Below are 127,661 nucleotides of genomic sequence, written 5' to 3'. Positions count from 1 at the left end.
TGAAATGCTTTATTATTATTATTTCTGTGACTCCTCTAGTAACCCTACAAGAGTAAAGAGCTAGTCTTTTTCAGTACCCTGAGATAGGAAGATACTGAAATGAACAGTTTCCAAAGCAGGGCTATACTATACATTAAGTTACAGATATCCATGGGCCCCAAAAGCCCCAGATTCAATGACAGTCTTTTAGTGGTAATTTGATTACTTTCAAATTTGTTTGTTACTACAAGCAGGGTCTCAATAGGGTCCCACAGCTAATTTTGCACCATATTAAATTAATCCAGCCCATCTAGGCTATTGTACAGATTGATACATCATATCACTTAGATTACTAAAAATTTCCACAAACACAGCTGAAGTCCCTATTGAATTATTCCAGTGATTTATTCCGAGAAAAACTATTCGACTTAATCTAGAGCTCCAGACTTTTACACTGGTTGGACCAGTGCTTCTAAATTTTTCATTTAGGTGCACCAGCAATAATTTTGGTCCAAAAATACATTTTAATTACGTTACAAATGATTATCAAAATATGGTTATAGGCTACATTTTATTTTTAATTAGATATGCTGAATTTCAGGCGCACCAGTGCGACTAATGAAAGTGTTTAGCCCCACCTTTATCAATAATGCAATATTCGAATGAAATAAAATAAGCTTTTTCAAAATAAATTGTCTTTTTGGATTAGAGATGTCCAATACCATTTTCTTCCTGAACTGCCTGCATGAACTCTACCAGACCCTTTATGGATGTTATGTTATGGCTGTGCTTGGAGACAAGCCACTTCCTGTTTGGCTGCTCTTGCAGTTGTTTGTCTCAGATATCTTGTTTGTCAGAAGAAAAACAGAAGATCCGCACAACACTTTAAACCTATCATCCGTAATCTGTTGTCGGCATCTCCAGTGATTCTGATATTTCCTTTGACTGACAGAAAGTGAAACTAACCTGGTTTAACCTTTCTCTGCAGACAGGGAAAAGTCCCTGAGCAGGTTAGACTCCTGACTCCTATTTGAGCAGCAAATTCACAAGCTGTTTCCTTCATGCTGTTCTCATGTGTCACTCTATTGATATGAACTGTTACTACTGTGTAAAATTTCCATTAATCATCAGCTGATTGCTGCTGGATTCTGTACAGGAAAACGAAAACAAAGACCTCTGAGCAGTTACCTGTGAGAGCTGGCTCAGCTTGTTTGCTCAGTAATATATTTTAACACATGATTCACACAGACATGAGATTATTAACCCCAAAGTGGTGAAACTGATTCAGATATTAAATCACAATAAGTATGGATTTTAAGCAATAAGGGAGCAGCAACTTATTGATTCTCACATACTGAAAAGATTGCACATGCACACAGTAACTCTTGAATGCTTTTGCACCCCTGCTCTCCCTCTATCTGCAAAACCTGTCTGAGCGGTGAGGCTGCTCTGACTTTCAGGCAGTCCTAATAAGCAGCCTCAGAAGGTCGTGTCTCACAGGAGAGGGTCATGTAAATGTATACTTGTGTGAAATATGGCACGCATACGCAATAAAGCTGACAAGTGACAGGCACCCGGCTGGGCTGGTTTAAGGAGAAGAAAAGGGGGGTGAGGGAAGACAGAGACAGACAAACAGTGCAAGAAATAAGACAGGTGATACTCACACATTTCCCCTGCGAGGAAGACTCAGTTCTTTCTAAAAAAAAAAGATGTGAAATATTGAATTAGATATCTATTCTTAAAAATGACTTTTTTCATTTCATTTTCATTGTTTGATCAGAGAAGGGTATTTATTGTTTGGCTAGAAGGCCTCCTCGAAGATCAATATCTTTTCACTATCAGGGGGCGGCTCTCATTTCGAATATGAAAACACACTCGTCAGAATAAACAGGGAGGAATGTGAAGACTTTTTCATTGACTAAACAGGCACTTTATAACATGTAAATAAGGTTACAGCAGTTTTTCAGATGATACTCTTCGTGATCACACCCACTTATCTTCCTTTCAGTGCACTGTAAATATCATTAGTTGCAGTATGGCCTAGTTTCTTCCACGACAAGTGGGTCTTCGAGTCATTTACTGGCCAGGATGCAAATCCTCAGTAGCCCATAGCAATTGTGTTTGAGCTCAGGCCACTGCAAAACTGCCCTTGCCAATCAGGATTTGACGGATGGGGAGGGGGATTTATTTTGAGGCTACCTGCACTTATCCCATCCTCAGTCCAGTCCATCTCAGAGTTAATGTCAGTCACATTTATAAACAAGGTGGATAAAAACGTACTAAAATACTTAAAGGAGGAGATTTCTGCAGAGAAAAGAAGTTTTAATTACTGTACTTAAAGCTTCGTCACTAATCAGAACAAATCAATGACGACTAACATTATTCTATGTCTTTGTATCATTTAATCATATACATTATTAGTACACTGACAGGGCTACACTTCAATCTAAATTGCAGATTAATGTCGGGAGGACAAGAAACCAATTACAGTAAGTGAATGGGAACACCCAGTTTGGACTCTTTCATCACGAACCTGCTCCACAATAGACCACAATGCTGCTCTCACTACTTCATTTATGCAGGAAATATACACATGAATGATCCAGCGGGGAGAGAAGATAGAGAACAACACTTCATTATTCCCATTCTGGACATTCCTGGGTGATAAACATGGAACCAGGGGAGAAGATTAAAAGCATGTTTCTGTCAATCATCCAGCAGCAACCCTTGGGGTTTTTGTGCTCCCATCACCAAGGCAACCAGATCCACCAAAGCACCATGGGAGAGCTCCAAAATAAACACATAGGAATCTGTTCTGCATCCATTGATTACATTAGGACATTAATTACTACAACTGATGCACACATGCTGCTGCTGTTTCAATGAACGGACACCAGACATGAAGAAGAAGAATATGTAATAAACATTCCCAAACGATGTCACACAAAGAACAAAGAATAAGCTAAATATCTAATAAACATGTTAATGTTATATTTATCAGCTGTTACACCCGGTTCTTACGGAAATCCCTCGCATCGTCGCCTATGGCTCATCATCTTCATCATCATCATCATATCATGCAGTTTGCCTGGAAACAACCACCATCGCCTGCTGTCATGACAGTGTGTGTGTGTGTGTGTGTGTGTGTGTGTGTGTGTGTGTGTGTGTGTGTGTACCTGTAGACCGCGGCGTCTCAGGATGTTCGGCTCGTCCATCATTGAAGACAATGAATAAAAAAAAGGGGATCTCCGGTCAGTCAGCCCATACTGCGCTCCGTCCTCTCCACGGCAGCGTGGATAGAGTCCTCCTCGCTGCTGCTGATGCACCACCACCACTACCTCCTCCTCCTCCTCCTCCTCCTCCTCCCCGGGGCGAGCTGCACGACACCGGCCCCGAAAAGGTTGTCACTACTTCAGCCCCGGCTGATCACCTGATGGGGAGGGGGGGAGGTGAGGTGGGGTGGGGTGGTTAGTTAACCTCGACCTCAGTGATGAAGTGAGAGGGCGTGTTGACCCCACCCTCTTATTGATATTCTGTGATCAGCTGTTAAATGCAAAACAACTGTTTTCACTGTGTGTGAAGGGCATTTCCGGCTCAGATCATGTGAATTTGGTGTCCTCCCAAAAATCTCTGCGGGTCCCTGAAGCCTATTTGGACAAACTCATTCAGTCATTAGAATCATTAACCTGCAATCAGTCCACTAAACCCTCCAGAAACACATGCAATCCACATGTTGTCACATGTGCTGCTCAGCAATCATGTAAAATAACACAGTGTCTGTCTGGTGGTATAAAAGCTCACCAGGCGGAGAGGATGCAGAACAATCGTGCTTTGAAGTCAAAGCCTGAATAGCAGTGATTGATCCTTCACCCAGTGGTACCATGATGTGTTTTTCCCTCCCTTCCATATACAACAATGGTTAGTTCTCTCGTCCTGTGCTGTCACATGTCCATTTATGTCAGCCAGACGGGTGTGAATCCTCCATTGTTATCCTGTGAAGTTCACTGTTGAAGTGAAATCTGTGGGAAATCAATCATTTCTAGAGTTAAATATTAACAAGCAACCCAGTCAGATATTTTGGTGGGTTTTCTAGATGTGTCTCAAGTGACTTGTGGTATTTGAGCAGAAAACTATGGTAATGCCAAATAATGAGGTTATTTCCACGGTTTCTCTCCTCCTTCTTGGTGTAGGGGCCACGCTGTGTCGTTTTCTGTCTTCTGTCCTTTTGGATCGGTTGGATCACTTCACTGTAGAAGTATCCAGTGTTGTAAAATGTACCACTAAGTTGTACTTGAATAAAAGCAAAGATATTGTGCTAAAATATTACTTAAAGTATCTGATATTAAATGTACTTAAAAGGAATACTATGGAGTTTTGGAGAAGAAATTCGAACTTAGAATTTTAATATTAACAATATCAATGAGGAAATGATAATTCCAGAAATGTTCATCCTTTACATAATTGAATAAACAACCTGTTCTCAGAGGAAAATAAGGTCCCCATTACAATTCGTGAAAAGGTGAGGATCCAAAACACAGAAACACACAGGAGGCAGGCAGGATAAGGAACCAAGAGTGAGCTTTATTAAACAGAAAGCTGACAATCCAAAAATCAAGAATCCAAAACCAAGAATAGCAAACACCAATAAACCAGGTAGCAACATAAAAGCTAGAAACAAAGTACAACCAAAAGCAAAGTTCAAATCAGGAAAAACAGGAGGCAATGAAGCGAGAAAACACAAAACCAAAAACATCCCACTTGGAGACACTTGAAGACGCTGGAGGGAACAGGCTCGAGGGAACAGGCTCAGGTGAAGCACACAGGTGGGTAACACAGGAATGAACTGGCAAAGACAAGAGGGAGCACAAAGACTATATACACACACAACTAACAAGGGGATGAGGTGCAGGTGGAGTGAGGTGGAGCAACACAGGTGAGGGAAATAAACAGAAAAACACTAGAAACAGGGAAGGGGGTGATGGACTGGAAAAGCTGAAGACACAGGAAGGAGGGAATGAAAAGCAACACATGACACAAGAGGGCAAAACTTCAAAATAAAACAGGAAATCACAGAAACACAACCAGAATCATGACAGACCCCAGAACACTGTTTGAGGCTAGAAAGGTGGCAGGGTCCTCCACAAATAAACAAAGTAAAACAGTATGAATTGTGTTGTCCTTTAAGGTCAGTTTGTTTATTCAGTCATGAAAACAAAGAGAGTTTGTTTATTTAGTTTGTTTAGGCATAAAAAAAAAAATCAGTCAATGGAGATCTTTCTATTCTGATATAATTTCTTCCCCAAAACTACATGGTGCACCTTTAAGTAACAGAAGTACAAGTAAAAGTATATTATAAATACAGTTACATGTACGCATATACTGTATACTGTGGGTCGACTGATCATTGGCCTGTCATATTGTTGACTCTGATGTTTTTATTGATGATAAAACAAACTCATTTAAAAATGTTTCACTTTGGCACTGATGCAGCATGTAATCTACAAAGTAACTAGCAACTAAAGTTATCGAATAAATGTAGTGAATTGTAAAGTAAAATTGTTGCGCCCAAAATGTAGTGGAGTGAAGTATAAAGTAGCAGAAAGTGGAAATACACAAGTAAATACAAGTACTAGTGCTTGACTAAATGTACTCAAGTACATTTTATCACTGGAAGCATCAATAAAACAACACAACAAAAATGTATTTACATCTTTATTTGGTTAAGAGTTTTGTCACTAGCTGTTCCAACAAGATTTATTTTTGAGTTGAATGTATTTTAAATTTAAACATGCCATATAATTGAACGCTGACAAACTGGTGATAAAAAATGATGCAGGCATAGTGTAGGTGTAACAGAATATACAGACATTAACACAAGACACCAGACAGATGTTTTGTTTTCCTCAGTGGGAGTATTGTATTTGTTTGTGTGCATGCATTAAAATGTGTTGTCTGAGTATCAATACGCACGCCTTCATAAACCTGTGACGAGAGCAGCTTGCTTCATATTCTTGTGTAGATTTTTCTTGTACTCTGGGTTTTTAAAGATGTAGTCTTGACACCAAAAAGAGAAGTAAAATATGTTGTCACGTGTGAAGTTTTGATTTAAAATCTTCTTGCAGAAAACCTCATTTGCGGCAACAACCAGCCTCTTGGAGAAGAATCTTCACAGTTAATCAAGCCTTCATATTTTCTGTGCTCTTCACACAAACATCAATCTTTTTTTTTCCTGCATTATTTCCATCTCTAACCAGTGTATCCAAATCAATCCAAATTACTTTATGTTGCAGATTGCTATCAATGTGTATTCAGTGTGTTATCGCCCTTCTATCTTTTCTGATCAACAAACAAGATATAACTCAAGACAAGAGTTATAACCAGCCTCTGACAAGGTAGTGATTTTAAGTAAATCCAGATGACAAGGAAAGTGGTTCTACCTTACTGTCGCTGCTGCTGTATTTATGATTCATTTTGTTTAGTTTTAGATGAAGAAACTGAGAAAAACATATTTTGTCCTTCAGCTGGAGTCTGGAGCCACAAAAACAGAAATGTCTATGTGTCCTTTTGTCATTCTCTCCATGCGATCCAGTGCAGGTCGTCTTCATGTGGTCCGTGCTCATTAGTGGACGCAGTCAGGCATGAAAGTCAGCTCTTTCTCTTTCTACTGCTCTATTTTAACAGTCATCCGTGTACCTTCTTACTTCGTGTCTCTTATCCTGACCTCACTAACTTGTTTTATTTCATTACAAGGCTGAAAGGTAAAAGAAAGACATCTAGCAGGCCAGAAACTTAAGATTTGGGGATGTTTTTAATTCTGTGAACTGAAAATAAAAACTCAAACTCAAAACCCAAACATAAATGAAGCCAACTCTGGTGGAAAGATACTTCAAAATCACTGGTGTTTATCTTTGATTCATGACAGTTTGGCGAAGTCACTGTTTCTTATTTCATGGGTTAAATCACAAACATTGTCATAACTGCTTGAGCAAGGTGGGAAGAAATTAAACAACCAACCAAAACGATCAAATAATATCACTGCCTTCTTATTCTCACTCTCAAACATACGACCTTTCTGGAAAACAAAGCATTGGCTCTCATATACTGCCTGGAGACATCAGTGTCGCTAAGTTATCCACTCCCTCTGACTTTAAATAAAGCTGCACTACGCTCATTAAAGTCTGTACTGAGGCTTAAGGGCCATCAGAGGGAGCCATGGAGCTATATGTCTGTGTTAACCCCATAGATGGCTGATTATCTTGTGCTCTGCCCAGTGCATTCTGGGAATGGTGCAGTCCCTTGCTGATTAATAATAAAGTGAAGAGAATTGCAAATAAATAAGTAGGTGAATCAATAAATACATGAAAGAATTAATGATGGAAGGAAATGTCAAAGAAGAAGCAATATGTAAGTAACTCTACTAAACTGCTGGAGGCGATATACCAACGTCTTTGAGCTGTGAGCAACTGGTCTTCAGTTCTTAGATTTTTACATTTAAATGAGGGCGGGAGATTTACAGTGATAGAAGAAAAAGCAAAGTGAGGAACCTTTATGATAACCATCATTAACAAATGGCAACGTTGTAGCCCTAACCCACTTTAATTAAAAGTTATTTCACTGTTAACAAACAATGTAATGCATTATAAACTATTTATTAAGCATTGTGACAACATCTGTTGCAAGGTTATAATAAACAATTGTTCAATAAATGGTTTATAAAGCATTTCATCTTTTCATCTTGAGCTGTTCTCGGATGTAAATAAGGTCCCCAGAAAACTGTTTGAAGCTAGAAAGGTAGAAAGGCCACATATAAACAAAGTAAACAGTAAAAAAAATTGTGTTGTCCTTTAAGGCCATTTTATTTATTCAGTTTATTCAGTCAAAGTTTGTTCATTTAGTTTGTTTAAGCATACAATCAATCATTGAAGATTTGCAATAGTGAAAAGTGCAATGTGCTGTAATTTCCACCTTTAACTGACTTCACGTGAATCATCTCTGTCTGCTTCTGGTGTATATGATGAAATTCACTCCTCTTATGCAGAAACTTCTGCTTGTCATGATGACAAGACAAGTTGGGGCTTTGTTGTTTTTCTCTCCCCGCTATCTCACGCAACTGCAAGAGATGAAACGCAAAGGGGAAATAACCAGAAGAGAAGAGAGTGAGATACATGACAGTTTAAATAACAGTGTCAGTTTTCATGAGTCACTTTACACCTTTCACACACCTACAAAGTAGGCTCACCTGGCAAAGCACATGATTGTTTCATCACCTCGGTGACTCACTGCCCAGAGATTCACACACACTCCACACTGTCAAAGAAAGAAGCCACATCTCTGAAACTTTATGGTCTTTGGGGACTATCTTCTTCACATGTTCAAAAATAGGACAATGTTCATGATGCTGTGATATCATGTTACCAACCTTTTTGACTGGTACTGGCTTCTTCCAACCTCACATCACAGATTTTATAAGACTATGAGCTACAAGCTACCAATACATACTTCACAGTGGAAGAAGCTGACAAGAAGAAGCTGGGTAGGTGTGCTACACCTATCAAAGGGTAGGTGTAGCACACCTACCCTTTGGGGTGAAAAATAAGAAATATAAAGGTTCAAAATGTTTGCCAACATTTATTCTGGTGATTGGGTTGTGTATTTTCTCTCTGCTTGCATCGCTCTTGAATAAAATCAGTTTTGTTGGTGCAGCCAGTCGCTGTCATATTTGGCCTGTGGGCAATTTAAGTGGGGATGAGAGGGGGAAAATGCATCCACCTGAATAACCTGCCACCCCCCTTCTGCATCCCCTAGTAGGAGAAAGAGTGCAGGGTTGAATATTTAGTCCAGTCTGCTGACATCAGTCATCTGACTGAGGTTTGTGCAAGTTAGAATAGATGCGACCCTGGCTCTGAAACCAAAAGAACCAAAAGGATCAGTACTCCAGTCATGGGTGCATCCTCCTGTTAGAAATGAACAAATCGCCCACTGAGTAAGGCCATGGTGGTTCTTCCACAGGCTGAGAGGAGGTTTATCCTTAATGACGCCATCGCTGTGTGTGCACTGAGCAACACCCGCCCTTTTGAACATGCAATACATAAAGGTCAAGTGTGTGGTGGCTGCCTGATGGAGGTATTGCCCGGGCTTGTCTTCACAGCGGTCAGGATGAAAGAAAGAAATTCCTTTTTTATATGGCCCCAAACTGTTTGTAGTTTCTGCAGTTAACTACAAACAATGGCAAATAAGTAATTAAACTACTTCTCTATGCAAATATGAACATCGCTAAACTAGCAAGCTATGGCAAAATGTAGTTAAACTACTAGTTGAAATACATGCAGTTTACTACTTTCCATCACTGTCTCTGAGCTGTGAGAAAATCAACCAAAGAGTGATGTTCAGTTTGCTTAGTTTATTAGTTGTTAGCCTGAAAGAGGAAGTCAAACATACAGAGACACAATTTTAGACATGTCAGTTAAAACAACCATAATTTTGTACAGCAGAAATGTTTGTTTCCCTTTTCCTATTTTAGTTAGCCATCCGGGAAACCCTCACATTTATCTTGAAACCCCTCCCCCACAAATTATCAGCTTGGAATTTTACCTAACATGTCAGTCAAACTTAATTAGCAATCACATAGTTAGATTTATGGTTTTGTGAGGCATGTTTTTATTGTTTTATTATTTTATCATATGATAATGTAAATCATTTTATTAACCCTCTTATGACTCAACAGTTTTACTATCTGGTTGCTCAAAGGTAGTGGTTTACTGTCAAGCTCACAATTTGGCACAAATAGCCATAAATGCACTTTTATGGACATTTCCCATAATTGGAAATCCTTATCTGTCAGGTCGGGATTGCCCTCAGGTGGACTGAATGGGGTCAATGTCACAGACAGCCACGTCCACAGTGCAGACGCAGTAGTCGCCTGTCTGCTTGTCTGTCCCATAGATTCATGGTCTGTCCCAGCGCGTACTACTGAAGGAGAAGGGATGCTACTCTTTCATATATCCTAGGGGACAGATCAGATCAATTTTTATTTTAATCATCATAGAGAGAGATAGCACTTTCACAGAGCGCTCCGTCTGATCTTTGTCGAGCCCCTTACATCAGCTGTGTGACGATGTGGTTAGGGTAAAAATAGACTGAGATAACTGGCAGAAGAGATAACTTCTTTGTTTGTTTATCTTTTTTTAACCTTGAGGAATTTCCCCTTTCAGGCTGCAGTAAAGAGGGGGGGTGGCACACAGATCATCAACTCTCTCCACCGTCTTCTGTCTTTGTTCATTGTATTTGTCACTAAAAGCTGTTCGAATATACACAATAAAGCTGAATTGTTCATATAGTGGTATGCAGCCTGTAACATTTGGAGATGGGGCTCTCCGGGTGTCAGCACCTTGTCTGCGAGTGAATGTGCCTCTTTGGTCTGTATCCGATCCTGACCTATGACCATCCTTGGCAGAGTTTCAAGGGAATAGAGAGGCACAGTCTTATTGGGATCAATACACTATCACATTATCATTATCAACCCTGGAGGAGCTAATGTAATTGCCCCTAACCCCCTCCTTAGCAGTGGACACTGTAAGACATATGATCATTATTTGAATGTGACATAATGATCCTGGTGACGTAGCATGCTGAGTTGTACACCATGTGCTCATGATGCAATCAACCAAATGTCATCCAGAAATCCTTTTATTTAACATCTCTATCTCTGCTGTCACTGTGTTTGTTGTCTGCTAATAAAACTAAAAAAAAGCTGTAAATGTTTAAATTGATTTCACAGATTTTTTAATATCATTGGTCACATGCTGTTAACACAATGCTGTTAAATGTTGCTACTGAGCTGAGCCCATCACAGGCTCACCTGACCAACCAGGGGTGTGGCAACACACAAGCTCTATAAATAAAAGCATGTGAAGAATTTCATTCATGACATGGACAAAGCTCATCCACTGAGCTCCAGCACTCTCAGAGCAAACCTACCTGGCAGGCTCACCATGCTCGGATCACTCTCACTCCACCGGCTCGTCTCGTGCACCCTGCTGCTTCTCGTCCTCAGCTCAGGGGAGAGCCGGCCTCACAAAGACGCACCTGACGTGGACGGCCAGAGGGTCCTGCTCATGGAGGCGGTGAAGTCGGGGATCCTCAGCACGTTGGGGATGGACAGGGAGCCCAGGCCGACCCAAAAAGCCTCGGAGGAAGAGCTGAGGAAGATGTATCAACTCTACAGGGAGAAACTGAGGGAGATGAGAGGAAACACCAGCCAGACGACAGAGGAAACCTGGCAATCCAACATGTCTACTGTGCTCTTTCCAGCTACAGGTGAGATGATTGTTAGACAGGAAGACACTTGGGCCTCATTTAGCTCTTTCCTAACTTGAATGACTGATATGAAAAGCCAATTTGGAAAGTTTGAGTGGGAGCAGAAAAGAACGCATATAACTAGTTCATAAAATCTTGCAGTGACAGGTTACGTCTGCAGACAAAAACTATTGTGCCGCTGCGGTTGCCCTATAAATAACTTCTCTCTCAACTTTATCTGTGCAGAGCTTTAAACATCTCCCCGTGGTTGTACATATAACCTGTAGCAAAACAAAGCGAACACATTCCTGCAAGCTTTTAGAAATCATGAGCGTGACAGGCACACCTTGTGTTTGATGTTATACTTTAAACACATGGTTCTAAAAATTGTCATCAACTTGTCATCAACAAGAGAGGATTCACATTCAAAATAAGAGTTTATGAGTCATAAATGTAGCTTGTCAAATCATTACAGGACGTTGGTTCTGATGAATCTTTTTCTTGTTTTGTCTTTTCAGTGGAGCCGATGAAAACGCTTCGGAGGGGAGAACAAACGCAGTCAGGTCATCGCTGGCAGTGGTACAGAGCTGTTTTCCATAAGAACCCCAATATCCAGGATGAGCTGACACTCACTCGGGCTGAGCTGAAGATTTCCAGGCAGGTTTTAGACAAACCCACTTCAGTTAAGCCTGAGGTGAGACGAGAGATTAAAGTTAAAGTCAATAGGATGAAGCCGATGAACTCACCAGTTCATGCCAATGTGTCAGACACTCAAGAAGCGATGCTGGACATGAGCCCTGAGGTGGAGAACTGGATGGGGACTGAAGGTGTCCAGGCACTGATTGTGGACGTTGGCGTAGTTGTGGTTGGAGAAGACGCCCTCAAGTCAAATCCAACTATCTTTCTGGAACTGGGCCTCATAAAGCCCGAACCAGCCCGCAGGTCGAAGCGCTCCAACAAGGAGGACATCTGCGACGAAGAAGGATGGTGCTGCCGGAAGTCCATCATTGTGTCCTTCAAAGACATCGGCTGGACGGACTGGGTGGTGGCCCCGGCTGAGTACACCATGCATTTCTGCGACGGCACCTGCCCACACAACTACAAGCCTGCCAGCATGCACACGCAGGTGAAGTCTCGGCTGCACCAGATCACCAAAGGAGGCACGCCTCGGCCCTGCTGCGTGCCGGCCGCCTACGAGCCCATGGTCCTCATGCACTATGACAGCAGGGGAAAGTTGAAGCTGACGCCTTTCGACGACCTGATTGTCAGCAAATGTAACTGTGCCTGAGAGAAAAAAAGTCTGTACTTTAAACCCTGACCTTTGGGAGAACATTACCATGAGAACAATTAGTTACATGCTGAAAAAGAACTTGAAGTGTTCCTTAATTTTTATTTTGGAACAATTGCAGTGTTTCTCACTGTTGAACCAAAATTAAAATGATCCACTAGTACTTTATTTTGAAGTCGAAGAGACGTGTTACAGCTGCACAGAGCAACTGACTTGTTTGGCATTGTGGATCAGGCAGTAGATCTGTTTATTCACATTATTTATTTTAAGTTATGGTCTTAAACTTATTACTTACTTGTGTTTTGTGTGTTGTTATATGTTACAGCATATTTTAGTACAGCTTACTATTTAATTTTACTGCCATTTATTATTTAAAGTACTGTTTTGTTTTATGAGGCGTATGGTTTAGATATTATGTTTGTTGTCTTATACATTTCATTAATAAATGTACTGATGTATTTGTTGCACTTGAATGTATCAACTGGCACATTTCATAATAAACACATGAGCAAGATCTTTTCTCTCATATTTGTCATTTATACACAGAAACATTATCAGCCACTGGAGATTATGAGGGTCAGGGTGTACCAAAGATATGATAACATTTATCTCCCATTAATAACCTTGATGTTGTGTTCACTGCATCCTTGACCGCCTCATTAAAGAACAAAACGAACCAGATCATTCGTTTAATTTGACAGCGAAAATGCGAATGTATAAAAAGCGGGTAAAAGCTGCTGTGAACACTGTAAAGTCTGACAAAGTGACATTACTTAAAAAAAACTTAAGAGTAAAGTAGACTAATAATTTAAAATACAACCGTATTTCAATTTAAAGTACAACTTTAATTTAATTGGCTTCTTTACTTGGTAATTCTGACTTTTTTAAGGTAAAGTCAACTTTCAAAGTTTACAGTGTAAACTCCAGACTGCTCAGATTACATATCTATGATGATAAATGCTTTTATTATTCCAGATTATCACAGCTTGTCTGTGATATTTGCCTAAAAGTGCTGTTCAGATAAGTTATTGGAAAAAGAACAAATAATAATGTGAGATGTCCTACGATAAGTACACTGTACATTTTAAAAGTTGACTTTACTTTAAAAAAGTCAGGAAAGCGATTACCTCAGAATTACCAAGTAAAGAAGCCAATTAAATTCAATTTGTATGAGCTAAAAAGTTTTAACAACTTAACATTATTAGTCTACTTTACTTGGTAATTTTGAGTAAAGTCACTTTGTCAGATTTTACAGTGTGTTATCAGATTTAAGATGAGAAAAACATAATGTAAAATGCAGCTCAGGGTTTTGGAGTTTAAAAGTACTGAACAGAGAATCATGATGAGCGTCATATAAGTGAGTGACTTGGACTGAAATCAGTAGCGAGCTCCTCTTAAGTGTTTAATTACTCCAAGACGTGTCACCACCACCCCTAATGTGTAATTAATTGTCTTTATCTTTATGGTTAAAGGTCACGTACATATGACCACGTGTTGTTTTGCAATTAATAAAGTTGTGTATTAAAAGGTGGGGCACGGTGAGTGACCCTGGTTGACTGAATAAATAGCCAGATGAATAAATAAGTGATTAATCAGAGCTGCAGACACAAACGCTGACCGTAATTACATTTTTCTAATGGTAACCTCAGCTCTGTGCCCAGAAACTGCTCCCTCACTTCTTTGTTTTTATCCTGTTCCCCTTTGTTTCAGGGATGACATCCTCTTCTTACACAACCGTGGGCGGATGTAAAGGTCTTCAATCTTAGATTCTGAAAGGTCCTGAGCTGCAGTACCACCCAAAGTATACAAGTACAAAGACTTAGGGACAGTATTCATCAAGCCCTTCTGTGTGTAATCTAAGATAGACAGTGTGAACTCATTAGCCTCTTGCTATTTGGCCTGGTTTGAATCATCACATAGCCTTTCCTGGAAAATGATTTCTGAAATGAATTCTGGGATTACAGGAAACAAAATCCAAAATAAAAGCATCATCTCCTCCATCCAGGGGAGCAGAAATTAAACATTTTATTCTGTAACTTTTGGGCAAAGCTGTGCCTTTTTCTGTCTCTCCGAGTAAGTTGTAAGTAAATCTGCACTTCATCTACGGTCAGAACGATTTTCACATCCTCTTTGTGTGATTCTTCTGAAACAGTGATGAACCACAAAGCACATAAAGTGGTGCTGACCTTTGCATGTTTTAGAAGTTGTTCTTTGTGCATAAAAAACATTTTGCAGTTGTTTTTGGCACAAAAAAGAAAAGTTGGATTTTTGCAGTATTTTGTGGATAGTGATTGTACTTGTTACTTCATATTTTAATGTTCTTTGGTCAGCTTAAACTGTATTTAAATGTGCTCTATAAAAAACTTGACTTGGCCTAACTGGAAGTAAATTAGTTGTTTCTATTCTCACATTTTTCTAAAACACTGTAAAATCTGACGAAGTGACTTTACTTAAAAAATTCAAGGAAATGAATTAAAGTAGACTGATAATTTTAAAACCTTTTAGCTCGTACAACTTGAATTTAATAGTCTACTTGGTAATTCTGAGGTAACTGGTTTCCTGACTTCTTTAAAGTAAAGTTAACTTTTAAAATTTTACAGTGAATCTAATAAAATACACAGAAAAGGTGGTTAAATCTTTTTAAGGGAACATAATTGTTCAAATCAAAATGCAATCACAAATTATTTTGTAGACACACTTTATATTGTTCAATTGTTGTTTTTTTCTTGCTTAATAATGTGTTCTTTCGGTTTTCACCTTCATAAACTTCAAACATACCTAATTCAATAAAATCATTGTAAATATTCAATGGCAAAAGTTTATTTTATTGTTTACCACATAAAAAGGAAGAAGACAGCTTTAGAACGATTACTACTTCTATAAAACAGTAATCAGTACAAAATAAAAAGTACACACATCCACCTACATTGGCATGTGCATAAACATGGAGAATATTTATATATTCACATACACCTTTTTGGTCTTTCAGTGTATTAAAAAAAGCATTGTAAAATGTCAATTGTGGATTTATTTGAAACCTGTTTGTGAACTATATGAAGAAATTAACCAAACTTAAAGGTTTCTTTTTTATGCTGCTGCTATGTTTCTGAATCCAACTGAGAAGCAATGCAATATGACTTATACTAAAAAAGGACATGCATGACCTGACCACACAAGAGTGAACATGTCACTTCTCCTCTCTAAAGGTCAAAATGAAAAGTGATTCATCGGTCGTAAACAGACGTATCAAGATAAAAAACATAAAACGATCAGATCTTATCAGCTAATTGAAAACCTTGGATTGTTGTCATATATGTGGTCATTTGTACAGAGTGTCCAGTGTAATCTTAAATGACCTGTGGCAAAAACAGCCATCAAAGTGTAAAGACAGCAAGATATACCGTCATGCTGCATTATTTCTTCCCCAAAATCTCTAATTAATAGAACGAATAATAAAACTTTTACTCCCTAACTTTACAGATAATGTACAATGGTAAAGAATATAACTGTATGTATACACATGTTGTGTTTACAGGTCAGCTGGTTCAAAAAGCGGCAGCTTTGCAAAAATGTACATTTATGACACGAGAGACAAAGCAAATGAAGTACGCATGAAAAGTTTTGTGTCCGTTCATGAATCTGGCACAATATACACGTCTTCCTCCTGGGAGTCTGGGAGGATGGAGAGGTTGCACGCTGGATCGTTGCTGTATATTGCGTCATCTGGTATATCACACTGCAAATACAAATCCTCTTCCGTTTCACTGGGCAACCTGCGGAGAAACAATAAGAGAAGCAGATCATTTTCCCATCACTTTTACTGATGTAAAACCATTGTGAAACAAGACAAACATTACGTAAACTGTGTGGATTTCCTTTTCCCAGATTCTATTCCTGCTCAGAGTAATACTTCAGCACTGAGTCATCAGTTGGATTCATAGACTTTGAATTGTTGGAAACAAAAGAAGAAGAGGTCACCTTCAGACAACAGACATCTGCATATCATACACCAGGATTGTGCAAAATGGGGAAATTCGCACCGCAGTGTTTCTTCATCTGCTTCCGTTCTGGTCTCTTCTTGGACCGCGTTGCACTTTCATAAATGCCTATTCTGCCTCCACATTTCCTCTAAACAAGACCTTCACTAAAAGACTGAAAATACTTAAAGTAGGACTTACCTGCACTGCTGTACTGTAGACTTGTTGTATCTAGTAGTGGACAGGTTTTCATAAATAGGAGCCTGTGCTGTTGACTGTTCTCTGCTCAGACCGGTGTACTCATGGGAATCAGCTTCAGGTGTCTCTGTATAGTCCTCCTTCTTCTGGCTTCTTCTATGTCTGAATGGCAAAATGTTCATGATTCGCCTGTGGTATCTGTACACAAGTACACCAGATACGATCACAAGCAGCAGGAAGAAGAGGATCAAGCCCACAGCCAGACCTGCATTAAAGCTGGGCTGGTTCATCCCACATGTGCCATTTTCCTGACCGTCACAGGTGTCATTGACATTCATGATCTGCAACAAAAGTAATAGAATTAAACTGACTGTATGGCATTGCTCAGTTTGTGACAATTTGCATTTCTTGATTAGTTATTCAAAGGTTTAGAGATTACTCTTAGTCACTAATTGTTGCTTATTCTTCTTCAGAAGGCCTCTACTTCAATAAAATATATTGTCCATTTCATGATAACAGTTATACATTTCTAATGTGTTGCTACTTAAAAATAGTTTTAAAAAAATAGTAATTAAAATAAAAATTCTTAAAATTTCAACACATTCCAGTAAATTCTGTAAAAAACAAACAAAACCTACTCTTGTGAGCCAAGTCAAACAGTTTACTGTCAAAGCGTAGGTCAATAAAAACAGTGATCTTACCAAACAAGCCTCCGACGCTGTGGGTCAAGGTCTGAGTCGTGAGTCAAGTCATGCAGTTTGTCTTTAACGCTGTGCACTCGCAACAGTGAAGTTCCCTTTTTACTGAAATCATGGAACTGGGCAATGAAAGCGCAGAAACTAGAAGATTTCCTGTGAAAGTTACTCTCTGAAAATAGACAGCTGCTGACAGGAGCTGAATGAATGTTATATTAAACTTTATGATTCACTGGTCAACTTTCCAATCTGACATCAGAAATTGTTTGCATGGGCTTGACTGGACATTGTTTGTAATTCAATAAATGATGGTAAAGCGTAGGAAAGAGAACAGGTTAAATTAGTAGCTTTTCTTTTCTCTCACATTCGAGCATCATATAAGTGTCTCTGCTCAGTAGATGACCATGAGGTATATTATTATTGTGTTAAGCCTCTATTACACACTGTCAAGAAGGATGTGCATGTTGTTTTTTTCTTTGCTTTGTTATATTGTACATAGGGAATCTATTGTAAATTTGCAATCAATGTTCAAAAAGTACTAAAAAGTTGAAAAAATATGATTTGTGTAATTATACTTATCTTCATGTGTTTAAAAGTTTCTTACTGAAAGAGTGAAAGTGTGTGGACGTGGGGATTGGAGGTTGATAACACACATAAACACACACTAGTTAAAGTTCATCCAAGTTAACCTAGTCTTATCTCTGATCTGCACTTCTTTCAGCCCACATTAATAAATGATATGAGATACTGTCATGACACTGTTAAAGTGAAACTGTGCTACCAACACACTCCCACACAGACATGAACTGGAGTTCAGCAGGGCCTTTACCTCCCCCTGCTGTTACAGAATACACTGAGCTTAACTGTTGCGTTACCTTTGGACAATAACTCCCACCATTTCTGTTCTGCAGAACTGAAAGAAAAGGGGACTGATAAACTATAAACCAACCATACCATGCTACTTCTGTATATACAGCATGTGGTGGCCAATCCCTAGGAAGAGATCCCTACTCTATTGCTACAGCTATGGTTTAGCACATTTATTTATGTCTTACTGCCAGAAATGTAGACTTGAGTCACTGTTTTGATGGCTTACAACCTGACCTGACAGAATATAAATGTCTTGAGACCTGGTCTTTGAAGTTGAGGACTCGTGACTTGGCTTGACTCGAATGATTTGTCTGTGTTCACCTCATGTTGTATGTTTTTTAAAGAAATTATAGAAATAAATAAGCTTTTGTAAAGTTATTGTCTTTTTTGTTTTATTAAATGTATGTCATTGAATAGCAATGATTATAATACACATTTAATTTGCCTATAATATCATTATTAGACAGTTACTAATACCATGTCTATTCTCTTTTCTCTATAAAGACCAGATACAGGTGAGGCTGCAGAATCTTGGATGGGGGAAGTGATGTGACTTTCTTTAACTTAAGACTCGACTTGACATGCCAAACCAGAGACTTGGTTTGCCCAAGAAAAAAGGACTTGGGACTTACTGGACACTTGGACCATATGACATGAATCACGTGTATGTTCACTGCTAACATTTTCTACTGCTACTACTATTATTATTATTATTATTATTGTTATTATTATTATTAGGATTTTAATATTTTTCCTTAATGAAGTTTGTATGTATTCTGAGTCCACATATCAAAAGCTTTAACTGAGGACTTGCATTCTGCCTTTTTGTCGTTCACATGCATTCACATCCAACATGCATTTATTGTTGCAACAACCTTCTGTACACCTCAAAAAATACATTTGGAAATCAATAGTGATTTAAAATTGTGGTTTAGAGGTGCAAAAACAAAATACCAAAGGGGGCTTTTCCATACTTTCAGGTTAAACTGAAAATAGGGAAGTGAAACTTTCCTTCTCTAACGCTTTCTACCACAAGCTTCTGTGATGTTAGTGCAGCATGTTTGCATGTAAGATAAACATTAAAAATATCTGACTGAGGACAGCTGCACACAGGAATCCTCCACAACATGTGGTTTTTCTAATTTTTTACAAACAGGCTCACTTTCAAGGCTTTCCCTCCGCTTGGCTTATTCAGCAATAACAGAATAATCCTGCACACAGACTCCTTCCCTCCGCCTGCCCTGGAGTCACTTCTTTTTCTACGTTACCATGGTTACTTCACAACCAAATTACACTCCCCTCAATGGCAGGTGAAACAGCTCAGCCTTCAGAGCCTGTAAAAAGAATTGTAGGTGTGGCGTTTGGACTCAGAGAAAAACAAATGTTTGATACAATTTATGGTTCTGTGGTGTTTTTACCGAGCCTCATATATATCATCAAATATAAAGCTCCGAGGCCTCTTGGTGTTGTGCGTGCAGCTGTTTTTGTAGCTGGCAGCCTGCTGCAGCTGCATTAGCTGTGAAAGTGAAACTCCCACTGCAGTCAAGAGACAAGAATGGACACGCAAAGGTCTTTCTCTATTTCTTCTGACTGATGCATTCATCATATAAGTCATAGGGGAAAAGGCTTAACAAAAATGTCACAGAAATACCAGCCCTTTCTCTCCTGCCTGAGAGCTCATTTGTCTCCACATGAGTAAGTCTCTAACAGGCGTGTGCGGTCCATTCACCTTTTGAATCTGCTCAGCTGGAAAGCAGAGGGAGACACTGTTGTGACAGTATTTATCCTCAGTCAGCAGGGGTGCACATACAACTCCAGAGGAGGCCGACACTGCCACTTTCTGGCCTCATGTCAGAAACCTTGAGGTTATCCAGACAAGGAGGCTAAATTATTATGCACAAATCCAAAAATAAGCTAAATCTAAGTTGTTTTTTGTCTCAAACACATCCCTGATTGCTTCATAACCCCCGGTGTATAAAAGGTTGACACAATCCACCATCTGGTGATTGTAACATGCTGCAACACTCACAGCAGGTGAGAGAATCACCTCAGTGCCTAAAAATGTCTTGTATTGAAATAAAACTGCTACTATTACTAATAAAATAATAATAATAACGATAATAATAATAATAATAATGACAATAATAATAATAATAATAATAATAATAATAATAATAATAATAATAATAATAATAATGACTATGTTCTGGCGTCATTTCTTATGTTAAAGAGACGACACTCGCGTTTTCCTTAAAAAAAGATTTCAATTTGCGGTAGCTCCGCAGACCAGATGTGCGGTGCGCCTCCGCTACACGCCCGCGCAGCGACGTGAGCACGCAAAATCTCACAGAGCCAGCTGCGTCAAGTCAGCCACAAACAGCCGCGTGTATACCGGAAACCAAGCGATTTGGACTTCAAAATAAAAGCATAATTTGCCGCAACAAGCGCCAACTGCAGTTTTATTTAGTCTGAAAAACTGGCTGACTAAAAATAACACAATCAACAGACACAGGATCAACTGCATTGTTGTTAGGCCAATATATTTCAATATTTATACATACCTCCATTTGCAGGATACTACTTCACACATGTCATTAAATTATGAATTGGTGACTTTTAATGTTTAATTAGGCATTTGTAAGACTTCAGTCGAGTTTGTTCACTAACAACTTGGTGTGTCATATTGAATATGTGCAATGTGTTAGGCCTTTTGAACCTGATTCTTAATAGAATTAAGTATTAATTGACTGAGTAAAACATTTAAAAGTAGTAAAGTTGATTTTTGTTTCACTGTTTGCAAAAAATGAAATGCTTTAGAAATCATTGTAAAGGTTTATAAACATCATCAGCTGCAACGTTACAATTAACAATTGCTCATTAAATGGTTTATAAAACATGTCATAGTTTGTTAGCAGTGAAATAACTATTAACTAAAGTTGAATTAACAATATATTTACCATTTATTAGTTCTGGTTATTGTAAAATGTTACGAAAAATTTAATATCAGCTTATTTTGATCTACGGAGCCCTAAAAGTCATGTAAGGCGATATTTTTTTATCTTGTGTGCACAACTGAATATCCTTCGCAAACAAATTATCTTGTTTGCATACGTTTAAAAAATGCTTTTGTTGTTTTGGACTTACATTAAATTGACAAATGCCGATACTGATCCACCACCGATATGTCAGTGGAAGGCCAGAATCAGCCAGTAACGTCGCCTGATAGATATATCGGTCAGCTCTAACCTGTATAAAACTGATTCAGTCATTTTCAACAAACATGTTCAGGTGAATTAAGATAACTGTCTGTTTAAACATTAACCAAGCTATTTGTCATGAGTCACAGAGGACCAAAACAGAGCTTAAAGGTTTTAATAAACACAAATCCAATATAGAGGAACTAGATAACAGAATCAAAGATGGCGCCCATTGAAACAAATGAGAGCGGTCTGAATGTAGAAGCAAAGCTAACTGTTAGCTAACATGTCAGCCATAGCAACCTCATTATCTGCTGTTGTATTCACACAGTGATTCTTTGAGCCCCTTCTTGCCCCACACTAGTCTTCAACCATTAATTTAAAGTTAACACAACTTTAAACATCACTTACTGAGGTGTTTTACTCGTGTCGGCCTCTCTAACCGGAAGTCGTGTGTCCTCACTCGCCGTCACTTGACTCTGGCCACTGAAGGAAAAACGGAGCAGAAGAGCGAAACATGGCGACTTCGAACAATCCGCGGAAATTCAGCGAGAAAATCGCTTTACATAACCAGAAGCAGGCAGAGGAGACGGCGGCGTTTGAAGAAGTGATGAAGGACCTGAGCATCACCCGGGCAGCGAGGGTAACTAACCCGCTTCTTCTTCGTTTATTTCCAACGAGCTGTCAGATATGCACGCAGCCAGGGCAGAATAGGTAAACAATAACAAACGACGCTTCCTGCCAGCTGGAGCCTTTTTCTCCCTCACGAATGACAACGAGCGGGAGCTGGCCGGAGGTAACAGCCCCTGTAATGTAGATATTAGTGACGGGGACCCTCGTCCGAAAAAGTTATTACAATTTTTGTCCCACGCAAGTGAAAGCAGAGGGGCGTGCATGCGTATTTGACAGCGCGCGTCCAACTGCAGCGATGATCCTCTTGCTCGTCTCGTGCACTCAGAGGAGGCGATTAGGTAAAACGATGATATCCACCACGGCAGAGACACACACACATGTTCACACACTGGATTATTAGTAGTGTGTGTGGCATGTATGGCGGGGATAGATGGTGAGGTGTGTTCGCACCGTGGCTTTGTAAACTTGTCTGACAGGTCCTCAGGCCTGTGTGCTCTGCAAACGTGAATGGCATTTTATACCAAAGATGAGTGCGAGCAGATTATGTGGAATTTAAGCCACATTCAATACAGGCCTCCAAAATAAATCCCACTGAGGCAGGGCTTCAGTGGTGACTGCTGCTCAGTGGAGGCATGATGGGCAGATAGATGCAGGCTGGGACTGCACAGCCAACATGGAGCCACTGCAATGCTTGTTGGACTGTGAATGCACATGTGGAAACACATCAGATTATGTCCTGTGACACTGAGCTGTTACAGGATTTTTTCTTTTAAAAGTTTAGATGTAGTCCGAACAACAGGGACAAAAAAAAGAAAACTCTTCTTGTATGTCTTTTCCTCAGAGGACATTTTGATTTGTCACCGTAGAAAAAGCACAGGGTTAAATGATAAAATCAACTAAGGCTGGATTCCATTTAGCTGCTTCAGTTTCAAGGTCCTGGTATAGAGAGGTGAATTCCTGCTCGTTCCAGTGGACCACCATGAGGCCTTGTATCAGAAAACATATGTATGGTAGTGAACGGTGAGAGGCAAATACGTTTTTCATCCAGTTTGTATTGTGCCATGAATGCACATATGTTTTTGTTAATTAAAAGATAATTTTATGAGTCAAGAAAGTGGCAGTTTGTAGTTGTAGTAACATAGTAAAATACCGGTGAACTACACTGTCTCGCTCAATGCATCTCCGGCACCAACATGGCCGTCACCTCGGCAGAGAAAAAGTATTAGAAAAGGTCAAAATCACAACAAGTCTGGTCGTATTGACAGCTGCTGTTATTTGAAAGAAAAGATAGTCGGTTCTGTGAGTTAGCTAATATGCAGGACCGGCTCGACGAGGTTTCGGTGAGAAACAAGGTGATGTGACTTATGTGACTGTCGGGTGTGTAATTTCTCTAATTGAGAATGTTCACAGTCTTAAACTGAATTAGTTTCATGACAAACTGCGACTTTCTCGAGTTGAAAAATTATCTTTTATATTGACAAACATCATATGTATAACTCGTGGCACAATTGAAACAGGATCAAAAAAGTTTGAAGTTAGTGTCCCCCTGGCTTCCTCAGCAAAAAGTAAACAGGATTTTTCAATTGTCTTTTTGATTATTGCAGAAAATAAACTTTGGCAAACACAAGTTTATGATACTTCGCAAATGAACAACACGATTATGATTATTGAAGCCTAAATGCGATCGCTAGAAGAATAAAAGCTATAGTTAGGCTATAAACAGACTACATCATGGTCGCATGACTTCAACGTCACCACCACTAAGCCTCCTACTACACTATGCAATACACACTTTACTGTAAACTGATCGATCTACAAATTGGAAAGATTGAGTCAGAGTAGTTAGCAGCTAAAGTTCGCCTGTCAAGATGGAGTAGTGAGCAGATGAGTCTCTGTGTTCAGCGTGATGACGTCAAATGTCCCTTCTGTAGTCTCATTTAGCCACTTGTTAGCAACTGCGTTTTTAAAGGCATGTAAATGCTTTAAAACTCACCAGTTGGGTATTTAATGACATATTTTATGTCATAGAACAAAACAAAAAAAATCTCTTAAGCTTGTGTCGACCACAGACCTTATTTCAGGCATCTAATCGAAAACCCACTGACCTTGAGACGAGGGAACAGGACGTGCAAAACTTCAGTCTGGGTGTTAGGACTCATTCCACTGTCACACTGTGTCAGGATTTACTGGGGCTGAACAGATTGTTAATGTCATTAGTAACATCTGTGCTTTACCTGCTGTGAAAAGACCTGTTTATGAAGCCTTAGCAGATGTTTGTCAACGATAAATGACTGATAAAATCACATTTGTTTAATTTTCAAGAAAAGAAAACATGAATCAGTTGTGTCTGAACCGCTGTGTTATTATAAATATGTATTTTAGGATGCGTGTCTAGACAGGTTAGTCAGAGAGCCCGTGTGTCATCTTGAACGGAGGCCCGTGGTTTCATTTTTATGAAACTGGCCTTTATTTTTATTAACACATAGACGAATGGTAGGAGGCTCTGATCTGAGCCAAAGTTAGACCTGTGGGAAGTAGGCCTCAGGTTTAGAGTTTCATCCCTTTGACCCCGTCACCGTCCCTCCCCTCTTCAGTCTTCCTCTGCTGTCTCTCATCTCTGTGTACCTCTCTGTGGGTGAAAAGATTAGGATTGGCCTCGTCCTGATCCGAATATGTTGCCATATGTAATCCTTTGTCAACAGAGTAGGTATGAATGTGGCTAAAGAAATAAACTGAGGTCAGAGGCTTATCAAAACACACCAGTGATATAGGCGTAGTAATTGTTATTATTAGATTTTCTGCTCTGCTGACAGTGGGCTTGCATGAGAAAATTTAATTGACCGGTTATGGGCTCTCTAATGGGAAATGGAACTGGAGGTCATTTTAGAATAAACACGGCTGTGAGGCGAGTTCACTCGAATTATCTCCCAAGTGCTTTACTTCCACCCTAAAGCCTCTTACCGTCTCTTCACATGTTAAAAAGTTATTAAATTCACATTGCTGGGATGACTGCAAATGTAGCAGCCAACATCAAACATTGCCAAAAGACATCTAGGGTTCATCTCAGTTAAATTCATGTGGTCTCCTCATTTAGTTTGCTAACGTCAGCAGATTTCTGTCTTCGTTCTGGCACTAGGAGAGGTGTGAAAACATCAATGAGCATGGGAGTTTCTGTGGTTGGCCTGTCAAGATCAATACTCTGAGTTGGACGATATATGATTCCAGAAATAATTATGATAAAATATATTATTGTCATTTTAAGAATATAGTGGTAATACAGTAGCATAATATGCCCGTACACACTCTCTAAGAACAATGAACTTTCTAATTCTTAATTTTTAGACATTATAATTGGGATATAAAAGATATTTGAATATCCTACATAGATAAAATAAAACCACATACCCAAAACAATAAGTAAAATGTGAAGAAAAGCTTAGATGCTGCGCCCGCTTCTTATAATGGGAGGGAAAACCCTGTGCATCATTCTGACGTCATGTTAAGAACCAGACTGATATATTGTTCAGCTGATATTATCAGCTGATGTGACCTATCACAGATATATTTGTATCTGTGTAGCTACAATAAGACATGCAGGCTAAGATATGAAGATAAGTCAATAACATAATTATCATGACAGGCCTGTTCAGTGGGGCAGTCATTAGAACACACACACACGACTATCAGTGGGATGGGAATGGGATTAATGTTGGATTAGTATAAAGGTGTATAAATATCCCCTTTGTTCGATCTTGCTGAAGTGTTCCTGTAGCGAGTGAACATCGAGCTGTCATTATTTAAAATATCATTGATGGCGGCCTGTGGTGTGCTTGTAGCCAGGTTATTGTTTTGCTGTCACTGCAGCATGAACTTGCTGTGACTAAGAAAAATCGATATCTGTTTCTTTTTGTCTCACCTGGTGCTGTTCTGCTTCCAGTTACAGTTGCAGAAAACCCAGTACTTGCAGCTGGGACCGAACCGCGGGCAGTACTACGGAGGATCTTTGCCAAACGTCAATCAGATTGGAAATGGCGCTGTCGATGTGACTTTTCAGGTGAGGGATTTTATTTTTTATTGTTTTGCATCTTTTCAGTAACATAAAAATACTGTATAGATGAAGACTTGTGTTGAACGTTGGCGAATGAATTATTAATGACCCCTCTAATAAAAAGTTTACATTGGCTTTTTTAAACACTGATTTTTTAAACACAAGATTCTTGTTTGCTGGGTTAAATGCTCTGCTACACATGAAGTGACATACGTACTGTTTGTGTAAGCAACAAGAGCACTTTGTTTAGAGTTATTAGAGCAGGCAGAGTAAATGTACCAATGCAGAGTCGACATTAGGTGTCTTACTACAGTATGGTGGACCTCACTCTCCTCTATAGAGCTCTTTGTCAGCTCTATCAGAGCTCCGTCCCAAAACAACACTTTGCTTGAAGAAGAGAATTCAACAATAACTTTGAACTTCACACACATCATGTAAACCATGTACGCAGATAAAGCAGTGACGTGCTGTGTTGCACCTAAAGTACACGGGCTATATTTTCTGTGTCAGAACAGTTTTGTTCCTTGTTGCCTCAAAGACACACTAAATGAGCAAGCATGGCAGTGAATTACCTGAAACAATGTTAACAACACAATGTTTTTGCCTAAAAGTATTTTCACCGGCTTCGAAGGCAGAAGAAACTGTTCGTAAAACAATTTAAGTCAAAATAGCAAGTTCATTCCACCATTTTCTAAATGTGAGGGGGGAAAAAATTGCTTTGTAATGACTGTTCTTGAAAATGAAAAGGAGATCGTTCTGAAGCCTGTGTTCTTTTGAAAATGACAACAATGGGTCCTCTTACCTTCGGAAAAAAAAAAATGCTTTTTTCATAGTGAGCATGACAAAAATTTAAGCTTAACACCAAGCCTGGCAAGGCTTCACTTTGTGTTGAAAATAGGGCTCAGATGAAAAAAAGCATTTTAAACGGTCTACAAAATATGCAGTTTTAGGCAATGTGATGGGGACCGTGTGAGGTCAAAGTAGATATTTATGGTGGCGAAAAAATTGCAGAATGTTATGTAACATTTGTTGGTGCAAGCTATTTAAGAACATATTTAACAAATTCTGCTTTTAAAAAGTGATGATGACAAAATTGGCCATTTCAAATAGCGGTGGGGACATGTCTCTAGCTTCTGCGGTGTAAAAGACTCAAGTAGGGGAAAGGCTTATTGAGATTTTCTTCACAGAAAGAGGATGGTGGGAGTTTTTACTATTGTTTCCTTTTGGACTCATTTCCCTTATGAATCAGCTGATGACTGATGGCCCAATGCAAATATTACTCAAGAAAATACTTTGAACAAATTTCACTGTAACGTTTTTCGTTGCAGTTTTTGCCCTGAGCTCTGTTGACATTCCTCTCTGCTCTTCAGGTTTAAGCTCTGTTGGATGAGGACAGTGTAACTGCAGCTAGGATACACAAGCTTGTGCAATACTGTCTTTAAATGAATGACTTGAGGAAAGGATTGTTTTTAATAAATGTATTCAGTGCAGCCCAATACTGATGAGAGAAAACCTCACAAAATATATTCACAATTTGATCAGTTGATTATATTTTTTTCTGTTTGTGTTTGCCAGACTTCAGGTCTTGACTCGAACAGATCAACACGACACCACGGGTTGGTGGACAGAGTCTACCGGGACCGGAACCGCATCACGTCACCCCACCGAAAGCCCCTGTCTATTGACAAACATGGACGCCAGATATCCTTACATACCATGAAGTCTTTTTATAATGCTGCTTATGTGGAAACTGAGGTTAGATACAGTTTCTTTAGAAGACCAGGTACTGTTTCTTTTTTCCTTCATTGCTATTCTCTATCTGAATCGCACAAAAAACAATAAAAAAAACCCACGGCTTTGTTGAAAGTCTGTCAAGCAGAAAGCAGTCAGATTTATACGCACAGCATTTGTTTATATAGTGATAGTAATTAAACTTGTGTGTTCCTGTTCTTAAAGGCAAAGTTGTTGGAAGTGACACAGGTTTTTAAAGCTTCCTGTGAACAAATAAATCCTCAATTTGCCTGAGTACTAATCATTTTCTGCCTCAAAACTATCTTTTCTGAAAGCACCACTGTAGCGTGTGGTGCCATTGTATTGTATCTGCTAATATTCAAATATTACCTTTCAATATAATTCAACGCGGTTCAACAGAACCACAAATGCTACAAACTACAAACTACAAATCCTAAATCTTAAAAAACACATTTATTACATGGCAACTTATATATAAAGATTGGTGCATGGAGGCATACAGTCTAGGTCTGGCTTAATAATTCATACAGAAATCAAAACTTTAGAGGCTACATGTTGTTTTATAGGGTGTTTGTGATCGTTGTGGTAACTCATGTGCCTAAATGTAGCTCATGGATGTCACAGATGTTTCTATGACATCAGCCTGTAATTAATTCAAGTCAAATTATGATGTTCAGTAGGAGCGTTTGTAATCAGCAGCATGTACAATGAGCAAGCCAGTATTGATACAAACATCAGACCGTGATGTGGAGTTCATGGTTCATTCATTAAACCACCAGCACTGTTAATTATATCTCCCCGTGTCGGAAGAATTCTCAGGAATTAATGCATTGAATCTGCCAAGACTGTCAGTCTCCAGCTGTATTTTCTTAACCCTCACTCTCACATTGACAGCTGTCCATATGGCTCAGTGTATCTGTCACCACCACCTGATACCAGCTGGAGGAGGTAAGACAGCCTCGTCTCTGCACGACTGTATATCTCATCTCTGTGTTTACTCTTTTTGTAATGATCATAATAAAGCCTTCACACGGCCCTCCATTATCATTCTGACTTCAACCGCAATGCTCTGCAATATTCATGAAGCTGCAGAGATCAATACAAGATACAACACATGGGAACATAACACAAGACTTAAAAATTCAAACTGAAGATGAAAACATGTTACATAATCACACGTTTAGTAGCTTTCACAGATTACCATCATGGAAACAACGCTGCATTTAGACTTCCATCTGAAGCCCGCATACAGACAGTATCACACCCAGGTTGTCATTTTTTCTTGTGAGAAAAATCAGACATATTCGATGTAGCTGTGACTGCTGTTGGCCTGTCACAATATATACGTGACCTCGATCTGTCTTGCTGACCTCAATATTGCTGGTTTCAAAACGTGTGTTTGTTTACATAAGAATGTTGTTTTGTTTACAAAACAACAACTTACCTAAAACAGTGACTCTAAGAATCTGAATTACACGTGAAATGTAGCGTCAAATTCTGTAACAGAGGTAACTTAAATAACTTAGTCTGATTAGATTAAGTTAATGCAGATTTATACATAAACCTTATGTGTTTGTTCAGTTATTACATTTAAAGTTAAGGTGAACTTCTACATAAACATAACGTGTTGTGTGTCAACTGCAATAAATCACACATCTAGTGATTTATTTGATACAAATTGACTCAACATGATAACATGTTATACTTAATTGAAATATATCATTATAAATAAGTCACTGTTTGAGTGTAGCTGGGTTTTAAGACTAGGATGCAGAACATGAAAGTGTTTTTTCACATTTAATTTATTGTTTTGTTTGTTGTTGTTTTATTTACTTAGGGTTAGATATTTTAATGTCTCATTATGAAGAATTAAAGGTTCATTGCTCTGGCAGGGTGTACGTGCATTATTATGCTATTATATTATCATTCTATCAGTGGCATAAAGAGGTTTATGACAATAATATAATTTATTGCTGTCGTATCTGATACACTATATCATCCAACGAAAGGTAGCTATCGTCACAGGCCTAGACTGCTGCACATTGCACATGATATGTCAAATGTGTGTTAGAGAAAGTGTTTTTTTGTAACTTATATTTCAATCAGCATGTGGTTGTGGTAATTGTGGTTATACCTGCCTTGAAATTCGATACGATACGACATGAAACGATACGATACGATACGATATGATTTATTGTACCTGTAGAAAAATGCTGTACACATATAACTGCCTCCACAGTGGAGTTAATAGCAAAAAAAACATAAACAGAGCAGCACATAACAACACAAATTACACCAATTATTACTGTACACATTGCACAATTTGTATAAAATGCTTTTGTTTTCAACGTGCTGTACAACGTTGTGGTTGAGTGACAGATATATTTCTGTGCTTTTCAACATGTATTTGTTTCTTAGATTTTTCCATACAATGCACTGTGTGATTTTTTATTTTTTAATTGTGCTGCAGGACAAACTCTGACTCAGCACTGCACCAGAGCACATTAACTCCTGCCCAGCAGGCCTCTTTCACTGGAGGGTCACAGGAGCTGCAGCCAAAACGAGGTAAACAGTATCTCAAAGAGTTTTCATCGGAAAGTTGTTGATTAAACTTTTGTTTTTTTTAATAAATCAGGATACATTAGAGCATGCTCAGAAACGTATCTATTAAATATTAACCAGAAGGATGAGTTACGAGTTAAAGTGTAAAACTAACCAACGAGTCAGTTCAGGTGTTTATTATCTGCAGTGGGTGATAGTGGAAGGATCTGCTCTGTTGTAAGTCTGTGTCTGTTTTGTGGTGTTGTGCTGATTTCTCTCTGTGGTTCATTCAACTGGCCTCCAGTGTCTGATGAAAAGGTTTTGAATGTGGCTTTGAAGGCAGAGGAGGAAAATGACTGCTGAGAGGACGGGGTGCATCCAAGTGTCCAATGAATTTTTACTGCTAATGGCCGTGTGAGGCACATTATTCTAATTTGAGGAGCCTTTTCATTTGAATTTGTATAAATCTCCTTGGAGACATTTTTTGTTTTTTGCCCATTACTGCCATTCAGTAATGTCAAGTGTTTAATCTTTCTTAATGTCACACTTTCTTTTTTTCTTCTTCCTTCCTGTTTTTCTATTACCTCCCTTCGTTCTTTGCATGTGTTCACTTGATTGTATTAAACGAGGACATGTGGGCTGTGATTATTATAAGCTCAAGAAGGCTGGACATCTGAAAACACAGGAGACTGAGGACTTTTTGTTGTTGTTTTGGCTATTTCTCCATCTCTGTAGTTCTCCTGCTCACTGTACCAGGTGTTGAGGCACTCACACAAGAGGGTGATGAAGATGGACAAGAACAGAACTGGGAGTGCAAAAAGGTGGAACATTTACAAACATGTAAATGTGTTTTTTTACATAATTTCTCAGTGGTCTTTTAGCTGTTAATTATGTTTTCATCCTTTAGGACATTTCAAGGTCCAAGCCCTGCAAAGTTCCAGGGATCCAGTGAGTATTTTTACGGGTTTTCCCATGTAGAACTGGTCTGAGGAAATGTTTTTTTTAAAGGAGCTTTTTAGTTTTTTTCCTTTACTTCAGTGTTTTATTTTGGTTCTTGTGCATGTTGAAGATCTTGAAAGTTAAAAAGGTCAGTGTCCACACCAACAGAAGCTCCTCTCTCCCACAGAAAACACTGCTCCTCAAACGCCCCGTCAGTAGTCCCGCCTTTAATTCTGTGACTTTGTGACATCACACTATGTCACCATGTCCATTATTTGCATAATTTATGCCTAGCAGCTAGTCTGGCAACTAAGACTTGATTTAGCACAGCTGCTTGTTATTGTTAGCGGTGCTAGCTCAGGCATGAGTGAGATGACCAATCAGAGCAGACTGGGTATTCAGGAGGAGGAGCCTGAAGGAGACAGGAGCTAAAACAGAGCATTTTAGACGGAGGGGGAATACAGTGCTGCAGCACTGGACAATATTAGAAAACTGATTAGTTTTTTGATCACTAAAACATGAAAACCTGTTTTAGTAAAAACCCAAAATAATATTATGAACCTGATAATTATCATAATATGTCTCCTTTAACTGTGGCTTCACAGTTATAACGGATGGTGAGGTGAAACTGGTATTCAAGGGCATACAGGGAGCTGTAACAAGTATGAATTAAACATAGCTTTAAATTGAAGCCATCTGACTGTAATCAAACATCATTTGCATTTACATCTCTAGCGCCAAAGTAATAAGAGCGTGGAGCCAAAGCATTTGCAAAAGTACCACTGGCCAAATGCACCAAGTCCAAATATTTCCGGAGTTGTTTGTATTGGAAAACATTGTCGAGCCAGCTGATCTCATGAGTATGTTCGGCTCTTTAGTCACTGAGCACGTCTGTTTTCTGCAGCATATTTCCGTCTCCGGAGCAGCAGTTGACCACTTCACTAAAACCAGCAGCCCACAACACTGGCGGCTCTCTTCCTGACCTGACCAACATCCAGTTTCCTCCTCCGCTGCCCACCCCGCTCGACTCAGATGATGCAGCAGCCGCCTCGTTCAGCTCCTCCAACAGCACACAGACCCTGGCCAACACGCAAGGTAACAGTGGCACGCTCACATTGAACACTCTCCCGGAGTTATGTGCAGCATATTCATGACTTCTTCATGATATCTAGCACTCTCTGGTGCCAGTTTCTCTGCGTCTCTACAGTATGTGTGTGCTTTTATAAAACTCCTTCCTTATGCCGACTCTGTGTGCTGGGTAGGAGTGAACACATCTCAGCCCACAGTAACCATGGAAATACAGCCTGGGCAGGACAACATGGTTCCTCTCATCCTGAATGCAGGAGACTCCCACCAGCTCTCCCCGACGTCTCCACCTCTCACCCTCTCTCAGGTACAGCCTCCGCTCTCTGCCCTGACCTCGGCTTTACCAAGAAAATCAATCATACAGGTTTAATTGGTTTATTGAATGTTTGATTTACATTATTTTCAGACAGTGATTCAGGTTGACCTTTTGTTATGAGGTCATGTTTGTAGTGTAGAGAATACCCAGAATGAAACATTTTCCAATAGGTAGATATATAATAATAGATTTGAATATTTTTATCTTTATCTTAGCACATTACATATATTCTTTATACTGTAAAGATATTTTAACCATATCTTTTATTGTAATTGCTTCTAATCTATGTTTATGACTCTTGACCACTGCAGTGCTTTTTTTCTTTCTCCTTATCTTACTGTGTTTATTGTCATGCAGTGAAGTTACCAAGCCAAATTCCTTGTATGTCAAAACCTGCTTTGCAATAAACCTGATTCTGATTCTGATATCAGTCAACTGAGCAGGCTACAAATGTTGGAATAAATGCGTTTCCCATAAAACATCAGAACCATGCGCCTTATCTTTTCCCGTGCTCCCCGCAGGCGGCCATCAACGCCATGAACCTCGAGCAGCAGCTGTCCCAGTATGCCTTCTTCAACCAGCAGCCGTCGTCCCAGAACCACCAGGGCCAGCAAGTGAGTTTCTCCTCCAGCATTTTATCCACAAAGGCTGACAGCTGACACATGGAAAAGATTTAACAGCTGGCTTGCGCTTACATATTTTTTCATTTTGGGGATGATTTGAGCTCAGTGGGAGGATAATGTTAGTTAGTTAGTATGCAGTAAGGAATTAAAACTTAAAGTAAGTTGTAGATTGTAAAATGTCAAGCACAGGCTAGTACGTTCAAACACACCAAAACACTGAGGGTAAAAATGGGATTGGTTAGTCCTGTGAGTGAGGGTCGTGTCTTTTTCTTCACAGACGTCTCATAGTCTAGTTAGATTTTCTGTTTTTGCCACCGTCTTTCCCATATACGTATGTCTATTAGTTCCTTAATTCTTGCCATCTTGCGATCACAACTATTGATGAAACAATGTTCAGGCTTGTGCAATTATTGCAGTTTTTATGCAATAACAAAATGGTCCCATTGGAAGAAAGCGTGATTTTACCAATCACTGCTGTTTAATGCAAAAAATAGTCCAATTAGAAACTACCGTTTCTTACAGATATTATTAACTCCAATGTAGACTTCGTAAGCAGCAACAATGATTCGGAGACTGTGCTCTGTAATTGTTCAGTAAAGCTGAGTCAAATATAAACGACTGCAGCCAGCAAAACCTTTTCAAGAGTTACTGCAACAACATCCAGATGTGGGCAGACTGTAAGTAAAAGAGTAAAATAATGGACACTAAAAATAAAAATCAGACTCCCTGTTGTTCATAAAGACTATTTCCTGACCTTCAAGTACTTTTTCTGTTGACTAAGAGGATCGTGAAAAGTCTTGTACTCAAACAATTTGACTCAACAAGGCCCAACTTTATGTCACAGTTTCTAATTCACAGATTGGCCTACGTGCAGGATCCCTCAACAGAAAATGGGAAATTCTTAAGTAGAAAGCAAAAGCAAAAATAAATCTGCTCATTAACATGTAGCGCTACAATCTATCACTTTGCCTCAGCACTGTGGAAACTCCTCTCTTTCCTTGGATCAACACTTCACTTCATCTTCCTGCAGGGATGTACAGTAGCAGCAGCCTCAGAGATGTCTTATTCTGAGTAATGTTGTGTTTTCTTCATACCGTTATCAATATTTGAACATGAGAACCATCTATTAATGATTTTTTTATGTTTATTTTGACATAATCAGATAATGTGAACCCGCCAGGATTCTTTAAATCTATTGTGACAAACATATTTAAACATTATAAAAAACAAAAACATTAGTGTTAACCACAGTAAGAAAAATAAAAAGATAAAAGTAAAGTTTGTATTGTAAAACCATTGGAATTTACATTACTATGAATTGTAAACAAATAATACAACACAAACATGTTTTTAATTAATTTATATACCTTTGCAGCGCCGCTCATAATCTCTACATACCTGCCAACATACTATAAAAGCAGATACTGATAAACTGTATCTGTGATGAGTTAATATTAAAACTATTAAGTGCTACTTGATGAGTACATGAGGTCTGTATCTTTTTATGACTCAGCTCTTTATCTTGCAGCAGACTGGTCTGGTCCAGCTGTCGTCCTCTGTGAACTCCTGCTCCACGTCAGACAACCAGCAGACGTCCTCGCCAACCAACATGACCATAGACATGAACACGGTGAGCACATCTGTCTGCATCACATCAGTGTGCAGCGCAGTGATGACTGGCACTTCTTGGATGATTCTCATGCAGTTAAATAGAAAAGTCCGAGTTGTATATCAGAAAAGAAAAGAAAACTGTACCTTTCTCTTTTTGTCAACATTCATACTTAAACACAAATCTTCACAGTCGTAGAATTTATTGTTTTACTTTGCAGCTTTTGCACAGAACTTTAGACAAAAGCTCCCAAATTAACACATGAAATAAAAGCACAACAAAAGGTGCAAAATGCTTTTGCGAGGCTCTGCACGTCCTTCAGTTCTTGGCTCTCGCTGCTCTACTTCTGTTGCAGTGGGAATGTGTAACTGCAGAGATGAAGTGGCCTACATTCTCCTGGTCTCAGCTATAGACTTTGCAGTGCGGGGTCAGGTGAAACATTGTTAGGAGACACAGCTTAGACTTAACTTTCTGTAGTTCAAGCCTATTTTATGAACTACTCTTCTTTTAAGAAATAGAAAATCAGTTCCTGGAGAGTTGGAACAGGTTTACTCCAGGAATTATCATTGTACTAGTTTATATCTGTATCTAGAGACCTTGAACTGCTTTATCACTTCTCTATCTCATGCTACCAATATTTTGATTGCTACCAATCATTCTGATAGCTTATCTATAAATAGATTAGGAATGTGGAGGTTTGAACTCCTGTTGGCTTTTGAGTGATAAGAGATTATCAGTCTTGTTTGATACACCTCCAAATCTGAATTATTTGATAGTTTATCTGTTATTTATTATGATATTAGTAACTTTGATGTTTTTCTTTCCACAGTTATGATTGTGCATTGTTTAAGCCAAATTTGATTTGGTGATTTGCTAGGCGAGTAGATATGATGGAACAAAAGAAAAGAGAGCCGAGTCGCTTCTCCCTGATCCTCCAGTTTACAGTGTTCGCTCGCTTAGCTTGGATTGCTGGCAACATTTTTCCTCTCCTAATTAATCCCCTGTAGTTTTCTCTGTTTCTCCCAGCTCTTCTTCCAGTATTATTAATGCATTGATGGGACACGTAGCACATGGTGTTCACTGCTGTAATTATTTTATTATTATTTCGGCACTAGAGGCTAGTTTTCTGGGTGACCATTGAGGATTGACACTGCCAAAAACAAAAATAAACAAATAAATGGCTCAATAAAGTAATTAATATGCCACTATGTAACAAATGTTCTGTACCAAATCATAAAATGTGACATTGATTGATATTTCTGCTTTAATTTGCTTCTCTATTTATTTACCTTTTGTATTGAACCATTTCTTTATTTCTTTATTTATATTTGATTTTGGCAGTTTCAGTCCTCCATCAGTAAAAATCCATCAGTGAATATTTTAGTGATTCCTCAGTCAGGGGAACCTACTGAACTAATGCCAGCAAAACTGGTTACCCGACAGCACCAGAGACACATGTAAGACACAGACCGCCAATAAAGGACATCCTCCAGTGTGAATAACTCAAACGTGTCCTCTTGTATCAGGCCTCCTCCCTCCAACAGTACCGCAGTAGGGTCGGATCCTCTGCCAATCAGTCTCCGACCTCCCCCGTCTCCAATCAAGGCTTCTCACCTGGAGGCTCGCCTCAAGTAAGGGCGTGTGAACTGGCGGGCCGCTGGCTCGCTCTGTATAAACGTCACCGTCCCCTGCATCGTAGTTCTGTGGTTATCGTTGCCAAGTAGGACTCTGTGGCTGCCCCCCTACAGCTGCTTGTATTGTGTTGACATTAGCAGATCTGGGCAAAACAAAAAAACAAAATCATTTTCAAGCACTTGAGCATGACAGCTATTTTGTTTTCCATCTTAAAGTGAGTAAATGAGTGAGTTATTGATTTACCTATTTAGTTAGTGTATTGCTTCAGTAAATATATAAAGTGGGAAAAGGACAAAAATGATGGTAATAAGTGTTGTAGCAGAAAATTCACAGGTGTTTTTCTTTCAGTGGAATTTTCCAACATGCGCAACACCATAATAAATGTTAGTGTTGTTCCAATAACAATACCAGAATAGAAAAATGCCTCCGTTACTGATAAAAATGCTGAAATCAGTGCATGCCTGTGACAGGACCCTGCTACTCCCCTGTTTGCAAATTGACAGATTTTTTTTGCACTAGTAGCAAATATCCGTATTTGGCAAACAACTTGTGTAACTTCAATGTCAGCAACTTGACTTTCTGTCAAACTACACAGAAAGAGCCCACATGGTCGATCTTTTTTTTCACTTTCACTCGGCCCACCTGCAGCACTGAATTATGGTCCAGAGTTGGTTCAGATCTGGTAGCCAGATTTGGTAGTCATAATCTTTTATAACCAATCATTTTCATTTTCATTTTTTAATGATAGTGAGACCTAGCCTGATTAATAGCCTACCTTTTCATTGTATAACTTCTGCAGGTGGTGATTGACAGTGTTGAGTTTGAGTGACCAAAGTTAGTGTCGATCGCCCCTAGAGTCTTAATCCGTCAAAATGACAGACAGCCTTAAGAGTTTCCGTCATTGTCAAAAAAAAATTCAGTCAATGACAGTTTTTCGGTTAACGTCTCTGCTACCTGAGGCCCATAATTCATTCAAGTGGGAAAGAAAACTCTATTCATTTCCTGAACGTATTTGTTAAGGTTCTACAAAGGCTGGTCAGGCCATACAAAAAATCATATTACATCCATACAACTTCAGGAAGGAAAAAATAGTATCAGAACATCTCTAATTAATGTTCTTAATTACACCTGTGGTTTTCATGCTGTGATCAAACTAACATTGTCGAGTATTCCTGGAAACATTCGGGGAGACAAACAACTTTATTAACATGCTAACTCCCACAGGAAAACTGTAAGTCTCAATGTGCAGTGTTAAAAACGTGTCATAATATGATTCAAGTAAAAGTACTGATTCGTTGTGAAGCGTACAGAGTCCCTGTTTTGCCCAGATCTGACCACCAGTCTCTTTAAACACTCAGTGTCATTGATGTGTTGTTATGTAGCTGTGTCCCTGACTGACCTCCCTTCTCTGCTGCTTTTGTGGTATTTGCGTTGCACCTCCACTGTTTCCTCCCCAGTCTTGCTATATAAGACTCTGTGCTGGAGTTTGTTTTCTTTTGTATGTTCACCAGATCTTTGTGTTCACTGTGGTTTTTGCACCAGCATGGGGATTTGAGGTGGCATGAAAGGGGAGATGGTAATCCCCTCTTGAAGCCTTTTTTTTTTTTTTTTCTTGGAAGAGAAGCTGTTAATCACTCCCATGGTTGAATCTCAACAAACTTAACCTTGCTTGCAGGGAGGTGCTTTAAGATAAACTAAACACACCCAAGGTAAACATGGATCAGAGTTGTTAATCTGTGTCAGACTCAGTATAAGCATTTTGAAACCCTGGCAAGGAAGTGCGACTGTAAATTATTTACTGCTTTAACCTCCCAAAAAGCATTCCAACATGTAAAATATATAGAATGAGGTCAGATTATTTAAAAAAGATTTGCTTCTGCTGAACTGTAAGTGTGACTTTGTGTGTTTGAGATGCTGAGGAAGAGACAGTGATGATATACGTTGTGTGAATGCGTTCTCCCCGTGTTCGTCCTGCTGTTTGCTTCCTCAGCTCGACTCTCTCTGGAGCTGAAGTGGCTCACTCGTAGTCCTGAGGTTATCCACAGGCTAAACCACAACCGACAAGCTGTGCGCTCTATTATCCTGCTCTGCCCTGTGGGGACATCTGCAGCACACACAGATAATTTGGTTTTGAACTAGGAGGAGCACGGGCTGAGAATATGATCCAATTACTTATACATTAAGAGGCCACGATGAAACAGGAGAACTTCTGCTGCTGGTTCAGCGAGGACATTCAGATGAGGAACTTGAAGAGAATTAGCTCGCGCTGGATGAGTCAGTGGAGGGAGAATCAAGTCACAAAGGGGATTATATTTTCAATGATTCCCTTTATTTCATGTGAATTTCTTTCCATTTGGTTGGTGTTAATTAAAACACTCAGGCCGGAGCGCAGCAGAGGACGCTCGTGCTCCCGTCCTTCTCTCTAGCTGACCGATTTATGACATTTGATGAGTTTCCATCTGTCAGTATTTAGTGTGTGTTGACCTTTGTGGTGCGAACCTTTGTGATGGCATGTGGGATCTCATGTTTCTTATTCCGGCAGTTAATTAAGTCTCTTATTTATTTATTCCTTTCACTGATTTGTTAATATAACCGGTCATTAAATTAAGTTCCTGATTATGCACCAGTTTCCATAATTTCTAAGTGTTTCAGAGATAGAAAAATGCTGCCAAAGTGGGTGAAAACATTTAAGTAACACTCCATGAAATATTCAAGCATAATTCCTTGTGATTGTGGATGTTCAGTGTGCCAGCTACATCTGTATATCACAGCAAACACTGTAAATAATGCAAGATTCAGCAAATGTTGCAGGCTTTCGTTGCTTCTGAATCATGTGTTTACTACATGACTGTTTACATATTTTACATATTAGAGTCACAGGGTCGGAGACACTGCTGTTGAGTTCTTGAAATGTTTTGGCATTTTGAGCACCACAACACGAGTGACATCTAGTTCCATTATATTTAAGGGAAGGCAGACATTTCTACAGCCGATATCTCCAAAGCTCGGCAACTCAATCCTAAACAATCTAGATGGATAAATAGCGCTATGGGTAAGAGGAAAAATATGTATATTTGATTTTAGGGTGAACATAGCAACCTTTCTCTTCTCTGCAGTGTATACACAAATATTGTGTTATACACAGTAGGGCATTCACGACTACATTTTAGTAGTAATCAACTGATACCATAAAGTATTGGAATAGCCGGTTAAACGCAGGAGATTTATCATGTTTTTTTCACCCAGTAACAATGATAAAGGATTAACTAATGTAGGCAGGACCAACCTGAATTGAGGTTACTTGCACGGGTAGCAGGGAGTCTTTCCTTCTCTAAACAACTTAAATTATGTTTATTTAACGGGGGCATGATGTTTGTGATCATCAACGAATGAAGTTATGTTCACCTTCTTGTTGTCAAAAGCTCTGAATATCCTACTACGATGCATTTTGTCACTTATTTCTTCCTGGTGCTCAAACCTCTGATGAAAAAAATGTTCAGCACTTTGTTGTTCAAGTCTCGTTGCTGCTTTCACTGTGTCCTTTTTATCCTCCACATTTTATGTTAAATGTACACCCTCTGCAGCCTGGATGAAGAATATTCATAGTTGATGGTCCGCACTAGGTTTTTTGTTCTTTCTTGTACCCAGAGTCTGATTAAACAGATTCGGCCTGTTTGTTGTTGCAGCATAACTCCATACTGGGCAGCGTGTTCGCAGACTTCTACGACCAGCAGCTGCCATCCATTCAGGCCAGCGCTCTCTCACAACAGGTCAGACAAAAGCCTCCGTGTCCATATTTAGTTCTGCTCCTGCTTCACAGTGACTACACATTCGAAACAGCAGCACCCGTCGTGATGTTTCTCTCTGTTGTGATCGCCAGTTGGAGCAGTTCAACATGATCGAAACCCCCATCAGCTCCGACAGCCTGTACAACCAGACCTCCACCCTCAACTACTCCCAGGCACTTATGATGGGCTTGACTGCCGGCCATTGCAACCTGCAGGACTCGCAGCAGCTGGGCTACAGTAACCATGGCAACATTCCCAACATCATCCTCACAGGTGCTTGGACATATCATATGGCTCGCTTAAGTCTTACAGCTGGAGGCTTGTAGAAAGCTGCACCACGCTGCTGCTGCTGCTGCGCGTGTTAAAAACCTTTTGTAGAGATTACCAAAATCACAAACCAGAATGAAGCTTGTGCTTTATATTGGCTCGAATGTCTTGATGTAGTGACAGTTTCTCTGAAACTGCGTCAACAAAAGCAAAGTGTTATAAGCTTCACAAAGATATGACTCATTGCCAGGCTGCTATAATGCATTAATAGACCGGCTTTAAATGGCCTGGTATTGTTGTTAATCTGCCACTCATCGATGGGAGAATAACATATTTGAAAGGCAATCTAGTAATGAGTGATTGGGTCAGCTCTGAATTGGTGTAAATGCGACATATCCCACACTTGGCTGCAAAAGCACCGCATTTATATCGATAAGAAGAAGAAGAAAAAGAAAAATGAGAAGCTTTACTCGTAAAACATCTTTTCTTACAAGAAAACAGCTCAAAGTGCCTTAAAACAAAGGAATTACATGCACCAAGTGCTTCACGTGAAGACACTGGAAAATAAAAACCCACTCATTGATTATTGAAACAAAAATAAAATAAATGAAAAACAAAATAAAAAAATGAATGAAAAATTAAGAATAGCATAAACAGAATGCATAACATCAAGTAAAATACAACTAGTGCAAAGTAAAGTCTCAGAGAGAGTTTCAGGCATGTATCTCTAAAATCTGAGCTAGCTGAAGGCCAAAGCGAAGAGATAAGTTTTACAGCTTCCTTTTAAAAAAAAAATGGATCAAGATGGCTTTCCTGATATCTTGTGTCAGTGTGTTTCAAAGCATTGGGGCGTAATTGACAAAGGTTGCATCCCCGATTTTCTTTTGGGTGTTGTGGGAACCTCTGAGAAACGAGCAGCAGATGATCTATCAGGAAGATAGTGAACAGAAGAGTTATTCTCTCTAAAGGAACGCACAGGCACCATCCTGACTTGGCTTTCAATCAGTCCACAAGTTAGAGTAACTTCCCAAGAAGACTGAAAAGAAGAGACGATGTAAAAATCATTTTGGTGGGCAAAATCTATGTTTGAGTGACAGATAAAGCAACAAAAAATGCTGCTCAAATTCATAACTTAAAGTCTTGCATTTCTACTTATAAACCTATTAAAAACATCTCCACACATGTATTACATCATACATAACAATTCTCTAATGTGTGTCTGACAGGGTTTGTCCAGAAAAAGAGGATAATTACCACATTGAATTCTTTGGTACACACTTCTTCACCCTTCTTCCACAATATGAATAAACAAAAAACGTTCACATAAACAAATGTTTCACAAGTTTACCTGCTGGACACGAGATGTCTCCTACTTCACTGTAAAGTCAGTGTCTGTGCACTGGAGGCTTCAAGTTTCCACATCACACTTGTTGAATGCTGAATAATGGACTAGTGTCGGCTTGCAAACTATTGTGTCACAAATCCTGCTCGTAGCCCCGCCTCTTAAAATCTGAATTTCAGTACATCATTCTACTCAGTGAAGCTCAAACATTCAACTGTAGGATCGAGAAGAAAAACACATTTGACTGGAGGGGAACATTAAAATCTAATAAATTGTATTTAACAGGATTTTTCAGCCCGCTGAGTTTTCCCCTCAGTTGTTTTTGAGTCTCCAAGTCTGTTGTTAACTCTCTCTCTGCTGAAATGTGTAATTAAGATGTCAAGATGTCAAGCTTCTTACAGCCAGTTATTATCACATCATAACCCAGACTTGTCAACAGTCTGTCCCTTCTTGTTGCCGTTGATTTTTGTCCTTGATTTTAACCAGTGAGTCTTCACCTCACAGAGACAAACATCTGCCTCCTGATGCCTTTAACAACTAATAATTCCTGTAACTTGCTGTCTTGCTTTCTGCTCAGTAAGTGGAGAGTCTCCCCCCAGCCTGCCCAAGGATCTGACCGGCTCGCTGTCCACAGACGTCAGCTTCGACATCGACTCCCAGTTCCCGCTGGACGATCTTAAAATCGACCCGCTGACGCTCGACGGCCTGCACATGCTCAATGACCCGGACATGGTCCTTGCCGACCCCGCCACAGAGGACGCGTTTCGCCTCGACCGGCTCTAACCGCAGCTCGTGCACAGGTGTGTGGACGCTGCCGGGGAGAAGTTTGCATCTGGGAGGGGGGATTTGTAGACCTCTTCAGCGTCGATTACACACCAACCCAACCACAATCAAAACCCACAAGAGAGCTTTTAAAAGAACTGATCAGAAATGAGTGAAGACTGCTGCCGGCCTCGCTCCTCTTCAGGAGGTGGTCTGCGACTGACGACAGTGGAGTTACGGTATGAACGATGTTCACGGTTCTGTCACTACTATTTCTTTTATGACACATCCAATTATGATTTATTTTCCATTGTTTTCATTTTGAGGGAGCTTGATCTCGTGGGCAGAAGGAGCCTGGTCTCTTATTCTCCATCAATGACTGACGAATCTACAGTACACTTATCACTCACCTAACGTAGAGTAGCTTGATCAAGTTTAACCTCCCTCCGTTCCAAGTGGCTTGTTCTCTGCATCCAGTCTGGAGATTACTTTAGTGCTACTTCACGTGTGGTTTGTCATGGAAGCCAAAGTCAGGCCTGGTTTGATTTTATCCCAAATTTTAACTTAAGTTTGAGTGATGGCGGGTCATTATTTTGCTGCCTGAGTTCTTTATAGGAGACCCTGAGTTTTGATTTCCCCACAGTAAATAGCCGTCATCAGTTATGCATGAAATCACAAATCACTGTGCATACTTGTTTTGCCTTAATAGCTTGACATTTTGGTTTTCATGCAAAGATGACTATTATGTAAATGAGAGAAAAAAAAACATTTTAACTGTCAAGTAACTTGTACTGTTTTACAGGTGGTTTGGCCTACGTCGTTCACAGTTGCATTACTGTATTTTTGAGGTGTGCTGATCTTTATCCATCACTTCATCCATCGTCACTACCGCATCGTATTTCATTTATCAGTCAAATCTTAATGGATAAATGAGTTTCTTTGTCATGAGATAGATGTTTACAGGCTTGTTTTGTTTTATATTTTACATGTACAGAATGTGATTAGATTTTGCGTAATGGTATCTATGCAAAACTACAGCGATCGATTTAGGACTGTCAAACGAAACAGCTTACAAATGAAACCCTTACAAAAGGAAGCCAATGTGCACGATTCTTACAGAACGCACAGCGATGGTGCCATGTTGTGTTTCTTTTATACGTTTGAAACATGTTTCTTTCAGACTAGTAACGGTGTCGAGTAAAATAAAAAGGCTCAGTGAGTGTGGCACACAGTAGAAACTCTCCTGGATTACTCCCAAAGATGTGACCTCAGTGTAGTTGAAATATATATATTTTTCCAGACAATTGAACTGCCTCTATACTAGAACAGCATTGTTGATGCAATGAGAATGTATTTAGGTCACATCTGTACAGTTGTGTTGTTGCCATCTTGTCATCCTCATTGCCTCTCTCATATCTAGCCTTTATGTACTGTAGGACCAAATATATTTCACCTGTTTGTTCTCCCTGCGAAGGAGATATGGAGTACTGTTTTAAGTTTTACACATTATGTTTTGTTTCCTTGGCACTACAGTGACACTGAATATACGTTTCCTCGACATGCTCGTGTTGTCTGCGCCCTTTATCGATTCGTTCCGTGTCCCTCCGCTCTTTGGTTTGGCTTCGTGCATCTTGCTCTTCAAAAAAATGGTCAAAAATGTCCTCTGTGAAGTTTCTCAGTGAGTGGATTCATTCATAACCACGTCCCGTATCTCATATTGCACTTTATGCATTTATTTAAAACACTGATTAATGAGAGTTTATATACCAAACCCCCTCCCTGTGACTGTTATGTGCACTGGACCTGTTTTGCCCTGTCTTTGATTAAACTTGCCTTCTTGTACAAAAAAAAAAGAAATATGAAAAAAAGCTAAATTATAGTTATTTTTGAAAAGTCATATATGAATAGTCTATTTAAAAGAGCTGTTTTTACCTAATCAGTTAGTACTTTGTTAGCTGTCTACTGTTACACAGTTTTTCCTAAATTTAGGGAAAACGTTTGTATTTGGGGACAGTGGTGATCAGAGGTGTGTCGGTCGTGTTCCTGCGCTGCAGCTCTAAACTAGAAAAATGCGTATAATTAATCACTGATCAGCAAACTAAAGGAGCACTGTGGAGTTTTGGAGAAGAAATTCAAACTCAGAATTTTAATATTTACAATATTAATGAGGTCATAATACAAACTGAATAAACAAGCTGTTCTCAGAGGAAAATAAGGTCCCCAGAACACTGTTTGAAGCTGGAAAGGTGGCAGGGTCCGCCACATATAAACAAAGTGGAACAGTATGAAACAGCTGTCCGTTAAGATCAGTTTGTTTATTCGGTTCGTTTAGGCATAAAGAAGATCTTTCTCTTCTGATTAAAATGTCTTCCCCATAACTACATCGTGCACCTTTAAACGTGAAGATACAGGTGCAGTAAAGTGTGACCTCACATCTGCAGGGCATGTTATCACAATGCTGTGCAGGATGGGATCAACCAATCCCTGAGAAGTATTTTATGGAATTTATATTGTAGTTCAGTCCAGGTGTAATTCTTATCAAATCGACCATAAAATGAATACAGGTTCATTTCTAGGACACTATAGAGCCATTTCCCATCAATACCCCACACAGTGAAAAAAAGGCTACGCTGTAGCTGGAACATTACGTGTGTCAGTGTGTGTGAAGGTCCTCCTGTGCCGACATACGTCACCTTTATTCTCACACAATGTAAATCAAAACTGTTCTGACAAACGTTATCAAATCAGTTGACTTTAAGTTGTTGAGCTTGAATATTTTTTTCCTCTTTGTTTTTGGAAATGCTCTAATGTTTTGGACGCATCATGTTTCTGGATTTTGATGCAGTTTTCTTTTTTTTCCAATTTTAACAATGTTGTGACTGCATGAATCTCCGGACTTGTTTTTCCCCTTTTATGCCTTTGGGTTTTATTTCCTTGGAAGGGTGGAGTCAGATTTGTTTGTCTAAGTGTTTTTTCTCGTTTGGTGATATCGTCCTTTGTCTATTTTTAATTCAAGCGTCATGTGTTAGGCTTTGTATCTGCTAAATGAAGCCTGAAAGCATCAGAAATATGGTAATCAGCCTTTTATGCACATGTAGAAGCTGTTGTTTGGTACTACGTTTTACACTGCAATATACGGTTTGTGCTTATTTTTCTGTGCAACCCCCACAGAGTTTTATTATGTCATGGTAAATCTAGACTAGCTTTGTATATGGCTGTATGGTAGGAACAATGTTTTTTGTGCTTTATGTGATATGATGTCAAAAAGTGAGAAAATGCACTGAGAAATACTGTGCTGCAATTTGTCATTGTGGCTCTATATTCTCTGCTCGACCTCAGACTTTATCGTGAGCCTGACATCTATTTTTTCTTTGTGCTCATGTAGATAGCTCTTGGCTGGTGTGTCGCCTGTTACTGCCACCTTTTTATGCATCAACGTTCAGGTATCCATTGGTAATATTATACCAGTGTTTACAAGAGTTTACAAAAGAGCAGTGTTTGTTTTTTCTCTCCTTAAATATGTTTCAGCTTCGTTAAATACTGTACTGGAAACACAGACTACATATGAACCACTTGCAGTGTAGAATGGCAAATATATTTTGCAACTGAAATTTAACAGTGAATCAGTAATGTCATTTGAATTGTATGACAATAATTTAAATATAATGACCATAATTATCCATTTTGTCAGGTTTCAAGTTTTATGAATTAATTACATTTCCTTTGGACTTCATCCGTACGCATTTCGAGGCCCTAAAAGCACTTTTTGATTTATTTACAGACTTTTACTCTGCAGAAATTCCCTTTTCCTATTCGCCTGCTATGAGCAGTTACATGCCATCAGAAGTTTTCTTTTATTCATCTGTAGGAATTTTCATTGAAAAGAAGTTAACTAAAAGTATAAACAGAATGGAAAGAAATAGCCCGGCCCAGCCCAGTGTAAACATTGAGACGGCTGAAGGGACGTCTACGGTGTTCGAGGAAACAAAACAAAAAGCTACACAATGCGCGATTCTGTAGCACAACAGTCTACGAAGGGAGAGCGCCTGGTGTGCTGTCCCCGGGAGTCAGAAAGTGTTAGAAGGTCGTCACCGAAGTAGCCGCTGATACCTGTTTTCTATCATCACGGCAACCGGTTGGAATGTTAGGTCGACGCCGAGGCCGTCCCTCGACCGTCCCTCGTCCGTCCCTCGTCTGTCCCTCGGCCGTCCCTCGACCGTCACTGCTTAAAGTCCCAGAAACACTAACACTCCCCTGGTCCTCGAGCTCCCAGTCTGAACCGCTAGCTGCACGGCTAACTGAGCTAACTAGCTAACTGCAGCTACAGTTAGCAGCAGTTTGCGGTCACACTGGTGATATGTTGCCCCCTATTTGTTTTGAGTATGAATTTGGCAGGTGTCCAATTTTCCTCCATATTGCACCTTTAACAGATTAGGTCCCAATTATAGTTTTAATTTAACAGTTTATCTTCTTTTTCTTTTAGTATTAAATCAGCAGTTGAACCAAAATGCCAAAGTTCAAAACAGCCATAAATAAGAGACTACGTAAACATTTTATCCTTCTGACTGTTGAAACACATCCTCCTCTCCGTTTAGTTTTTCCAAAAATATTTCATCGGGGTACAAAATACTTCATATATGAACGCTGAACTTATCAATGCATTGTTTACAGTGAACATAGTTACTGAGGCTCGTGCAGCGTAACTTAAAGAGACGTGACTCATTTCTCTCTCTTATCTGCATGATGCTGAATTTCAAAATATCTCAGAAAATACCTTGACATAACTTATTTTGCTTTAAAGTAAGTATTTAGTTTTGCCTATGTTTTTTAAAATCTGCTGTTAAACACTATTTTGTAGTAAATATTACTATATACATCTGGTCTGAGAGATAACATACATACAGTAAGAAATAACATAAGAAATAGCAGATACAAATATATATATACATATATATTGACTTTGTGATCAATCACGTTAAACACAAACTGAATAAGGAAGATGAAACAGAGTCATAGTCGTGTACAGTCACTCAGTGGGTCACCCACATCTTTGAATCCTTCGTGTGCATTTTGAGGACAGCCCACTGCTGGTTCAAGCCTCATACAATGGCAGCTAAATTGTTATATAATGTATTTTGTTTCTGAGTACAGTGATACAAAAACACTGCACATGCATTTTACTGCCGTGAAGGGGTGAACTATGCTCCTGCGTATAGTACACTCGCAGCAACAGGAAACATTATGCTCATAGAATATGCAAAGTCTAGCATTCTGCAGCACAGCTTGGCAAGTTGGTACTTTTTTGAGCTAACCCTTTAAAAATTACTGGTTCAAACCTTGTTCTTCAAATTGTGTGTTTTCTATTTTAAATGTCGAATCGGACCAAAAGAATCCAAGTTGGCTGTAAATGTGTGCTATATTCAAGATGAACTACGCTTCTGTTTGAACTGTACCTGATGTATTTTTCTCGTGTGAAGGCTTCTGTCTTTGTATCTTTGCATTATTATTTGTAAATGAAATGAAAAAATAAATATATCTGAATAAGCAGAGAGGCTTCTTTAATTGTTCTTTTGGTCTACAAAAAGCAGTAGAAAAGAAAAAAGAGCTGAAACAGGAGTTACATGAAGACTGCAGCCCCCATAACTGGCATAACTCGGACGTTCTCACCCACTCCACAGCTTCACGCCCAGCGTTTGCCCGGCCTCTCCCACTCTGTCCACACTAACAGTTTTAATGAGTTGACACTGGGACATTTTGCATGTGGGGATGGGTATGACAAAAGTAAAAACCACAATGATGGGAAGATTTCTGTATCTCCTCCACTGGGTAAGAGTCGTGATTGTAATGGCTACAATGTAATGAATATGTCGGGTAAATCATTTATCGGCAGACAAACCCTGAACTGGCCCTTTTTCTGTTCTGCTTCCCAAAGACCATCACTACCATAGACACTGACTTAAGTTAGAAAAACACAGTTAAAGGCTCGGTTTCCTGAGCGTCACCGTCACGTCTTCCATCCAGCCCGGTCCGGTGGTGCACCTGCTGCTCACTGACAGACTGCACTGCTCCTTTAGTCAAACATTGTTTCAGAGACTGCAGGACTCCATCTGCTGGTGGACTGCTGCAAGTTAAAGTGATCAAACATCCACATCAGCCATGTAGTTGAATATCTGCCTCAAAAAAAAAAAAAAGATTTTGAATTTAAATGTAATAACGTTGCTGAGAGATTTTAGGCTGCGTGTGGTCAACTGGTTACTGATACAATCCTGAAAGGAAAGAAGCTTAAATCTGACAATAACTCAACAGATTTTGATGTGATTATTTATCTCAGGGGCCCCAAACTTCATTTCAAGGGCCAGAAATGAAACTGAAAGTGATTGACCTGTACTTCATTATGTTTAATTATTCTCAGGCATGTTTCATATTTCTTCTGAACATTCATTGACAAACATTATCTAGCTGCAGCTTCTGAAGGGGAGCCGGTGGGGGTATACCCGGGAGTGTAGGTGGGCGGCGGGGGATGTTTACTTGACTACGTGCAGACGTCAAAGCGCATACATCGTATCCCAGCATGCAGCAGGAGGCCGTTTAGGGATCCAGCAGCTGGTAGTGAGTTGCTAGAGCGCCGAGCAGGCAGCAGCCATCGGTCAACACAGCACACACATTTCCTCTCCATGTGAGAAAAACTGAGCCGTCTACCATCCAGGCGACAGAAAAATATGCTGTTCGGACGCCTGACGAGTCACCGCACCGGCTTTTGAGTCACCATTGTCATCCGGTTTTCATTTTGGAGGATTCCTCCCTCCATCCTCCGGATCGCACCGAACAGGCAATGACAACGGTCTCAGCAACCCCGCAGCAGATGAGGGACCGGCTGCTGCAGGCCATCGACAGTCACAGCAATGTGAGTACAGCTAGCTAGGCTAGGTGGCTAACGTTAGCTTGTTTACCTGCACTCCGGCAAACTCGACAAGGCAGTTCACCCGACAACTGTCAATTAAGGGTTTCATTGTGTTTTAAAATGCGTGAGTTACGAGTTAGGTTGGCACCGACGTGTCAAATGACTGCTAAAGATGAAGAGGCGCTTGGCTTCATCTGACAGCTTGCAAGCTAGCTTAGCAGAGCGCTGCCCCGGTTTGACATCAATCTGGCGTTAGCTCGTTTGTGTTAGCATGCTAGCTGCTAGCCTAGCCGTAACACCAAAGCGGGTTTGTAGTATTTATCGGCTTGAAGGTATATAATGAATACGCTCGCCCTGGAAATACTTCTTAGATCATGAAGTTATCTCTGTGCTCTCCTAATCGGTCAGCGCTTCGTTGTAGACCATTTCACGTTAGTAATTCCTTGTTACCGAAGTGTGGGAGGTAGCTAGCTAACTCTTAGCTTGAATAGCTACGTTTTAGGAAATAGTCGGATCCTTCCTCCTCAACTTAGTTTAATGCTAGCGGTAGCCAAATCAGCTAACGCAGGTAAGTGCCGACACTCAAACGCTCGTTGACTTTCTCGACAGGATAAGAAACTCGCTCAAATGAAAGTTTAGCACTCTTTGCCTCTAGTTTGTGCCTTTAATGCCACACTCATGGTTAAACGTTTGCAGTGGTGAAGGTTTTTTGAGTTGACACTTGGCCATCTTTACTTTTCAACGTCGCTCTGTCGATATGAAGCAGACAAGCTAATGTTTCCTAAGCTAACTCGGAAGCTAACTTGTCCGCCACTCACACACGTTGTTGACACGATTCAATCGTTTTTCCACAACCTGGACTGATTGTTAGCCACCACGTTAATATGTGAGGGATTGAGTAATAGTGGTACTATCACTATTACTACAGTCATTTGTATAAAATGCTCATGTAACACTGACTTCCACTCTGTTAATGGTGATTCAGGCTAATACTAAATATTTCCTTCTTTAGCAACAGTGCAGGTGAAACAACATAAAATGTTTGCTTGTCCTCTTTGCAGATATGCAACATGGTGGCTGTACTGGAAGTAATTACATTTCTTGAAAAGTATCCTATCACCAAAGAAGCACTTGAGGTAAGACTGTTGACCTGATTGACTTGAACTGCTGCTGCATGTCGAAATTGTGTTGCTTAACCTGTTTCTAACTGTCAAACACATTATTCATGTAGGAAACCCGACTTGGAAAATTGATCAATGACGTGAGGAAGAAGACCAAGGATGAAGACCTCGCCAAGCGTGCTAAGAAACTCTTACGGAACTGGCAAAAGCTCATTGAACCTGGGCCTTCTGTGGCTGCGAGCGCCCCGGGGTCTACCAATGGCAGTTCTCATCCCTGCAGAACTGAGGCCTCTCCTCCTGATATTTCTGTGTCAGGGAAGGGTGTCCCTGAAGTCAAAATCAGAAACGACGTTCACAACACATACTCCCCAAAAGCTGAGAAGTCAAGCAGCCGCAAACGGCGAGCAGAGCACAGAGACAGTGGAGTGCACTTACCAGAAAAAATCTCCAAAGTGTCGTATGATAACTCTGTTTCACCACCACCCACCAACGGGATTGCAGGCAGTCCTGATCCCCCGCCTGACCCGCAAGTCGTCCCTTCTCCTGACCGATCTCGGATAGAGCACCTTGATAATGATAAAATCAACAGAATTCCGGTGAATGCTGTCAAGCCTCGCCCCAGCTCACCTGGAGTGGCCAAACTACCTAGCACTTCTTCTATGATCAAGGTTGCTGTAATGCAGCAACAAGCCAGACTGGATGAAGGAGGAGGGGCGTATTTTCAAGCCAAAAGTCCCCGTGGCCTCACGACCAGTCCAAGAAGCGTGAAGCAAGACACACTGACCAAGCGCTCTTCAGCATATGCACCGAAAGGAACGCCTATCCCAAGCCCCTCCTCGAGGGACTCCCCCTTGTCTTTGCCCCAGCCTGTGTCCTCTCCAGCCCAAGCATCTTACGCTGACAAGCTGCCACATTCTTCTCACAGGTCTTCAACGCACTGGGCCAGTGTGTCAGAAGTCCCCTCTCATTGCCCACCACAAGACGTATCTGCAACACTGGAATCTCCATCAGTCTCCCTTTCACCCTCTCACGCCCAACACAACTCAGAACTACACAGACCAACATCAGAGGGAGCCATGTCTGTGTCTGATGACACAGACGGGACAACGGTCCCCAACTCAGACCATAAAAGGAGGAAGTACAGATCAAGAGACTATTCTGTCAACTTAGATGGTCAGAAAATAGAGGATACGACGAAGCCTGTTCGGTTAAAAGAACGTAGACTAACATTTGACCCTGTCACAGGTCAGATCAAACCTCTGGTACATAAAGAACCTTCCCAAACAGAGGAAGCCCCCACTCCCGACCCTGTTGAGTCTAGGCAGAGAACTGAAAGCACTGTACACCCGCCAGTTGCCCCGGCCCCGGCACCAGCCCCAGCCCCGCCCCCCGCTCCAGCTCCAGTTCCAGCTCCAGCGCCACCTCCAGCTCTAGCTCTGGCTGCAGCTCCAGGTCCAGCTCCAGGTCCCAGCCCGAACCCCTTCCATCAAACGAACTGGAAGGAGCTGTCCAGAAACGAAATCATCCAGTCCTACTTGAACCTTCAGAGCAATGTGCTCACCTCCTCGGGGGTCCAGGCCCCTGGCGCACACTTTTTCATGTCAGAGTATCTGAAAAGGGAAGAACAGGAGATCAAGGACTCGCGGAAGATACACGTTCTGCAGACGGACAGCTCGGTAGGGGAATTACCGGGCGTGAGCCGGGAGGTGACGGACGAGGACCTGGACAGGATACACACACAGCACTGGCCGGGGGTGAACGGTTGTTATGACACCAAGGGCACCTGGTTTGATTGGACAGAGTGCATATCATTAGACCCTCATGGGGATGAAAGCAAATTGAACATCCTGCCATATGTTTGCCTAGACTGAGGGGTTTGGGGAGGTTGCTGTCCTTTTCCACTCCTTTTCTTTGTCTCCCCACAGGAGACGAGATACTTTGTGATTTTGTTTGTCCACTGTGAGTTCGGCAAGAAGCCAGGCCTGCTAAACTCCCGCCCCACGCCTCTTCCTCTTTCTGTGATAATCTGTTCAGATTTTGGTATAAAAAGAGTAAAGATTAAAAGAATAGTTGAGTTTGTAATACCAAGGGCTGTTTCTGTTTTATTTTTCAAACTGAAAGCCACAGGAATGACGAGGCCCTCACGGCAGAGTGCTGCTACTAACACCCTAGGCAAGAAACGGAGACGACACAATCATCCCAGAGAAGCGGAAATGGTGTTGTGATGTGAATTTTTGATGTTCGGAATCGTACCTCTATTTCAGGCTCGCTGGGATGATACTGTTGTCTTTTTTTAGCCTTCTAGTTTCTAATGAGGAATTACAATCTAGGGTTACATTTGAGGGAAGGCTGGGGTTTAGCTGTCCTGTCCAGACCGCCATGTTGGTGCCCAGAAAGGTGTTGATAGAGTTCATCTAGCACAGGTAGAGCTGAACATGTCCAGAGTATGAAATACTGGTGCATATTTGGCAGTTACAAGAAGCTTTACGTGAGATATAAAGAGTAAATTATAAATTTCTTATCATGTATACATCTATTTATTTTTGACCAGTTCATTTTATGGGACGTTCATCCAAACAGGTGTTCATAAACCTATAGATCTGTTTTGTTTCTGTTTGCATCACGATGTTGTCCAGCCTATCTTCAATGTTCAACGGGCATACAGATGTTTTTTGCAGGGTCTTTCTTAAAGATTGCATTTGGTCATAAACATTCCATACACCACCTTTCACCCACTTTCTGTTTCATCACACAGCTCCTACGTGTCCACGCTAAATCTCAAGAAGAAACTCGTTCACTTGGCTTCAGATGGTTTTGTCCGAATAGTGCGGAGCTAATTCAAACTTAATCCAGCTTCTCACCACACGCCATTTCTCTCCTGATACTGAGATGTTAAAGAATGTGAAAATGGACTGTGCCGATCAATAATTGCATTTTAGAGACAAAAACAAGGAAATGTTTGATGCTGAGACTTTGTTTCTGTTCTTTTTAGATATCGTTTTGCCTTCTGAAATTCCTTCACAATCTTCTTCTGAGTTAAAACAGCCTTAGTGAATGTACAGGAGTGAGACCTCTTATGCAGTCGACAGCTTGTCGGTCATTTGATCACTGACGTAATTCGAGTGTGAATAGTGACTGATGCTCCCGCAAGTTTATGTGCCGATTGTTTCCTTCAGTTTCAGACACGTGAAAAGTTTTAGCAGCTGCTGTTCGAGGTCGCGTCTCTTTTGCTTCCAGTTTTCTTAACGGCAACCGGAGAGAGAAAGCTGTGTGCATCAGATATTCTTGGCATTTTCCACGCAACAACTAATACTTCATTTTGATTTCCCTTTATGCTCATCCCGTCACTACCACTTTTTTCTCACATGATTTAAATGATGATTGGCTTCTGTGCAGCCTCTCTGTCCATACCTTCTTTCAGTCATTCATCCTCTACCAATGTGCCTTGGTAAATGGTAAATCTGGATTTGCTCCCGCATAAAACGCACCTGTTGGTGGAGTCCGGTTTATGTGCAAGATTTCCAAATCCCGTGATCAATACGACGCTGTTATATGCACCGTTTCTGTTACTTTTTGTACACACTGATCTAGCGAGGGTGAAGCTGCAGACAATGAGAAACTGCACAACAACAACAACAACAACACAGCTGGCAATAAAGGAAAAGTGCTACAACTGGTTGAGAAGAATCTGTTTTCTGGAGTTTTGACTGGGGGCATCTTTCTTTGTTCAGTGTTTAACATCTCTCAATTGTTTGAAAAATAAAATGATCTAAATCTTCAGCTCGACTGACTCTTTTACAGTGCCACTGTGTTTGAAAACTGCCATCATCCTTTGAATAATTTGACCTGAAAGAAAAAAAACCTAAATGGTCAGTTTTCTATTTCTGAGGTTGCATTATGCTGTGATGTGTTGCACTTACCCAGATCATCCATGTGGGGGCGCACAGTGTCCATTTCTTTTCTTTGTCTGCATCAGCATGTGATGTAAAGGTGGCTTGGTGTGAGTAGTTTCAGTGTAGTGGGCGTTAATTGATCGAACTCGTCCCTTTTCTCACCCTTAAAAGAATATTTTGCCTACTTTTAAAAGAAAGAATCTAGATTTTGTTATTTCATCAGCGAAAGTCTGTAATTATTAACGCCCCTGGTGAAGAAATGTGCACAAAAGTGACTTTTTATCAGCGCTGTCAGCCTCAGTAGAGACTGCGTATGGGTCCCTACGTGTTTAATAGACTCATACATACGTCCCTGCCCGCGGTGACGTAATCTCATCACAGATGTCAGAATGAGTAACTGTCCCTCCTCCCCCAGCTGTGTTTACTCTGACTCTGAGTCAGCCCTCTGCACACCTGTATGACGTGATCACCTGCCACGAGTGCCCTCAAATCCAGTTGTGTTTGTGTCCAGACACACTGAGGTGAGACACCTGGCCTTACGTCATTATTAGTGTGCTGGATTTTACATCTGGTCTGGTCTGGTTAGAATCTGTTGAGGACGGCCGGTGTATCATGAAGGGTTATAACTCAGTCAGAAGATGAGGTCCAGATGATTTTCTTGTTAAATCCATCCGTTGAGTCGTCTCTAAGATGTCTTCTATGTAAGAAAAAAAACACAGATTTCCTTGTATACGGCAAAGAAACAGCAAAATCTCACAATTTAGAAGCTAGTAGATGACTGAAAAGATTGATTATCAACATAGTTGCTGATCATAAAGATTGACAAGAAATTGATTAATTAATTAGAAAATACGTTGACAACTATTTTGATAACCGATTAATTGTTTCAGTCATTTTTCAAGCGAAAATGTCAAACATTTGCTGGTTCCAGCTTGTTAAAAATAAGGATTTGCTGCTTTTCTTTATCATGTATGATAATAAATGACTTGGATTTGGGTTTGGGACTGTTGGTTGGACAAAAGAAGCAATTTGAAGATTGGAAAAGTTGTCTGGAAAGTTGTGTTGAGCATTTTCCCCCCCCCTTTATCTTCTTTTTTCTATTTTCATTTATTTATTTATTTACAGTCTTTGGACATTTATAACTGACTAAAGTACCAATTATTCTCACGATAAATCTGTAATGAAAACCATAGTTAATTGCTGCTGATTATTTTTTTTGTCCGTCAGCTGATCAATGAATTGGCTCTCCTTTCAGTTATGTGAAAAAAGCTGTTGGCAGAGATACAGCAGGCCTACATCTATCCGTGCTTTGATAAAGGACAGTTTCAGTGCTTATTTCTGGATTTATTTTCACCATGAAACCGCTCGAGCTTTATTTAATTTTCTACACAAATGACTTTAATTCAGGGGCGAGACAAGCTGAAACAAAATGTCATTTTTGTTTGGCCTATTTCATTTCCCTGTAAAGCCTGTCTCCATTGTCTCTAACTAGATAATGGCTGGTCTGGAGCAACAACTTGGTATGTGTTGTGAGTAGACTTCATGTGAAGATGTTCATGTGAGGAGTTGTGTACTTCATGTGCAGTGTTGTACTTATAAGTCTAGAAGTAGAAGTGAAACACATTTACAAGAGCTGCCCCATTTTTAAAGTCCCTGCTTTTCATAGACTTGTTGTTTCTGTGAGGAACTGAATTGACCGCAAGCAGCCGAAGAGTCTGGTTCAGTCTGACAGTGTGTCATTAATATGTGCAGGAGAAGAGCTCCTGTCCAGTTATCTGTCGTAGACAGTGGAGCAGCTTTACAAACCCTGCCATGTGAAGTTGTATCTGTTATCTAAAGCCCCCATAGCACTGACATTACGTCACCTCAGTAGCTCATTGTACTTAGTTTAGTTCCTCTTAACTTTTTTTTTTTCCCTACTGCAGTGAGTCAAAGAAGTGCGACAATTTGTCTGGTCCAGTTCACGTCTGGTATGCAGGGTGGGACCTGCTGAGCACTCCCACATTCAGGAATTTGGGAAGTTTCCTTCCATATAAGGAGTTTTTGATTTCTATCAGGACCTAAGGAAGAGAAGGGGAAAGGTGGAGCCTGGGATCGATTAACGAAGCGGAGGACCGAAGAGTACACTGGAAAAGCAAGAGGACTCACGTGTGTGGACTTCCGTTATTGCTGAAACGTAGCTAGCCTACAATTTTGTACTGAATGAAATAGAAAAGAGTATCTAGAATATCTATTGTCAACACACAACAAAATCAAATATACAGCTTCCATTCGATGCCGTAAAAACAATAAATGCGTAAGAGTGGAGCAGCAAAACAAAAAATAAGACAAATTAGCGATAAAACAGCACTAGATTACCAACATTATGAAGTGTCAGGCAGAACTGAACTATTTATATGATATATTAGAAATAGCGGCTGGTTAATAAACATTATAAACAGTATCTGGCGGTGTTAATAGTACACCAGCTCAGATGTGTACTGGAAAAGAGCGGGTTACTTTAATTAAGTTGTTTTGAGCTTGTAAAACCTGTAGCCTAACTCTGTAATAACATCTCTTGAGGCTGCACAGATGGTGTGTTTAAGTTATTTGATTTATTTTTATTTATTTATTTGGGTAACTTGACATATGTATACAGTCGATTCAAATCTCTATGTGTTTTATTTCCCAACATGACGATTTACACTCCAGGGAATAAGATTATAATTCTTATTTATTATTTTGTGGACAAAAATAATCCAATCTAAAGAGCGTCTAAAACATGAAAATAGCTATCATGTGTAAAGTTTGAATCGTACAAGGTCACCTCCCCCGGGTTGTTAATGCCCACAAAATAACCACACAAAGTATCAGGAGCACCTCTTACAATGATCGTTGTTTTACGCAGCCTTGTTGAGTCATGTAATCCAATCTGATGCAAACACGAGCTCGCAAATCGAAGTATTGTGTTAAATATTTTCCCCCTGGTCCCACACAAAGACCTGCTGTTGCCTCTAAGTTGCATTTCCAGGCTTTCTGCGCCGCTGTCGCTGGCCCTGCTGCTCTGGTGGCCGTCAGCAGCAGTGAACCATCTTGACTGTGACTCTCCACTCTTTGGTAGAAACCGTGGGAGCGCTGTAATTGGCGGCTGTAAAAGAGAAAGGAAGTATTTAGCTCGCTCCGTTTTCATTGGAAGAGAAAGTCGAAGATAATTTAGCGCAGATTTTATCCTCAAGCCAGTGTCTGTTTTTTTTCCACGCGAATAACAAAGTCCCCACTCTTTCACGATGTCCTTTAACAAGGGTCCTGCCTTCGGGCTAACAGCGGAGGTGAAAAACAAGGTAGGTGTAAATTTATTTAAAAAAAACCCAAAACATTAAAGTAACTTGTGCTGAACTTTTCCCCCTCGCCATCCACTTCATTGTGCTTTTCTCTGAGCGTCACCTGGCCTCCATTTTGATACGCGTGCCCAGGTTTAAAGGTAGTCGGAGGTGGATGGAGAAACGGTGATTTAAAAGTGCTTTTTAAAGATTAAACAGACTTTATAATCATCAGAAAACTTTCCCCTGTGTACGCCTACGTTGCAAACTATGTATTCACCTTTAGTAATGGTGCTCACCGGAGTGTATGGACTCCTCCGGGCGGGAGACAACTTAAAATCAGACTTTGGGCGTTGTCCCTCTTGGCAAAGTATCATGTCGTTGTGGCAGAAAACTGTTATCCCCGTTTTTCCACAGTTTTCTCCCGCCTGTGCAGCGTGTCGCCCGGCGTTGTGCCCCCCATTAGCCGATAATGTAATTCACCTATTAGTGTCGGGGTTGGACGCCATCCAGCCACATTATATCCCGTCCCGGAGTGTTTTTATTGCTTCTTGTGAAGTGCAAGAAAAGTTTCCTACGTCCTCCCCCTGCAGTCCAGTCTCATGTTGGTCCCCTTGATTCAGCTTCTCTCAGCTGAAATCATGTCAAATCTGTGCGGGGAGAGCTTCAGGTATCACCCTGCACAATGAGTGTGGACAGTGAAGTTTACTCAAACTGAACTGACCCCAGATCAGCAATGTGTAACTTCTGTGAGGAGAGCACCTTGTTTATTTGGGCTGGTCTCTGTGCACACGGATCCACTTAAAATGCCATGACTGATGCTGGAGATTACTGTCCTGACCTCTTTATTTACCTGCATAACCTTGACAAGTTTTGAAGGATATAAATGTGTTGTTAACTGTGTAATATCACAGGATGTTGTCCACCATTTTCTCATGTCTGCTTTTCTCACAAAAAACAAGTTCAAGTTGCAAATAATCTGCCATAGACATCTAAAGGTTTTGTCTCTTGAACACAGCTTCAGGTGATGTACTTCTTTCAACTGCATTCCTCAGCAGAGGAGACAAAGGGTCACATCCCCTCCCCAAATCACTGCAGAACAACATGTGCCGGACATAAAGAAACCACGTAGATTTCCTCTGTCTGTCGCCAGTGAAGTCCTTGAATAGAGGGACTGGAGGAGGGTTGGGGGGGGGGGGGGCTGAAGAGATGCTGATTTCAGTGGTATTTCCTGCCATCAGTGACGCAGCCTTTACCATGAAATCTGAGGCATTTAAGGATTTACACTCCTCCACGCCCTCCCCCTCCCTCTTATTTTCCTGTAGAAAATCTGCACCAGCAAGCATCTCAGAAGTTCAGACGGTGAACTCACAGTTAAACGAGCTGCAATGGTCTTTTTTTTTTTTAGCCTAACCAAGGTCCGTATTCATTCATTGGATCAACAGGCACAGTTGTGCGCTCTCGCTGCTTTCATTCAGCTCTTTAATCCAACCACTGTAAGGCCAAATTCCTTGCGTTCAGCTTGTCTCAGTAAATTACATCTGTAGGATTCTTTGCGGGCAATTAAAATAGCCAGTGTTGTTTTTAATATGGGGATAACCGAATGAAGGAAATGTAATTAGAAGACAGACATTCCTTCGAGTACAACCAGCTGTGAGGCAACTGCAGCCAACTTCTATGTATATTGTAGGTTGAACTCTGCGGTTCAGTCTCTCATTGCCCTCGGGACAGAGAGGGATTGTTAGCGGCTTCTGAGTTTGCACGCAGCTCACTCAGTCGACACCTTATCCTTCAGCGGACCAGAAGAAATCTATACCTGTTTCTGTTTGAGCCACTGACTTTGTTTTCTTTTCATTTCTGCTCTCTAGCTTGTCCCACAACAGACTTGGCTTTTTGTTTACGTGACCATAATGGCCCTCATTCAGAGCCAGAGAAACGTGTCTCTCACACTTCTGTCACCAGTCCAATTAGAGAACCAAAACCCTTGTTACTCTAAGAACCACCTCGACACTCACGATAAAGTCAATCTTTGTGCCATGTGAAGCCTCTTAAAACTCTCCCTCCCCCTTTTTTAGCAATGGCCTTCCTGTGTTTCCGGGCAGAATTTAGCAGTTTACCAAACAGGATATCCGTGTGTGTGTGTGTGTGTGTGTGTGTGTGTGTGTGTGTGTGTGTGTGTGTGTGTGTGTGTGTGTGTGTGTGTGTGTGTGAGGTCATGTCATGTCAGTGTCACATTTTTTTTAAATTTATAAACGTTAAAAGACAAAACCCCCTCTGTAGACACAGCATACTGCACTCAGGCATTGTGAAATTCAGTGGTGACCATGAAATATGATAACATGCAGTCATAATATTAAGACATTATATGTTATTACTCACATTGTTACAAATGCACCTCAGTTATCAGTTTATGTGGGATGTGTTTGTGTGAGTGAGAGGTCATCAGGAGAAGTAGGATAGGAGTGGGATTTGTCATCTGGTGACCAAAAAAAAAGAATTCTGACAAACTATGAAACAATGAATTGAGGTTGTCAAAAGTATGTATGCTTTTACGATACCACATGTTTAAAACGATACATTATTGGCATTCTGTAGTATTCAAAGTACTAAAGCTATATAAAAAAAATGTCAAGCAAGGCTGCACAGGAGGTTCAGATTGCTTATAATAAAACGAAAAATGATCACATAATGTGCTCCTCAGATGTTTTTCTTCTTTTACCATGGTATCAAAAGAGGTATCGAGTATTGTTTTTTGTATCCAAGTTTAAAATTCTGGTATCGTGACATTTCTATGAATGCATCGACCGGTTTTAACTTGAAGCCCGACTGATACTGATAATCGGGATGGGAGTCAAATATTTCAGTATCGATATATCAGCCAATATAAACAAATTTTTGCAATGATTCCTCAGAAGTGGTTATCAAGACACTTGTGACAGGGGCAGGATATTTTACAGTTTAAAGCAACATTAAGTAGAAATTGGCATTTCGTGTGATTTAGTGCCCCTCACAGTTTGAGTGCAACACCACTGTCATAAATACAAATCCCAGCTGTGACACAATTATTCAGAGGTAATGTTGAAGTAAACATGTATGTAACGCTGTGATCCTGCCCTCTCACTGAGGTTACATAGTGCAGAAACACCATTCACCCTATTACAAGACACTGTACCATCGAAAATGATTTAAAATTTGGTATTATAAGGTAAAAAAAAGTTACATAATGCTTCTTCAATAATAGACTTTATTGTCTAAAATGACACCAGTGCACTTAAATGATAAACTTAACTGGGATTTTAATCATTATAAATGACCCCAAGCATCTTTTTACTGTGTTATAATCTGACCTTTGACCTCTCCACCTGACCAGATTGCACAGAAGTACGACCCCCAAAAAGAAGAGGAGCTGAGGATCTGGATCGAAGACATCACTGGCAAGAGCATCGGCCCCGACTTCCAGAAAGGCTTGAAGGATGGAGTCATTCTGTGCGAGTAAGCAGTGCTTCAGTACGCCGTACCGTGACGGCCTCGATCATCCATTGTCATTATGTACTACGGTTTAGAAAACCTAAATATCTTCTTTTTTTCCCTCTCAGACTTATCAACACACTTGCACCAAACTCCGTGGGAAAGGTCAACCGCTCAGCGCTGAACTGGCATCAGGTGAGCTGGATGATGACACGTGTTTTTAATCAATGGAGGGTGTGGCAAAATTAGCGTCTAATTTTTGCACATAGTTTGAGACTTGCATTGTACACAGCGAACAAATAGCAGCGGACAAGATATTCCTGTGCTGTTGCATTGTGGTTTTCTACAAGTTAGGATGTCAGCACACTGAATCATGTTGGCTCAAGGTTTATATTCACATGGTGGCAGTGTCACATACTTCTGTTGCTTGTACAGCCACTGCTTGTTTCTAAAACTGGTTTCTTTACCGAGGTGGAACCTGTCAAAGTAAAAAAAAACACTCCTCATTTGAAGATGGCTGAATGTTGCAAACACAAACTGTTATTACAGCCACAGGACTGCTTATTCTTAATAAGCACATTTAAGATCAGAGAGATAATCACATAGATCCTGCGTACACACACTGTTGTTGATCTTGTTTGAAATTGGTGTGGTCACAGCTGGAGAACCTGACGAACTTCATCAAAGCCACCACAGTGTATGGCCTGAAGCCTCATGACATCTTCGAAGCCAACGACCTGTTTGAGAACGGCAACATGACGCAGGTCCAAACAGCGCTGCTCGCACTCGCTAACATGGTGAGTCTTTAAAAAATCTGACACTACAGGGAGTAATGTTTTCCAATCAAGAAAGTAAAATTCTTTGTTATGACAACCTTCTATACTCTTTCCTCTCAGGCCAAGACCAAGGGCATCCAGTCTCGGGTGGACATCGGGGTCAAGTACGCAGACAAGCAGGAGAGGGTGTTTGATGAGGAGAAGATGAAGGCTGGACAGTGTGTTATTGGCCTACAGGTATAGTTGTTTTATGTTTGTTTGCTGTTTCGATGAGCGGTAGGGTTTAAAATGTAAAGACTCAGCAGCTGTTCAGTTTTGGTTCTGAAACTTGGTGAAAACTGAATGCCAAGTATACTTCAGCACAAAAATATGTGTCTGTACAGGTCTGAAACTAATAAAATGTGAAGACAGTTGTTATTGAGCAAAACAAGTTTCAGCTTATCAACTTGCTGTTTTTGGCTGTATCTGGGGCATGTTGCATGCTTGAGGAGCTGATCTCGATACTGCATGTACGAAACTATTGCGAAACTGGACTGTCATGATCTCATGTCAAGCATGGCATACTTGGGTGGAAGAGCTGCTCATTGTTCCCAGCCTCTGTTGTGTTGTTGTTGTTTCTGTCACTGAGGAAGGTGTCAGGTTAGATATGAGGGCTACCTAAACAGTGAGGACAACTCACCGTACGACTTATTGTTTGTAGTGTAGACATAGCTGACGGCTGATGGACACTTTAAAGCATGTTTGCCTACTGTCATGAATATATCACCGATGTTCTTGTTTGAAAATATGAGCATTGCAGTAATATTATGCAACAGTTTGTTGCAGTGTGTGGGGTTTAAAGCAACTTTTGTATTTCAGCTCATTAATTTATTGTGGTGTTTCTGTCTTCAGATGGGGACCAACAAGTGTGCCAGCCAGGCAGGTATGAACGCTTACGGCACCAGGAGGCACTTATATGACCCCAAAAATCAAGTCCAGTCCCCCTTGGACAACACAACCATCAGCCTGCAAATGGGAACCAACAAGGGAGCGAGCCAGGTACTGAACACATTCTCGACTTCTCATAAATCCAACATTATAGGACTGCAGTTGGAAATAAGCCTCAGGGCATCACTTATTCCCGGAGCTTCCTGTCATGTTTAGTCTTGTAGAAAGCTGTAAACTCCACAAACCGGGTTTTTGTTTGTTCACCCTGAGCTGAGGGAAACTTGAGGTTTTCAGTTCGAGAAAGAGAGGTCCTGTTACTATTGTAACCTACTCTGTGACCCCGACCTGCTCGCTGGCAGGTTTTCTTCAACATACCCTGAATTTCTCTCGGTCTCCCCCCTCTTACAGAACCAGACATGCCGGTTTATTTCCTCATTTATTCCGTCCATATCAAAGTGAAAATCAATGAGTCATAATGTGATAGGTTATCTACAAATCTACATGTATTTATCTGTGATACCTTTTCAAGTACATATCACCACATTATGACTGCATCAGATTTTGAACTTACAATCATATCTCTGTCTTTGATCTGTTTATTTCTTTAAATAGTTGACTATATCTTTCATCTTGCTTTGCTGGCCCAGTTTGTGTTTTGTCCTTGTTAGAATAAGGCTGAACAACACTGAATATAACTTGATGATATTAACTTATTGACACTTCCTGGCTCTAGCTCAGGCTCTTTTTTTAAGATAAATAAATGCACAGTCATGCATTAATATCAACTCAACTGTATTTATATAGCACTTAACACACAACACAGCTGATCCAAAGTGCTTTACAGCACAGAGAGGAAAAACAAAACTAAATAATAGAAGGAAACAAACACAAGAGAAGAAATTATATGAGAGTGATGACAAAATAACAATAATAAAAGCAATAATCAGATATCACTATATCTAGTATATATTATTATAGCAGCAATAACAACAACAATAGAAATTATAGATGTTTCCCGATATTGTCACACCAGGAACAATAATCTGATAATAATTTCTTACTATAGTAAATTGTAGTATTGGAGCTCAGGTCGATGCTCCATGCACGAGCTTAACAAACTTTAATCAGCTTTTCTGGAACCAAACACTCGATACTGTGCTGCAAATTGCATGTTTTTACTTTTAGTACGTCCTGCAGCTGCCCTTACAAAGTGCATACTGTAGGAGGCTGTATGCATACAATTGTGATGTATTTCTGTGTTATAACATTGCACCTTGAACGTTGACCCTCTGCTTTGTGCAGCAGTAGTGTATTAATGTATAAACTATACAAAGGGGTTGCACAAAATATGTTGTACTAAAACTTCAATGTGCTGTCATGTCTGCTCTCTATAGGCTGCTCTGTCAATGCGACAGATCTTCAGCAGCAGAGAGGCTTGTGGGTCAGAATAGCCATAAAAAGCATGCTGGCTTGCATACTGCAAGAGTTAACTGGATGCATTTATACATCATTCAACATTCTAGTTATTTGGACGTACTAAATCTTTTTCTGGCATACTAAATAGTATGGTAGTGTGGGTATTTGAGCACAGGCAGAGTTTTGCATCTTAGCGTTTGTCAACTCAGATTTTGACTCAGTGATTTCTTATTTTCTTTTTTCTTTGTCTCTCCTACAGGCTGGGATGACTGCTCCAGGGACACGGCGTGCCATTTACGACCAGAAGCTGTGCACAGACAAGTGTGACAACAGCACCATGTCCCTGCAGATGGGCTACAGCCGCGGCGCCAACCAGAGCGGGCAGAACTTCGGCCTGGGACGGCAGATATTTGACGCCAAGTACTGTCCTCAGCCTGGAGAGGTTGCAGATGATCAAAATGGGGAAGGCGTTGCCTGCAACTACATCCCAGATTACCAAGACGAGGGTTACCAAGGTTACCAGGAAGAAGAGCAGGTGTACCAAGAGGATGGGACAGATTACTAGGAGGAGGGAAGGACGGAGATGAGGAAGGGAAAGAGGTTGCATAAAAGAGGGATCCTCCAGGCAGGCGGTATATTTTTATATCCATAGGATGTTGCACCGTTTCCTGGGTCATATCCTTTTGAGTATTGTATGAAATTGTTTTCTTACCCCTATTTGTGCAAAACCAACATTACACATATCATAATGAACTGTAGTTCTGTGATTTTTATATTTAAAGTGACCACAAAAGCCAGTCTTTTTGGCTTGGTTAGTTTTTAATCCAGGGATGTTTTTATTAATGTGCCAAAGCCCCTCTATTCTCTTTTTGCCCTTTCTTTTTTATTTTTCTTTTTGCTGACTTGTAAGTTACATTTAAGGGAGATCCCTAGATTATTGTAAGGGCAACATGAAATGAAACTAGAAGTGAAACATTAGGGATTTTTTTGTTAAAGAAGTGCATCTTATTGCATTTCTGCATCGTTTTGAATACAACACCCCTGCTTGTGTTGGTATGTAATAGCTGTATCATCTGTGTCAATGACATTATTCCTGTGAATGCATTTGTTTGTGTTATTTCTTCAGTATCATCTTCATTCCTTCAGTATTGGTCATTCACATAGAGTTCGCTTATTCAGGCAGATGAGGAAACGAAATTGATTTTATTTTTTTAGAACAAACCTTTTTTACATTCCGTCTTTTCTCTCACTCATTTCAGTTTTCTTCTCTTTTTTTGTCTTAACGGATGAAATATGTCCTTTGTTTGCATAACCAGTCCAACTGGAGTTAGCTTGTTTTCTTTGGATTAAAGTCGGTGGGGGAGGATAAAATAATACTCAAGTGAAGTTTTGAACATTCCAAGCAAGAATACTTGATTCTTTTTGTCAATGAATATGTTAAAGTAAATCATAAGTATCGGCTGAACTGCGAAACCAATCCTACAATTACATTTGATCATTTTTATTTATGCACATTTGTGATTTTAAAATTGGGGTTGTTTTGTACTTTGAATAACATTTGTATTGGACTATACTTCTTTTTCCTCTGGAATATTCTCTCTGCCATTTGGAAAAAGCAATGTTTGAATTGAGAAGTATGTTTTTGTGAATACGGTGTAATAAAAATGTGTATTCATGATGTATTCATGTGTTGATTTGGTTTGTAAAAGACTGATGTTTGGCACAAAAGGCTGCCATGTGAGAGGTCTACGTAATCTGCAGTGCAGCATTGTTTAAGTGTTGACACAAATCAGTTAGTGCATGAAGCATATTTATAAGCTCAAAGATAAACTAGTTGACCAGAGATGATAAAATAAACAGGAAGTGTTATGAAACACCACATCTTAGAGAAGCTCACAAGCTGCATTATTACAACATTGCTGTACACTACTGTATAATTACTGAAATAACTCAGACACATGGTATGTTTGTAAAGGGTTTCTTTAAAAGAGAAAATGTTCTCATTTAAATGCAGATAGTTTGGGTTTTTATTGCCCAGATTTTAAGATGTGTATATCTGAGATTTTTTTCTCCACTCTAAAATAAAATTGTATTTGTGGCACTGAACATTTACAGTCAAAACATTTAACAGCATCATGTGTTTTAAGAAACAAAGAATAGATTAAAATCACATTATTGAGTTTTGCAAACAACTATAACTACATCAAATTACAGTTGTAGTATAGGCTGGGTTTTGTAATGGATTATATACATTTTTAAACAATACTGCAGTCCAAAATTAAAAACTTTAAAGAATCTGAATCAATTTTAGAGATCACTGTCACAGCAACATTTTAAGAACACACACATTACTGGAGGAATAAGAATGAATACTTAAAATAAAATAAAAGTCTTGTATTAGGAGGCAGGGTGGATATCTCAAAACCTGAGTAAGTAAAACCAAAACTAACTATATGGCTAAATACCAATAGAGGAAGTGAGAACATATACAGTGTTTCTGCAATTGGGTGAACTGACCTTTAAGTTCCTAACAAGGAGCTGACATGTGGAAAAGATGTTCTGCTTCATTCTTGTTCATACCGTGCTCAAGGTGAAACTGCAGGCGATCAGTCCTTCAAAGCACGGTGTCAAATAATGAAAAACTTGACATGAGAAATCGCAGCAGTAATGGAAAAATATTCCATAACACATGCTCCATAAACTACACGGGTATCCCAAAATATAAATTAGGATAAAACTGAGGTCTGAGTATGTTTGACCTTTGATCTCTAACAATTACACACCACAAAATCTTTTTTGTTAAATTATTATTATTATTAGATTTTCATTTTTTAAATAGAAATATGTTTGTAATTGTGTTAGAACAATGATAATCTGAAATGTATCTCTTAGAATGGAAATACTCAAGTAAGCCTTTGGTAAGTAAATGTATACTTAGTTACAGTGTTTACATAATTGAAGTACAAGTACCAATATAACAATGTAAAAGTACTCCATTACAAGTAATAGTACTGCATTTGACATTTTACTAAGGAATCAAAACTAAAAGTGCAAAGTGGCATTTTTTTTTGTAGCTTGGCCGAGTGGAGCTGCTTTAATTTTACCTTCAGGTGTAGAGGGGACATTTCTAGCTGGTGGAACATGTGAAACTCACACTGTGTTACATTAAAATGCACTGAGAGGATAATAAAAAGGGACACGTTGGTAAGAAACTTGACACTGCACAGAAACTGGAGTCACTGGTACAACAACACCTCCATCTGCTGGTCACAGTGGGGCCTGACGCCGGAAGACACCACCACCGGATGTTTCGCTGAAATCGCGCGATATCAGGCCCGACGAGAGTTCTGTCCGTTCTTTTCCCCCGGAACTCCAGGCAAGATGGTAGGTGATCTACCAACCGAGAGGCTCGTCAAAATATAATCTATATGCATCTGAGCTCTACATGAACTGAATTACATAGCTGTCGATGTCATCCGACAGTAACAAACATTCTCTGAGCATTCAGTAGAAAATCGTTGCTTAAAATGTCAGATAAGTGTCTGTTTATAAAGGCTCTGTGTTAGCCTGAGCTGTGGCTAAGCTAACCCGGTGGCTCTACTTAGTCTGTTCCATTAAACAAATATGACCCGTCTTCTTAATGTCAGTGGTGGCCCGAGCGGGGATTAATAGGCTGTTCTCCAAGATAAAACTTTACCAGTGACACTGAATTTAGTTTTTGTTGAAGCAATTGTGCTACAAAGTACCGTGTGCTAACTGTACTAGCTACATACTGACCTGGGATGATGTCCCTCTCTTTCAGGCGGATACCGAGATCAAGAAGAAGCGTACCTTCAGGAAGTTCACCTACAGAGGTGTGGACCTGGACCAGCTTCTGGACATGTCCTAGTAAGTGAAATACAGCTGGTGTTGCATGGTTGTCAGCTGGTGCTTGTGTACTGTATTTTCTTAATATAATTGGCTTGCAATCTGGCATCCTGTTTACAAAATAAAGTGTAAATGCCACTTTATCCACCACCCAATTCACTTCATACTCATCCCGCAAAAGGATGTTTTGTTGTGGCTCTAAAATGGGCCAGTCCATCACATTAGATGTGCAGATTTTGAGGTGAAAGGTTGACAAATGAAGCAGTAAGATGGTCTTAATTGACAATAAAAAGAGCTGTACTGCTAGACTGCATTTTACAGAAAACTCATTGCAAAGATAACCAGGGCCTTCATTGACACCACTGTCCTCTCTACCTGTGTAGTGAGCAGCTGATGCAGCTGTACTGCGCCCGCCAGAGGAGGAGGCTGAATCGTGGCCTTCGCCGCAAGCAGCAGTCCCTCCTGAAGCGCCTGCGTAAGGCAAAGAAAGAGGCTCCCCCCATGGAGAAACCAGAGGTGGTGAAGACCCACCTGAGGGACATGGTCATCCTGCCTGAGATGGTCGGGTCCATGGTTGGAGTGTACAACGGCAAGACTTTCAACCAGGTTGAAATCAAGGTGAGGTGCCATTGGTCAGGAGGGAGGGTGTATGAGTACATTGAAACGTCACCCATTGCCAGTCACATTCCTGTGAAGGAGAGTGAATTGGAGCCCCGACAATGGTGGCTGATGGAGAGCTGTGAGCATGAATTTTATGTACAGAGACCAGACAGTCAGAGGTCATAATACCAATGCCTGCAGGAAATAAAGAAACTTCAACTGCAAAGTTGTTGCATGTTTTACAACAAACACATTTAGCAAAAATTGAAAAGGTAATTTTGCTGAGTGTTTAGTGGGTGTCCTGTCAGGTGTTTGTTGGCTTGGAATTGTGACTCGACTGACTGATCGCTCCATCGCACCTTTCTGTATTAGTTTGTTTTTTTTGCGTACAGTCGATTGAAGCAAGGACCATTGTCCCTCTCTTTTTATTAATGTCATAGCAGTAGGTGTAAGGTAAAGATGGAGAATCAAGACAATTTAACAAGTGTAGGTTATGAAAATGAATCTACATATAGGAACATCACATACAACACTGATGGTCATCTATGGAGCTGACAGTGTTGATACTCAAGTTGATATAGCGCCAAATTACATTGTGCAAATTCTGAGTTATTCCTTTTTTGTGGTCCTTTGCTTGGAGCTTGCCTGTGTATGAGTCAATCTGCGGGGGTTTTTTTTTTTTTCTTCAACCGTACCGTTGTCCACTTTGGGGCGTAAAAAACGTGAAAGACAATCAGATTTGTTATGTAGGTAGTTTGCTTAAGCATGATGGTGCTGACAAAGACATTACTGACAACACTAAACAATTTAATGGCCAAGGTAGTGTAGCCAACTGACCCTTAGCTCATCCAGTCAAACGCACTAATTAAAGCTTCCAACTGTTGATACTCACAATTTTAGAGCTGCCTAAAGTGTAGAGTTTGCAGTGACTGTCGTCAGACCTGCGGTTATGATTAGCAGCTACATTACTGTTCATGCAGCCGAGTGTATGTGGGGCATTTATCTTGTTCTCTAACTTGTTTCTTCTCTCCACAGCCTGAGATGTGCGGACACTACCTGGGCGAGTTCTCCATCACCTACAAGCCAGTCAAGCACGGTCGCCCTGGTATTGGAGCCACACATTCTTCTCGTTTCATCCCTCTGAAGTAGAATGGCTGTATTTGTATAAATAAAAAAATGGTTGCTCCACAAAACGATGTCTGCTTTGCTTTCTTCAACATAATGTATGAAAATGAATTGCTTGTGTACGGGAATAATCATCAAGCTTGAGCTTCTGACTTTTTAAAGGGTCTTGATTACTAGCATGGGTAGGTTTGTGTAATGTTGATGTGAAAGTAGTGATGGGGGCTAGGGAGCCTGACAGTACAGCAGTGATTGTTTCATCTCAACACACATCACACATTAGCAGAGAAGCAAAAAATGAATTATTTGTAAATAAAATGTAATAACTCAAGTGTGGCACAGATTCATGGCATTAGATTGAGCACATTGGTTTGATAAGAAAACAGTTAATCTGGTAATTTACGAATAATGCTTCTGACCTTTTTCTTGACCATCGCAGTATTTAATGTGGATGAGATGAATTTTACATGTCAAACCTGTTTATCAGAAGACTCCACAATTTGATGTGAAGTGCACGAGAAAGGGTTTTATATAAATACATAAAGAACAGGAGTCAATCTCTGGATAATAAACGGTGCTGCCACACGGCGCGCCGCTCTGACGCCTCCTCAGAGCGGCAGTGCGGCCCTGAAAAAGCACCGGTGTGTACTCCACCGGGGCTAAGGTTCCTCCTCTTTCCGAGCTGAGAGCCAGCTACATTTTGTGTGTGGCCACTCTGGGCCATGGATACAACCTCTAGCAGTTACACAATCTGTTTATTGACACCAAGCTAATTAAGTCTAGAACTTGGTTAAAGAAACAGTGGCCAGATTGGTAAGTATTCCCCTTAATTCCAGCTTGTTTCGTCGGGACGGTCGACAAAGCGTCTGTTTTTACAGAAATATCAGAAACCGCTAGCTAGCGGCTAGCTTGTTCGTAGCTAGGTAGCTAGCTAACGGTAGTTAGCTTCAGAGCGAAAATGACAGAGGGGAGCTGTCATGTCAAAATGTAGCTAAGCAAGGTTTTTAAACACAGCCACGGCCTGATAACGCTCATTTTCTAACAGCTCGGCGATTCATCATTCACTGTCAAATGTAAGTAACCTTACTGCGGTTTAAATTTTTAACACAAATGAATTTGCCGGTGTTTTTCCCGGTGTGACTGAGTAGTTGAAATCCGAGAACAAAGATCTATTGTAGGCTAGCTAACTGTTAACATTAACGGTACCGGCGTATTTAAAAAATCCTCCGACTTGTTCCCAACTCTTAAAATGAGCTTGCTACAGCCTGAAGTAAGTCGGTGAGCCGAATAGGGCCTTTTCCTCATATCTGTAAAGGTGGCAATGTAATTCCTCCCATTTTAACACATTTTACACAATAACACCGAGGCCACCGTAAGTTTTTAACACAACACAGCCAGTGTGAAAGATTTTAAAGGCACATTAACAGTCAGATGTACATTAAGGCTCACACCCATTCATAAATACACTTCTCAGTCCACTACCAGAAGGTACCAGGTGACTGCTTAACCTGTGATGCTGATTATTGTTGATTTGACTCTTTAAGGCACTGATGACTCAAGCTGAGGTATTATGCTGGTTAGTGTATTTGCTGTGAGCTCAGTGTTACTTATTTACAGATTTAAGTTGCCTCCCCACAGTATCAGCCCAGCCTGACACAGCTTCACAACAGTAACAGAAGAAAGGCACTTCACTTATTTATGATATTTTTCCTGCTGCTGTTTGCGTGATACTAATCCCTTACCCAACACAGAGGGATAAAGGAGGGAATGTGGGGTATTCCCTATACCCTGTACTTCACCTCTTGCAAGACTGGAGACTTATCAGCTGTGTTTGTGCTGACAGAGATTAACACGTGAGAGATTTGAAAGGAAGTGTGATCCTTCACGTTCAGTCTGGTCTGTAGTTTTAGTATGTATGGCTCCATGTTTCTGAGAGCGTGTCAGGGTATATCGTGGTCTGCAAATTGACAGGTATCGTGCCATGTACATTTGCTTGTCTAGTGTGTTGAATTCTACTATATTAGAGCAATTAAATAGTATATATTTCAAGTGTTATGTCTGTAAGGACATAATATTTTGTGAAATTATAATAAAGTGTTTGTTCAACCAAAAAACCCTCCTTTAAGGGTCACTGTAATTGATAATGACAACAACAATAATGATAATTATAACAAGTATAATAACTAGAATGGTACGGAGTAGAGTATATACCTCTGCCATGGCCCAACAATTACCTTTTAATTGAAACAAGCCTTGTCCAATGTCAGACTCGATAGCCCTGTATCACTCTCAATTGAAACCACCCAAACCCACTCAACCATAATTTAAGCTCACAAGATCTCGGATCAGCATCTTATTGTGCCCAGTTCTAGATACAAGCCACCTAAATACTTTTTTTTTTTTTATCAAGATCCATGCGTTATCTATTCTGGGCCGAGACTCATCTTCCATCCAAGTTTTGAGGAAATCCCTTGATTAGTTTTTGTGTAATCCTGCTGACAAACCAACCAACCAAATGGACATGGGTGAACACATTACCTCCTAGGTCTAGGTAATAACAACAACAACAACAACAACAACAACAATAATAATGATAATAATTATAATAATAATTGTGTGATACCGTTATCTGTAAGTGATGTGTGATAACAATGATTTCCTTTCCGATCCAATGTTGTCGCCGACACCAATACAATACCGATACTTTATAAAAAACCTTACTAATAACAGCGTTCGTTAGTTTTAAGAGTGCAGGGAACTCCCGTTGTTTGAACACCAACAAATTGAAGCCTAGATGGACATAAATCACTTTCCCACATATAAGGACAGTAATAAACATCGCCAATAGCTACACTTTTTCTCTATAAACAGTATATGGACTAAATGGTAAATATATAACTGAGTAACGCCTGCCAGTACCAAAGGACTCAGTGATTGACGTCTGTCTTGCCCTAACAGCATCTTTGTTTTTCTCTTATTTAGACCAACACTGCATCATCATATTCTGTATTGTGATTACATTTCAGACGCTTAACAAGGTTTGTGGTGTTTCCACAGCACATCATAGTCCTCACAATCCTAGAACAGAGATATTTTTGGATCAGAAATATAGGTATAATTGTATCAATCTGCACATCACTGTTATCCGTGAAACTGTGATATTTTCTGAGAAGGTTTTTGTACTATGAAAATCCCGTACTATTGCAGCCCTAGTTCCTGAGTCAATTTTCTTTAGCTGGCATGAATTAGTTAGGGTTTTCAGCTTCTCCTCGAGGCACATTTAGATTATTTGTGTCATAGTGTAAGCGCCAATATAACAGAGAAACTGTCCCTGAGTCATGAATGTCTCATCAGTCGAGAAAGGAAACGATATGTCAGTATGAGTTGCACGAGAGTGACCGTGGTTGACTCTGACTGTTATTTTGTATTTAGGAATATTTGCTGATCTCACTGCTGTACTTTGTTCATAGGTTACAGAATTGGGAGTGAGGCGTGTTGACCGGTGAATGCATAGAGTCAAGAAGGTCAAACTTTGTGACAATAAAGAAGGTATCTGGAAAAGGTACAGTACAAGCGTCATGTTACATCTCTGAATAAACTTTCAGCCAGTCCCATTAAGTACTTATCAGCTCTTTCTAATGTCAACATCCAGCTGTGTGACAGTGAGCATGACGGCTGTGGACGGCCTTTCGGACAGCACGGAGGTGGTGGAGATGGAGGATGTCCCGTCTCAGTTCTTTGTGGAGAAACACTCGTGGGAGGGCCTTCGTGACATCATTCACTGTAGCAGGAAGTACTCGGGAATGATCGCCAACAAGGCTCCCCATGACTTCCAGTTCGTGCAGAAGAAGGATGAGAATGGACCCCACTCCCACCGGTTGTACTACCTCGGTAAGCCATTGATGCTTGATGATGGTGCACAAAATCCCCCTGCATCAGCGTATGATTTGTATTTTCTGCATACCACGCCTTTGTTCTCCTTTTACAAGACATCAGTCATGTTTTCCAGCTCAAGGCAGAATAAGACGATTGCCTCATAATATTAAAACAGTCTCCATGTTGAATTTCTCCTTTTCCAGTTAGCACAGCCTTTTGTATTTGGTGTTGGTGACGTCGACTTTGTTTCTTTGCTCTGTGCTGACCAGGTATGCCTTATGGAAGCAGAGAGAACTCGTTACTCTACTCAGAAATCCCCAAGAAGATCCGGAAAGAGGCCCTCTTAGTGTTGTCATGGAAACAGATGCTGGATCACTTCCAGGTGAATTCCCCCTCACTTCCTGTTTGTGCAGTACCAATACCAAACAGCACAGGGTGATGGTGTCTCCCAATGGGTTGTTCCGGTGCGGTCCCATTTAAAAACTGATAGCAGCATTTTTCTTAGTTTTAGTTTCACTTCTAGATAAACAGTCCCTGAAGGGGTGCCACTGTAGCTGTCTTTAGCAACGTGAGACATGATCTGAAACTCGAAAGATATGAGAGGAATGCTTGTACCGTGCATCCACTATACAGTTACGGATGGGTCACTTCAATGTGGTTCTGTTAGGTACAACCTGAGTCACCAAAAAACTGGGATGCTGTGGTTCTTTTCACTTTGCGTGCTGTAGGCATCAAATTTCGAGTAAGTGTATATTTACAAAAAAAACCCAAAACGTTTATCAGTTGAACATTAAATATGTTGTCTTCCTACTATATTCAAATGAATAAAGGACGAACATGATTTGCAAATCATTGCCTACTTCTTTTATTTATGTTTTACACAGCATCCCTTTTTTTGAATCTGTGTTTTTTTCCACATGAATATGCTGTATATGTTAGCACACTTAAACTTATATATCCTAGCAAACTTGTCAAAAAGTCTCTTCCGCTCGTGCTGATGTTGTACACTTGGTTTCCTGATGTTTCTCTTCAGGCGACACCGCACCAGGGGGCCTACTCTCGAGAGGAGGAGTTACTGAGAGAGCGTAAACGTCTCGGAGCATTTGGTATCACCTCCTATGACTACCATGCCCAGACGGGCCTGTTCCTCTTCCAGGCCAGCAATAGCCTCTTCTACTGTCAGGATGGAGGCAACAATGGCTTCATCGTGAGTACACTTAGGAATCCTTAGATACTCGGGGGAAGATTTTATTCAGAGCAACGTGAAAGTATGCAGGTACAAAATTCCACTGTGCAGCTGTGTGGTGTGTACTGAATACTGATATGTGTCCTAACTTAAAAGGAAGGATGTTATCAAGCATCTACAAGGCAGGGCTGTGCTGTTGCTGTGAATCAGTTAATGAAGTCTTATACCTCATTTACATGAAACCATGGATACTTGTTCCTGGCTACGAATTGTTTCCTAGTCTATGTGTATTGTCATATGATCACATTATAATTAATGCACTTTTTATAATAATATAATTCTGTTGTCTAGAGTGAACCTGAATGTTCTGGTATTTAATATATTTAAATCTGGTGTTCACAAAACTTGATAGCGTTCGTGTGCATGGCATGCATTTATGCACAAGATAGGTTGGAGAAATAAGATTGGATGTCTTGATAAATATCAGAAGTATTCTTTTGTAAAGGACGTTGTTCACCTTGTTGATTCTTTGAAGAGTGAAAATGTCTGTCCGTATGTCCACAGAACTGTCATTTCCATGCTTGTATCATAAACATGAGGAGGCGGTTGTTTGTCACCACATTTAATTTCACAGAGGAATGCCTCCTGATAGAACAAGATGCAGCTCATTGTACCTATTCATGTGTGTGAAACTTTCTCCATTTAGGACAAACTGGTCTCCTCTCCTGTATCTTGACATTCAGAAGTCACTCTTCAGTTGCCTTTGACTAAGATTGTGTATGTTGGTTTTAGCAGTCTGCTCCTGTAAAGCCAGTGGAGATCAAGACCCAGTGCTCAGGGACCCGCATGGACCCCAAGATCTCCCCCGGAGACCCGGACTTCATAGCCTTCATCAACAATAACGACCTGTGGATAGCCCACATTAAGACGGGCGAGGAAAGGAGACTCACTTACTGCCACAAAGGTCTGAAAGTTCTCCGTTTCATTTGAGTTGTTTGAGTAGGCAATAAAATGTAATGTGATGAGTAGCTTCACATGCGTTAATATCCTCTTTAACTCACCATGAAGCTGAAACTGAGCTCTCCCATTTCACACTACATCATAGTAACGAAAAACCATTGGGATGCCGTATTCTTAGGGAACAGGAACAGTACAGGAGTGCCATATTCATGTTTTTTTTAATTACTTATTTATTCCTTTATTAATTCCTCTTTATTTCTACGTTTATTTTCTTATTCCTTTATGGATTTTATCTTTTTTATGGCACTCCTATGATTCCATTTATTCTATCCTATGTTTCAAGATTAAAGTGCAAGATTGTTTATAATTTGTATGTTTAGCATTATACCAGTAACATTAAATGGACATCATTTATTTATTTTTCCAGGTGTGGATAGTGTTAAGGAGGACCCCAAGTCTGCTGGTGTAGCAACGTTTGTCATCCAAGAAGAGTTTGACCGCTTCACTGGCTACTGGTGGAGCCCCTCAGCAGTGGAAGGTCAGCACTTTGCATCCTGAATACTCTCAAGTCAATCCAAAGTGAAAAAAGCTTAATTTTAAGGGTACAAAGGTACAAGCTGCTGTTTACATAGCTAACATTTTACACAGGTGGTTGCCGGTGCTGCACTGGCTTATGTGCAATCAGCATGTACTTGCATCACTCAATGTTGCTCTTGTGTGGGGAGGGGTAGCTACTCTGGAGTAGGAACCATAAAAATATCCATCAAAATGGCGTTCTAATGCTGCTTTCCAGTCAGAGTTGGAACACAAGGATTAAGACAAAACAAACATAAACAAAAAATGGCTGACTGTAAGAAACTGATGTCTCTTTGGCAAGTGCGAAAACAATTGAAAAGTCAGCAGTGCAGCCTTCTTGCATATATAATCGAAACGGAGGGGAAGAAAAAGACACAAGGTAACAGACGCCATTATGCATTTTATTACAGCGCTTTCATACTTGGAAACATGTCTAAATGTTCATTCACTAGCGAATGCCCCGAGTTTACAAGTAGGAACTCTGACTTTGAGTGGTGTTCAATCATACTTTTTCTTGTAGTAGGTCAGAAATTTCCAAGTTTCAAGTAAACACAGTTCCAAGGAACGCAATGTAAGGGCGAAACTATCAAGAAGTTTCCCCAGTCTGAAAACGCCTAATGTTACTCGGCATTTGTTCAGCCTTCTGGCTTACAAAATAGTAACTAAATGACATCCAATGTATAATTTTACCTCAACCTGTAAGTTTAGTTTTTTTATTACTTACGTACATTATTTCCTGTTTATATTCAACTCAAATTTGATTATTTTTTCTCCCTTATCAGACCCTAATGGAGGTAAAACACTGTACCTGCTGTATGAAGAGGTGGATGAGACGGAAGTAGAGATTATTCATGTTCCATCTCCGGCACTGGAAGAGCGGAAAGCAGACGCATACAGATATCCACGTACAGGTGAGTGTAGCTCTATACATTCTACACACACATACACAACCTTGGAGCATGTATATAAAATCAATTTCTTATTTGTATTTTCAGGTAGCAAAAATCCCCAGGCCACCCTGAAACTGGCAGAGATCAAGACAGATCATCAAGGAAGAGTGAGTCTTTCACTGTTTCTACATGATTTTTCTTTCTTCTCCAGAATAATAATTCGCCGTTCCTAATGTGTTCGGTTGTACTTACAGATTGTGAGCACACAAGACAAAGAACTGGCCGTCCCCTTCACCACCTTGTTCCCGGGGACAGAATACATCGCAAGGGTAGGATGGACAAGCGATGGCAAATAGTGAGTGTGAATCTCCTGTTAATAGGAAAGTGCTTATGTTTGTGATTCCTATTGATTCTAATGGAGCAGTTGCTTTCATGAATGACTGGACATATAAAGCAACCCTTCATGTTTTGTCTGCTCTGTGTCCCCCTAGTGGCTGGGCAGTGCTTCTGGACCGCAGTCAGAGAAAACTACAACTGGTCCTGCTGCCTCCAGCCCTCTTCATCCCTGTCACAGATGACCCAGTTCAGAGGCAGGAGAGTCTGGCAGCCGTGCCCAGTAACACACAGCCGTACATAATCTACGAAGAGACCACCGATGTCTGGATTAATGTGGGTGTTCTAACATGGTGCACTCTTCAGTCACCTGAAAACTTATTGTTCTTGTGATAAAGGTTCTTCTGCTGTAAAAAGTCAGTAACTGGCTGTTCTTCTCTTTCCGCAGGTTCACGATATATTCTATCCATTTATTCAAACGACAGAAGATGAGTTTACTTTCATTTGGATAAACGAGTCTAAAACTGGTTTTAGCCATCTGTATAAAATCACATCCCTGTTACAACCAGGCTGCTACCATTGGACAGAGGACTACCACCACATAGAGGGTAAGAAACTAAGAGATGCCTCTGCATTAACTTGAAATTATCATATCAAATAATCATGTAATCACAGTGTATGTCAGAGTGTGCAGTGAGTCAAGAAACATGTTGATTCTGTTATCTGCTTTCTGCAGGAGACTTCAAATGTGCAATCAAGGAGGAGGTTACACTGACCAGCGGAGAATGGGAAGTGCTGGCACGACATGGTTCCAAGGTTAGACGAAGTCCAACATAGTTTAAGTGCAGGGCCATCCGAGTTTTCTTACTGGTTTTTAAAATGGACACTCCCACTCAGACGTTAGCAAAGACACTGACATAGGTTACAGCGTTTTTGCCCTCCACTCTCCACACACGCACGCACGCACACACACACGCACACACACACGCACACACACACACACACACACACACACACACTGAAGTAATCAGAGAAACAGAGCAGCAGTGGTCAAATCCGGTGTGGATATGAACAGCACCAAACACTCTCAAAACACCAAGTTAACCTCTTTTAACCTTTTAAATAAATCTAATATGCCAGATAACAGAGCCAAAATGTCAGCCCTTTGATATTTTCAATCTGAACTGTTTATAAACATTACACAGAATTTAAGAGGTCAGTCGATACCTCACACATCATGCCTTCAATGCTATTGTCTTATCATTTTCCTCTCTTGTTTCTCTTTTCTCTCTCTTGCTAGATTTGGGTGAATGAGTCATCAAAGCTGGTGTACTTCCAGGGCACCAGAGACACTCCTCTGGAGCATCACCTCTACGTGGTCAGCTGTGACTCACCTGGAGATGTGGTCAGACTAACCAAGCCTGGCTTCTCTCATAGCTGCTCTGTTAGTCAGGTAAAAACATTTCTCTTTTTACCTACTTGTCCAAATACACAAATACACATTTCATCAGTCCATTAATTTATTCTCTCATCCAGCTGTTTATCCGCCCATATCTGTAATGGCTAATCCATTAAACAGTGTTGCCAACTAAGTGTTTCACAAATTAGATTCTACGTCGTTAATCAATCAAAATGAGCTTTCAGTTTTGATAATAGAAATCAAAAGAAGGAATTCTCCCAGTATGTCTTTTTTTCTCCACTTGAACTTACAAGTCACCAGGATAATGTCAAGCTTTTGTTGGAAAAAAAAACTTATCTTTTTAAAGGAGAAACTGAAAATGTTAATGACCGTTGTCAGGGGAAAACCAATGATCTATTGATGTTTAAAAATCCTGATGCAATAGCCTAGCAATGGCATAGCTGTCAGTGCTGAAAAATCAAAAATCAAATAAAATGAAATGGAAATGAAATCAAATCGTGAATTTGGAAAATTGTGACATCCCTATTGCTTATTGATATTCCTTTCCTGATGAGCATTTTTTGGCAGCTAATGACTAATATTTGAAAAAGCAAAGGCTTTAGTAAAGGTAATGGTCAGAATAATATCTTGTAACATGATTCAAAATGTGAATTTGAAGGCAATATGAATAAGTGACTCAGATTTGACAGACTACTGTGACTCAACACAGACGGTGCAGGTTGTGTGTTTAGTGTGAGTGCAGCATATTGAAGGTTTGAAATAGTTTTATCAGAGAGACCAACTTTAACTGCTTAAGAACAATAAAAGTTAGCATTCCCTAAGCCTTTCTGTTCACCTCCTTGTTGTTTATTATATAGTTTCCCTGTTTATTTTGTAAAGCATTCTGCATATTTCTGATATTTGTCCTCTCTCTCCCTCTGCAGAACTTTGACTTTTTTGTCAGCCACTACAGCAACGTGAGTACACCTCCGTGTGTTCACGTCTACAAACTGACCAGCTCAGAAGGTGACCCACTGCACATGGTACCTGAGTTCTGGGCCAGCATGATGGAATCACCAGGTAAACAGGATGTGACTAAACCAACTGCCAAAAACAAGTTTTCTGATTGAGTTTGTCTTTACATAACTGGACTTCCCAGAGAGAGCAGTCTTGCCAAGTGTGAAGGTTGTCCAACTATCTGTGGTTTTATTTTTGGAACAATCAATAGAGACGAGTCTGTCGGGGAAGGTTGAGGTCTGGCTTTGATTAAATGAAGGACGGTCAGTTCGATCTACAATGGCGTTCTCCAGACAATCCTGATGACAATCAGATTATGTGGTGATAAAACATTCAGGGCATCGTGAGTGCTTTGCGCCAGTGTTGATTGCCGTTTATTATTCATTAAAAGTACGAGGGATGAGGAAGCTGTCTTCTTGTGTGTTTGAATGCTTCGCAGATGTGTTAGGATGGCAGCTGCTGTGACTCTCACAGAACAGTTCCTGAATTAAAGTGCACCTGTACCCTAATTTACAACCTACTGTACATTTTTTGTGCTGTAATATATGGTTTTTGCATTTTTATTTTTTTGTCAAGTGCCTCTAGGAGTTGAGGCAATCCCTGATCGTTTTAGAAAATACCAACCTAATGACTACATGTGTAAATGTGTCTTCCAGGTTGCCCGGGAGATTACAATCCGCCTGAGATTTTTGACTTTCCAGGGAAGTCGGGCTTCCAGCTTTATGGGATGGTGTACAAACCTCACAACCTACAGCCAGGCAGGAAACACCCGACTGTTCTCTTCGTGTACGGAGGCCCACAGGTTCGTGCATGTGATGTTGCTTGTTTTTGTGTTCGCTAAATGTTGCTCTGACCTTTCCCAACAATGCGTGTGTGTGTGTGTGTATTCAGGTTCAGCTGGTGAACAACTCCTTCAAAGGGATGAAGTACCTCCGTCTGAACACGCTAGCCTCTCTGGGCTACGCTGTAGTTGTCATTGACGGGAGGGGTTCCTGTCAGAGGGGCCTTGAATTTGAAGGAGCACTAAAAAACAAAATGGTAAAGAGTCAGATAACAAAATTAATTCAGTAGGAGCATTTAAAAAATAAATGCGGTAAAAAGATGCACAACTAATCTGCTTTTTGCCTCTTCAGGGCCAGGTGGAGATTGAAGACCAGGTGGAGGGGCTGCAGTACGTAGCGGAGAAGTTCAACTTTGTGGACCTGAGCCGTGTTGCCATTCACGGCTGGTCCTACGGCGGTTTCCTCTCTCTCATGGGTCTCATCCAGCGACCCAACATCTTCAAGGTTAGGAGGCATCTTCGTCCTTCAGAACTTCTGTTATCCTGAAACCATACGCTCGCTTTCTCAATGAGCGTTCTCTGCTGTCTCCTTTAGCAAGAAAGAAGACCATAGTTTGTAAATCACTATGTGATACAGATTCAATAGAATTAATTGCTTAATTTCTTCAGTATGAAGTTTCCAAACTGAACTTTTGATGTAGTTGCCACTTGCATCCACATGGTGTCTGTGTTGTACAATGAGTTGACTGAGAGCTCTCATTCAGTAAGGATATCTGTAGATACATCCTTCCTCCTCTGCCATATTCTTTGAGTTGCTCTCTTTCAACACACTGCAAGATACTGTGTTATTCTTTTATTTTACATTCTTTCCCACCTGACTATGTTGTGCTTCCCTGCCAGTTGGCTATTGCAGGCGCCCCGGTGACTGTGTGGATGGCCTACGACACAGGCTACACAGAGCGTTACATGGACGTGCCTGAGAACAACCAGCAGGGCTACGAGGAAGGCTCGGTGGCACTGCATGTGGACAAGCTGCCCAGCGAGTACGTACACACGCTAAAGCAAGCAGGCCCGTTAGTGTGGAATTACCATTTTTAAGGCCAGTGTTTGAAAGTTGTAAATATTTCAGGTATTATTGCAACTGGCAGTCAAGTCGAGCCTCAGTGTAAATGCACCGAGGAAACCCTGAGGGCCTGATAAACGGCATGTTGGAGCCCTGCTCTTGGATGCTGAAGTCAAACTAGAAAATTTCTTTGGATCCATGAAGGCTTTTTCACTGTTGTTTCATTTCATTTCAGGATTTGCACTGTACGTCTTACTATTGTATGGAACCCTATCATATCGTAACAAATCGTATTAACCATGTAATCCTCTTCTTTCCAGGCCCAACCGTTTGCTGATTCTCCATGGATTTCTAGACGAGAATGTGCACTTTTTCCACACCAATTTCCTAGTGTCACAGATAATCCGGGCTGGGAAGCCCTACCAGCTTCAGGTAAGCATCACAAGCCTTATTACACCCATTTACACATTTTTCTGAAGTTGTGTTAAATTTTTCCGACTAGGTTGACATGATTAACATAACAGCATAAATGTCTTGCTATCTTGGTACTTCATATGCACAGTGTCATGTTCAATGGTTGTAAAATACAATAGATTGATCATATTTAGGATAAAGACTGTCAGGATTTCACAGTACACAGACATGTTGTAGAAATCAGTGTGTAATTTGGTTTCAATTTTCCAGGTATATCCCAACGAGCGACACAGTATTCGCTGCCCTGAGTCTGGAGAGCACTACGAGATAATGCTGCTGCACTTTCTACAACAATACCTCTGAAATGAGACAACAGGGGAGAAGTGAAGTCTAGTTTCCCCTCTGTCCTCCTTTACCCCTCCAGCTCACCGCCCATCTTTACTCTCTGACCTCCCCCATCCTGACCCCGACGTCTCCAAGTGTTCACCGTGTCACCGAGAGTCTATCAGACACTCTGCAGCCACTCTCTCCTATGAACTAGTCATGTAACTTCTCCACTATACTTCCCTCTTTTGCGCTCTCTGTCTGTTGTTCTGTTACTCAATCGCTCGCTCGCTTGCTCGGTCTCTCCCCCTCTTCCACCCCCCTCGTGTACAGTCTGGGGTATGGTTTACGAGCACAGAGATTTGGTGTTTCACCCTGAAAGCTGAACAAAGACAAGGACATATGGAGAAATGTTTGCAGGCTGTGTCACATTGACTCATCGCTCACCCACGTCCTCATCTCCGCAACCATAATGGTTTTTGCCAAATGTTATCGTGTTGTTTTCCCCCTTGCTCCACCTGTTTTATTCACTGGAGTCAGCGGTAGAAATGGGGTTACAGTTCACAGATATGAAGCTAAATCTATACAGATATTTGCAGACATTAGCTGCCACACTATAATACATTTGAAAAACACAGTTTATCTCACACAGACACTCAGAAACACACTAACACAAAATTGCAATATCCAAACATAGCATGAGTCTGTAACTTGCAGTGTGAAGAAAGGAAGAAAAGCGCTACTCTTCCCCTGTCCACTTGTTTTAAGTGTGTGTTGTTTAAAATAAAACATTTTATGGATTTTTATTCTTTTATAATGAGCGCCGACAGACGCGGCTCATTGATGTTCTTGCGCCGTTTTCTCCCCTCACATCACATTGCTCGAGATGTCTGCTTGCCTTCTTAACACATAATTTATATTTGCCAAAGTACCTCTTGACTCTTGATCATGCTGGTATTTCCTTTTTTTACTGCAATAAAGACAACAGGAGGGTGAGCACTGGAGTCTTACAACAGCTTTGTACCACCGGAATACAATTTGTACATGATGATGAATAAATGTATGAATCAATCACATGCGCTCTTTGACTGCAGTCTTCATTTCAAGCTGTTGCAAGTTATATATGCATGGTACATATTAGTTACAGCATCTGCTGCTCTGTCGCATGTTTCTATCTTATTAGAGAAGGCACTGAACTGCAGTGTGTTTTCCCCACTCTAATCCTTAATTATACACCTCCTATTCACATCAGAGCTGCACCTGACCAAACCACCGCTACAGGGGCTTTCAAGCACTCAACCATGCACAGCAGTCAAGCAACAGATGTTGATCCCTCTGCCCCCTTCCTTTGTGGACAGCACAGTTGCCATGATAACAAATTATTATGCTCCTCACAGGTGACTGATGCCTGACCTTGATCTGATAATAACGCAGTGGTTAGATAACTGAATCTGCTTCCTTTTCCATCGTTGGCACCTGTTGCTCAGCCTCAGTATTAACCATTAACAAGTAGGTTGTTGCAGTGTTGGGTGTGGCATCTTAAAGCTTGCATGAATAGTTTGGGAAATATGCTAACTTATATGACAACAGTGAGCCACTCTCATTTCTACACGTTAATACGAAGCTACGTAGCCGGAAGTCGGTTAGCTAGGTTTAGCATAAAGCTAATCTGACCATGATCCTGTCTCTGTCAGAAGGTAACAAAATCTGCATACCAGCACCCTTGAAATTCACTTAATAGCCCGTTATATCGATATACTGTTCAAAAGCTGAACTTTAAATGACTATTTCGTTGTTGGGGCTATGCACTTACAGGACTATTTTTTGGGCCGGATGTAGTGCAGCCTGTGACTTCCGGGTGTGTAACCTCAATATAACCACAGCTTCTCCTATATACACTTACATTTTTGTGATATAACAGCTGTGGTGTTGCTGGTAGGCAGGTTTTTATTTTTATTTTTTACAATAGTAAAGCTATTTCCCAGTTTTCACGTTTTATACTAAGCTAAGCTAAGCTAAGCTAAGCTAAATGGCTGCCAGCTGTTCTTCCAAACACATGAGCGTTAGCCTATAAGTTAGCCCTCTCGACTAACAGCATTTTGGAGGCAGATATTGTACTTTTACTCCACTGTACTCCTACTCTACCATTTATCTGATAACTTTAGTTACTAGTTACTTTGCAGATTTAACGCTGCATCAGAGCTAAAGTAGGATATATTTGAAACAGTATTAATTTGATCTGTAATCTGATTTAGAAAAGAAAACCCATTAATTCAGATAATTGGAAAAATGCTGAATACTGTACATATAATCGGTCGACCCATAGTGTACAGTATACACGTACATGCATTATTTTACTTTTACTTGTGCTTTTGATACTTAAGTACATCAACTGTGAGGAAATTACTTCCGATACTTAAGTCCATTTAATATCCGTTTCTTTAAGGCTTTTACTCCACTACTATTCATATGACTGTCTTTCACTCTTACCAAAATAATATTCAGTAGCCTATCTTTAGTCAGTATCTTTACTGTCTTTTCTTTTACTCAAGTAGGCTTTTGACTCTTGGCTACTTTTACAACACTGACAACAAATACTCCTTGAAGATAACTTGGTAAACTGTGGATCACATGGAATATTTGTTCTGGATTCATAAGATGGTGATTTGTTCTGTTACAGCCATAGAGCAGTTTTTACAAGAGGTTTGTTAGTAAGTCAATTACTTTTTTCCTCTGCAGGTAACAAGTTCTGTCCCAATGACAGCCAGGCATTCACTTTCACCACCTATACTGATACCCTGAAGAGAGAGGTCAGTCCAGAACACACTCTCACTTGATCAGCTGTTACAGAGGTTGATCCTAAACCAGTTGTCAGTGCTTGGAGGATCAGTATGGATGAAGCACATTACCGGTTAAGCCCAACAAGCAAGCAGAAAGTGGTGCCATGAGAAATTAAAGCTGACACCTTGAGGCTGAAGTTTGCTTCCAGGTAATGTGATTAAGCTGCTAAAATCTTTAGATACAAGAGATCTGCCATGTGTGGTTCAACACACAGCACGTTTGGGCCTGCTGGTGGTGGTTTCCAAAGAAAATCTAGATAGGTGTGGTTGGATTGGTTAGAAAACTAGATAAATGGTCTGGAGTCGGGATCATTTTTATTCAAAAATAAAAAGCCCAAAAAGAAAACATAATTGTTTATGTATCTTTGGAAAATGAACAATTTGAAATGTCCTCTGTAAAAAAAACAAATTAAACTTTTTTTCAAATAAAATTTGTGTTTTTCCGCCATTAGTGGCAAACAAATTAGGGCGCTGCAACATTTTCCATTTCAGGCTAATTCAGTTGCATTTGATACGACAATATGTGTAATAATTATCTTGGCTCTAGTTGTGGCCATATTTTCACAGTGTTTTTGTCAGTGGTTTGTTGTAGTTCGGTTTTAAGCTGATTGTTTTCATAGTTGTGTCTGTTGTAAACTTCTTGTTGTATACTCTCTTAGTGGAACATAGTACACATACAAAAGGCATATTAGGTTTAAATCAATTTTATTGGCTTATTATGGCCAAAAAATGGTTATTTTCTCATATAAAACAATTTTACATCTGGGAAACACAACATAGACAATATAAATTACAAACAGGCAGCACCAGAAATATATATATTGATTCTTTACAGCATTTAAATAAGGAAAGAGAACATCTACAATCACAAACTCTCAAGTCACAAGGACAATAGATAACGTCACAACAGACCAGTAACAGTTATATTTCTGACAAGACAGATGACATTCCTTCATACACTATGTACAAAAACATGTCTCTCATCATACAATAAGTCAATATGACTAAACAGTTTCAGAATCTCCACAGAAAAATGTATGTCAGTGAAGAACATGCTTAATTTGATTCAAAATTGCTGGCAGAAAATATATTGTACAAAAGGCTGAAATGGTCTTCAGTGCCCCACGAACTGCTTTCCAACATCAGTCTTAACACAGTTTCTGCATCGTCATCCTAGTTTACAGTGATTTATAACTTTACATAATGCCTTTGAACACTAATCTCATCATGTTCATGTGGAAAATGACTCTTTGTGTTAATTGAGTCACCATTTGGTCCGCACCATTGGGTTTAAAAGGCTTACTTAATCAGCCTGTATTTCAGTCCTACATGCATGCTTTACATTAAAAATGGAGCATTTTCAAGGTGTTCTTGACCTGACAGTGCTGTTTACTTGCTACAAAACCACATTCGAACTCAACAACAGCCCACTTGATACCACATGTCTGGTGATGAGTCTTGACTTGTTGGAAATCCTTTATGGCTTACAGCACAGTGGACAGGCTGGGACTTGCCCCGTGACGCTCCTGTCGAAGGGCCCCTGCTTCATACCAACAGAATGAATTGTCTGCAATGGTGCAAGGTATACAAATTTTTCCATCTGTGGCTCTTCGTGCAGGGGAGGAATCTGCTCGTCTCTCAGAGAACAGGGCAGTGGAAACCTGGAACTCATTGATCATGACTTCGTTACGTTTCTATTTTGAGGGCCTTGGCTCTGGTATGAGGTCTTCCTTGCAGGGAGACAACCAGGAAAAAATGGAAACCTCTGCCTCATCAACTAAGCAGCAAGAAAAAGAAAGAATAGTCCAAAATCTACTTCTTTCCCCCTTTCTCTTTGTCTCAACTTTTTCTTTAAGTCTCTATTCTTTAAGACTTGCTTTGGATTGCAGCAGGGGCGATCATCATCATGCTGTACTTCAGAGGGTAGTAGCGGCCCCTCCAGGTCTTCCAGAAGATGCCCTGCTTCCTCTGGTGCCGTTGCTTGGGAGGAGGACTCTGGAAGTATCTACCATTTAGGTTGGAGCGACCGCAGTTGCTGAACCACCAGCCACCTAGGAAGACAAAGGACAATGTCAGGTTAGGTGCTGCCTTCGAGTTCTGTCCAACAAAGGAACATTAACAAATAGAAGCATATATCATTGTGATTGTCATGTATAACTTACCAGAGAGGTGCTTGGCGCAGTTGGTGTCGTCTTTCTGGTCGTTGTCTTGGTCGCGGGTGGAGAAAGGTAAGGAGGAGGTGGCGTCAGTCCCCAGGGAAGTCTCCAAAACGCTGAAAGCACCGGCCTTCTCAATCTGGAGTGAGTACTTGGTTTCCTTTCCACCCAGACGGAAGGGGAGACGGACGGTTGCTAAGTCACCAGTCCAGTCGCTGAGCTTGATGTTGAGGATGTAGCCACCATGTTTAACAATAGAGTGGATCTTTTCTAGACCCAACCAGAACTCTCCTATGAAAGAAGACAAGGATGGGGAGAGAAATCGTGAGCAAACTTCTGACTGCCTTTAATCCCTTTCAAGCCTATCGGTGATAAGATGCTTTTGGAGGCCAGCTCCAGCTCTCTGATGCTATGGTTGTAAAAGACAGTAATGCTGTGTGAACTAATCTGACCCTGGCAAGGCCAGCTAGCACCTGTCCAGTCCAGTTTTGCCGTTAGCGAGAGTGAGACCAAGGTCAAAAAGAGTATTTACCATTAAAGCCGCCAAAGCCTTTCTCGTAGGCCTGCCATAGCTGGTCAAAGTCCACTGAGCCATCTTGGCGCCTTTGGATCACCGTCCACCCACCATCTGGACAGAAAGACAGCAAAAGCTTGATCAGAGAAAGTTGTATGGACCAAAACAGCAGCTTCTGTACAGTTTGGAGACTTTGAACTCTAATGTTTGAAGTCCGTTGCCCAATTAGTTAGTAATCGTTGGCCAACCTGCACTGTGCAGGACAGAAGGGGCCAAATTTGGAATTTTACTCCACTTACCATCCTTCATCTCACAGAAGACTTCGAATGGCTCTGCATTCATTGGCTGGATGGTGTAGAGGCCACTTGTGGTCTCTCCTCTGAGGAACAGCTCATGACAGTCTGATGCCATTTCTAGAAGAAGAAGAAGAAGAAGAAGAAAACATCAATATTGAGGCCAACAGCTCTGTATGGTATCACTGCAAAGCCCCACAATCCAAACTGGAAACTCTGCACTACCCTGCTGGTCATGCTATTTATACATGACATACTTGACATGCTAACACTTTGCACTGCTGGGCTGTTATGGACAGGCAAAAATAATGCTGTAAGTTTGCAAGGATAATCTCTTTCTTCATGTTTTGAAGGAGTTTTATACATATTACTCTGGCGTGTCAATCAATAGTTGCTTACTCTACCCTGGATTCATAATTAGGTCATTGGCAGTTGGGGAACCTCACAGCAACATGTTTCCCTGCACTGCAAGAGCCGAGTGTCTGCAAATACCTATATTATGAGTGCTCTTATCAGCAAGTCTGGAGATACAAGTGTTTACCTGATAGAGCATTTCATCTAGCCACAACAAGAGGGAGAGTGAGAACTCCTTTCTCGGATATAAATATGACCTTTCTCCCAGTTCCCAAGCAGACTCAACCAGGCTATTGAGTTACACACTACTACCCTTTACATTCCTCAACCCCCTTTCCCCCTCCGTCTCTGATCCCCCTCCTCTCTGGCCTGTCACACCTCCCTCACGTGCACAGCAGCAAGTCGGTGACGTAGCAGTGCATGGCTGCTGCATGCGTGGGGAGTGATCAGAGTGTGGTGAGGGGGGGATAGAGGCTGCTGTAAATGGACATCAGAGTCGGCAGTAACACAAAGCAGGGGACCTCCGGAGTCAATTCAAAGCTGTCGCGTGGCCAGTGAGGCACGAGACTAATAGCACCCCCCTGGTGTCCTGCAATCCAATAAATTGTAATTTCTTTGTATTTATTTGATTGTTTTTGTTGGATATTATGCTGTGTATTGTTTCGTTGTTAGCACAGAGCCACATTTGCATGTGATGACCTCTCCTCTAGAGGGCTGAACTCTCTGTGGCCAGTCGTGGTTGTAGTCTGCCTCGGGGTCAGGGGTTCTCCTGAACTTTGGCACACTTCTTATTCATTACAATAGGAGATGGAGGTGGGGGGGTTTGTGTGTAGGGATGGGGGAGGAGAGGAGAGGATGACCGCAGAGGAGGGAGGAGGAGGGATGTCTGACTCCCTGACAGAACTAGGGGAAAGGTTGCTCATTCTTGAGGGATGTTCAGATGTTTGTTTTACACGAAAAGGTGGGACGGGGGAGGAGGCGAGTGTCTTCAAAACAGTGGTGGATATCTGTACAAAGTTCACAGATAAATATAGACTGCCTTTTCCCATTTCCACCCGGTTTTCCCTCCTTTTTTTTTTCTTGGCTCAGGCACAAGGACAGTAATCTGAGGAACATTGCACGATTTGAACAAAGCCAACAGAAATGATCAGTGTGAGTAATCCCGTTGAGCTGTGACCCTGGCTGAACACTCTCAGAGACCAGCGAACTTTCCCCCAGTTGAAACCTCGCCAGAGAAACTTGTTCCTTTTTTTTCTCATTCCTCAAATCCTGCTGATGTCAGACCTCCGAGGTCTTATTGTGATTTGTACTGGCTGACTGATCTCAACTGTTGCCTCAGCCACGTTCACCTTTCACCTACTTCTCATCTGTTGCCGTCGGAAACACAGATTTGACATTAAACCCACTCCAATTTATTCCAGTTTTATTCACCTATGACTAATAAAATCTGCTATTTTAATATGCATATTTTTTTGTTTTATTCAGCATTTTCTCCTGTCATCCCTCTCATCCTCTTTAAAAGACTAAACAGACCTTATTCGAGACCAACTTGTGGTGGGTGAGGAAGCTGAATGTGCGTCTCAACTCTTCCCCAGTTGGTGTGTATCCAGGCCAGTACAGTCTGGATGAAAGCACTCATTATGGCTGCTGGTCCAGTCACAGTGAAGTTCAGAAGGGAGCAGCAGCTGCTTGGCGTGGCAGCACACTGAGGGCATCATTCACTGCCTTTCACAATTACTGTAAGGCACAGTGTGAGGGCCATTGACTAGACTGAGCCTCATTCTGAAACTTTTAACTTCCCCTATCTCTAAGTCAGTACTTTCTCTCTTGATGACTGAATAAGTTTGGAATATGGCTATATAATGATATTTGATTTTAAAAGTGGGACCTTCTTAAACTAATTGAATCGTGTTAATGCTGCTTTCCTGAATAATGTCATTAGGATTGTACGCAGCTTCTACAGAAAGTCCAGCAGTTGACGTTTGCGGCGTCACGCTGAGCAGAGGAGCGTGTCCCAAATTGATTAGATTCCTTGATTTTAATTGCTCGTGATTTAAGCGTCTTTATGGCCTGACCTAAACAGATGGTCTGCCACATTTGGCGTCAGATTTTGTACAGGCGACTTAAGATCGTGCCAAGAGGGGATTTTGGCTTTACTTACCGACTGGTGAGTCGCGCTGTTCTGCGACGCCACTTTGCACGGAGCCGTCGGTGTTGCTGCTGCCCAGGGATGCGCTTCTTTGTCGTGACTGTTGGACCTGAAAAAAAGTTGTGAAACAATGATGAGATTGTGGAAAATACCAAGTCAAAAAAGATGCTTTACAACAATTACCAGTTCAGTTAGTTTGCACGCTGTATGCGTAATCTTAACGCTTCCTCACCTGACTTTGCAGCGTCCTGATGCGCACATTCTGCTTGTCAAGCTTCTCCTGCTGGAGTCTGATCCGCTCCATCAGATCATCAATGCGTCTGTTTTGAGCCTCCAGCATCAGCTGACAGAAAAATAACACAAAGGTACCACATTTTTAGCATGTTATAACCTTTATTCCACACCGCGCCTGTGCGTAAAATGTGCCCATTGCGCTTTAGAACTTTTTTAAGACATCATCAGCAAGCAAACACGAGGATTAACACAAGAAGAAGAGCCACCTGCGGGGTTTCATTGAAAAGCCTGCGAAACAGACCTCAGACACATCTCCACCCCTCAGTGACCAGCATTTGTTCTTTCCAACCGACCGCGGTGAGGTTATGTAACTCCCTCATAGCGCGGGATTTTCCATCCCTCTATAAAGCCTTTCAGGCTCACGTACTGCTTCATAAGCCCCTTCCATTGTGTCACATGGCCGAATAGTCTCCAGGTTGTAAAATCTCACAGCTGTGTAAATTTATTCACACATTCTTGCAGCTGTTGCCTGCAGAACCCTTTGTGTGGAAGCCTTTAGTGTTTCCCTGCACGTACTGCACGCTCTTCCTCCACGCAGTACCCCCCTCCACTCCGCTACACCCACCACCCACTGATTTAGTGTCTTTGAGCTTGAGGGAAAAGCCACCACCCCCACCATAAAAGCCAACTGTCCATGCATACTGTACACGAAGAGTCCCTTTAACCATCTGCTGCAGGATAACAGCATTTTGTAGTTTGTTTGGCTTCATGGTAATCTCTTTAAGTGATGAGTATGTGATAATGTTTTGCACACATTTTAAAGCCTGATTTGCTCAATTTTCCTCCCAAATTAACTTAATTCACTGCCCTTATCTTAACAGTCTTCTGCCCTCCCAAATTAATTATCATCACCAGAAACCAAAAACAGAAACTTGTGCCTTCTCACCTGGATGTTGCGAGCATCACTGTTGTTCTTGGCACCAGCGTCCGTGTCAGGCAGCCCAGCACCTCCCTGCAGCATGCTGTCCACCCTCTCCTCCAGCCGGCCCATCCTCTCGCTCATCGCCCTCCTCTCCTGCTGCATCTCCTCTGCCTTCTCCCTCAGCTCGGCTGTGACGTTCAGCAGCTGGCCCTCTCTGTCCTCCAGCCCGTGGGCCCGAGCCTTCAGGGCCTCTCCCTCCACTCGCAGCTTCTGGCTTTCCTTCCCCAGCTCGGTCACTGTGCGATTGAAGACCTTCAGCTTGCTGGAAATGTCCCTCATCTGGACTTTGGTTTTGTCCACATGCTCCTTCAGCCCCTGACCCAGCTGCAGCAGGCCGTGGGCAATGACATTCACATCATCCCAGGCTGCATACTGTACACGCTTCTCCTTGGCAGCGCTGCCGGACTGTGAGCCCCCTTTCCTCTCGAAGGGGAAACCTGTGGCCATGAGCACCACCAGGCAGAGAGTCAGAGTTGCCAGTGTTGTCTTCATTGCTGCTGTTGTCCTAAGTAGTTGAAATCTTGCTCTTAATAGTGTGTTTTCCTGTTGCAGAAGTGTGCAGTGTCCGGTCTTGTCTTCTTGACTTGGATTTGCGAGCTCAGGCTCCTGGCTGAACAGTCACAGCACTACTGTTATATAGTTTCACAGCCCTCATGTCTAAGCTGTGAGCTGCCTGCCATTGGCCAGCCGAGGAGAGGGAGGGGTGCAGTTACTCTCAGGTTTCTGTCCCTCCTCCACCTCTCTGTTAACTATTCATGTCAGAGGCGGAGGAGGGACATGATATAACAAAAAGATTGTCTTTCATCTCAGCACTGTGGGAGACAGGGACTACATTATCCACTGGAGAAAGCGAAACATTTGATATCCCCCAGCTGTGAAACAAATGTATTCCTTTATCATGAAGCAATGCTGAATTAAAACAAAGTGTTAACATGTGGAGTATTTCTGAAAAAGCGAGCTAATCCATCCATCAGCACAGGAACACCCTGAAACTGGTGGATAATGATAACAGAACCCAGGATAAGCTCATAAATTACAGAGTGCTCCTATTTGGAGAGTTCATTCAGTATTCACAGCGAGTCCAAAACAAACAGAGATCTGCAGAAATCTTGCAAATCATTTACTGTAAACTGGCCTGATTAGAGATGAAGCGAAGCGATTTAGATTCTGAATTATGCAAGCGTAAGTGAAAATGTTTGGAGCTGCAGTGTGAGTGGACCACACACACTGACACCAATGAAAGATGAAGCCCAGATTTTGATAGAGCGACTCGTCACCATCTTCTAAAGCTGATCGATTCACACAGTCATCTCTGTGTTTTCCACATCGATGAAATCTCTCTTTCAGTCTATGGACCGTGTTATAACTCTATTTCCTCTGTCCCACTCGGCTCTGTCTAGACTCCCTTTGCTTTTCAGGAACGTGCTGTCTTGTGCAGCACATCTTCTTGAAAACATTTTGATAAATAACAAGGCAGAGAAGTGTGAGGAAAAGTAGTCATTTGTAAATGACTTTAGTGTGATTCAAAGCTGTATTATTGAGGAAACTGTGCATTAAATCCGAAGACTTTTCCTCACAAGACTGAAAAAGAAGTCTTGTGAGGAAAAAGAATGAATTAAAAATGCCATTTTAAGATTAGTAATAAAAACACCCCGGCTTGCTGTCATAGAAGTGGATAATATTCTTAATCATTCATTTCCTAATTAGCCTGATTACAATCTCACTAACCTAAAAAAACATAAATTGTACATTTAATAAAGCACAACTGTTATCATGTGATTTGTTAGAAGAGATCATAATGAAACATTTCTAACAGCTATCACAGGATTTCTTTATAATCTTTCTGGGGATAACATGAGGAATGAATGAAGTCAGTGACACCACCGAGCACGTCAGAAGAGGAACATGCGTACAATTTGGCCCGAGGTGCTCTTCAGCACAGATCTGCTGCTGGGAGGCTGTGAGGACTGTGAGAATTAGGGGAAAGTTCACAGCACAGAGAATGGCCAAATTGAGGGCCATGGGGTTTTCTTTAACAACCTCCGCCGGGGAGCTCGCCTGCCGTACGTGATCCGGGGCCAGATCACAAAGAAGGAGCCAGTTTAACCCTCTCCTGTCTGCAGCCCAGACTAAGTAGGTGAAAGGTAACTGGGAGACTGCTGACGGTGCCGAGAGGGGAAACTGAGTGCAGGGGAATTACAGGGCCCGTGCTTATGTGTCTGGAATGTCACAAACATGCATTATTTTCCTCAAATCGTCAGCAGAGAGAGAGTTTCCACTGGTACAACCAAAGACTGCTGCATTCCAGTTTCAAATAGGCGTTTCTAATTCAACATTGAGTAATATTTTCCTTTGAATAGGAGCATTAAGGTCAACAGACAGATTTGATTTTGTTTGTTCCAACTGACAGACTTGTGTATCCACTGAGGCGGTGATTCATGTCCTCTCAGATGCAGTACAGCAGGATTATAATTGAATGGAAGCGTGTTTTTTATTCGCTGAAGTGTTTTTGAATGAAAGGCGAGGTGGTTAAAGGTATCTGTTTGCGGCAGGAACAAGCAGGAACACGGCATGTGGAAAAGACAATCACGTAACAAACACAGAAATATTTCAACTTGATGACAGTCTGGTACATGGTTGTCATGATTGTACATGTAAAGAACGTGCATTGTTGCATTCTTCTGGGACTTTACAGAACTGGGCAGCTACATGAGCAGGGTTTGGTAAGGGTGTGAAAGACAAACCGCAGGCCTCCATTCTTGGCTTTGTGTGCTGATGTCTTCATCGCATCAGGTCATTTTTCTCATTGCCAGAATGGTATAGATCCTCGCATGTTCATAGTTTGATAAAAATGTCCAAATGTAGTGCTTCAGATGAATTACAGCTGTGAAAGGAGGAGCTGGTTGTTCAGGAGCTTGATGAAGTGCAGTTTACTGTAAAGAGTTACGTTACAGTAAATGACACGCTGCAGTTGGCATGATTCAAACAGTCTGGGAGAAATCCTGTTTTGCTTCATATTTTAATCCTACCGTCACTGTAGGATGGCTCAGACTTTTCATCATGACCTTAAAGACAGAATTACATAATCATTTAATAATATGCTGTCAGTGAGTGTTTCAAACCCTTATGAATTCAACAGTATTCAGATCTTTTACTTTGGTAAAAAGAGTAACACCACAGTGTAAACATGCTCCATTTAGGTCTGGGTGATATGGCCTTAAGATAATATTGCTATATTGCCTGCTATCTTTAAATCTCCACAAAAACACTTCATAACTGCTTTCACTGGGCGACAGCATCAAATACCATGATATTTTAAACCAAATAGCTTGATATCGATATTGCGACAAGACTATTGGTCCTCCCAACAATGTGATTTTGACAAATAATCATCAGTAATGTGGATATAATGAGTATTAGAAAAAGTAGAGCAGTCAGAAAATGATAAACCAGGAAAAGACACAATATCACAATATAATGGTTTCCACCTTTACTTAATTATTATTGTAGTACCAGTAGTTTTACCAGTAGTAATATTTCAGTAATGTAACTGTACTCACACTTGAGTACAGATTGTCAGTGCTCTTTCCGTCACTGCTGAGAACATACTAACATGAAGCTTAATCTGTATAAGTGTACCATATTTTATAAGATGATATGTTTTGTATGTTAAATTTGAGGGTGTAATGTAACTAATAACTCATGCTAAAATTGTAGTGGAGTAAAAGTACAACATTTCCATTCAAAATATGGTGGAGATGAAGTATGACATAGCATCAAATGGAAATACTGAAGTTGAACCACAAATTGGTGTTTTCTACAGCTGGATTTCATCCATAGAGGAATCAAACAAGATCAAACACAACAGCCAACAGACTGCTGGTCACATTGTCAGTAGACAGTATATTTACATGAGGACAGACTAAACAAGGGAATTAAATAAACATCACTCTTATTTGTATAATGTCTACATTAATGCAGGAATCTGTCTCTTCTGTATCCTCTCATTCCAGCTCACAAAGCCTCCTAGTCGTATGTTCCTGATCGTCACTGGATCCACGCCTCGCCACAGCTGCTAATTCAATTTCCCAAAATGGCCGCTCCCATCTGTAGCCGGCGTTGTGACCTTTTACCCAGATTCCAAACACAGAACATCTGTAAATCTCGGTGCAGCCCCCAGACTCAGTCATGTACGAGGGGATGGAAAGAGCGATAAAGAGAGAAAGAAAGCATGAAAAAAAAAAAACAGGTGCAGGAGCCTCTCAGAGCTGTAAACCACTGGTTCTCATGGATAGACCGTGATCTGTGATCTTTACCATTTGGGACTATTTTATTTTATGAGGTTTTGGGGTTTTACAATCTCAGAATTTTTTCCACTTGCGTTTGCCAGAAATACATTTCTGATTGTATTTCAACGAAGTCAGTAATATCAAATAAAGATTTAGATCGTTCTTGAGAGGAAATGAGGAGAAGAAAACTGAAGGGGAAAAAAAACCAAACCAATATAAATTGTCATCTTGCCTGCTCCTGTTCAGCATATGAATATCCAAGCGAGATTTAATTTAACAACTCATCCATCATAAACCTCCATAAACCATGTCTTGGGGTGTCTCCTCACTTCTCAAGGGAAACCGAATATTATATTATGTTCCTGATTTCTGATATCATGAGATATTCACGAGCAGCAGGGACCTTTTTTTCGCTGACTGCAGGGTCAGGTTTCGTGATAGGAGCTCATGACTGCCTTGTGATTGAGAAGGAACTGCAGAGGTGGATCTAGAAGACTGATATGCTCTCATGATGGATGGATGCTGCTTTCTTAGCGGTCGTAATTATAACCGATGAAGAAACTAGAGGAGAGGGTGGTGCACAATTTATGTTTTTGTTTTTCAGAGCCTGATTTACTACTGTATATTATGACATTATGACATCATTATGATATTTTGACTTTTATAGCACAAAAAGCACATATGTAAGTAACAACACTTTTTATTTCTTTTCACAAGATTTTTAGTTTCACCTTCGTTTCTCCTGCTAATGTAAAAATGTCACAGATTAATCAATTTCACTTAGAAAGTAATGGATTCCTGGTTTTTGCTGCATGATTTATTTTATTTTGTTTAAAGGGAATCCTGTTAAGAAGAAAAATGACCTCGTGACCTGTGATTTAAGCACCCCCCCTTTATGGAGAAGTTTTTAATTGGGAGACATAAAAAGCAGCAATATCTCCTTTTTCTGCCATAAAGGAATCAAATCAATGAGGACAGACAAACTTGCTGACAGATACACGTCACGTCATGATTCACTCGCGCTCATTCACCACACAGACGTGCACCGCAGAACGTTTGCCTCACATCAGTGTTGCAGTTCCCTTTGTACAGTAAGTCCGGAACAAGCAGACAGCCAGATAAAACACACTACTGCCTCCCGGTGGTGCAAAGTGAGAACATTATATCTATTCAGACTTGACCCCTGTGCATTCATCCAGTGGGGTGTCTCTGGTGCCTATTGTTGCCCCAGGTACTGCATACTGAATGTGACATGGCACTTAAGCAAATGAAAACCTGCGGTTTTTCTTAAAGCCTGCAGCGGTCCTGAGAGACGACAGTACAAACAGGCCCGGGCAGGGAGAGCAGGCTGAGAGGATATGAGAGATTTCCTGTGAGGACTCCGACATGCTGTCCTTGGACGAGGATGGTCCCCATTTTGCATCAGCATGTATCAAGAGACTCCCTCAGTTCCCATGCAACTGTTTGACTTTTGCCTCTTAATGACGCCAAAACTTTAAATATCTACATATGCTTTGCTTTTATAACATCCTGTAGAGTTTGGACGGCCTGAATTGTTCATATTAGCATTGAGGTTAGTGACACAAGTTATATAAGGTTAAAAAAAACATGCTCCAGTGCCCTATTTGTGCAGCTGACCACGGACTTTAATCAACACACTGTATATACACTTCATGTATGTATCTTTCTTGCCTGCTCGGATGCACACATACACAGGCAGTCGTCTCCTTTTACATTCCTAACATCTCATGCTCGGCTTGCACATGCACAGACATGTGTTACATGATACAGATGAATCTGTCTTTGTCATTTCTTCTGCTTGAAGCGTTCGGTATTTGTTTTACCATGAGATACTTTTACTTCTCAGACTGGTCGTAAGGATCAAGCCCCACGCTGACTGACGACCCATATAGATCTTCACTTCACCAGACGCCTAATGCTTTTCCCTCAGTCCTTTCACTGCTCACGCGCTAAATGAGCGTCCCAGCTGGCAGGAAGCAGAAAAGTACAGAATGTACATATATCCCAATTTGGAAAATGTAAACACGTACAGACTGTGGTTGACCTCAGCAGCTGTGTATGCTGTCAGTTCTTCTGGTGCTGGAAATCTACACTAGACAAAAAAAAAATGCTGCTCGTGTGCGACTGCAAACAGTATTAGACGTGATCCTCAGGCTAAATGCAATCACTACATTTAGGAAAGACAACATTCAAAATATTCCTTGAGGATATTTAATATCAGGGCAGTAAGGTGACAGATAGCACAGATAATTTCGCTGATTTCTTCTTTACTTTCAGAAAAGACATGCAGTTACACAACTGCTGTAAAACAAAGCACCAACTTGATCTGCCGAGACACTGTGGACGCAGATGACAGAATAGACTGTACAGAAAGACTATGATGAAGTAATAGTTTGACATTTGGCATATACACTTTCTTCTCAGTATTCAAAACCTTCTTCAGATTTAAAGGTGCAGTATTTAAGAATTGACCACCTGTCGAATTCATACTTGAAACAATCAGGGGGCAGCATATCACCAGAGTAACCGCTAACTGCTGCTAACTAGAGCTGCTGTTAGCTAGTTAGCCATGCAGCCAGTGATCCGGGGTATTGGTGTTTACACCACTAGTACAGGAGCTTTGTTGATAATTTATGTTGATTTTTGAATCTTTTTAACTAAAATTCTTATATATTGCACCTTTAATGGACAGGTGGTGTTACTGAGTATGCAACTGGAGCTAGCAGCCAGTTAGCATGAAGTCTTGAAATAGGGAAACAGCTTGCCTGGCTCTGTACTATGAAATAAATAAAATCTGCCTTTTCATCTTAAAACAGTAGTTTCATTTGTCAAATCTATACATAAACCAAAATGTACAATTGAAAGGCTGGATGTTTCCCCTTGTTTCTAACCTTTATGCTAAGCTAACAGTCTCCTGGCTGTAGCTGCATATTTGACAGACTCAAGAGTCATATCAATCTTCTCATCTAACCCTCGAAAAGAAAATGATTCAATGTATTTCCAAGAATGTCTTACTGTTACTTCTTACTGAGAGTTTGGTGAAAAGCCCTGTTATAATATCTTTTAGTTAAATGTGAGGCAAGAGCCAAGAGATGTTTATCTGAGCTTAGCATGAAGACTGGAAATGGAGAAAAAACAGCTAGCCAGGCTCCGTTCAAAGGTAAAAACATTCAACTTCCAGCATCTCTAAAACTCATCAATTAACATATTATATCTTGTTTATATAATCTGTGCATAACTGACGAATAAATGACACGTTGTGGTTTCACTGTTGCCTGCCAACCGCACAACAAACCTCTGTAAATCTGTCCATGAAGCCACAACACAGCTTACTTTAGCTTAGCACAATGATTGGAATTAGGGGGAATTAGCTAGCCTGCCATAAATACACTTTAGTTTTTTGTACAAACAAGATATAAAGTGTTTATTAGTGAGCTTGCTTGTTGGCAGTTATTGTTACCTTTGTACAGTCAGACGTAGAAAGTGGATAAGCATAAAATGCAAAAATGTTCCTTTAATAGTGTGATAATAATTATACATACAGTAAACACTGAATTATTTGTGGCATAATAACATCAAAAGCACATGTTTACGTACATAATGAGGAAACCTGCTGTAAAATACTGTTGGCTCAGAACAAAATCCCTCTGGAGACCAAAACAAGTTACCAAGGTCAAGGATGAATTCCCTGCTAAGTGCTGCAGCTATAAATAACTCAAACACATATTTACATTGTCTGGGGATGCTAAACGACCTCTCCCTAACCCATTTTCTACATTTCATAAACCCAAAGTCTCAGACGTGATAAGCACTAGCTGTTTAGTTTCCCTGGAGTCTCAGAGGATGCACTTTTTTCCCCCTGTTTGTCCCAGAAGACCAGCCCCTTGGTGGTGTACACCCCGGTTATCAAGCCTAATTCCCATGAACTAATTGGCCTCCTGTGAAGCATTCAATCACGCATACAGAGCAAGGAGCACTCGAGGCCACAGGGTGTAGGTTACCGATCACAATGATTCTGATTCATCGCCCCATTAATTTTAATCAACAGGAGTGGAGGTGGAGGCCGGTGAGATGGAGGAGACACTCCAGCTGAAGAGTGAATGTGAATGGGTCCTGTTCTGGGAAAAATGTGGGTAACTGGCAGACAGCCTCTTACTGTCAAGTGCTAAGCAGCTGGTGGCTTGGAGAAGGAAAAGGAAAGAGGGCTTGAGTTACAAAGTGTTCCTCCAGAACAGCAGGGGTTCTGACCTATTACTGTACCACAGCAGCTGTGCGCTATTCAGTATTGAAGTTTCAACAGAAATTATACACTTATGTCTTTTTTCTGTTCAGGACAAAAAACTGTATGTTTGTTGGAAGCTGCCCACTCTCTGGACGTCCTGTTGTGAAACACAGAGTGTAAAACAAAAAGCTTTTTATTGCAGAGATAGTTCTTAGTCCTATGTTAGTCCCCCTCCTCTCAAAAATGTGTCTTTCTTTTCCTACAGTTGAATGTTTGAGCCTCACTGTGCAGAATGACGTATGTGAGGAGTTTGACACTAATGAATGAAATAATTAAATTGTAAACTTTCCCTGTGCTTTGAATCTCAGATTTTAAGAAGCAGCGATACGAGCATGATTTGTGACATCACAAATAGCTTGGAGCCAGTCCTGGTCCAATATTCAGCGTCCCCAAGCGTGAGGTGGAAACTTGACGCCTTTCGTGCACAGACACTGAGACTGGACTTTACAATGAAGTAGTAGTAAACTTGTGAAATTAAAAATTTGCATTTTCATCTAAACTTTTTTTAATGTATGCCTTAATACATATTTGGAGAGGATCTTTAAATGCACAATATGTCATGTCTGCCTCTAGTGGTTCTGACAGTAGCCTCATATTTAGCGTACACACTTGTGAGTGGTATTGATCTTCTCCTTGGACACTCTGCCACAGTGCAAATAAGCGTTGATCCCAGAATGTCAAACTATTCTTTTAAGTTAATATCCTCTGGTGAAAGGTGTAATAGTACCTGTGGTTGCTGACTCAGATGAGACAAGAGCTAAACAGGGAGATAAAAGGAGTTTGATGGGGAGTTCTTTTAAACGAAGACATTTAATGGGAAAGCCACTTATGCAGTTTCAGAATGATCAGTTGTCACATTTAGCTAATGACTTCTGACCATCTGTTGTTTGTTGAGTCTCTAATGATCCACGTTAATCTCAGATCTTAAATCCTAATTGAAGCAGAGTGGTCTCAAAGTTTTGAGGGCACAGAAGGCCAGAAAGCTTCATCTTGTGAGACTTCATGGGATACACAGTAATTACCAGGAGCAGTCTTGTGATGCAGTTATTACTTTAACGTTTACATGTAACGCAGTGTCAGTCCTAAAAAGAACCTGTTGTGTTTTTTCGTGTCCTTAAATGTATTCTGGAGTCTTAAACTACGATGATGCATCTCTGTGCCTGGGTTGAAAATGCCAAATTTCCGATTAGAGGCGAGTTGGTTCATTTCATTGAGCATTTCTGAGCAATCATGACAAAAATCATTAACTTCTGTCTGACTCATTGGTTAGATACTTAAAACACTGATACAAGCGAGCGGTCAAAGCAAACTTTCATCACTAGAAAGTTAGAGCAACCTGACATGGGGAGAAAAACGTGGATTTTAACTCGTCAAATTCCTGAAAAGTTTGTTCCTGTTAAATATTGACCCAGCTGAGTGTATCCTGCATGATCTCCCATTAGGTGCGTCAACAGCTCGAGGTTTTACTACGGTGTTTTGATTTTGTACTGCTGTAAAATTCTTCCCCTTCTGAAACTTAACCCTGCAGCACGTGTTATTGACTGCTGTATCTCACATTGTGCCTTTCTTCAGCTGAGGGAACAAGTCTGAACACTCAGCAGACAAACAAAGCAGCGGAACATCGGCACAACCTTTAACCCAGATAATACTGATGACTAATATGCTGTTTATTAGATTACACTATAAACAGAGTAGCACTTATTCTGTATTTCATAAGCAGTCTTGAAGGGTGTGTTGAATATATAATTAGTGTTTCTCAACAACTATTCTCGTATCTACAGTTACGTGAACTGACTCACCGTCTTTACAACAAACTGTGACACATTTCTGTTGATGCATCATTATTATCAGAAGATAACAGGTGGCACAGAGAGACACCACATCTAAGGAATACTTCAACGTGTTGGGAAGTGCAGTTATATTTCTCACCGAGAGTTTGATTAAACTTCATATTTAGCCTGTCCGATAAATATGAAGCTATGTCTAGCAGCCGGTTAGCTATAGCTTAGCATAATTAAGCAAACAGCTCGCCTGGCTCCAGGGACGTAGGAAGTCAGTCACAGTTGGGGGTGCTGAGGGGTCATTGTAAATAGTGCACAACATTCATGTTTTTAGTATTAATTTGAATGGCCAAAAGAGCTTATATTTAATAGTTATTAACAACAACTTAAATAAAATTGGGGATCACATCAACTGCAGTCAGCAACAGCAAGGAGATGAAGAGGGAGAGAAATTCCCCAGACTCCTTTATAAAATCGCTCAATTTTGTGAGCTGTTGAGTTAGAAGAAACGTTATTAACTTTGTGAAACGCTGTCTGTGACTTAATCGTAATTATTTGGGCCTTCTTGTAAATTCGGCAAATATTATACATTCATTTATGTATTTCTTTGTGTAAAAAACATTGTGCCCGTTTGTCCCAGAGATGTACGTGTTTATTTGCATATAGAGCGGGGAAGTGAGATCCAATCACAAGTAGTCACTCGAGATGCATGTCGAGACGCCGAATGCCAGGTCTGAACTGACGAGCTGTCCCCTTGTGATCGGATCACGAAAAAATTATAAAGTTTACAATAAAGCAGCACTGTGAGGAGACGAGCGTATATAATGCAGATCTGCCTGTTTGTCTGTTAACAGAGCCTCCAGTCTACGGTGTAGTTCATTGACGTGACTGATAAACCACGAGATGAGAGATTAATGGTGTTTATAACGCCTTGTTTTAGAGGTAGCTACAGCCTCCAGCTAGTAGCGCTGCTGAACTGATTATCCAATTAACACATTATACGCTGTTTGTTTCCTCTGTACAAAAACCAAAGTGCATTAGCGGCGGGCGAGCTAATTCCCCTTAATTCCTGTCTTTTTGCTAAGCTAAGCTAACTGGCTGCTGGCTGTAAACAGTGTGTAATACAGCAAAGAACTTTTTCTTTTCGGTGAAATCTTATAAAACAAGCCTGATCACATCATGTTTGTCCTCAGTGCCACACAAACACCTCCACCTCTGCAACAATGCCTGACTGTGTTATTGCAGCCAGTGCACTGTGCCAGTATTCATGTCAGTCCAGGGGGACGGAGTCCACACAGCTTTGTTTTTACAGTGTTTTCTTTGGGACGTGTGATACAGAGCTGCAAAACAGATCTCTCTCTCTAACCCCGCCTCCACAACAGGCTTCATTATCATCAACAGCCAAGTACCTGACCCTGTGTCTCAGGTCGTCACTTTTTTCTGTCTGTCTGTCTGTCTGTGCACCTGCTGTTTATGCTGTGACATTGCTGTGCAGGGCGCTGTGGGAAAACATATTTTACAAGTCGTGTGCATTGCGGGGTATTGGGCCTTCAAAAAATAAATGAATGGCTTGTTTTTCTGACCTTCGCACAATGAAGTCTCCCCCTTTTGCACTTTCACTTACATAAGAGTAAATCAAGAAAGTCCAAGCTGCGTTTGGCTCTTTGTTGTCATCCCTCAAGCTGTCTTCATTTCACTCTTTCTGGTGTCAAATATATATTTTCTGTTTCTTGCTCCTAAGTTATTTGTTTCAAAATGTACCTCTCTCAAGGTCTTCTATGTTTTTGAGCATCCTGGGTCTCAATACGCTGTTGATTTAGCGCACTGAATTAAAGCCCTGTGCTTCTGAAAACAGGTCAACATTAGTAACATGTTTTGAGTGAGAGATTTGCCAACCGTGCCAAGATTTTAATCTTTAATCTCACATTCAGCTTTTTCTTCTTTCTAAAGCTCCCCTCATCGTGCGAGCTGTGAAAACTTGGCTTGTCCTCCTGGAGCCTAATTAGACCTCACCTTCTGCAATTAATGGCAGGAAACAGGGATAATCTGTAGAGAGTCAGGGTGCACTAAAGTTCAGTGTTCAGAGAGGTTTGGAGGGGGTCAGAGAGGGCAGAGAAGTCTGAGGGGCCTGGGGTAAAGAGACTGTGAGAAAGAGAAGGACAGAAACCAGCAGAGAGAAAGAGAGAGGCAGGGAATGTCTTCTAGTTACCTCTGGGGTGATTGTCTTCTCGGCATCCCCTCTGCGTCCTCTGGGCCCCATTTGTAAATTTGTGGGCCGTGACCCAGGTCGAAGCTGGGTTCAGAGTTAGTAAATCAGAGGCCTCTCTCTCCCCCTGGATGGTCCATGACCTCCCTGCTGCACATCCTGTTACCCAGCATGGGAGAAACACAGCCCACAGCCCCCCCCCCCGGCAAGTTCCTCCCAGTCCACCGAGCCCCCTCACACCAACACGACAACACCATCTCCAGTTTCACTTGTGTCACTGTAAATTTGTCACACACACTGAATTTTTGCAGAACTTAAAAAACAAGCCATGACCAAAGGCAAACACTGTCATATAGTGGTAGAAAGTTCATTAACTCAATTACTGCAATCAGTTTTGAGACACTGTCCTTTAATTAAGTATTTCTGTTTTATGATAGGTGCAAGGTGCAATACAGGAGAATTGGCCACCTTGAATTCAGACTCCCGACAAATAGGGAGAGACATACAGACAGAATAAAGGCGTCCTTGTTCCTTTTTATGGTCTGGCATAGATCCAAGAATATGCCTGCAGACAGACAGACAGACAGGCAGACAGACAGGTCCACTGCTGGTGTTTTCGCCTGTCTGAGTTGGGCCTTGGTGGCATGCAGACAAACAGGAAGTGGCCTTGGATGGATTTGTTTCTAACCTGGTATTATTCTGCCTCTGTATGTGTGTGTGAGAGAGAGAGAGAGAGAGAGAGAGAGACAGGAACGATGGTAAACACATGCTACCTGTATGTGTGGGTGAGGCACAGAGAGGTGTGGAATGATGATAATGGGGTAGGTAAGGTGACACCAAGTTGTTTTCAAGCGCAGAGCTGTTGTTGACTGTGAAACATACTGAATAACATATTCCGGATTTCTTTTTTTCTCTTGTCAGATAATGAAGCAGCTGCAGGGAAAATGTCTTGCTTTGTGAATAATAGTTAAATCATGGCTGTGGGATCTGTGAATCTGGTGTCTGATTTGCCTCTGGGTGTCAGTCTGTTTACTGGAGGCGCACTCTCACTCTGCTGTGGATGACTTCTAGTACGTGGGCTGTTTTCTGTCAGATAAATGCAGATTTATACCTTATTTTCCTGACTAGATTAGTAAAATAAAGATATCAGACAGTGTTGTTTTTCTGTCTCACTCCTGCCTCTATAACCGTCTTCTTTATTTCTGTCTCTCTGATTCTGGCTGTCAAGTGGCAGCATGCTCTTCTTGGTTAGCGTGTCTTACTTTAACTTAATGAATAGCTGCCAAGAATTAATTTGTGGCTTGGTGTCAGTTTCCCACTTTGGACTCACATTACTTGTTGACGCTCTCCTGGTAAAAGCCACAGTAACTCTTCAAAGTCTGGTGCGGCTGCAGTGTTGCTTTTGGCACTGATATGCAGAAGTATGAAAGGGTCAGTTCAGCCCCAAAATTTAAAATATGTATTTTTTCTCTTACCTGTTCATCCATCTAGTTTGTTTTGGTGTGAGTTGCTGAGTTTTTGAGATATCGGCTGTAGAGATGTCTGCTTTCTATCGAATACACCAGAACTGGATGACACTTGGCTTGTGGTGCCCGAAGACAAAAATAGATAAATACATTTGAACATCTCAACAACAATGTAAAGTCACATCATCGACAGAGTTTGAGATAATAACAGTGCTGACGTTATGTTGAAGACGTCTATGTGCTGTGTTGCAGAGATATCTATTGATGTTAGCATGCTAACCAGCCTGCCTGTAGCAGTGTGTCAATTGTGCACATATTTCCATGTTTTCACCCTAATTGGCCTCCCATGCTGGAGGTGGAGGTGGAAAAGACGCAGGATGCCACAGGGTTGTGATTTACTGTGTCTTTGAAGCTGTTTGCAAGCCAGAGCAAGTGAGTTTTGAACAAATTCAGCTGCACTGTGTGCACAAGACAAGTAACAATCAATGTATTACTGAATGTGAGTTTTCAGTGTGGTAAACCAAGTAACTCTGCAAAAACTTTAATCCAACAATTTATCGATTTCAAAAGGCTGCTAAAAAAAATCTATGACCAGCCTGATAACACAGTCTGCTGCAGTACAGCTGATTTCACATCATATTGATTTTACAACTACAATAAATTCTCCTCTCTCTGACAGCAGGTAAATACATATCTCTGTTTAAAGTAGGTCAAAGTAGATATGGAAAATATAGAGTCAATAAGCCTACAGTATACATCCAGCAGCTAAAGAGTCTCATCACAACACACATCAGTCAAACTGACCTGCTTTCCTGTTCAAACAACCTCTGGGTTCCTTCACAGCCTCGAGCTGGCATTCAGCCAAATACCTTCACAGTGAAAAACAACACTTGACCCAGGCAGCTATAGGACTATTAGCTTGGCAGGCGTTGGAGGTAATGGTTATGCGCTTAGAGGATATTTTGCCCAATGTTATAGATCGGGTTGGAGTTAAAGTTGAAAGGTCGTTCTCTGATGACCTCATAAAATCGCTGCACTTGATGTGGCTAAGTGAGGAGGACGCCCCGCTGGTAGCCTCTTCCTCGATGCTGAGAGGGGTTTTGATCGGGTGGAGTTTGGGATTTTTATTCTACATAGTCTGGAGTTTGAAATTGGATCATAGTGATGTATGCAGAACAACAGGCATCTTACAATTGGGTTGATTTCACACTTCTTCTGCTGTCACAGGGGAGATCCACTCTCTCTGTCATTGTGGTCAAATTTAGCGCAGAATAGTGCAAATTATTATGTTGACATTACCACAAAATATGACAGCTATTTTAATCAGATGGAAACTTGTAGTTGCGCCGCAGTTGAATTGAAAGAGAATTCTGGGAAAGAGATTTCAGCTCATACATAGTGGAGGATGTGTGGAGGTGGCTGCTGCCTGGTGTCAGAGATGCACTGGCCAATTCTTAAACACGGGTATTTTGATACACTAGTTAAACTTCAAAGAATGGGATTGTTATTGCTGGAGGAAAAATATATTTCATTTACTGTGGTTTTGTTTCTCCTTTTTGGACACAGGTTGTCAAAAGTTTTGGATAGTAGTTGAATAAAACGTTGCCAGAATGTTCCCAACTGTGTTTATTAGTCTCTCCTAGCAGCGGCCAGGTCTTGGCAGGCTTTATTGGTGATTGGAGGATTGTTCTCCTCCATTGGCAGAGACAGACAGCATCTGTTTTTGATAAATATTTAAAGTAAATGACGGACATTGTCTCTTTTGAGTCCCCTTTTTTAATCACAAGAACTAATAATTACAAAAGGAAGTTTGATGAAGTCTGGTCTAATTTTTAAATATATATAAACAAAGACATTTCAAGGAATTTAAACATTCCTGTGGTCTACTTATCTATCCATGTATCTTTTTATCGGTAAAACTACTTTGTAAACTCATTTTTGTTAAGTTTGCATGTCAATTTTTCTTTATCGACTTGCTGTAATGTGTCGTTTTGTGTTGCATTATGTTGTTATACGGTGGGAACCTGCTAAAATATGATAATATACTGTCCCCCAACCCCATCCCCAGCCCCAACCTAACACTCAACAGGATAATAAGCAGCCATGAACAGATTGAGCTTCATATACTACGTTATATGAAGGAAAGGTAGATTTAGAAGACAGAGGAGAGGAAAACTGCATAAAATATGGTGAGAAAGAATTAGTTCATAATTCAAAATAAACTGTCAAAATCTTACCTCATCTGTGCTGAAGTTTCATGACTTTTCTTAAAACACAGTAGATTTCTGCAAATTGGCAACATGTGAGTCACATAAAACGTGTTGTGGAAGTTTAACTCAAATGTTCTTGGATGAGAACGTGTCTTGTTTCTTCAGCATCACCATCAGTCACAGCTTTTGATACCAAAGCCATGAATTCATTGAGCCAACAGAAAAGTTGTTTCTGACAAGTTTTATTCTCTTACTGTGAGCAAGGGTGGGGAAATGTCTGAAGCCAAGAAATGTGGCCCATTTTGGCCCAGTTGTAATTCTCCCTTCATTTATTGGACTTGTATCATACACGGGTGTGAAAAATGGTGCTGACTTTGCAGTTAGTTGATTAGAAACTGATGACATATATTTAACGTGCATAAAATGTACTCAAGACTGTCGGAGTTAAAAAAGTGTGTACTGAAACACCGTCAGAGTAAAAATATGATGTTTTGCACTGGCTCACATAAACACAAACCCACATAGCTGTCTGTATTTACAGGTTTTGTGTTTGAGAATAAAATAAACTTTTCTTTTTTTAAGTAACAAGCTACAGTTAAGGCACAAGGGGCTGTGAAATGGATTCATCTCACAAGAACTCATCACCTAATGCTTCCTGACAGGAGACTGAAACTGTGACCTCTAAGATCAAATAAGAGAGCTGCTGCCCTCTGGTGGACAGAATGTGAATAGCACAACCTGAACCTGGTGATAAAATATACTTTTCATCAAGTGTGGATATATTGAACTTTATCAACTGCATTTGTGGAAATTATTCTGCAATAATTATAAATATTTTAAAACTGCTGCAAAAATACTTAAATCATTGGCTGCTTTGGACTGCCTTCTGACATCGGGTCAGTTAAAAATAAAGCTTCTCTAGTTAGTGACCAGAGAAGTTTGTTGTTTATAATAAGATGCTTGTGGGAAACTATACTATATATAGCTTATGAAAAATGTTCAATGTTATACTTTCAAGCTGACATTACAATTTCTTCATCTTGCAGGTATTGTCAATGTTTCTATTAGTGTGGATCTCTTTTGTTAAGTTCTAACCAAATATTTATCATTTCATTCATCATTATGGTAGCTTTAATTATGACTGTATACACTTTGAGTGACATATTTCCCACACGTGAAGTTCAGTTGTTTTTATCTTAGGCCTACGGTGCCATGAAGTTATTATATAGATTTTTATTTTTCATTGAGTTGTTTTTCATCAGTCTCTACTCGTCCGTGTGATTCATTGTGTTTTTAGTGATGTCAGTCAGTAGCATGACCTGATCTATGCAGGTCAACCAACTCACTTTTGTCTTGTATTATTACCTGATGACTGTGTAACAAAATATAAATGTTTTCATGATTGCAAGTGAAGAGGAAAGTGTACAGTTTTATAATCAGTCACATTATAAATGGATTTTATCATCGAAATTTAGCCTCAATTAGTAACTTCACCAGTAGTATTACTAATGAACAGGTACACAGTGTATTTACACATCTGTGTCAAATCTCATTGCCTCTACACCTCGACTACAAGTGACTTCTCAAAAACAGTCAACATCTATGATACAATGAACACAAGACATCAACTCATCTCAATATCCAAATTTATTTCAAAACATCTGAAGTAGTGAAAAGTAGGCCATTCCAGGTGAAACTACAGCTGTCTTCTGTTTCACGGTGTTGGCTTCACACATCACAGCTTCAGTGGGCACTGTGAAGAGAAGAAATCAGTCAGTCACACACTAACCAACTCAAAAATAAGCACATTAAACTCAACCACATAAAACAAACTCTTAATGTCTCTGCATTAACAGCACACTAGCAAAGAAAAGAGAAAGTCCAGGTTCATACTTCAGGTAATGAATTAACAGGCTGTGGGGTATTTAATATTCTGAATCAACAGTGATTGTATCCTGGTTACTGTGACAAAGTACAGCCACCAGCATTCACCTGGTGTCCTGGGAGACAATGAGTGCAGGATGGGAGGACTGAGTGACCTGCCCAGGGAACCAACTAAAGCTAAGCTATGTGCTTAACGGCTCAAATGCACTAGAAACAGTGAAAACTCAAAGTTCAGTTCAATTTAACATTTACTTCCAAATACATCCCGTCTTGTTTGAGAGTGCACCATTGATAAGTTGCATCACCGCAATTTTCCAGCCACAAACCGCAACACCAATGGCGTTCTTCCATATACATCTGCCAGCCTAGTCTACGCCGTTTGACTGCAGAATTGCACTTCCACCACAACTGCGTCTCGATCCCTGCAGTACTATCGAAGAATCACAGCTAACAAAGTGGCTCTGCTTATTTAGTAATTCAAACACTTTTGTTATGAAGCTGCATCACAGGAAAGATTGCGTTTTAAAGAATTATCTTATTGCAGGGATCATACACACTATGATACACTCTTGAAACACTATTGTCAGGTGAAATGCCATTTCTCTTCACTATCAATGAATCCATGTATTTTTATAGACTATCCTCTATTAAATGCTACAAGACAATTGCCTGGGCAACTTGATCAGCACCCAAACCTCTGCTGGGCATCTCAACACCAACTATTAGTGATGGGGCTAACAGACATGGTTGGGTTTATGCCTCCTCACCCTATCGCAGCCTCCTGGCTTCTCTTTCAGACTCTAGAAGTGTCAGCACATCTCCTTCTCTGACGGGGCCCTTCACGTTCCTGATGATGGAGCGGTTGCTGTCGTCCATGAACTCAACACGGACCTGCAAGAGGAGCAGATAAAATGATTTTAGAAAAAAGCTCAAGTGAGCCCTGAATATAAAAAAGGGTAGACAGAATAGTCAGCATTTCTCCAACAAGAATTATCTGCCTAATTTTGTTGGTCAGATTGCTGACTTCGTACCTCAGCATCCTCTGTAGTTACTACTCCGTACTCCCACTCATTATTCCACCCATTACAATAAACAACACTGAATAATATGTATCTGCAAAGTAACTAGTACAGTCATCAATTATATGCAGGTAAAAGGAAGAAAAAAGTAGCAGGAAATGGAAACACTCAAGTACCTCAACATTTTACTCAAGTACAGCACTTGAGTAAAGTGCACTCAGCTAATTAATCTAAATTTTGACAATTTTTTTTTAAACCTACATATATATCTGATTCAAATAAAAGTTAGACCTCCTTGATAACTAACAGTTTGTTTTGCCCTGAAAAGCACCAGTTCAGTTGATTCTTGACATGTCAACAGGTAAAATATGACATTAAGTGAGTGGTCACACTGAAGATTAGAGGCACCCATTTAAAGTATAACCACTAATAATCTTGCAAAAAATTGTAACGCAAACCACATCCCATATCGTTAAACTTAATGACTAGATTGAGCTCTCACATACCATAGATAAAACTTCAAACTCTATACATTGTGTTATAGAAACATTTGTCTGCGATGCGAATGCAAAACCTCCCATATTATCTAACATTTATCAGGATCTGCAGCATGTCTTTATTTTCTAGATTTTTCTAGAAACATTAGCTTCAGATTTGATCGAAGAGAATTCCTCACGTTGAATTTCAGTGTAAAATGCCACCTCAGAGACATTCACGTCGCTTTTATTAGCATAACCTAAACGTACCTGTGTACATTGTCCCTGGGAACCAGTTCTTCCGAGCACCTTGGTGACCTGAGGAAAAAAACAAAAACTAGTTAGATAACAATAGAGACTTTTCATACTGTTTAATTATGTTAACTAATAAAATCCACGCCAGGCTAACAGTGAACTAGCTAGCAGACTGTAGCATGGACAGGCCTCCATGATGGACGCACGAGAGTCAACATGCCGGACGTTAACCGGGGCATGAAAGTAAATTTAGCTTCAAGATTTTGAGACCGTATAAGACATTGGTTATTAATGTAGACATTTATCCGTCCGGTTGTGATTATTTTCACGATATTAGACGTTTTCTTACTCTTGCGAGCTTGATCGGCTGCACGCGGCTGGCGTCCATGTTGTCAGGTTAGACCGGAAAGGAAGTCACGTGGTGCACGGAAGCGATATATGGCGACTGTAATTCTTAGTATTTTTTATATTTCACAATATTATTTTAACTGGAGCTAAATTATAAACATGTTCATCGACTAAATGAAGAAAAAATACCGAAACTGTTTTTTAGAAAATTAGAAATTTAATTTTAGATTCCCACTTCCTTTTCCGTCAAACGGCCGCTACCATCAACGCAAACTTTCATGGGTGGCGACCTGGGCCGTACCATTAGTCCATGTGTTACACTTTTATTTTAATTTTTAGCCATTTCACTCAATTTAACTTCACAGTGTAAAATAATAGACCCTATTATGTACATTTTATGTAATTGTTTATTACTTTCAGTTCTATATTGAATTCTTATCAACTGATATTTTCCACGTCTTTGCTTTGGGTGTCTGCCACACACACACACACACACACACACCACACAATCTACCTGCAAGACACTTAAGACCATAAGAAAATCCAACAGGATGCATGCACATTAAGCTGCACTGTGTAAAAATCTGAGCTGTTAGCTTGTGCATCACAATGAATGCTGCAGTGAGATGCAGCATAAAAATACTTTTTTATTTATTTATTTATTTATTTAATGACCTATTCACACTATTACAGTGCATGTTTCGCTCTCATTTCAAAATTCCTAAACAGAGTCATTATTTGGTGTCAACATTCAGTGTTATCATTATTATTATTATTGTTCTATTCTGACTTATATATGCAGTATTTGCCTTTATTTTGAATTCCCTTAAATATTTTGAAATTGAAAAACAAATTCTGCTCTTGGTTTTTCATTAAGGGGATAATGACAAACAAGGATCTAAATTATTAAGATTAAAACTAGTTTATTTTTCTTTTTTACATTTATATTATAGAGAAAAGCAGAGAAACATTAAACTCTGAGGATTTAACATAGAAATCTGACCTTTTTTCCTGTCTAGACCAAGATCAGAAGGCCTGTACCTGGAACTAGCCAGTGTAATCTACCTGTAGCATTAGTATGAACTTCCTGTACAAAAGCTCTCCATAGCCCAGTTAGCAATGCAGTGCTGTCATCACATCACTCTCTCCGCCTTCCTGCTCTCTCAGAACTCAAAGCTTTAAATCACAACACTAATCCTTGTGAACAGTATTTTTAACTTGCGTTTGGACAGAAAGAACAGCAATAGGATTAGAGAATCAGTAAAGAGGCTGAATCCCTAACACATGCAGCTGATCTTCTTTTGCACGCTGAGAGACCAACGCAGGAGCTCTTTCTTTATCTTTATTTCAACCTGATATTGCTTTTGAGAGGACAACATTCAACATAAATGGAGATCTTGTGGAGTACTGTTGTTATTGCTTTTCACTGACTTGATCCGAACTCGGCACAATACTTTTTTCTGCTTGATTGTCTTCCAAGGAGCGGTCAAAATGGAGAACATGAAGCCCAAATTGAAAGTGCTGAAAAAGCGTCGCTCCAGTCTTTTTGCTACCATAAAACGGGAGTTGAGCGTTTCTCAAAGCATTGAAGAACAGCAGGATGAATTCCCTTTTTCACAAGCCAGCTCTGTGAAACCGTGGACATCTATGGAGACCCTTGACGCTCCTGATGACCAAAATGTTCCGAAAGAAGCTCAGAGCAAGGAGGCACCAACCTGGAGGCAATCGAACATCGTCAACCTCAACGTGGGTGGAAAGGTGTTTCACATCCCGAAGCATTTGGTCCTCCAATATCCAAAAACCAGGATTGGAGTGCTTGCCCTCTGTAACGATCCGGTCAAGCGTCTGACGCTCTGTGACGATTACAATGTTCAGAACAACGAGTTCTTTTTCGACAGAGACCCCATGTTTTTCCACTACATCTTCCACTTTTACTGCAGTAAGGTCCTGTGGGTGATGGATAGTCTCTGCCCTGTCAACTTTGAGGAGGAGATGTCATTCTGGGGGTTGAGACTGAAGGACACTCCAAGGTGTGCTGTACATGATTGTATGAAAGTGTAGCATGGCCTGTTGCTGTTTGTGTATTTGAAGCATGATTTTGAACAGTAGCTCTTGTAGAAATAGACAATAAATTAGCTTCTTCTTCTTCTTCTTCTTCTTCTCAGGTGCTGCCGCATTCTGTTTGAGGAGAAACTGGATGACATCAGAGACCAACTGAAGGTCAACCAGGAGCTGATTGATGAGATCAAGCCCCACCAAGATGACGAGGGATACAAGACCATGTTTCTTGGAGGCTTGCGGAAGATCCTGTGGGACCTGATGGAGAATCCATACTCCTCACTGTCAGCCAAAGCCTTTGCTGTGTTTTCCAGTCTCTTTGTGCTTATCTCGATTGTTGCCATGACAATGAATACAGTAAATGAACTCAGGCAGTACAAACTCGCGAGCAGAACATACATGGAGTGGGTAGAGATTGCTTCCATCCTTTTCTTCACCTTGGAGTACTTTTTGCGATTACTCACCACATCCAACATCAAACATTTTGTGAAGAGTGCCCTCAACTTCGTCGACGTGGTGGCTGTTATGCCCTATTTCATCCAGCTCGTTTTTGAGGCGTTTGTTATGGATTCAGAAGACATCAGTGCAAAGGAAGACTTGAAGACCATGGCAAGGGTCAGCAAAGTCAGCAAGGTGCTCAAGGTCGTTAAGTTGATGCGCATCTTCCGTATCTTGAAGCTTGCCCGTCACTCCACGGGCATGAGGGCATTTGGTTTCACCATCCGACAGTGCTCCGAGCAGGTATGGAGGAATATTAAACAAGAGAAATCTAACAGAATAAAATGTTTGGATGTCTGAAGCAACACAATTTAACTTCCTGGAGAAAAATGTTTGTTGAGTCTCATCCGCAGGTCATCAAATACTGACGCTTTGGGTTGGCGTCCAACCCGAAATGCCTGTTTGAAGGCAGTAATTGACAACCTGGGGATGAGACTCAGCAGCCAACCACCTTTCTCCAAGAAGTTACATTTTGATGATTTAACTGCGGGGACATGCAAAAATAAAACAGAACAGCACACATAACTACCAAAGTTGGAGCAGCTATAAGTAAAAAAAAACAATGAATCAAATGACTGATTGTGTATGAAAGCGGTCACTCGTGCTGTTGAACCCACAGAGAACTAGCCCTCATTTTAGCTTTTGTCAGCAACTTATATTAGTTTACAGGCCTGAAGCTTTATTGTTTAATCTCTCTGCAGCGTTTAGCAGCATCTATTTTTCTCAGGAGTCGGTTGAGACCAAAACAGAGTTAAAAGCAAAGTAAATATTGGACCAACGTCTGTCAGTTGGCAAAAAACATGACCCCAAATGAATGCTAATGTTGCACTGTAACCGCTGGGATTAAAGCAACATTTGCTAACAAACACATGCTAACAAGTATATAAGCTTGTTTTCCCTTTCCCCTGAGTCGACAAAAAAATCGATAACAGGTTAAAATACAGGTTTTTGTGTCTACATTGGCAGTATGCTAGCTCAGGATCATGGACATTTTCTGAAATCTTTCGCTAATGTAGGAAGAAAAGCAGCATGAAAAGGTTATGAAAAGTTTCATCTAGCTACCAAGATGTCATTTTCTTGTCAGTAGTTAAACTGCGATAATAAACACTCATTTATTTAATTCATGGTTTACAGAGCCTTTGTAAGAATTCCATGGATGTATATAGATGTAGGGATGACGTATTTTTGTAAGCTAACCTAGAAGTTAGCATCATCCCGGTTCCCTCGACAAAAAGCCTATGGGATTTCTGAATTGGATTTTGGATTAATAACTCTGTGGCAAACACAAGTTTATGATACTCACTCATTTTGTTCAGCAAGATAATCTTCACAGGTGAACACCACTTTTGTGATTTTCGAAAGGTAAATTAAATTGCTGGAAGTCAAAAGCTAATGCTAGGCCATATACAGACTACATTGCGGTCACATGACTTAAACGTCAACACCACTAAGCGTCTTACTACAGACGTTTTCTATAAACTGATCAATCTACAAGTTGTAAAGTTAGAGTTAGAATAGTTTGTAACTGGAGTCGCCCTGTAAAGATAGATTAGTTAGTAGATGAGTCTCTGTGTTCGGTGTGATGACATTTAATGTTGCTGACAACTTCTGAAGTCGCATTTAGCGACTTGTTAGCAACCGCCATTTTTTAATTCACCGAAGCAACTTTATAATTCAATTGTGGGACATTTAATGATGTACTTTCTGTCGTACAACAAAAGGTGTAAATATCTCTGGTAACCACAGACCTTATTCCAGCCATTTAACTGAAAACCAATTAAATTATCATGTGACTTGATGGGCAGTTCTAGATGTATGAATACACTGATTTCCAAATATGAATGGACATGTTTACATGTCAATATTATTTCTGTCATTCTTTAGGTGTGCTGTCTGTTCCTGTTCATCGCCATGGGCATCTTTACTTTCTCTGCTCTGATGCACTCTGTGGAGGTGGATCAGCCTGGGACACCATTCAGCAGCATACCAGATGCCTGGTGGTGGGCTGCGGTGAGAATAAACTTCAAAATCCAGTTTAATAAAAATTAGAATTTGGGTTCTAGTTTTTTTTGGTGTGTTTTCTAGTGTTATCACATTAATTTAGAAAGTCAAGCCACAGTGCGACTTTGCACCAGGCTATATAACCACGTGATACCAGGTTACACCTGAATTGCCATTATTATTAATAGAACAGGAGACGGTGCACAGCATTGAGAGGATTCAAGCAGATCCTATAGCTGCTTCTTAGATTCTTCAGGATCAATTAGCTCTGTTATAGCTTACTAAGTTGTTCCTCTTGACTGTGGCCCGGATATAAAGTCGCAGCTCAGTAGGGGGGTGTCAGCATGATCAAGCAGTGTGGTGCATTTCAGTTGTCAAGGATTAGGCCGACTAGGATTTTACTGCCTGCCAAGTCAGACCAAGACAGAAGTGCACGGTGCAAGGTCATGTTCTCTGCTGTATTTGTGGCTCTTAAAAGGAATGAACCCACGACAAGATGGTAGAGAAAAATCTCTTTTTGTGAATGAATGGTTGGCAAAGACAATTTTGATATGGAAAAATAAAAAAACACAACAGTTTTTATTGTGATGATGCACATGTGAGGCGAACAATTCAGTGTTTTGTTTTTGATGCCGTACCCACCTTGAACTCAGACAGAACCTCAGGAAATTTTTCCAACATCTGACCTTTCCTCAGCAAGTTGCAGCCATTTACTTACATATTATCTGAGGCGTTTGTCAGTGCAGAACAGCTGTAAGCCTATATTACTTTTACTGACCATGTGGAAAAAACAATATAGTTCAGAGAGTAAACAGAAAGGCTATTAAATCATAACAGAGGACAAAAAGCAAAAGTGAGTTTTTTCATAGAAATGTATTAACCATTGAACATGAACAACAAAAGTAGCAACAACCACTGCCTGTTGGCTCAGTGGAGAAAACTGTGTGGGTTTCCTTGACAAATCAGTGCTGCAGAAATCAAGTTCCCTACCAAACCCACGACTGCCCAAACAAGATGTGTGATACAACCGTTTCTCAAAGCAAATGGATCGGATTATTGGTTTAAAAGTTATTAAGCTTTTTAGAACAGTATTTCAGGCTGCCGGCGGTGGCTATCTAGGTCTTTGAGGATGGTGCTCCACTCTGCTGACTTACTAAGTTTACACCAATGATGACAAAATGTCAGTGCACTTTAGAGGTGGTGGTTGGCAGATTTTTTAACATTTTGGATAGGGCCGCGCTAGCTGTTTTGCCAAGTCTTTATGCTAAGCTAAGCTAACTGACCGCTGGCTCTATCTTCATACAGTGGTGTTGATCTTTTCATCTAACTCTCAGCAAGAAAACAGCAGCATTTATTTCCCAAAATGTCAAATTATCCCTTTAATTATTGGCAAAAGTGGCCAAAAGGTTCCAACACGGCTTTGGATTCTGTTTCTACTCAGAACTGATTTTAAATGGTAAATTACATCAGACACGAGATAAAAAGATCGATTTCCTCTGAAATGTGTTATATAGTTCAGCATAATGTGGGATAAGAGTCTCAAATGTTACTTTGCCTTGTTTTTAATATAGTAGAGTACTTGTACATCATCACTCTGCTTCTCTGCGTTGCCTTGCACTCTCATTTAGGGACATTTGTTTTTTTTTTATCTGGGAGCAGCTGTTAACTTCTATGTGTCTAATCCTCTCTAATACAGTGTAATGCGTCTTGTTTGTGGACGGACACGCAGTGATTGCATTCGAGAGTTAGAAAGTGTTGCAGTGCACTCCTCGAGGTTTATTTGATCCTGTTCATTCGTAGTACAAAAAAAACATTTCAATTTATCAGACTCCCGGGAAGCCATGTGCCAAAGGGCATTCAGGGGCAGGGTGAGGATGAACCATCCCTGTTTGGAACAAAATAGGGGAAATCCAGATATTTCACTTTCTCGCTGTATGCTTTATGTTTATGTCTCTTCATGTTATTGATAAAATTACCTAAAAAACAGCACAGGAGTTTTAGCAAGCTCCTATTTGAATGATAGTTGATTTTTGAGTCTCATTCCCAACTCGTCAAATACTGCTGGTTTGGGTTTCCAGACTCCCCGACAGTATCAAGTTGGCCATTAAAGGTGCAGTATGACTTGTAAGAGTTGTAACCTGTAACCTTCTCACTTATTCTCTCCATCCTACAGGTGAGCATCTCTACTGTGGGCTATGGCGATGTCGTCCCTATCTCCTATCTCGGCCGCTGTGTGGCATTTGGCTGCATCTCCTTTGGCATTATCCTCAATGGCATGCCCATCTCCATCCTGTTCAACAAGTTTTCCGACTACTACGCCAAACTGAAGGAACAGGAATACAGCGTTACAAACACGGAGCGCACCTTCCAGCTCAGGAAACGTCTGAGGAACAAGTTCCACAGCTGCCACGACACCCAGCCGGAGGACTCCGACGACGAGCTACATTATAGGCCCAGCCTGAGGCACACCATCCACGAGGGCGAGGAATGAGCCAAGCTGCCAACTTGCGACCTCGCTAACCCTAAATGGCCTTATCACCCATGGGCCTAGGAAGTGTAAGACCCCATCTGCCTCCAACTCTGAGCCCATGTGATTTAAGATAAACAATCTAAGGGGAGAAGATGGAGGCAGCAGCAAGTTGAGATAAGCTTTAAGCCTCAGCTTTACAGTAGGTGCTGTTTGCACGCTATGGCTGATGACTCCTCAGACATCCTCTCAATGGATGAGATGCTCCCACTAGACAGCTCGTTATCTGTTTCTAAGAATAGCAGCTGCAGGCTTCGGCTAATTCTGATTAAACTGAAAAAGATGTTTGACATGAGGAGGTCAAGTATAACATTATTAATGGAACGGTGTTACTCTTTAATCACTTAAAGGGAGCTTGCAAGGAACTGTTTTCATTGGAAGTGCTATTAATGAACTCTTAACGACATCGTGGTCTAGTTACTCATACTCCGCACAAAAGACAGTAAAACTACAATTTCAGTCATGTGTTGAACTTTTGACTCGTACTGACTGGTCTAAAGATCAAGATGAACTGTTGTCGTCATATTCTAGTTTTTTAGATGAAGGAAATACAAGCAACGTATTTCAACGTATTTCAACGTACAAGTGATGAAAACCTCTCGGAGAAAAACTCTTCCATGTGCCATGCTTCACGTGTCAGTAAAGTGGTTTTCTTGTCCGCGGCGCACTCAACGTGCTTTCAACTGCACCTAAGTGGGAGGTGAGGCGCAGTGGGGGGTGTGTCAGAAGCGATCAAGAGCATGAGTGTAATTTTGTTGTCAAGGATTACCGGGATTTGCTCTTGCGCCGGCTGCTTGGTCAGACAAGGGCAGAAGTCAATCATGTTCTGTGCTATTTTGGTGGCAGAGAGGATCCGATCAGGTCCCATTTAGGTTCTTAGACAAGCTTATTTTCTCAAATACTGCACATCACTCATGTAGGTAAATTGAGATACATTATTTTTCATGCTCACTTGTTCCACATGGGCAGTGGGGCTTATAATAGTCATCCAACATCTCTTTGGCACGATCCCTGCAGGGAGTGAGAACTGACCTCTAGATGTCAAAATCAAGAATGAGTTCTGTCGTCTGCTGTGCTGTGTTTAGCTTCTTACGATAAGTTCATTAAACCAATTCCTGTTCTGGGCAACAACTCGCCAAAAGCAGAAAGAGCTATTGTACGGCTTAATCTCCTCCCGAGCAAATTTAAAGGTACGAGTACCGGCTTCTCACTCAGGACTGTCCTGTTCAGTGAGCTGGTTTTTGACAAAAAGGAGCATTTTAAAGCAGCGTAAAATAAGATATAATTGCACTGATGATGATGTGTTGTGCCTCTGGTCATGAAAAACCTCTGATTTACAGGAGCAGACCCCTATGTTGTATTAGACCTCTACTTCACCTGTATGAAACATAACTAATGACAGCATTGTATTTCAATGTAAGTCCACAAATACCTGCAGAAGAGTATTTCAGTAGTGACAAATATTTTCAATTTCTGTTTACATTTGTTAGATTTTAAAGGTTTTGATCAGTGCGATCCTTTGAGCAGTTTCACAGCTCTACTGCGTGAACGTGTGTACCTGTACGAATGTGATAAAAATTGCATTGTTGAAAAAATGCAAACAAAAGGTGACAAAGGACACTGTGAGATGTATTTTATTTTACAGGCACCTAGAGTTAATTCATAAAACTGTCTATCCCTTAATGGCTGTAAAAAATAGAGCTTTGCCATGTACAAATACTGTGAAATGTGTAAATAGTTGTGCATAAAATCAAAACTATAAAACAAGCAGACTGGAAATAATGTAAAACAGATGAAACATACACTGTTGACAAAACCCTTGAAGAGTGAAAAAAGGAGATTTCTTGCTCAATTAAAAAAAAAAAATCTAATTTTTCATGAAGTTCTTGTTTTATCATTCACATTTTCTTTAAATACAAACTTGATGTCTGTGTCTATTAACAGATAGGTTACTTTTCTCATTGGTCTGAGGGACAGTGCTGCCAGTCTAATAGCATTACAGGACAAGGTAATGGGAGAGATGCCAGTGCTTAAATAGTGTGGTCAGCATCAGTTAAAACTCAGGAGTCCTGAGAGATTCTGGCGGACTCAGGTGACCTGGCCCGGACTGAATGGACCGGGGTAGACGCAGTCTAGAGGGACATCAGGGACAGATCAGTCAGACAGACGGGCTGGCAGATACAGATGTTTTATATGATCAATACAAAACATAATATTTAAAATAATATCTTTCCCTCAGACCTAAAGTAAAGTTGTGTTTTACCACAATGTTTTTTTTGCTATTAGTCTGTCAGTTTACACATACATGTCAGAGAGAAAACAATGCTAGTTGTAACAAAGTCCACATAGGGACGATCAATCAAGATCAATGGGTCAAACAAACAGGACTTTCACCCAGGAGACCAGTGTTCATGTCCAATGTGAAGCCAAAAGTCAACATTATCTTCTTTTAACCTACATTCGTAAGATAACTTATGTTTTCCTAACCCGAACAAGTAGTTTTAGAGCCTAAACCTCACCGAAACTTCAGCCGCTTCACAACGTTGACCACGTGTCATATCTGCTCTCCACAGACATTAAAGGATAAGTTCACCCCAAAATGACAATTCAGTCATTATCTATTCACCCCCACACCGATGGGAAGTCGGGTGAAGTTTTGTAGTCCACAAAACATTTCTGGAGCTTCACACAAAACAGCGTTCACCTAAACAACTGAAGTGGATGGTGACTGGAAACAGGGACGTTTCCTTTTATTACAGAGAGGTATGACTACTTCTGGATCTTTAATTACTGCGGCCCTGAAGTGCAAAAATAAACAGAGTTAAAAGAAAAAACAAAACAAAGCAACAGCGAAAACACAATGACGTATCAGAGAACAAAACCAAACAGAAAACACTGAGGCAGATAGCTCACAGAACATTTCTCTCCAGTCCATTATGACGTCAGTGGTACAATGGCCTGTAGAAAAGGAAACTTCAACATTTTTAAATGAATCTATGAATGCAGAGGTGAAAAGTATGTGTGAGAATTTAGTCTTTTTTGATTTGATTCCCTGCATCACAAAAAGAGGTAAAGCAAGTTGTGTGCTTGTTGTCTTTGACTCAGTATGAAGAAGAGCCAAATAAACTCTGGTTAGTTTAACTTCTGTAATGTCTGGACTAACGGGATTGAAAATGAACGGCATCAATTTGAACATCTTCTACAAGGAATAAAGAATCGGTATGGCGAAAAGAATAAACAAATACAAGCCATGTTTGTAATTTAATATCCTAGTCTGAAATGAAAATTGCTGCCCATCAGCTGAGAGCAATAAACCAATATGAGGATATTTTCATTAGAGGTTAAAATGCCAAGCATAGCCAGGAGGACATTCAAGACGTTGAAGTGCCACCTTTCATTTTTTTTCCTCCAGTGCAGGAAATATGAAACAGTCGTCTCTGGCGTGATGATGCAGCTACAGTTCGGCCTGCGGTGACCATGTGTGTGAATAGGTGCGTCAGTATCCTTGACACATTTTTGACCGCCGCAGTCTGTTCCCATTAGCTCCCATCCCTCAAAATGTGTCAAGATAAGGTAGAAATGCAAACTCATGTGCAAGGAAAACAGTTCAGTGTAAAGAGACAAATTATGATGTTGTGACATTTTCCAAACAAACATACGTATTTGTTGGGAGCAAATTGTGAGATTAGGGACTTAAATGATGAAAACAACTCTCAAATCTCATTAAAATCTGTGAGCATTTTAACTGCTTGACAGTTGTGTGACATCTGTGTATTTTGTTGCAGAGACATATACTGCAGCTAGCTTGCTAACCAGTTAGCCCTGGTCCATCTCGGTCCAAAGCTCCTGTCTTAGTGGTGCAAACACCAACACTTCCCCGGTGCCCCAAGCTCCAAATCCAGACTGCTAGCTGCACTGCTAACTGAGCTAGCTAATGGCAGCTACGGTTAGCAGCAGATAACGGTTACTCTAATTACTCTAGCTTCTCCCTATTTGTTTCTATTATGACTTTGTCGGATGGCCAATTCTAACATACTGAACCTTTGATGGCCAAAACAGTTTGCTAAATTTCTCACCTCTCGTGTGTTAAAGGCCGTGCCGCAGATCGCTGTGAGACCAGATTTTTATCTTAATGACAGTTTTAAGCCTTCACTCTCGTGACGAGCTCTAGATCAGGACATGCTCATCCTTCACCAAGGCTGAACACATCTTTTCAAAAAATCTGTGGCCTTAGCATTTTTTGGGAAACCACACGATGACTATATAAACCCCCTCAAGTTCCCCTCGTAAGTCACATCTCAAACCTCACCCTTCTTCCTCCACTGACCGACCCAGGAGCAGTAACACATCATACAATGTCTGCTGCCAAGTGTTTGCTGTGTCTGGCGGTGCTGCTGGTGGCTGCAGTATGTGCAGCTCATGGCCAGGAGAGGATAAAGATGTGTGGGAGAGAGCTGATACGTCTGGCCGTCTCGTCCTGTGGCAGCTCTCGGCTGAGGAGAAGCATCCCGGACTTAGAACTGAGGCAGGATCAGAACACTTTTTACTGTAAGTACATCATGTCAGACATTAAAACATCAGCTGCAGTGAGTGAGAGCCATTGCTTGCCTCCTGTATTGTGGATAGATTTACATTTTAATCACTCAGAGACTGATTTCAGATACTGTTAATATTTATTTCCCCGATATGGTACATAAAATCCTTTATAATCACAATCTAGTTTCTAAACTCGGAGCATAAACTACTCTCTCTAAATCTCTGATGTCTTTCCACCTCCTCTGCACAGGGGACCAGGACGCCTCCACAGAGGAGCACCAGGCTACAGAGGACGTCCTCGCTGCTCCAGGATCTGACGGGGAGAGGGTACTCTTCTCTTTGGCTCCTCACTGGCACCCCGTGTCCTCTCGGATTAGACGAGCGGCTGGAAAAATGTCTGATATCTGCTGCGAGAAAGGATGCAGCATGAAAGAGCTGATCCAGTTTTGCTAGATATTCGTAATACGATAAAATATTGTCTTAAAAAACTGTTTAGCAAGTTGCCTAATCATTGAGAAGAACGGCTATGTTTTATTTCCAATGACGTAGCATTCAGGCAAACACTGCACATCAGTAATTATAGACTGAATGAATTATGTGATTCATAATGCCATACTGCAGGACAACAGATACAATCACAATGTACACAAGTCTTATTTTGTATTTATATAATTCTCTCTGCATTATGTTTTCGTAAATGTCTGTATTCCTCTAACTGCTCTGTAATAAAGCTTTTGATGATTATTCATGAAGGTATACTTGGCAGAAATTCATTGTGTGTTTCCCGTAATTAAAAATATCAATGCAAGGTCACAATATTGCAACAAGATTTCTTTAATATAACTGCATCAATTGGATATTCTAGCCATTTAGTACTGGACATATACAAAAGAAATGGAAGAAGCAGATATCCTGATGTTTTAGTCTCCAGTCAACTCAATAACATGATGACATCATCAGGGTTATTCCACTGACCTTATCAATATGGACAAAGCTTCTGGGTCTGAAAAGTGAAGCCAAAGCAGAAGTACCTTAAATCTGCATTTTCTCCACTGGTTGCAAAAATAAGTCCAATTGTATGTAAGCTTATGAGAAAATGACTCTACTTCTCCCTTGATACTTTACTTTAGAAAACAGTTTCCCAATGAGTTTCTGGTCTCAATCACTAGTTTTAAGACTTCTTAAAAACAGCATGATGTTCATTTTTGTAAATGACGCAGTCAGAGTAAAATAGACAATAAAGCAGGGTGTGCTTTTAGGCGAGGTTACCTGCTGATCGACAAGCCGCTTCCACAGCGCAGCCTCAAGTTTTCAGTCAGACTTGATCAGGATATCCTCCCTGGCCCCACCCTCTCGTCCAAATATGGTCAATTCTGGCTACAAAAAACAAGATGCTGTCGGCCTGTAATGACAAACTCAAGGCTTCAAAAGGTAGGTAGGCCACAAACCAATCGGTGGGGGGGGTTAATACTTGGGTTATTCTCTCTTGAGAAGGGGAGCCCAAACTTCTTCCCCATGGCGGCCCACGGGTCAAAAACAAACCCACATTTAAAGAACATTTTGACCTCACAAAAATGTAACTGTATAAACTTTATAATTTTTTTTTTTGTAATTTTTTATTTTTTTCCAAGAAACATCTGGCAGGACAACTTTTTCATGAGATGAGACTGGAAAATGTACATTTAACCCTAACCCTTCCTGTCCCAAATCAGCAGTAATAACTCTGAATATAATATGCATGTGTTTGCTGTGACTCATCTGTCATTAGATCATTTGACAGTTTAGTTGCAGATGAGATCAGTCAACACTGGTAGTTGTGTTTTGAATAAACTGTGTTTTATATTGTTAATCAGAATTATTAAACCTGCAGAGAAATTAACCTTGAAACTGCAAATTAAACTAGATCCATTCTCAGATGTGGAGGCACATGCACACACACACACATCAGTAATAAGACCTGCTCCTGAATGATGTGACAGTGTGAGTGCAGTTTACAACGCTGGTGCTCTCTCTGATAGTGTTAAATCGGATTGAGGCCATCGGGCGAGCCATTCAGCTCCGTAATAACAGAAATAATCTCTGTAACCCGGCCAGTTTCTCACACTGAGTGTATAATTGTCTCAATGGATAATCAAATGTGGTGCTGATTATCTGCCACTCTATACTGCAGCCTTCACTAAATGACTCTTAATAGCAAATGAAATCAGCCTACAGTGACTGATTGGTTAATTGGTTTTATTTGGGGAGGGATGGATTGCGTTGTAAGTACAATTAGTTTTTGTGTAATTGGTTTTATTTGCCGCCTGATCAGAAAAAAAAACCTGAGGATGAATCTGAAGTTTGGATCAAGTGGTAATCAGATTTGTTTTATGAGAAGAAAACAACATGATGATGTTTAGCAAACTGATTCTAGCAATGGAGCTGATTTTACATAAATACAGTTTTTAAACAATAAACCAATTTCTGGGTGTCCTTGAGCCTGTTATAACGATGCAGTCTGAGTAGTGTGACAATTGAGGACATTTAAACTGCCAGATATTATTATTTTTTGTTAATTTAATGAAATTTAATTTAAATTATTTATTTATTAAACAACAGCAACTAAACCCAAAATTGCTCTATTTTACAGGTCTGGAATTCCCCAGGAAATTTCCTGGAAGGGACTCTCTGATTGTGTTGAATTTATAGGGAAAATGAAAAAGTGTTTACGTCCAGTTACTGTTTATCTATTGTTTGATTAGCTGAGATTTAAACTTTGAGTCGGCTGAACATGAAAAAATGTAAAACTTTGTCTACAGACAAGCATATAATTCAACATATGGAGAATAAAGTTATCAATAACGGCAAAATAATTAATAATTTTTGTGTTGCGTTTAAAATCGAGCAGTTCTTTCAAGGTAACACTTCATTTCACAGGTCCACAAATTTCATGTTAAGTATGTGGTAATTACCACGTAACATATTCAACATTTATTTTGAATTCACCCCCAAATTACCACAATAGTTACCTCAAAATTTAGCAGAAATTACCCCAACATGATTTATCCACTATTTTACAATAAGCAGCTCATAAATAGCTGGTAATTTCTTTAATACATTTTAAGGAAACTTCCAGATGGTTTCTGTCTAACTTCTGCATGTCAGTGAATTGAAGTACATTTTTTAACCCTTGATATTTTCACCAATTTCTATCACTTTGGCAGATCAGACCAAACTTTCCACACATTTTCCAA

General features: G+C 40.5%; 10 protein-coding genes across 11 annotated transcripts; 8 read left to right on the top strand and 2 right to left on the bottom strand.

The window, feature by feature from the left end:
- Window positions 1-10,931: 10,931 nt before the first annotated feature.
- On the top strand, window positions 10,932-13,076 carry gdf15 (Growth differentiation factor-15). Its single transcript, XM_073491476.1, has 2 exons — window positions 10,932-11,295; window positions 11,793-13,076. Exons 1-2 carry the CDS (start codon window positions 10,971-10,973, stop codon window positions 12,560-12,562), a joined length of 1,095 nt encoding a protein of 364 aa, XP_073347577.1. The 5' UTR covers window positions 10,932-10,970; the 3' UTR covers window positions 12,563-13,076.
- Window positions 13,077-21,974: 8,898 nt separating this feature from the next.
- crtc1a (CREB regulated transcription coactivator 1a) lies at window positions 21,975-44,680 on the top strand. Its single transcript, XM_073491409.1, has 14 exons — window positions 21,975-22,142; window positions 26,070-26,186; window positions 27,756-27,881; window positions 28,819-28,880; window positions 30,403-30,497; window positions 31,209-31,294; window positions 31,381-31,421; window positions 32,317-32,507; window positions 32,675-32,805; window positions 33,336-33,428; window positions 34,966-35,067; window positions 40,368-40,451; window positions 40,562-40,742; window positions 42,656-44,680. The coding sequence occupies exons 1-14, from the start codon at window positions 22,017-22,019 to the stop codon at window positions 42,859-42,861; spliced, it is 1,641 nt and encodes a 546-aa protein (XP_073347510.1). The 5' UTR covers window positions 21,975-22,016; the 3' UTR covers window positions 42,862-44,680.
- A 4,710-nt stretch (window positions 44,681-49,390) lies between these two features.
- Window positions 49,391-54,642, top strand: crsp7 (cofactor required for Sp1 transcriptional activation, subunit 7). The gene is made up of 3 exons (XM_073492008.1): window positions 49,391-49,744; window positions 50,803-50,877; window positions 50,973-54,642. Exons 1-3 carry the CDS (start codon window positions 49,673-49,675, stop codon window positions 52,731-52,733), a joined length of 1,908 nt encoding a protein of 635 aa, XP_073348109.1. The 5' UTR covers window positions 49,391-49,672; the 3' UTR covers window positions 52,734-54,642.
- Window positions 54,643-57,911: 3,269 nt separating this feature from the next.
- cnn2 (calponin 2) lies at window positions 57,912-66,323 on the top strand. Its single transcript, XM_073491372.1, has 7 exons — window positions 57,912-58,075; window positions 61,425-61,546; window positions 61,651-61,717; window positions 62,182-62,319; window positions 62,419-62,535; window positions 63,190-63,336; window positions 64,901-66,323. Exons 1-7 carry the CDS (start codon window positions 58,022-58,024, stop codon window positions 65,204-65,206), a joined length of 951 nt encoding a protein of 316 aa, XP_073347473.1. The 5' UTR covers window positions 57,912-58,021; the 3' UTR covers window positions 65,207-66,323.
- Window positions 66,324-67,945: 1,622 nt separating this feature from the next.
- rps15 (ribosomal protein S15) lies at window positions 67,946-70,301 on the top strand. Its single transcript, XM_073491443.1, has 4 exons — window positions 67,946-68,025; window positions 68,444-68,529; window positions 68,892-69,126; window positions 70,144-70,301. Exons 1-4 carry the CDS (start codon window positions 68,023-68,025, stop codon window positions 70,255-70,257), a joined length of 438 nt encoding a protein of 145 aa, XP_073347544.1. The 5' UTR covers window positions 67,946-68,022; the 3' UTR covers window positions 70,258-70,301.
- Window positions 70,302-70,921: 620 nt separating this feature from the next.
- LOC141016682 (dipeptidyl peptidase 9) lies at window positions 70,922-84,125 on the top strand. Of its 2 annotated transcripts, none has more exons than XM_073491195.1 (21): window positions 70,922-71,043; window positions 73,701-73,792; window positions 73,883-74,121; window positions 74,376-74,488; window positions 75,140-75,313; window positions 76,088-76,256; window positions 76,680-76,790; window positions 77,611-77,739; window positions 77,824-77,885; window positions 77,973-78,073; window positions 78,210-78,387; window positions 78,500-78,659; window positions 78,788-78,867; window positions 79,352-79,504; window positions 80,395-80,530; window positions 81,124-81,269; window positions 81,359-81,505; window positions 81,601-81,753; window positions 82,149-82,291; window positions 82,632-82,743; window positions 82,996-84,125. In XM_073491195.1, the coding sequence occupies exons 2-21, from the start codon at window positions 73,737-73,739 to the stop codon at window positions 83,086-83,088; spliced, it is 2,655 nt and encodes an 884-aa protein (XP_073347296.1). In that variant the 5' UTR covers window positions 70,922-71,043; window positions 73,701-73,736; the 3' UTR covers window positions 83,089-84,125. The 2 variants fall into 2 exon arrangements, with proteins under 2 accessions (XP_073347296.1, XP_073347295.1); XM_073491194.1 differs by having other exon boundaries at window positions 70,931-71,043; window positions 76,085-76,256.
- A 2,452-nt stretch (window positions 84,126-86,577) lies between these two features.
- angptl4 (angiopoietin-like 4) lies at window positions 86,578-93,201 on the bottom strand. The gene is made up of 7 exons (XM_073491138.1): window positions 92,536-93,201; window positions 91,588-91,698; window positions 91,368-91,464; window positions 88,859-88,972; window positions 88,578-88,673; window positions 88,052-88,336; window positions 86,578-87,940 (listed from the first exon to the last, which is right to left on the bottom strand). The coding sequence occupies exons 1-7, from the start codon at window positions 93,061-93,063 to the stop codon at window positions 87,756-87,758; spliced, it is 1,416 nt and encodes a 471-aa protein (XP_073347239.1). The 5' UTR covers window positions 93,064-93,201; the 3' UTR covers window positions 86,578-87,755.
- A 17,254-nt stretch (window positions 93,202-110,455) lies between these two features.
- Window positions 110,456-112,907, bottom strand: rps28 (ribosomal protein S28). The gene is made up of 4 exons (XM_073492170.1): window positions 112,810-112,907; window positions 112,476-112,523; window positions 111,478-111,601; window positions 110,456-110,579 (listed from the first exon to the last, which is right to left on the bottom strand). The coding sequence occupies exons 1-3, from the start codon at window positions 112,846-112,848 to the stop codon at window positions 111,479-111,481; spliced, it is 210 nt and encodes a 69-aa protein (XP_073348271.1). The 5' UTR covers window positions 112,849-112,907; the 3' UTR covers window positions 110,456-110,579; window position 111,478.
- A 1,392-nt stretch (window positions 112,908-114,299) lies between these two features.
- On the top strand, window positions 114,300-119,856 carry LOC141017344 (potassium voltage-gated channel subfamily V member 2). Its single transcript, XM_073492023.1, has 4 exons — window positions 114,300-114,838; window positions 114,974-115,607; window positions 117,249-117,374; window positions 119,539-119,856. The coding sequence occupies exons 1-4, from the start codon at window positions 114,300-114,302 to the stop codon at window positions 119,854-119,856; spliced, it is 1,617 nt and encodes a 538-aa protein (XP_073348124.1).
- A 4,391-nt stretch (window positions 119,857-124,247) lies between these two features.
- Window positions 124,248-124,881, top strand: insl3 (insulin-like 3 (Leydig cell)). The gene is made up of 2 exons (XM_073490560.1): window positions 124,248-124,440; window positions 124,679-124,881. Exons 1-2 carry the CDS (start codon window positions 124,248-124,250, stop codon window positions 124,879-124,881), a joined length of 396 nt encoding a protein of 131 aa, XP_073346661.1.
- Window positions 124,882-127,661: the final 2,780 nt, after the last annotated feature.

Source organism: Pagrus major, chromosome 21, assembly GCF_040436345.1.
Source record: "Pagrus major chromosome 21, Pma_NU_1.0".
NCBI lineage: Eukaryota > Metazoa > Chordata > Actinopteri > Spariformes > Sparidae > Pagrus > Pagrus major.
Note: the sequence above shows the minus strand (reverse complement) of the source record. Positions and strands in the feature narration are given on the sequence as shown.

Bases quoted from the DNA above. Each gene is read 5' to 3' on its own strand.
- gdf15 (XM_073491476.1), top strand. From the start codon at position 10,971: ATGCTCGGATCACTCTCACTCCACCGGCTCGTCTCGTGCACCCTGCTG. The intron at 11,296-11,792 runs GTGAGATGATTG...TTGTCTTTTCAG, and splicing joins TGTGCTCTTTCCAGCTACAG to TGGAGCCGATGAAAACGCTT.
- crtc1a (XM_073491409.1), top strand. From the start codon at position 22,017: ATGGCGACTTCGAACAATCCGCGGAAATTCAGCGAGAAAATCGCTTTA. The intron at 28,881-30,402 runs GTAAGACAGCCT...ATTGTGCTGCAG, and splicing joins CCTGATACCAGCTGGAGGAG to GACAAACTCTGACTCAGCAC. The intron at 33,429-34,965 runs GTGAGTTTCTCC...TTTATCTTGCAG, and splicing joins AGAACCACCAGGGCCAGCAA to CAGACTGGTCTGGTCCAGCT.
- crsp7 (XM_073492008.1), top strand. From the start codon at position 49,673: ATGACAACGGTCTCAGCAACCCCGCAGCAGATGAGGGACCGGCTGCTG. The intron at 49,745-50,802 runs GTGAGTACAGCT...TCCTCTTTGCAG, and splicing joins CCATCGACAGTCACAGCAAT to ATATGCAACATGGTGGCTGT. The intron at 50,878-50,972 runs GTAAGACTGTTG...TTATTCATGTAG, and splicing joins TCACCAAAGAAGCACTTGAG to GAAACCCGACTTGGAAAATT.
- cnn2 (XM_073491372.1), top strand. From the start codon at position 58,022: ATGTCCTTTAACAAGGGTCCTGCCTTCGGGCTAACAGCGGAGGTGAAA. The intron at 61,718-62,181 runs GTGAGCTGGATG...GTGTGGTCACAG, and splicing joins CAGCGCTGAACTGGCATCAG to CTGGAGAACCTGACGAACTT. The intron at 63,337-64,900 runs GTACTGAACACA...TCTCTCCTACAG, and splicing joins CCAACAAGGGAGCGAGCCAG to GCTGGGATGACTGCTCCAGG.
- rps15 (XM_073491443.1), top strand. The intron at 68,530-68,891 runs GTAAGTGAAATA...CTACCTGTGTAG, and splicing joins CAGCTTCTGGACATGTCCTA to TGAGCAGCTGATGCAGCTGT. The intron at 69,127-70,143 runs GTGAGGTGCCAT...TTCTCTCCACAG, and splicing joins TCAACCAGGTTGAAATCAAG to CCTGAGATGTGCGGACACTA.
- LOC141016682 (XM_073491194.1), top strand. From the start codon at position 73,737: ATGCATAGAGTCAAGAAGGTCAAACTTTGTGACAATAAAGAAGGTATC. The intron at 74,122-74,375 runs GTAAGCCATTGA...TGTGCTGACCAG, and splicing joins CCACCGGTTGTACTACCTCG to GTATGCCTTATGGAAGCAGA. The intron at 78,868-79,351 runs GTTAGACGAAGT...CTCTCTTGCTAG, and splicing joins TGGCACGACATGGTTCCAAG to ATTTGGGTGAATGAGTCATC.
- angptl4 (XM_073491138.1), bottom strand. From the start codon at position 93,063: ATGAAGACAACACTGGCAACTCTGACTCTCTGCCTGGTGGTGCTCATG. The intron at 88,337-88,577 runs GTAAATACTCTT...CTTCTTTCATAG, and splicing joins AGGCTTTGGCGGCTTTAATG to GAGAGTTCTGGTTGGGTCTA. The intron at 87,941-88,051 runs GTAAGTTATACA...TTGTCTTCCTAG, and splicing joins CTGCGCCAAGCACCTCTCTG to GTGGCTGGTGGTTCAGCAAC.
- rps28 (XM_073492170.1), bottom strand. From the start codon at position 112,848: ATGGACGCCAGCCGCGTGCAGCCGATCAAGCTCGCAAGA. The intron at 112,524-112,809 runs GTAAGAAAACGT...TTTTTTCCTCAG, and splicing joins AGCCGATCAAGCTCGCAAGA to GTCACCAAGGTGCTCGGAAG. The intron at 111,602-112,475 runs GTACGTTTAGGT...CTCCTCTTGCAG, and splicing joins CCCAGGGACAATGTACACAG to GTCCGTGTTGAGTTCATGGA.
- LOC141017344 (XM_073492023.1), top strand. From the start codon at position 114,300: ATGGAGAACATGAAGCCCAAATTGAAAGTGCTGAAAAAGCGTCGCTCC. The intron at 114,839-114,973 runs GTGTGCTGTACA...TCTTCTTCTCAG, and splicing joins AGACTGAAGGACACTCCAAG to GTGCTGCCGCATTCTGTTTG. The intron at 115,608-117,248 runs GTATGGAGGAAT...GTCATTCTTTAG, and splicing joins TCCGACAGTGCTCCGAGCAG to GTGTGCTGTCTGTTCCTGTT.
- insl3 (XM_073490560.1), top strand. From the start codon at position 124,248: ATGTCTGCTGCCAAGTGTTTGCTGTGTCTGGCGGTGCTGCTGGTGGCT. The intron at 124,441-124,678 runs GTAAGTACATCA...TCCTCTGCACAG, and splicing joins GGATCAGAACACTTTTTACT to GGGACCAGGACGCCTCCACA.